General features: G+C 41.0%; 1 long non-coding RNA gene across 1 annotated transcript; it reads right to left on the bottom strand.

Annotated features, from left to right (window-relative positions):
• Positions 1-65,751: 65,751 nt before the first annotated feature.
• On the bottom strand, positions 65,752-128,057 carry LOC122239485. Its single transcript, XR_006218678.1, has 3 exons — positions 127,991-128,057; positions 71,725-71,928; positions 65,752-65,834 (listed from the first exon to the last, which is right to left on the bottom strand). It is a non-coding gene; the product is annotated as an uncharacterized LOC122239485 (long non-coding RNA).
• Between the last annotated feature and the right edge of the window lie 16,122 nt (positions 128,058-144,179).

Here is a 144,179-nt window from a genome sequence, read left to right as displayed (position 1 = left end):
TCTCTGGAATCATGAGATAACGACCTGAACCCAAATCAAGAGTTGGATGCTTAACTGACTGAGCCACCCAGGCGCCCTTAAGTTTTAATTATCTTAACAATCAAATGCTATTTTAATATGAGCAGAAGATACAAACACATTCTATATTCCCCCTGTTTACTTAATTTCTTGTAACTTTCTAAATTCTTCAGCTATTCCTTCCTGATTTATCTGATTTAATGGAACCATGCAGTGATGTCCTTAAATTGATCTATGAGCTGTCCTTTATTGGGCTCATGTTTACTGAGCAGCAAGTATGAGGCTCAGAGAATGGTTCAGCTAGTTTCCTCTCTCATGGACCCACTGGTGGGAAAAGTGGATACTGAAGCCAGATCCTTGGAAAAATATCATTTTATTAGATCACCCAGAGATCAAAGATACTCCTCTGTGGGACCATTTTAATATAGAATTGTTTGGGGAGCAGAGATGTGAATTATATTATTTATTTAGACACAAATGTGATCTCCTATACTTACCTGATTGTTTCCAATGCATTTTGCTTTTATTAGTTTGCCTTAGTTAACAGAGCTTATCATAGTACTTATTACAGTACTAGACTGTATACTTACTTTTTAATTAATATTTGTAAAAGTAAATTAAACTGAGGCACATTCTCAGGAGAAAGAAAGGTGAGGCAGTTGACTAGGGTTCATTCTAGTACTAATATTTTATTTGGTTATCACTTGCCTTAGAGCTTCTTCCAGAAGAGCTGGGAAGAGTAGACCTATGTCAGTAATTTAACACTGTAACTTGAGTGACCAAATGTGAGCACAAAACTCAATCTCCAGTTTAGAGGATTGATCTAAAGGGTTTTTGTTGTCGTTGTTTTATGAGTAAATGGTATCTGCTACATCAATCTTCATAAAATTAGAAGTAATTTCACACTTTGGGGGCCAGTTCAAGCTCTAAAGCCAGACAAAGTAAGATTCTAATCCTAGTCCTGTCATCTGTGAGCAGTGTAACTTCATGCAAATCGTTAAAGCCCTTTAGGGCTCAGTCTTTCCATATGTAAAATGGGAACGTTAGCGGTTCTATCTAAAGGGCTGCTTTGAGGATTAAAAGAGAGAGTATGGGTGTATTAGTCAGGGTTCTCCAGAGCAACAGAATGAACAGGCTATGGGTACATGCAAAACAGGAGATTTATTATAGGAACTGACCCCTGATTATGGAGGCCAAAACTACAATATGCTGTCTGTAACCTGGTGAACCAGGCAAGCCGGTGGTATGATTCAGTACCTGTCTGAAGGCCTGAGAACCAGGGTAATGAGACGGTGTAACTCCCAGTCTGAGGCTGAGGGCTCAAGAACCAGGAGCTTCCAAGGGCATGTCCAAGGGCAGGAGAAGGTGAGCCTTTTGAGAAGGCTCAAAAAAAGAGAGAATCCACACTTCCTCTGCTGTTTTGTCCTATTTGGGCCCTCAGTGGATTGGATGAGGCCTGTCCACATTGGTGAGGGTGGCTCTTCTTTACACAGTCTACTGATTCAAATGCTAATCTCTTCCTGAAACACTCTCGCAGACAAACCCAGAAATAATATTTTACCAGCTATCTGAATATCCCGAAGCCCAGTTAAGTTGGCACATAAAAATTATGCTTCACAACAGGAAGACACTTAGCACCAATCACCTAACAGACTCTCAGTTAATCCTGACTATCATAATTGTTTGTAGAGCCCATCTTCGGCCCCCAATTCCAAACAGCTCAATTTGTTGGTTACAAGATTCCCAGGTGCTGCCCTGGGTCTGGCTGCAGATAAAGATCTCTTCTCTGGTCTCATTCTTTTTTTTCCTCTCTCTCTACGGGTTAACATAAGCTTTTCCTAAGATGAATAGCTCATGGTGATCGTAGCAGCATGCAAGGGGCGGTGGATATAAGTGTCCAGACAATGAAGGAAACCCTTAAAGGGCCTTGAAAGACTTGGTTAGGTTACGATAAGGCAAAACGTTATTCAAAACTGAAGTCTAAGTTTCTCTACCCCACTGACTCCCCAGCCTCCAAATATTACTAGGTTAATAAACATTTTAGCCTCACCGATGAATAGGTAAAAATATTAGCCTCTACTTTCACTCTTTAAAATGTTTATTTTGTAAATGCATCAGAATGAGGCACTGATCCATGGAATTCTGTTTGATAATCTGAGTATAACCAATGTTTTACCACCAAATCCAACAAGATGTATGTGCTTTGTTCCTGAGGATGTATTCCCATGCTGAAATGGCCAGTATTTACTTCTTGCCTGTGTCTTCCTGAAATTCCCTCTTTGGTGGGCACGGCTGCCTTTCTGCCTACCCAGACAGGACTCTAAAGGCCCGCTCATTCTCTCAAAAAACCAGCCCGGGTTTTCTTACTCCTCTCACCTCATGCTTTGTATCTGCCTCCCGTCAGGTGTATGCTTCCAGGAGAGTGGCTTGGAAAACCATAGAGAATAAATGCCTTTGGTTGAATTACCTGCCAAGACAATCTGAATTTTACATCTGGAATACTTTTTTCAGACTCACCTTTCTTACATACCACAAGGAACAATAATCATTTTTGAATTGTGCAAAGAGAGTAATAATGTGAGAAAATTTTTAAATTTCATAAGCAGAAAATTTTGTTAATGGATGACTGTGTTCACAAGCTTCCCCTCCTTCCCAGGCAGTGGTATTTTCTTTTTCCCTTTAGCACTTTTTTTTTTAACTACAGTTGATTCTACCTATCATAAGTGAATTGGCCCCATTCCACTGACAGTAAGTTATTAAATAAAATTAAAAAAAACTTTCGTAAGTAATTTTTAAAGGCATGTTGAGTCTTGGTTTTCTCTTTGAAAATTCCACTCCTCTCTTCTCTCTATCCCATCTCATCGATGCCATTCCTATACTACATCAAAGGCTGCCTTCTTATTTGCCTCCTTCCTCAAGAGAAGGGCAACCCCTCCTTACTGCAACTCATACTGAATTTCTTCTTAGATCTTGGAGAAAGAAACAGATCAAATTCACTTACAGATGTTTCCTAAAGCACCTTCAAAGTAAACTGTTTAATAAACCCACAACAATAATCCTGAAGTGATACGTTTTAATCCTTCTCAAGGTTTGTCTGCACACTGATGGATTTCTCTCAAATGATGCCTTATACTCTTTTCCCGCATGCTATATTATTTTGAAAACACTCATCCATTTCAAAAGATAGGACGATAGGCAAGAGGACTGGATTTGAGCAAAGCACAGCTATATGTCTATCACCATCACCCAAACCCTGAATCAATGAGTTATTCTCTCCGTCAGACTTAGCTCATTCATTATTAGTAGGTGTTGGGGTGCTTTTATTCCCCAGTCCCAGGACAGCAGTTCATAATGGAAATACCTCTGCAGAGTAATATTGATGCACAGAGAAAAGTCAGGACAAGGCAGGCAAAGCCTCTACCTAATGAAGCAAAGTACTTTTTTGGCTCTCATCTTATTGTATAGAAAGTAGGTCAAGAAGATTATGTGAAAAGAAAATATGTTTACATGGGTTTATTACATGGCTACCAAGTGCAGCTCACTGCTGTGGAGGGGAGAAGAAGCATTTCCAAGTCTAAGTTTTTAACCGGTCCCCCCAGAAGCTGTCAGATGACCAAGAACTAGGAAGATGCATGAGGAAAAGACTCTTCTGGTCCACAGAAGAAAGAGAAAGAATTCTAGGTACCTGCTCCAGATTTGGAAACAAGCATTTAATACAGGGGGACAAAGGCATTTCAGTTTGCAACAGTGATTCATTCTCTCTCCCTCTCCCTCCCCACCTCCCCATCAATGGGGGCTGTATACAGTTTCCCTGCCCTCGATCTGAGAACTCCCTTACAGGTAAGTCACTGCCTTCCACAATATAGTTACCTGGACAACTGAGGTATGGAAAACAGAGTTGAAGTTCAGATAAAGTTTGAACAGAGGTTCCCATTGTTCGCTCATTTAGTGTCCACCAGAGTGCATGCAGGAGTTCAGATTACATACAGATTTCCATTCTAAATAAGCCCCTAATTAAAAATAAAACCCTCTCTCCACCTGCTCATAACTCTCACGAACACTTTTTTCCCTTTGGGCTCAACCTTCTCAAGCTCAGTCTGTGTCCAACCTGTAGATTACCCTGGAAATGCTGAAGTGCCTTGGCTTGGGGTGAGAGTGGGAAAATGTGCTTCTTTTTTCAATGCGATTCCCTTTTTTAAAAATCAGGCTTTGAAAATAGATAAGGTGAACCTAATTTCAGATGCCTGCTTGTACACTGGGAACAGTGACCAGTTCAAAAGAACAAAGAGCTGAACAAAGCTCAACCAAACAGCAAGGCTCAAAACAGAGCCTGAGGCAGATTCCATCTATTACGTTTGTTGATTGCAAAATGACAAGCAGGACTCAAAAGTGTGAAAAGGTCATTGCCCAATCTTGCAGCGCTGCAAATTGTGTTCCTTGGTTGGGGGGGGGGGGTGGTGGAGGGTTGGGGAGCAGGGCACGTGTGTGAAGACTATGGGGAAACTCAAAAAGGTATAGGGAGAAGCAGTTTTTGTCCCATGCTTAGAGAGAAGACTGTCGTTTATACCCCCCTGAGATTGCGGAAACACAAATTTGCACAATACCACAATGACACAGCTCAGATGAAGAGGGGTTTCCCCTTTCCTCCTATGCAATTTGTTAACTTTCTATGCAATTTGTTAAAAGTCAAATACGAAAAGCGACCTTTAAGATACAATTTCTACAATTCTCTGCTTCACTCCCTACCCTACCTCATCCCCAGGGTAGAACAAATTAAGACAAACATTCACAGTACAGGTAACTTCATGACACATGTAAGCACAGGGAAATTGGCCACTAAAATATTTCCACAGCATTGCATACACCTGCTTCTCCTTTGTACTTCTCTCCTCAAGTTCAACCACGTTTACCTTTGTAGATACTCCTCCTGGGAAAGTCCTACATATTCTGAGGATCTGGCAAGCTACCTTTTTTATGCACTTAATTCAACAAACATTTGCCTTGGTGACCTATGAGAGCAGTCCCCCTAGGAAATGGACAGGACAGGGTTCCCTTAACTAAGTCCCTCAGACTCTCAGGAGCCAGTGTTGGGCTCAGCATTTGTTTCACTTTTAGGAGTAAAGAAACGATGTGTGCTAGCTGGGGTGGCACGAGTTCAGGTGCCCCAGCCCATGCTGTTGTGGGTAGGACTCTCTGGAGGTATCACTACATGCTAGCTTCCTGAACTATGGTCCTTGGCTTGGGACAATTACTAGTGACATAGCACTTGTCATTACCACACTGGGACTAAAATGCCAACCCATTAAAACCAGTCTCATCTTGGCCCCAAAGATTCTGAACATGGACAGACTCGAGAAGATATATCCCTCATCTCGGCAGGTTTAGAACCTATCCCTTCTCTAGCATCAGCTGATCAAATATAGTCACTGTACCCTCAAAAGAATAAGTTGCAAGCACAAAGCATCTTTTAGGAAAAACATTTAACCCCCACCTTGAGTTCTTGAAGTTGGCAATGGAGTCCCACTCAAGGAGAATGAATGAGCATGAATGCTGCTTCCATCACCTCATCCTACCTAGCCATCCGAAGAGGTTCCATGGCCGACACGGTCAATGCCATGGTGAGGGTTAATGTGGCAACCAGGACTTTTCAAGACATACCTGACTTTGAAAGACAGTTAAAAGACATAGGTTACAAAATTATGGATTTATAAACCCAGCAACAAAGAGCAATGACCTCAGAAGAGTCTGTATTTTTCAGTCATTCCATCAAAGAGCTGAGTTTTGCAAGGTCTTTGTGGGAAGCTTCCAGTTTTTCAGTGGTTGGGTTGGGATACGTCTGTGTATGTGTGGGGAAAGGTGCTCTACATAAATGGTTAAAAGATGAAATGGAGTTGATATTTATGCCTACCACATTATTTTCATTCAAATAAAAGAGATCTAAGTACCAGTTATCAAATATAATCTTTAAGTCTTATTATTATCCATCTGTCCCTTTTTTTTTGGCGAAGTTCCCAACAGCCCTTTAGTCAGACCGTGCCTCAGTTTTGCTGAGACTACTGCAGCTGCACACAACAGACTCTGCAGACTCGGAGCTTTGGTATACACAGCATTCTACTCCAAGACTTTATCCCCCACACCAGATCCAACCCTTTCTGTAAAACCCTTTCAAGTCCACTTGTTGCAGGATGGCTTCCCTAACTGTACAAGCTGCAGATCAGACAACAGTTACACGGGCTTCCTGCTATGTGATGTACAAAGGGGTTTCCCATGAAGACCCAGCAAAGCAGAGTGGCCCGCTCGCAACATATTTCACACGTGCACTGCGGGACGATGCAACTCATTCTCATTGAGACCTTAGAAGTTAAGGCATGAAAGTATCCCTTTCTTTGCTTAGCAACTGCTGATTTACTATGGTTACCATGGAGGGAAGCACGGATGGTGAAGGACAACAGACTGAGGCTCTCTGTTTGCCGATCCCTGTTCTGGAATTAACTAGTTTTTGGACCTTGGACAGGTCACTTCCTCTCTGCGAGCCTTCATTTCTTTAATTGTTACAGTATGATAACAGGGATGTATGATGCCTCAGTCCCTACCAGCTCTGAAGTTCTATGGAGACATTCATTTCATTTGCTCATTCATTCCTTCATTCTGGAAGCATTTACTGAGCACCACTGGTGTGTCTGCTCCTGTGTTAGCATTCTGGGAATACAGCTAGGAAAAGGCCACGAGAGCAGTGTCTCTGATTTTATGCTGCTTCCAATCTAGCTGGCATCTGATAGTTGCTAGCACACATCTAACAGATAATGACTCAAAAGCAGCAACAGTTAATTTCTCACTCATGCAAAGTAGAAAACAGGAGGTTCTGTGCAACAGGCAGCTCCCCCCCCCCCCCCGCCCCCGCCACAAATATTAAAAGTATTAATTCAGGGATCCAAGATTCTTCCATTTTGTGGCCCTCCCATATTCAACTCTTGGCTTTTAAGGTTGCCATGGTTATGTGCATCAAACCACTGGAGAAGGAAAGGAAAGGTGGAGCAGGGGGCAGTACTGCATGCAGGAGGTAGTCTGGGTCAGTTCATGCACATATCACTGGTCACACAGTCCACATGGTCTCCTCTAACTTCAAAGAAGATGGGGAAATGTACCCAGGAATCCAGAGATCCAGTCAGGTGCCCAGGAAGAAGAACAAACAATTTTCATAAACAGCTAGGACATAAGGAGAGTGCAGGAAATGAGGAAAAGAAAAGGAGAGTCTACAGCAGAACCTGGGAAGGCAGAATTCACAAAAAGGCAGATAGAAAGGAAGAGAAAACGAAAGCCAGAGCTACTCAAAGCAACTACAGGACTATGAGTGATTTGCGGAGGCATCTTGTGAGGCCTCAGTATGTGAATAGCAGCAAGTCAGGCGAATCTTGGGGAGGATAATGGATGATCAAAGAACAGCCAGTGACAAATAGTAGCTCAGGACCCTAGGCCTCATGAGATGAATTAACACAGAGTACCTGAAAACCCATGAAATTAACCCACATGGTTTGCAGGTGAGCTAAAATGTTCATAAATAAGTCTGTATTTCTGGTGCAAATAAGTCTTACAAATTGGTGACTATGAGCTATATTTTGACCCAGGATGGATTTTTAAAATTTATTTATTTGTTTATTTATTTATTGCCATTGGCATGATTCAAATATTGGGAAATGTCACATGAGAAATCCAGGTCTCCCTGTTCTCCTGAACAATGAAAAGATATGGCCATAGTGGTTTTTTATTGTTTTCATTATTTCATTTTCATGGTTTTCATTATTGAATAACAATCATCAGACAACTTCAGGTAGCCACTGACCTCCTTGGACTTGGCATGCTCTCTCCAAAACACCAAAGTCCTACAACTTATTTCATTTCTGACCAGGTCATTTTATAACCTCAGTCATGTAGGAAATTGAATTTGCAACCCCTTATGTAAAGAGTCAAATTCTTACTACCCAGAAATATGGCAAGAAGAACTAATTCAGGGACTTGGTCCTGAATTTGGAATTTTCCTGACTTAGAATTTTCAGGGTCTGACAACAGCCCTCGTAGAACACTGTATATACACATCCACATATGTGTACATACATATGTAAAATATAAACATGAGAACTTGTTTTGCTTGATGTTTGCTTGTTTAAGCGTCTATTTTCTTTAACTCATTGTGAATTATTTTGAAAGCAAGGTTCAGAGTACCTGGCCCATTATATGAACTCAGTTAAGACTTTTGAAAGACATCACAGTAAATTTATAACAAAAACAATCACTTGAAATGAATTATAATGAAGGAAATAATGAGTAAGGTTTTGAGGTAGCATCTCTGGCTCAGGACAGATTCTACCATGACCCACAGCCCAGGTGGGGACAGATATCCCTGAATGTGTCAATGTGCACCTTGCAGAGAAGAAAGAGCAGGAAAGAAAGTATCAGGGCTGGAGACAAGAAGGGAAAGGGACACTAAAAAGGCCATTGGTTCAACTGACCTTCCTTGGGCCATGTCCTGACAGAACTGGTCACTCTGCAGCTGCAGAAAACAAACAGTCACAGCATCACTCTCCAGCAAGGTCCTGAGATCTAGAGAGAGGCACCGCACCTACAAGTTCTCAATGAGCCCAGCCAACCTCACTTCTGGGGCACTGAAGAAATCCTCATATGCCTTAGTGAATGGATTCAGTAACCACCATTTTCCTACATTGTAGGTTTTCAGTAAAAATTGGATTGGGTTGGGTTGGACAGAACTGAACAGAGCTGAATCGATGTCACTCAGAGCATCGTGGGTAGCAGAACAGAGAAACAACCGGGCCCTCCACAAGCTCTATGCAAAGGGCTGCCCCTGCTGAAGGCACCAGAACTATCAAAATCAATTGAGCACATAAACAAGTCTCATTGGGATGATTAATTCTTGCTGTGAGGATGCCAGGGGATAAACGAGGTGCCAACATCAGTCAACTCTAATAGTTAACCATAAAGGGAGACAGGGGCTTCTGGCACAAGCTGCCTGACCAGGCAGAGTGGGAAATGTTGGCAGGGTGGCTGGTAGGGGCAGACATGTCTGGGCACAAGGGTGTTAGCTTAGCCTACCAATATTTTTCTTGGACAGCAATGAAAGTCTCCCTGGAAGTGTCTTGCTATTCCTTCTTACACTAACTCTTCTCTCCACTCTCCTAATTTAGGTAGAGAGAGACAAAGTTGTTTTCTGAAACAAAGTTGTTTTCTGAAATTTTCTGGGAAAACCAAAGTAGGGTTCTGGTCATTTTCAGGGGCTGATAATAGCCTCATTCATCCATTCAATCAGCGTATATTTATTGACAACCTACTGTGTGCTAAGTGCTAGATGTAAAGCAATGAATAACAGAGACTTGGTAGTTTACTCTCTATTCAGAGAGAAAGGCAGTAAACAAACAGACATATACATCAAACTAATTGTGATAAGCGGTTCAAAGAAAATGAACGTAGTGCTCTGATAGAAAATTGCAAACAGCACGGTGGCAGCTCAGTCAGAGAAAGCCTCTCAGAAGACACCAAGTCCTAAAGGAAAAGAAGGATCCAGCCATGAGAAGAAGACCTAGGAACGATTGTTTCAGGGGAAGGGAATAGCATGAAAATTGTTTAAGACTCTTGAGAGTCCAACAGGAGAAGTTACTGAGGGCCTGGGCCATACGTGTACAAGTGAGGGGCCCACAGACCGGCCTGAAAGAAATAGAAAGGAAACTAATTTGAGGCCTTTTTGCAGGTCTCAGGTTTTGGGGTCGACATGGGGTTCTGAGATGTACGTAGAAACCCCTTCAGTGAACGGCATAGAGCAAGCCAGAACCACGACCAGCTTGAAACTTGCTCACATGGAAAGGCCACAGTGCTTGCCAAGCTGGACTCATGAAGCATCCACGCTACACGAACCAGAGGATAAATGTGGGTCAGAATCAGCCCTGCCAGAGGCAGCTAGGGGTCGGATCTTCTCTTTGTTCTCCACTGTCCATATGCCAGCCAGGAACACGAGGTCAAATGGCAGCGGAAGGGTGCTTGCAGTACCCTAGAACAAATGCTTAAAGCTAGGGTAGGCAACGGGCTCGGGCCACAAGCAGAGGCACACCTATTCACAGCAGGCCTAGGCGAGAGGTTTAGGATGGAAAGCAGGTTTAATAGCCAGGTAGTTTATTATTGGGTCACAAGTTCACATAAGAAAAACATATGATTCCTAACAAAAACAGACATCCAGACAGGGAGGATATTCTTTTCACAATGGACAAGACTCATCTTTTTGGTCTGGCAGCCTTCAGAGATATTGTTCTCACCATTTTCTTTACAGGTCCAAGGTTGCTAAAGGGAGAGATTAATTTTTATTGCTACGATTATCTGCTAAGCAGATGCCCTCGGGCCCTGGATGTATGTTCCATTTTGTTCTGTTAGTGGTAAATAAATTTCCTGAAGGATAATATAATCTGGCCAAAGTATCACCTACGTGGTAACTGTAGGCCAATAGCCATCAGATGTATTTGAAGAACTATCCGGGAAGGCCTTTCTGAAGGTGGGGTGGGGAAGTGCTGGACAAACCCTCAATCATGTGCTTGTTTTGTTTGGCGTTTGCTGAAAAGGCACTGACTCTCTGGCAAAAGTTGGACATGAATTCAGTGTTATTCACTTATCTAGCCTGAGCCCAGTCATTAAACTTCGACCCAGAGTTTTCAGTTCTTCCTGGTACAACAGGTTCTGTTGCGGGAGACAAGACTCCTAATGTGAGCCAGATGACACTTATATCCACTCCCTGTCACTGTAAATAGGAGTTGAATCTAACCAGAATTGAACAGAAGCTCTCCAGGCCTAGGTCAGAACAGACTTGGTCCAGGTTATGTCTCCAACTGCTCTGAGCCTACATATTTGTTTGTTTGTTTGTTTGTTTGTTTGTTTATTTATTTATTTATTTATAAGAGTCATTTCTTTTGACAACATTGCTATATCTCCATCAGGGATTCCTCCCACTTGTACTGTGTGTGCATGCGTGTGTGTGTATATGTGTGTGTGTGTGTATTTAAGCCAAAGGAAATCTTATCCTCCAGCAGTGAGGAGGTTGTGAAGCACGCATCTTTCATCCATAAAAAGACTCCAAACAATTCAGGCAGAAATTTAGCAAATGTTTGGGTTGGTCCCCCTGAGGTGGTGAAAACGTAATTTTTCACAAACTTTAAGAGCAGTGCAAGACTTTCCACAAAATGATAACAAAGCCCTGGACACGTCAGCATATGCAACTTTTCAAGTCCCAATGTCTGTTCTCTGCAATTCTAGACAGGCATCTAATGGAGCAGCAGGAGGACTCTGAAGTAAACAAAAAAGGGCCTTGAACTCCTAACACTTTCCCTCTGTGGCAAGTGGCAATGGACAAGTCAGATGCAGAAGGCAAAGCTTGAATCCATCCTTTGTGTCCATAGCGACATTAACTGGACTCACTAAAAAAGCTGGCTCAATAAAAACATTTAGATCAAAGACCCACTCTGTCACATTTTTAAGATATTGCGAGTTATTCTCACCTAACCATGCTTAAGTCTAGAGAATGAGGAGGCAGGCATGGGGAAGATGATGATGGGCAGCTGACATGGCTGGAATATTTGATCGATCTTTATGTTTGAGAGTATTCATTGTAATGGCTGCCAAGAAAAGGGCAAGCCTGTTATTCATCCCCTTTCCTTCAAAAAATAGTTCTTTTAGGGCGCCCGGGTAGCTCAGTTGGCCAAGTATCCAACTTTTGATTTTGGCTTAGGTCATGATCTCACAGTTGTGGGATCGAGCCTTGTGTCAGGCTCCACGCTGATAACATGGAGCCTGCTTGGGATTGTTTCTCTCCTTCTCTCTGCCCCTCCCCCACTTTGTGCTCGCTCTCTCTCTCTCTCTCTCTCTCTCTCTCAAAATAAATAAATAAACATTAAAAAAAGAAACAGTTCTTTCATGAGTCCCATGCATTTATTCATTCGATCAACAAGCATTTGTTACATGCCAGGCACTGAGCGTGAACAGGATAGGATACGCAATGTTAACAACTAGGAATTCAGTCGTGGTGGTTTTCAAGCAGCCTCTTGAGTCAAGACTCACCAAAGTTCTTTACTTCTAACATTTCTCCATGTTAGTCACACTAAGCCAACACAAATGTTGGGACATCAACCTTCAGGGAGGAACCACACTATTTGCCCAACCTTGCAAGTTTAGTGAAAGACACACATAAAGAGTGAATGGTGTTTCATCACTCTGTGTGGAGTGCCCCACAGCCCTTTGCTTGCCCCTTTCCATTGCCTTGGAAGAGGGGTACTGTCTTATTCCCCTACTTTTCCCCACAGCCCCATCACTGCCATCATGTACCACCCATGCAGGCTCTTGGACTCACTTTTGCATGTCCACTCCATTTCTAAGCCTTGTTCCAATAAGCTTCGTGTCTAATTGCATTTCCTCTTTTCTGCAAAAAATGAAGGACACAGTGATTGTGACATGTTCTGAAGAGGTTTGCTTTACCAAGAAAGTGGTGCAAACTGGGCCCCCACAAGGAAATCAGAGTGAGTCACTCAGAGCTCTCAGCTTTTGCCTTGCAGGCTGTTGAACTCAAGCTCTGTGGCACCCAGCTCAAGCCCAGTTGTCCCAGCTAAGGAAGGGCCTGACAGGGTCATTTTCTAAACATTAGATTATCCAGAAACATAAGCCAAACAGGGTCAAACTGAATCCCATGTGGGTTTTTTTTTTTTGGTATAACTTGAGAAAATGACCAAATACTGACAAGATGAAGAGTAAAGTCAATCTTATCTCATTGGACTGTAGCAGGAAAATGAACGATTCTTAGAAATATGATTCCAACTCCTCTGCCTCAGCAAACATAAGAGGGAGAAAAAAGAAACACTGGAAACTCTCATCATTTTCAATATAACACAAAAACTAATGACACCAATATCTACGCAATGGTACATGGCTGGATTGAAAGTTTGGAAATTGAATAAAAAACAAGCTAGAGTTTGTTCATCAACCTGGGAATGACTGCAGGAAGAGAAACAAGTTGAAACTTCTGTTCCCACCTAGCACCTGATCTATCATGTTTTAAACACAGTCATTAGTGATAAAGCAAAAGCAAAGAAATAGAGGTGAAGCTGGGCCCTACCAGAGAATGAAGTAAGAACCTCACACAGCTTCCTCTTTTCTATAAGGTTAGCAAAAGCTCCCCTTCCTCCATGAAGTCCTCAAGGACTTCACCGACCCACACTTCCTCTTCTGAATTCCTAGAGCACCTATTTTTTTATGCCTCACAAGATGGAAAATTTTCAGATTTTCTTTCACATTGTTCTCTACTTGTGTCAAGTATATTTTCCTCTATGTCATTACTTAAAACAAGCAATCTACAATCACCTTCTCCTTCTCCTTCTTCTATTCTACTCTCCCACATAGCCTAGTTTGGAGCTGAACATATCAAAAGCATCTAGTGTTTTTGCGTAGATAATTTTGATAAGAGTTTTCCAAAGAGCCACCATGCATGGAAGAACAAAGATGGTTGTTGGCTTATTTCCTTTAAGTGAGGCAGGGGGACCTTGGTTGAACACATCTGCTTGCACTGAGTTTTCTTTCAAGTTGAAGCCTTGAATATCAAATTTCATATTTCTTGACGTTCTTCTTATGTCTCTTCTGTCACTCACCCGTTACCAAGGCCCACAGTCCAACCAGGTGACATGCAAAACAAAAGAAGAACACCCAATAGTGAAAAACCCATTCTTGTCAAGCTCATAGACGCAAACATCAAAACATGAATGGTCTGTCCATTTTTCCCCAAAGCTGGAGCCCATTTTACAAGTCTCAAGTAAGAACACTGGCCCTTAGGTGGAAAATTTGATCAGCTTCATCCAAGTAAAACTTCATCTTTTGGACACATGGCAGGGCTGCTGAGTGACCTGTGAACAAAGTTGCTTTTCTCATGCACATTTGCCTCGACAAGAAAGGTTTCATCCTTTGGTAAGAAGGCAAGACAGTTTATTTATGCTAGAATTTTATGGCAGGGTTCTCATCAGTGAGGTCTGACATACAGAGAGTGATCAGCTGTCTCATTTTCCTGAGATTGGCGGGGTTTCCTGAGACTCTGGAACTTCCATGCTAAAACCCAGGAACTTCCTCAGCAATCTGGGACTAGATACTGCTCAGATTCCAAAGGTCAACCTTCTCAGCTTCTAGACCTACTTCTCCCAGTTCACCTCCCCTGGTGGTCACACGCAAAGCCAGTGACCAGGGATGCCCCAGGAATTCCCGGACCCCCATGCTTATTTCCTTGGGATTGCTGTTAGTACATGCTTATGGCCCATTTGCTCTCTGGAGTCTATCCTTGGGCAATCTATCATTGCCTGGGGCCTCTTTCACCTTATATACTTCATCTCCAAATGTGAAGCTCACTCCTAACCTTCACCCTCAGCTTGTCTTCCATGTGATATTCTTCATCCTCCATCCTGTTAGCTTCTTAAGTGCAACAAAAACTACACCAAACTCAATGGGACCTCTTCATCTATACTTTTTGTTTTTCTGGGGTCTCATATTTATGAAAATGGCTCTGCCATTCTTCCAGACTTTCACCTAGACTTCAGACTTTCCTTTTTTCACAGCCTCCTTCTCCCAGGCTTCCTCCCAAGACTAATTGTGTGTCAAAGCCTGTGTGAGTAGGCAGTTCTCCAGCCGACCACCACCTTTCAGGCCTTTCAATTGCTGTGGGCCCAACCAGTAGAATTATCACCCTTTGCCTCACATTTTTCTCCCCTCCCACCCTGAACCCACCCAGTGCACTAGTTACAGCTCGGATCAGGTCACTACTCCCCTAAACACTTAGAACAGTCTCTCCTTCATCGTAACATAGCCAAACCCACATAGCCTTCAAACCCCAAATGGTACCTTCCCCATGAAGCATCATCTGCCCTATAGAAAATAATGTTTCTGGTGTCTAAACTCCTTGGGCACATGACTCTTCCATACTCAATACGATTATCTTTATGCACTATCATCTTCCCTTTTGAACCAAAGTCCCTGAGAGCAAAAATTATAATTCATTCGCCTTTTTATCCCCACTTACAATAAATGAGATCCAAGTAAGGTTGGACCTGAGGCTTACTCATGAATGCTGTTGTTTGACTTACAAATGTTTCTTCTATATCCCTGTGCCTTCTGACCACTTCTCCTCATGGAAGTCACCCAGAGGCAAAGGTCTGAGAGTTGAAGGCAGTCACTCCCTTGCCTTATTGCAAGTTTTATCACTGCAGGATTCCCAGCTGCCATGGCAGGCCAGCTAAAGGGGCTTTACCCCCATGGATTGTGAAATAGAGATTCCCTTGAGGTGCAACCTGAATTCTTTCCCTGCCCTCTGTCTTCACCTTCATAATTAGCACACTTTTCCGACAGAGGCCAAACACTGCACTTCATTTTGCCTCCTCTTCCATATCCCCTGGGCAGCTATGCTCTGAGATGCCTGTTTCCTGACCCAAGAAACAAAGAAATGTGTTAAACTGTGTCAAAATTTAATTATTTCATATAGGGAAATAAGGGGTTGGCCTAAGGCATTGCTGTCTGGAGGAGGCAATTCTCATTATTCCTGTCAACTCATCCCTCCATCATGGAGCAAACATTCAGAGGTCCAGAGGTTCAGAGGAGGGGAGAATTTGAACTTGTCCTTGGCCCTTTTTTCCCCTCATTCCACTCTCCCCCTAACCCCTCAATTGCAGCATTCCCTGGTTTGAATCTGAGGCCTCAAAAACCAGACATTATAGGGATGGTATGCATAGTTAGAAGAAACGCCTCTGCTGAGAAGCTCCTGGGACCCTTTAGATAAGGAAACAGAGCCACAGCCCTTGTCACAACTGCAGGGCCAGCTGAGTCCCACTCTGCAGCCATGTCCACATCTCCTTTGCAGTAATCATACACTTCACTCAATAAATGTTTATCAAACACTTACCATGTGGCTGCTCTGTGGTTACTGGCAATAAAAGAGAGTGACATTCAAAACAGTCAGGAATGAGTGAGACAGGGGCATGATGTGGGCACCAGCCAGAGTGTTGGACCAGGGTTTTGAGGAGCACTGCTGTTGCTAGATTATTCCATTTGTTGTTAGATTGTGGGGACATCCCAGGCTTTTCAGGTGAGTGACCAGGGCAGCTGGGGCAGAGCAGGGAGGAGGGGAGAGGGCATTCAGAGGCTTTAGGGGCCAGTTTTTTGTCTACTGGCATTGAATTATTCCAGCAGTTTGATAACTGGTAGGGCCATGCCGGTGTAGGCTGCTGAAGATGAGTCTTTTTTTTTTTTTTAACGTTTTATTTATTTTTGAGACAGAGAGACAGAGCATGAACGGGGGAGGGTCAGAGAGGGGGAGACACAGAATCTGAAACAGGCTCCAGGCTCTGAGCTGTCAGCATAGAGCCCGACGCGGGGCTCGAACTCACAGACCGCAAGATCATGACCTGAGCCGAAGTCGGACGCTTAACCGACTGAGCCACCCAGGCGTCCCTGAAGATGAGCCTTTGATATGGTAATGTACAAAATAGAAGGAGACCTTTTACCTCACGGATCCCATAGTATATCGTAGGAGATAGATGGCGCTGTGATCTGAATATCTGTATCATTCCCAAAATTCACATATTGGAGTCTTAACCCCCCAAATTTCTGGTATTAGGATGTGGGGCCTGTGGGAGATGATCAGGTCATGAGAGTAGAACCCTCATGGATGGGATTAGTGCTCCTATAAAAGTGACCTTATAGACTCCCTAGAACCTTTTACCATGTGAGGACACAGCAGGAAGTGTTTGATAGGAGGAGGGCCCTAACTAGAATCTGACCAGGATGGCATGCTGATCTTGGACTTCTAGTCTACAAGTGTAAGCAATAAATGTTTGTTGTTTACAAGCAACCAAGTCTGTGATATTTTGTCATAGCAGCCCAAATGGACTAAGACAGAGAGTAATCAAATACTCATACAAAAAGTATAAGATTCTACGTGGGTTAAAAATTACCAAATATAAAACCGTGGCTGTAAATAACATTACAAAGATAGGTATTCGATGCCGTGAGAGCACACAATAGTAAAATCTGACCATTTCAGATTGATCAGGGAAGGCTTCTTTGAGGAGGCAAGCTTTAGGCTAAGATCTGAAGGATAAATAGGAATTAATCAATCAACGAGGGAATAAAAGTAAGTGCTGAACACAAGGACAACATGTGCAAAAATCTTGTGGTGAGGGGAATGGGAAGAAGGCAGATGTGGTTAGAGGAGAGAGAGGAAAGAGAGTAATTGAAGAGGAAGAAGAAAGGTGTATAGGGACCAATATGGGGCCTGGAGTTCTATCTATCCCAAGAACAATGGCATGTCATAAGTGATTTAAAGCAGTAGGGTGGCATTATCAGATTAACATTTTCATGCTGCCTGCGGCCCAGAAAAATGGCCGGGCCCAGAGTAGGAGGTTGGTGGTAGAGACTTCACTGCTTGAACACCAAGGACAACTAAGGTCCTATGTATGCAGTGTTTTCCTCAGGGCTCTCATCTCTCACCCCAGGAAGAAAGGACTCCTTTCCGCAAGGCAAGGCTCTGACAGGTTTCTCATGTCACTGAAAATAAAGGGGTTATGCAGCAGAGAGAAAAAGCATACAGTGATTAAAAAAAGGCATGCTGTCAACTTCTTCCTTAGTCGTTATAAACTATAATTTATTTAGCACACACCCTGACAGCCCAGTGCCTGACTAAACACTGCCTTCCATTGCCTCCTTAATGTTCAGAATGACTCAGCAAGGGAGGTATTATCATCTCCATTTTATACATGAGAGCATCAACACTCAGAGAGGTAACTTGCAAAGGAATCTACAGGATTAAAGCCCAGGACTTCCTGACTGCCACACTTTGGCTTTTAACCCAATAGTGGTTTTTAAATGTGAACATGTGGTTGGCTCCATGATAGATGCCTGGCCTTTGGAGCTTAATGTACCGCCATCTTGCCCAGAAGGAATACAGTCTAACGGAGGAGAGGGTCACGCATTTATGTAACTAAGTATAATACAATGTGACGTGGGCTTTGACAGCACACATTAAAACCTTACATTAGGGGCGCCTGGGTGGCTCAGTCGGTTAAGCGGCCGACTTTGGCTCAGGTCATGATCTGGCGGTCCGTGAGTTTGAGCCCTGCGTCAGGCTCTGTGCTGACCCCTCAGAGCCTGGAGCCTGTTTCAGATTCTGTGTCTCCCTTTCTCTGACCCTCCCCAGTTCATGCTCTGTCTCTCCCTGTCTCAAAAATAAATAAATGTTAAAAAAATTTTTTTTAATAAAAAATAAAAAAATAAAACCTTACATGATATTTTTCTTCAGGAGGAACAGTGATTTTCTGTTTAGTATTGTAGTCAGTTCAGCATCGCTATGAGGCTAACTTTACTGAATGACTTATGTGTGCCAGGCATTGTGTTAAGTGCTTTAAACATATTCATTTAATGTAATCCTCAAAGCTACTTCACCAGGAAGCTAGCAATACTGTCTACATTATGCAGGTAAGGAATTGAGGCTCACATCAGTCAAGAAAAACCCCCAGGATCACAAAGAACACAGATAGGACAAATAACTCTCTGTGGAGAGCCAACTAATACTGAAGAGTGGTAACTTTAAATCTACATGAAACTGGAGATGTGTTCTGAAATGGAAAACCAACCCCAAGCTGATGCAAGACACAGCGTGTTAAAACTAACCCTAAACACCCCAACCACGGGAGTCTGACTGCAAAACAGGTTAGCCTCCCAGAGTCAGGATCTATGGGCAAACTGTTCCTACTTCTTGGAGTTGTTTTGACATTAAAATGTGAAAGTTCTTAAAATAAGGAGGGGGGCAGAGGCTCCAAGGAATGTTAAACTAATTTGTGGCAAAAAAGAGAAAGTTTAATATTCATTAAGGGGTTTTCATTTCAAATGATCGTTTTACCATACTGATGTCTAAATTGGGGAGCAGGGAGAAGAGGAAGAGAGTCTTACTTAATCCCTTTCCTGAATTTGCCACAGAGAATGCACGGCAGAGGGCCATAGGGGTTTCAAGCTCCTCCTGTGAAAGCTGGGGTCTGTGGCTGCTGAGACCCTACCCAGCTCTTCCTGGCTGCTCATCCACACCCAAGGGCCAAGCCGGCTTTGCCAAGAGTCAGCATGTCAACCCCTGCCGTCTCCAGCACTTACTCAGGGATCCTGTGTATAGATCTTCTCCCAGAGGCAGAAGCTTTGCCTGGATTATATCTTCATTATTTCATCTTTAAATCCAAAGAACAAATGTTGGACTCCAAAATCCTAGGAAATATCTGAAACCCAACCCAGCAAATCTCCATAAATTAAAAGTAATGTTCAGCCTCAAATAGAAGTTGTCATTTCCAAAAGTCAGAAGGGTGTGTATGTCTAGGGAGCAGTCTGGAATGAATGCTCTGGGCTCCGGCTGCCAGGATCTACCTTGCTAACCAGAGCTCCTTTAGTCCCCTTGGGGTGGGGGTGGAGGTGGGGGTGCGGAAGGGGGTGGGGGCAGGCGCTGAGAGTCTCTGAGCTGAGGTTCATCTTTGTACTCGCTACCTACAAGGCAGACTTTGTGCTGGTTTCCTGGGAGGACACAATATGCGCAAAGTCTTGCCTGTCCTGAAATGTATTTATTCATTCACACATTTCATCATGAATTCTCCAACTCTGTATTTAAAACACATATGCCAGGCATGAGGCTAGATGCACTGATGGTTCATCAGTGAACATGCAGTCACCAGAATTTCAGCCTTCAGGTTTATTCCTTATTGCATCATTAGTGCATCTACACATGTTGCTCAGTGGAAGGCTCATTACAATACATTATTACATCAGCACCAACTGATAAATCAGGGTCCTGGAAGCACTCATTGGTTGATTAGTTTCACGCAGGGAGAACACCTGCAGAAAAACTTCTGGAGAGGAGGGAAGGAGAGGGGAGGAAAGAGGGGAGACTCAATAGCACAGAAGAGGCCAGGACAGATTCAAGTAAGCCTGGCAAGGGTCAGGGACACCCGAGGACACTGTCACCAGGAAGGTGGTGTCACCAAATCCAAGATGGGGAAAGAGAAATGAGGAGAAACTGGAGAATCCAAAAAATGAAATATATATGCCCTTAAAATCTTGCTGAGGTGGGGAGGCCATATCCTGCATTTACTCAAAAACACCAGCTTTGGAATGATAGGGCACATGCTGGGCACAGGGGGGCTACAAAACACCACAAGGGTTAGTTTCCCCCACTCATGGTGTTCACCACAAAGCAAGCCACCAGACCCGTTAAAAACCTTTTAACACTTTACAAGAGAAGTGACTGATTAAAGTCATCTCTTATTTGAGCTAGTGTAATAAGTTTTTCTTTTTTTGCCTCATATTGCCCCTGCTGCCTCCCAACCCCCACATGAACTCAATCTCCACACCTGTGCTGTGTTATCTGAAAAACGCCTGCTTGGAAAACTGCCTTGCTTGAAAGGGTTGTGTTCAAACCGATGTTCAAGGGCCACTGAGGTCAAATTTAAGCTTCCATATCTACTAAATCAGAATTTCTGGAGATATGGCCTTGGAATCTGCATGTTAAACACATATGGAAATAATTCTTATGCACGATCCAGTTTGAAGAGTAACCCATGGATAGAAAAGTTGATTAACAAGGCTGGATGTCGTTCATAACAGATCCTAAACTAGTTTTCTGACTCCATCTGAAGCTATTATAATACTCCTAGCCTTACAGCTTCATAACATACATACATTCCCTGAACTCCCTTGTGCCATTTTTTATGCAAATCCCTTTGCCTGGGAATCCCACACACTCTGCTCCCAGTCAAACCCCAAACGGTGCACAAACACACACATGCACACATACTATCCACTTGGAAAATTCTGGTTCATCTCTGAACCAGAACAAATGTCACTATCTCAATATCTTCTCCTGGACACTTCAACTTCTGGTAAAATGCACCATTCTCCCATCACGTATCTATAGCCCTGTATACATTCTGTTTTGCTTCACCAATGCCATTGTAAGATAATACTGAATCTGTGTTAAGTGGCTGTGCTCCCTGTGCACACATACACACAACATCGCTACAGTCCAAGTGCCCAGTGCTTAGTGTTCTACAATCTTACATTGAACTGGAGCTACTCAAACTGTACAGATAAAGCATGTTAACATCTTTCCCCAACTTGCCTATTTAAAAAAAAAAAAACATTTACTTTTCCTCTTACCTCCAAGGAAGTCATATATGATCCAGTCTTTCAACCCATAAAGGATTTCCCCCATTTACTTACATCTTCTTTAATTTCTGTCAGTAAGATTTTTAATGTTCTGGTTAGAGTGTTGGCATTTCTTTTCATATGTTCATTCCTGCATATTTAATGTTGTTGATGCTCTAATTGCTTTTTCATATTTTAAATTCCAGTTCCTTGTTGCAGACATATAGAAATGCAATTAATTTGTGTATGTTTACTTTGTATTCAGTGACTTTCTTAAAGTCACTGAATTTTTATGTTAATTTTAATAGTTTACCTATAGATTCTTTAAATCCTCTATACACACAAATAATACCAGTTTATTTACTTATATTCCCATTTTTATGATTTCATTTTTTTTTACTTACTGCACTGGTGACTTCTAATACAGGTTTAATGGAAATGGTGATAAATGATGTAATTGTTCAATACTGCATACCAGGTAAAACACCTTTTAATACTTTAAAATTAATAATGTTCCCCTTAGATCTTTAAATGCTGAGTCTTTTTTATGATTATTTTAGCAATAAGTGGGGGTTTCATTTTATCAAATATTTTCTGTATCCATTTATATAAGTATATGGTTCTTCTCTTTTGTAATACTTATGTGGTAATGATGTCAATCGTCAAGCGGTAAGCTAACCCTCCATTGCTAAAATACACTCAAGTTGGCCATGACATCAAATCATTTTCATATGTCACTGAATTCATTTTGCTAACATTTTATTAATTACTTTTATATCCGTGACCATGAGAGAAGTTAGCCTGTGAAATTTTTTTCTTATACTTTGTCAAATTTTGATAATCGAGTTTTACTGGACTTATGGAAAATGTTAACAAGTGTTCTACATTTTCTACTCTGGAAAGCTTGTGACCCAGTGCTCTCCCTTTCAGCCAGAAATAGATATTCCTCTCTTTTTTCCCCCATACACACCATACCCTTGACAGGAGAACATACCAAACTATAAGAGGGGAAGGTGGCTGAGATAATACTAGCTTCAAGGACCTGGAAAACTCTCAAAATTGTGACTTAATAATATGTGCATTGGCTTTGCATTGTAAGCCCTGCATACATATTATTTATGTGTGAGTATACTTTATCCTTAATATTAATGTGTGAATAGACTTAAAATACAACATTATATTTTATTACAAATATTGTTACATAGCATTGCCAACCTATCACTGTCTTTGACCCGTATACATACCCTTGAGTTATGTGAAATACACACACTGTATTTTTTTTTATTTTTTAATCTTTATTTATTTTTGAGAGAGAGAGAGAGAGAGAGAGAGAGAGAGAGAGAGATACAGAGTGTGAGTGGAAGAGGAACAGAGAAAGAGGGAGACACAGAATCCGAAGCAGGTTCCAAGCTCTGAGCTGTCAGCACAGAGCCCGATGTGGGGCTCGAACTCACGAACCGTGAGTTCATGACCTGAGCTGAAGTTGGATGCTTAACCAACTGAGCCACCCAGGTCCTCCTACACACACTGTATTTAATCCTGCTCTACTGTATTCAAGCAGACCTTCAATATAGACTAATGGTATTGTGATTATATATAAAATTACTTTACGCTTAGAACCAAAGAACCCGTTTCAGTATAAGTGTTGGCTAATCCTCAGTTTCTAATGCAAATTAAATCTTTCAGATATTGTTGCCATTGTTAATTTGCTTGGTAAAGATGTTTATCTGGTTCTCTTCTATTAAAACAAAGTAAAGTTTAGAATACAGTAAATCACAGTACCTGGCAATGACCAACAAACACTGGATGAATGTATCAATAAAATAATGAAAGACTAGAAAGTTATCCATCCTCTAAAACAAGAGTTGGCAAACTATAGTCCATGGACAAAATCCAACTCTCTCTGACTATTGAAAGAAATGTGTATTCGACACAACTACACCCATTTATTTCTATGTATTCCCTTTCAAAGTTGAATGTCTTCTGCATTCAGGGTTGAATAGTTGCAACAGAAACCATGTGGCCCCCACAAGGCTAAAATATTTGCTATCTGGTCTTTACAGGAAAAGTGTACCAACCTCTGCTCTAACACGTGATATTCACCAAATAATCGGAAAGTAGCCAGAATGCATCCCCCTGTCCTCCAGGAAGGTCTATACACACGAAATCTTTTTCAGTTTACTGTTGAAGGAATAAAGGATGTGCGAGAGGTAAAGATGCTGGTGACAAAAAATGACTCTGAATTTTTTCTTGAGGAAGGAAGGTCAAGTCTATTGTCAAAGGCCAAGTCTCTACAGCTAACACTCTTTTCTGAATCACTTTGTATTGTCCAGCTTTTCCTCTTTTCCTCAGTGGCTTTGGTTAAGTCTTTTCCAGGAATTTCAGGATTTTCATTGCCACTTTTTTCAATAACAAGACTTCACTGAAATCAAATAAAATAGTGTTTCAACAAAGTGGATTGTTAAGATGATCATGACAATTCAACAGATGCCTGGACCATAAGAAAAAGTTTCTTACATATAGCCATCTTAACTTCTCTCTTTTTGAAATGGATAATCCCTGAGTCTTAAACCAAACTGGCCATCAATCCAAGTGCTGCAGTGTGGAAATTCTACAATTCTGTATAATGTCTCAGGAACATTCGTTTTCAATGTCCATTGAAACGATTTTATGATTTACTATATTCCGTGTTTAGGAAAATGAACAACACTTGTATATTACTTTTTGACTCAATTCATAAAATTTTTTCTTTCACCTTTTTTGGATATTTCATCCATTAGGAAAAGTATACCTTAAAATATAATCTTTGAACCCACAATTTCAGAGAAGGAAGGAAGAAAAGAACCAGGAAGAGTATTTACTTTTTGCATGCCACAAGCAATCTGGCTCTCAGAACAAAAGAAAGTAATGGAAGGGACCAGGAGCAATAATATAAAAGAAAGAATTCCTGAATCCTAGACCTGGTGATCTTGAATAAACTTGTTAACATCTAAGCCTCAGTTTCTTGATCTGGATAAAAGAGAAATATAGGAGAACTCCCAAAGGTCTCATCTCCAAACACTATCACGGTGGGGATTGAGATTTTAACATATGCATTTGGGGGGAAGCCAGAGACTCAAATATTCAGTCCACAGAAAATATTAAGAAAATATTACCAAGTAGGTCTCCTGGGCCTTTCAAATCATACTATATAGAGTGATTTATTTCATTTCCTCATGCCTGAGGCTAAGTCTAGCCTTAGGTCAAATGTCCAACATTTTTTAAATGGAAATATTCAGCTTATTTGACAATGTCAACGTTAATTCTACTAAGCTGACTTTATACAGAAACTTTGTTAAGCTTCTATGTGTTATAAAATTGGCCACAGTTCAAAGGGACATTTATATACATTAATAGAAATGAGAGAGTATAAATAGAGAAAAAGCAATTTAGTATACATGGAGAACAATTTAGCAATAGCCATGAAGATTTAAAATGCCCTTACCACTAGACCCAGAAAGACACTTCTGGCAATTTCTTTTATGGTTATACTTGCACAGGTGCAGTGTTTTCATTGTTTCTTAGTTATCTTAATGAATATAAAAATATTAATTGCAATATTATTTTAATAGCCAGGATTGGAAACAACATGTGATCTTCAATAAATTAATAAGTACTTTTTAATTTATTAATTGGTCAAATAAATTATATACATTCAAACAACAGAATGCTCTGCAGTTTTTAAAAATAATAATGTAGCACTCAATACTTATAGGAAATAGGGTACCCTGGGTGGCTCAGTTAAGTGTCTGACTCTTGATTTTGGCTCAGACCATGATCTCACAGTCATGAGATTGAGCCCTGCTTAAGATTCTCTCTCTCCCTCTCTTTCTGTCCATCCTCAGCTCACTCTTTCTCACTCTTAAATAAAAAATTAGGGGTGCCAGGGAGGCTCAGTAGCTTCAGCATCCACCTCTTGATTTCAGCTCAGGTCATGGTCTCCTGGTTTGTAAGATCAAGCCCCCATGTTGAGCTCTGCACTAAGAGTGCTGAGTCTGCTTGGCATTCTCTCTCACCCTCTCTCTCTACCCTTCCCCTGCTTGCATGCTTGCACATGCTCTCTCTCAAAACAAATATTAAAAATGAAACTGTTTAAAAAATAAAATTAAATAAAAATTTTTTTAAAAATTAAAAAATCAAAAAACTAATAAATAAACAAACCTTACAGGGAATAGCCTCTAAGATACTGGTAAGTGAAAAACAATACAGAATGTTGCATAGTATACCGCTATTTGAAGGAAAAAGAGATAGTATGTGCATGTGTTTGTGTACTTACACACTTTTTTGTGTGCTTAACCACTAAGACCATCTCTGGAAGAATTATATAAGTAAGGGGTGATTATATAAATATATATAAATAAATGGTATACTATACAATTATATAAGATGGTTGGCCTGGGACAGGGAGCTGGGAAGCCAAGGAGTGGGATATAAGATCACATTTTACTATACCCTTTTTTATTTATTTTGAATTTTGGTTCAGAAACATATTACTCAAAGAATGACTTTCTGAAAATAAAGTTGGCAAATGAAGCTTCCTATTATAGTTTCAGGTTACTTTACGGACTGTTAATGACTGGAACATTTGGAAAATTTCACAACTAATAAAAAAATTATGTTATACTTTCTTTTCCAGAAAATCTAAAACGTGACAGTTCTTAGTTTCCATGATGATTTCCTTTGCTTCCATTCTGATTACTGTAGAATAGTTAAGCTTCCAGATTAGATTCCAAATTAGAATAGTTAAGCTTCCAGCTCATTTGCAAGAGGAATTCATGAATTTTCCAATGGTAATAAACAGTCAAAAAGAAATGGACAAAATTTTGCCAAGGTTTGCACCAGTACCAGGATGTTCAGGGACATCATAGAATGGGGGTTCTCCTCAAAATTTCCTGAGATGACTACAAAAAACAAATGGAGGTAAAAAATTCCAGACAGACTCATAGAATCCTGATTAGGACTCAGTTCTCTCCAGGACTAGAGGAAGGTCATGGCAGGAATTATGCATTCACCATTTTGCCCCAGTCATGGAGGTATGCCAGCATTTTAGTTAGGGGCTAATGGGGAAAGAGGCAGAAGATAAATGCAGGACAGGTCAGAGTTGGGGATGTTAAGATCAATGGGGCAAGGTACAAAGGGACAGGGTACCCCAAGGCAGACAGATGAGATCTCTGGGTCCTGGCTTCTGGATCTGGGCTATCTGGTCTGATGTGTGAAGATAAACAGCATAAATCTTTAGGTGGTAGTGAAACACAGGTATCTCGGATAGGCAAGGGCTAAGGCCATTTGCAGGGAGAGAGTTCCAACCTAATTTAAATTCAGATCCTACCTATAGCTAATTCACCCTGGTACAGGGTCCAGCTGCTGGGAAGAAGAAGCCAGAAAACACAAGCTGAGAGGTTCAGCTCCTTGCATGTAAACCTGTGTCGAGAGCTGCAGCCCCAGCATAGAGTAGGCAACCTTGAAAGATACAGAGGAGAGGCTGAAGTTGGAGAGCACCCAAGAGAAGACTCCTCAGACTTACGCAGATACATGGGACCAAGAAGTCAAGCAGCAAGACCAAGCCCAGACCTCATTCATTAGGAGAAGAGTGTGAGTAATTTCGAAGTCATGATCCTTAACTTGCTGCTCCTTTTTTATAGTTTTATTTTTCTTGCACGGAGAACTCAATCTGATGTGTTCCATTATTATTACTCGACTAATTACTCCCAACGAGTACCTCCAAGCCTGTTCTTACATGCATTCTTCGGTACTTCCTTCCAAGGCTTGATTGTTTCTTTGCTTGCTTTATTCTCTAACTACAAACTAGACATTTGCTATGGGTGTTCTACTGTCTTTTTAAACCCAACACGCCTTAAGCCAACATCTTCCTTTCCCTGCATGTCCTATCACCCTCCTTCCTTCCCTTCTCCCCAAATCCTTTGTTGTGTCATCCATATCTCCATTTATCATCCAAGTTCAAAACCAGACACCTGATTTTTCTGCCATCTTCTTAAAAGTCCAGAATTGCAAAGTTCAGTCATTCATTCAAGTATTATATTGAAGGCAAATTAACGGCAAACTATGTCTCAGGTACTGTCTCTCCTTAGAGATACACTTTCTCTCTGTCCATTCCTTCCTATTTCCACCACCATGCACAAGATATTCATTACCTATGTATTCATTTATTTCCAGAGCTCCATATCATACCTCCACGATTCTGATGTTACTCCTGTTTACATCTTTACATAAATTTTTAACTTATCACTTCATGTAGATACTGCATTAAAATTGTCCAATGCTTAACTGCCTCCTTCTCTAGACTGTAAGCTCTATAAGAGCAGGTTGTATCCCCAGGGTCTACATTAGTATCTGAAGTAGAACAACGTCCAAGAAAATTTATTTAATAAATTCTCAAACAACACCCAGTGCTCATCCCAACAGATGCCCAATTTGACAATAAATTTCATATTAAAAAATGATAAAATAAAATAAAATAGTACCCAAAATAAATAAATAAATTCTCAAGAACTCAATGACTCCCTATAATTAGTTTCATCAAACCTCTATAGTTCTGCTTAATTTTCACGGTCCCTCATTATTTGGCCAAAATTTGTCTATTTTATACTATATTTCCCTGTTTTGCCACCTGCTTCATCTGCACTTCTCAGACTTATTCCTTCACAACCTTCAAACCCTCGTACGAATTCCCATCTCCACATGTTTATCTCCAGTGTCTATTGCCTGACACGTCCTCCTTCCCTCTCATCCAGAGGGCCTTGACTCTGCACCTGGCTGTGGCAGCTTTTCCAAACAAAGAATGACGGCCATTCCCCTCCCTGCCTCCTCTGAGGAGCACTCCCTGGCCCCTCTCTGCTCCCAGCATCCATGAAAGGACATTCTCTTTCAGTCCTAAGGTTTTGGCAAGGGAGTCCAAGTCATCACTGATGTGAATGGAGTCACATGGCAGAGAGTAAAACCCATCAGAGGCTACAAAGAGGTCTTTCGTTTAGCACAGCTCCTGGAACACCCAAGTCCAGCAGGGAGGCTGGGGGAAGAGGGCAAGGAGGTTCACAGACTCTGTCAGATTTGCCAGAGGTTAGTGAAAGGACACAAGCATTCATGTGCTTCCTGCTTCCTCTAGCTAACCCGCTTCTTGGGTAAAAACTGGGCCTTTGGAAAACCTGGTTTCTTGTCCTCAATGGCCCTTCAATTCCTCTGCATTGTTATGCTCTGAAAAGTAAAAAGGCTGAAACAGCCCTTCAGAGATAATAGAGCCAAAGCTTTGGAGGGGAATGAAAGCAGAGGTTAGAGGCAACTGAGCATTCTAAACACCCTTTGCGTACAGTCCGAGGGGCAGTAGCCACAGGCTGATTATCCAGCCCACCCTGAATATCCCATACCGTTACCATAAACCACAAGTTCAATTTCATTTAAAATTTTCATTCTATGCCTTCTCATGGACCAAACCCTGTGGGAGAATCTAGGTATAGAGAGATGACGAAGACATGGCTGCCGGTGTCCCAATTCCTCAAGCATCCCAACACCTCGGCCCATGAACTCAGTTACAAGCCCACGGAAGGCTCCTGGCTACCATTTTGCCCCCTTGGGTCTCGCTGGAACCCACCTGCTCTCTGAGCTCACTTCAGGTCCCTTTCACAGAGATCTAGGTTTTCTTACGCACCATCGACCTCTGTAGACTTGACCTTTTGCATTTTTCATTTCTTCCTCAATTCCCAAAGCCCTCTTTGACTTTGTACCCTTATTTTCCATTCCTTCCAGCATCTCCCACACACAGATCTGGCTACAAAAATTGCATGTCTGGTGATGATTGCACAACAATGCAAATGTATTTAATACCACCAAACTGTACACTTAAAAATAGTTAAAATGGAACATTTTACAAAATTTTAAGTTCATTTATTTATCTTGAGAGAGAGAGAAAGCAGGGGAGGGGCAAAGAGAGAGGGAGAGAGAGAATCCCAAACAGGTTCTGCACCATCAGCACAGAGCCCAATGTGGGGCTCCAACCCAGGAATGGTGAGATCATGACTGGAGCCAAAACCAGGAGTCGAATGCTTAACCGACTGGGCCACCTAGGTACCCCTACAGTTGTTTTTTTATTTCTACAGTTAAAAAAATAATAATCTCAGGTCCAGCCAGAGCCTCCAGCCCTGGCCCTGGAAACAGATATCACTTGTGAAAGAATTCAGACTCCAGTAGAGGAAACACATTTCACACATCCACTAATTCAGTGAACATTTATTGACCATCTACAACATGCTAAACAGAATGCCGGGAACTAAGGATTCAGAGAAGACCATGAAAGACAGAGTATTATCTTTATAAAGTTCTATTACAGCCTCTGTATGTTTTTGGTGACACACAGAGAGGATAAGGAGGGGAAAATGAGGGTGGATGTGAAAAATAAAGACAAAATTTGAATAGAGGCTTCAGCCAGGACAGCTGGTCCTGGAACAGTGGGGAGGAGTGTCCCACCCATCGTCTCTCAGGCTCCCAGCTGTCTTCTCCCATCACGGGTGGATGACCCTGCAAACCAGATCTCCAGCCCTCAAGCGTCAGGGACAAGGCAATGCCATACCTGAGAAGGACTTCTGAGTCACAGGTCTCAGGTCATAGTGCCAGAGGGAGTCAGCTACCAGCCTCTGGGATGAGCAGCTTATAAGCAGTACTAAAATGAGTTACGGAGCCCCGATGATGAGAAGCTAGAGGGTTTGGGGCTCAGTACACCACCAGAGTATAGACACCCACCGACCACACTGCTTCTTTTGGCTGTGGCTGGGAGGTGGGCAGTTAGGGTTTGGTAGGTGGACGCACTCCCAGTCGCAACAGATGGACCCTGACTCAACAATGGGATTCTAAAAAGTTTGCCTTTTCCCGTTTTGTGTTTAACTCTGGCTCCAAGAGACTCTTCGTGGCTGTTTTCTGTAAACACACTCTCTGTAAGTCAGATTACTCATTTGTCCAGATGGAGGGCCGAGTGTGAACATGTAAAAATCTTGTTAGCCTGTTTTTCCTGATAACAACAAAGAATGTTTCCCCAGAAAAATGCTGCTGGAAGTCGGCCTGTTGGGACGCAAACAGCCCTCACACAACACTCATATCCGTGGTACGAGCCCAGTCCAGCTTCTTGGGTCCCCTCGCCCTCAGAGACCTGCTAAACAATCCTTGTCCTCATGTGGCCGGGTAATGGCCGGGGCTGGAGCCCTCTTCCACAGAGGCAGGCCCAGGCCTAACCCTAAGCAGGTATTCCTGGGGGCCTGGGAGACCCGATCAGTAGAACTGTCAGGGCGCCAGGCCTGCAGAAACACTGTTGCCATCAAAAAATGTGCCAGAAGGGACGATGAAGCTTCTCTTGGTTCCACTCCCTCATTCCACAGATGAGGAGTATGAGACCCAGAGAGGAAGTGGCCTGCCTACAGAAAGACCACCTGTTCTGTAACTCAAGGCTCATCGCTTCATAATTCCAATTCCCACCTAGAAAAGAGGATCTCAACCTGCACATTTGTAAAAATGGAGTTTTTACCCATGGCAACAGTTAAAGTTCTAATATTTTTTTACACCAAAACAAAAAGTCTTACAGTAAGATCTTTTCGGTTAGTTCTCTGAAACTGGAGATGTGCAGAAGTTCTTCTGAAGGCATTTTTCTGGTTTCAGAATATAGGCTGAAATGTGTAGGTCTTTTCATAAGGATTGTATTAAAAAGTATTTAAAAACAAAATAAGACTGGTTCTCCCGAGCCATCTAGAGACTGAGTGGTTTGCTCTTTGGGAGTGAAATTTGACCCAGAACATGTAGTCACAGTCCAGGGACTTTGGATGGAAGAGATGACGTCACCTCCCCATCACCATCACTGCGTACAGTGCCTTCCTGTCTTCCCAGTAGAGCTCCATCACAGTCATTATCATGACCGCATACACAAAGTTCACTGAGGAGCTAAACAGCATGTTATGAGTGTTTTTTGCTTAGCCTTTTCTTCCCCTCTGAGTTGACTCTTTTTTCTCCTTCTTTGGGCATTCAAATCACAGACCAAATAAGTCCTTCCACACCCTGAAACAGCTCTGCAAAAATGCCTCTCAATTCAGTTTTCCCCTTGGATAAATCAGTCAGATAACCTACCAATTCCATTTTTCCCCTAGATGCCTCCCTTGGGGAGCATTTTAGATCATACTTTGTAATGATTTAAATTCCTCCCAGAGAAGAAAGGTAAGGACCTATAAAGCCTCTATTCTGGGCCTTGTATCAGAAGCCTGCTGTTTTGATGAATCATGGGAATCTACCCCCAAAACCAAGAGCATACTATATACACTGTATGTTAGCCAATTTGACAAAAAATTATACTTAAAAAATTTTTGTAGCCATGAAATCACAAAGAAAAATAAAGAAGAAGAAGCAGCCTGCTTTTTATAAAAGAAATGCCATGATGTTTGAGTTCTGGGGATACTTCTCCAGCCTTGTAGAAAAACAACATAGGAAGAAGCAAAGGTTTTCTAGTGACTTAGAACTCCTCTGGGCTCAGACCATGTGAAACCCCCTGATGCGTGTGCCCACAGATTTGTCACAGAGAGTGTGAGGGCTTCATGTTTGAAGCAATCCTACCACTGCCACATGTAAGCTGTCACAAAGGGCACGTCTCTGAGCCTCCGGTCCTCAGTCTGTGCGATGGAGGTTATCACACCATTCTAAATACCTATAAGGTTAGGAAATGTCAAATCAGACACCAGAAATCCAGATACACAACTGACACTGAATTGAAAAGCATGAGATCATGCCTCCCAATTCAGCTTTCTGGAAGCACAGGCCTGAGATGCCTTAACATTCACACAGTCCTCTTGAGAATATGGATTCAGACTCTGGAAATATATGGAATGTGCCAACCTTCTGAAACTTCATCTTCTAGGAAGTAACCAGCGGCAAGCCCAAGGGTTTTCAGGGACTTGAATGCTGGGGTTAGTGGTGGTCCTGCCAAAGCTTTATCTATAGGAAGTCCAAATCGTCACGATTGTTTCTTTCAGAGCCATTTATCCAAGAATATATGCCTGAATGGAAAAGAAAAAAACACTTGTTTTTCTCTTGATCATCAATATCTATCAAAATGAAACAACCACCTATAGGATAAACACATGAGAAATTTAATTTGCAATGCCAAACAAGAGACCAACGTTATCTTTAATCACCTATTCAGTTTTTCATCTACTATTTCTATCTTTACATTTTTTTTAAGTTTTATTTTTTATTTATTTATTTTTTTTTTTTTTGAGAGACAGAGCACAAATAGGGGAGGAGCAGAGAGAGACGGAGACACACAATCCAAAGCAGGCTCCAGGCTCTGAACTGTCAGCACAGAGCCCGATGTGGAACTTGAACTTGTAGATGTGAGATCATGACCTGAACCAAAGCCAGAAACTTAACCGACTGAGCCACCCAGTGCCCCTACTACTTTCATCTTTAAGACATCTTATGTAGGCTCAAGTTGAAAAGGGCTATCTCCCTTAAATTTCCTTTGACCCTCAAAACCTATTTCTGAGTTTTTTTCTGAGTCTTAAATGAAAAATTTCTGGTTATGAAGCTAAAAGTTTCAAATGGAATGAGGCTCTGATTCCCAAACTAACCTTCTTGGGGTGGGGGTGGGGGGGACATGTGGTGTGCTCATCTCACACTATTTTCTGAGCCATTTTCCTCCAGCTACAGAAACAAGCCAGAGACAAGCCTGGCCCAGCCTCCCCACTCTGTGTTTGGCTCAGGAACTGGTCACACTGCTCCTGCTTGGACAGACTTTGACAGAAAAGTCAAACCAATTCACTCAACACTAATAAGAAACTATCTTAAATGGAACTCAGAAAGGCCTTCCTAAAGCCTATTATGTTGAAATGATTAATGCAGCAATGATTTTTAACACATAAGGTCACCAAACCTCTTGGCTCTCTGTAAAAGTTGTGACTTAAAAAAAAAAAAAAAACTCTCATGGGTCTCCACCAACTTCAAACAAAGAGAGAATTTAGATGCGGAATTTTTCTTTTTCTTTTTAAAAATTTTAAAGTTTATTTATTTATTTTGAAAGAGAACGAGAGAGAGAACAGGGGAGGGGCAGAGAGACAGAGGAGAGAATCCCAAGCAGGCTCTGACGCAGGGCTGGAACTCACGAACCATGAGATAGTGACCTGAGCTGAAAGCAAGAGTCAGACGCTCCATCGACTGAGCCACCCAGATACGGGAATTTTTCTATCAGTCCCTGGACTCCAACAATCTTTTGTTAACATAGTTGTAATAGGAAATTAAACAAAATGCAGAATCATAAATAGCATTTCATATGGCAGGCAATCAGACACATGGAACAGTGAAAGGATAATGAACTTGAATTCAAGCCCGGCTTGGCCATCCCCTAGCTCTGTAACCTTGGGCAAGTATCTCCACATCTCTGTGCTTCAGTTTCTTTGCCTGTGAAACAGTCACATCTTCCCAATACAGACTTGTCTTAAAGATGCGACCACCAGATGCTATAAGTGAAAGCAATTTGTAAAACATACAAGTTCAATCCTAACATAAATATTATTACTGTATTAAATGAATCCAAAATGAATGTATTCCTTAGTTGGCATACAATCTATTTTCTATCTGAGATGGCACAAATGAGGAAGATAAACATTTAGACAGATGTTTGTCTCTATTTTGAGGCTTCTCAGACCATGCCACCACATCAAGCTGATATTCACCGAAGCCCTGTACAACCAGCACCCTGGACCACACAAACAAGATCTTGGGATCTACCTGGAAAGTTAGCTGATCCCACCTGACTCTGCAGTGTGTTCCCCTTTAATCCTGCACTAGTGTGTCGCACAACTATAGCCAACGTTACTTCTCTTCTCCACTCCTCCTGCTTAAAAGGGGCCATGCCTTTGTATGTGTTTTACATCCTATACTACACTTGGTACATGGTGAATGATCTTCATGTTTTATATTTGTGTTTTTATGATAACTAGGTAATTTTTCTCTCATTTAGTTCAGTTTCCTGATTTTTTTTAAAGCTTATTTATTTATTTTGAGACAGAGAGAGCAAGAGTGAGTGAGAGAGAGAGAACAGTGGGGAGTGAGGAGCAGAGAGGGAGAGAGAATCTCAAGCAGGCTCTGCACTGCCAGCAGGGAGCCTGATGCAGGGCTCAAACTCACTAACTATGAGATCATGACCTAAGCTGAAACCAAGAGTTGGACACTTAATCAACTGAGCCACCCAGGTGCCCTATCCGTTGGCTGATTTTTAATTGAGCTCTCAATAGTTAAGTTTTTTTGTCTATCGCTCATTCTGTCTCCCTACCACTCTGTCTCTGTTTCTTAGTCTCTCTGTACCTCTTTGTCTTGCTCTCATGTAAACACATACACATGCACACACACATATATTCACACACACGTTGATCCAATCCTTGAGTGTCCTAATTTAGATTCTATGTTTTTCATGTACAATTTATAACTTAGCATCAGCTGAGCCCCAATTTACAATGTGATATTCTTCAATCCTTCTCAGGCACGTATTGACTGCAGGCTCTGAGTTATTTTGATTGTTGTGTTATCTGCACACAGACACCACAAAAAGAAATTACTCACTCCTGGAAAGAGATGCCAAAACCCTAATTCAAAAACACCAAATGAGTAATTCCCAAAGCATTATTTCTCCTCCAAACCCAGAACATTTTAATTACCTTGAAATAAACAAAGAGCCTTGCAAGGCTACTCAAATTATTTACTCAAAATTCTCCCTCTCCTATAGGCTAAGGATTTCTTCCTGCCTCAAGTTCACCACTTGAGCCTTTGTTTACCCTACCATGCATGTGGTAAAGAACCTGTTAGGAAGGGAAAGTGAACTCTGCCCTCATTACTAGACCTAAATTGCCATGAGGGTTCATGGAAGCACAGAAAGAAGCAATGACCCAACTCTTTCTTTAATTATGCACTGGCTGGGCCGCAATGATAAGGCTTCCTGCCTTAGCTACATATTTCATTGTGATAAGGAGCAAAGAAAAGCAAACAGCTTGAAGGACTAAAGCAGTACTGTCTCTACCAAGCAGTTTCTGCTGTCAGCGTTGCAGCCTGACAGGCAAAATGCATTTCCCTTGGCAGAGGAGGCAGATGACCATAACAGGGGGCTGAAAACATTTCACATGCAATAGCGGGGAAGGAAGACCTGTAGATGGAGTGGTTCTCAAACATGCATCCAGCTTAATGTCAAGCTACTCATTGCAAACAGAAGACTTTCACCTTCCCCAACAAGCGATGAGCCAATCCATTCGCTGTTGAGCCACCTCTGCTCAGAAGCACCTGAATACCGGAAACTGTGGAATGTTTACGAGCCAGACAAGTAAAACTGAGGACACAATTCCTCTGCACCATCCACAGTCCTCTTTTTGTTTTTTTTTTTTTTTTAAACGTTTATTTATTTTGAGAGAGACAGAGAGTAAGCTGGGGAGGAGCAGAGAGAGAGGGAGACACAGAATCCGAAGCAGGCTCTGGACTCTGAGCTGTCAGCACAAAGCCCGATGCGGGGCTCGAACCCATGAACTGTGAGATCATGACCTGAGCCAAAGTCTGACACTTAAGTGACTGAGCCACCCAGGGGCCCCCATCCACAGTCCTCTTTAATGGGCCAATGCCCCAGGATCAAATACAGTTTTCCCAACCCAGTTAAACTGGCTTGGGTCAGGGGACAATCAGGAACTTGGGCCCTTCATATTTTCAGCAATGAAAAATAAACTGTTTAAAATCTCTTCTATTAAGACAAAATCATCTCAACTGAAAGATTAATACCTTCAAGTTAAAAAATTTTTCAATTTATTTCTCTTAATATCTCTTCCTTGTTATTCTTCTTACTCTTTCTGGAACTCTTAAGATATTGGTGGGGGAGGTACTTTCTTCCATGTCTCTCAACTACACTTTTCATATTTTAAATCTCTTCATCTGCCTTCTAGGTCATTCCCTCAGTTGTATCTTCTGTAACTCTTAACTTTCTCTTCAGCCATGTCCACCAGAGCTGGGACAAGGTGAGGCAAACATGGTGCCCAGGGCACACGATTTAAGGAGGCACTCACTCTCAGGCTTGTGCAAGTTCAAGGTCTGCATCTGACAGTGAGTGACTCCCTAAATTGTGCCCCTTGGGTGCCTCCCTTGCCTCATCCCAGTCTTGGCCCAGATGTCTAGTGTACAGTTTACCTTATCCACTCCAATTTTTATTCCAATAAGTACACATAAGAATTTTCTAGATTAATCCTTTTAATACCTTACTTTCTTGATTCATAATCCCTTGTTCTCATTCCGCTTTGATTTACTTGATGATTCCAAAGTACATATTTATTTTAGGGACACCTGTGTGGCTCAGTTGGTTGAGCATCTGATTTCGACTCAGGTCATGATCTCAGGGTTCTTGGGTTCAAGCCCCACGTCAGGCTTTGCACTGACAGTGCAGAGCCTGCTTTGGAATCTCCATCTCCCTCTCTCTCTGCCCTCCCCTATACATGCACATGCATTCTCTCTCCCCCCAAAATAAGTAAACATTTTACAAAGTATTTATTTTAGCATATTTTTATATTGTACCATTATTTCTATTTCCTTATGTGTGAAATCTACAGATTATACAGACTTCTGTTTCCTCATATATAGAGTCTACATAGACTGTTGGTTCTGCTAACTATCCTCACGACAGAAATTTTCCTAACCTATTTTATTATTTTTGTTTGGAAGGTTATCTTGCTTTGGAGATTTTTCTGGTAGACTCCCCTGTCTATCTAGTGATTTTAGGGGTGTATTTTCCTTATTCCCAGCCACCACGGGTAGTGCCACATTGAGGGCTATTGTTCCCCTTCTCCCCCGGATATCCATTCTCCATCCCGGAACCACAGGCAAGAAGGATCCAGTGAAAGTTAGTGGAATTTTTTCTTATCCACTGACTTAGATGAGTTGTAAACACTGATCTCAACTTTATCTGGGAAGCCTAGTTCAGCTGCTCTGCCTTTTGGGGGATGAGCAAAGCCCTCATCATCAAATGATCTTTGAAGCTCAGCTTCTACTGTTTGTATATAGTGTCTGTTTCCTATGAGCCAATTTCCTTTAGCCTCTGTTCCCCACTAGAGGTTTATGTTAGTTCAAAATCATTGGATCTTACTTATCCTTTTGTTTCTGAATATGACTGTGTTTAACAAAAATAAAAATAAAGAAACATAAATTTTTGTTTTTCTTTCTCTTTTTCTCTCTCTTTAAAAATGAGAAACAGGGAGAAGAGGGGAAGATGGCAGCATAGGAGGACACTGGGCTCACCGCGTCCTGCTGATCACTTAGATTCTACCCACACCTGCCTAAATAACCCAGAAGACTGCCAGAAGATTAGCAGAATGGATTCTCCAGAGCCAAGTGCAGACGAGAGGCCCATGGAAGAGGGTAGGAAGGGCGGAGAGGCAGTGCACACTACACGGACTGGCGGGAGGGAGCCGGGGCAGAGGGGCATCCCGCCAGCCAAGCAGAGTCCCCGAGTCTGGCTTGCAAAAGTGGAGGGACCAGATGGGGTGTGTTCTGACAGCAAGCGAGACTTAACATCTGAAAGGTTATAAGTTAGCAGCGCTGCTCAGAGAGCGGGAGGGCTGGAGGACAACGGGAGGGAGAGTTGTTGAGCCCCGGATGACAGAGCTCAGCTTGGTGGGGAACAAAGGTGCTCGCCAGTGCCATCTCCCTAGCCCATCCCCCAGCCAAAATCCCAAAGGGAACCAGTTCCTGTCAGGGAACTTGCTTGCATCGTGCAAACACCCAACACTGTACTTCTGCGGCAGGTCTGTCCCCATCCCGGTGCGGCAGGGCCCCTCCCGAAGCGGATCTCTGAAGGAAAAGCGAGCTGAGCCTGCCCCTCCCGCCCCTGTGCACCTTGCCAATCCACCCCAGCTAATATGCCAGATCCCCAGCACCACAAGCCTGGCAGTGTGCAAGTAGCCCAGACGGGCCACGCCACCCCACAATGAATCTTGCCCCTAGGAGAGGGGAAGAGAAGGTACACACCAGTCTGATTGTGGCCCCAGCGGTGGGCTAGGGGCAGACATCAGGTCTGACTGCGGCCCCGCCCACCAATGCAAGTTTTTCAAGACAGCACAGGGGAAGTGCCCTGCAGTTCCGCACCACTCCAGGGACTATCCAAAATGACGAAACGTAAGAATTCCCCTCAAAAGTATCTCCAGGAAATAGCGACAGCTAACGAACTGATCAAAAACAATTTAAACAATATAACAGAAAGTGAATTTAGAATAATAGTCATAAAATTAATCGCTGGGCTTGAAAACAGTAGAGAGGACAGCAGAGAATCTATTGCTACAGAGATCAAGGGACTAAGGAACAACCAGGAGGAGCTAAAAAAATGCTATTAATGAGCTGCAAAATAAAATGGAGGCAACCAGAGCTTGGATTGGAGAGGCAGAGGAGAGAATAGGTGAACTAGAAGATAAAATTATGGAAAAAGAGGAAGCTGAGAAAAAGAGATATAAAAAAAATCCAGGAGTATGAGGGGAAAATTAGAGAACTAAGTGATGCACTAAAGAGAAATAATTTATACATAATTGGTATTCCAGAGGAGGAAGAGAGAGGGAAAGGTGCTGAAGGTATACTTGAAGAAATCATAGCTGAGAACTTCCCTGATCTGGGGAAGGAAAAAGGCATTGAAATCCAAGAGGCACAGAGAACTCCCTTCAGACGTTAACTTGAATCGATCTTCTGCACGACATATCATAGTGAAACTGGCAAAATACAAGGATAAAGAGAAAATTCTGAAAGTAGCTAGGGATAAACGTGCTCTAACAAATAGAGGGAGACCAGTAAGACTCCTGACTGATCTCTCTACTGAAACTTGGCAGGCCAGAAAGGAATGGCAGGAAATCTTCAACGTGATGAACAGAAAAAATATGCAGCCGAGAATCCTTTATCCAGCAAGTCTGTCATTTAGAATAGAAGGAGAGATAAAGGTCTTCCCAAACAAACAAAAACTGAAGGAATTCGTCACCATTAAACCAGCCCTACAAGAGATCCTAAGGGGGATCCTATGAGACAAAGTACCAGAGACATCGCTACAAGCATGAAACCTACAGACATCACAATGACTCTAAACCCATATCTTTCTATAATAACACTGAATGTAAATGGACTAAATGTGCCAACCAAAAGACATAGGGTATCAGAATGGATAAAAAAAACAAGACCCATCAGTTTGCTGTCTGCAAGAGACTCATTTTAGACCTGAGGACACCTTCAGATTGAAAGTGAGGGGATGGAGAACTATTTATCATGCTACTGGAAGTCAAAAGAAAGCTGAAGTAGCCACACTTATATCAGACAAACTAGACTTTAAATTAAAGACTGTAACAAGAGATGAAGAAGGGCATTATATAATAATTACAGGGTCTATCCATCAGGAAGAGCTAACAATTATAAATGTCTATGTGCTGAATACGGGAGCCCCCAAATATATAAAACAATTACTCACAAACATAAGCAACCTTACTGATAAGAAAGTGGTAATTGCAGGGGACTTTAATACTCCACTTACAACAATGGATAGATCATCTAGACACCGGTCAATAAAGAAACAAGGGCCCTGAATGATACATTGGATCAGATGGACTTGACAGATATATTTAGAACTCTGCATCCCAAAGCAACAGAATATACTTTCTTCTCGAGTGCACATGGAACATTCTCCAAGATAGATCACATACTGGGTCACAAAACAGCCCTTCGTAAGTATACAAGAATTGAGATCATACCATGCATACTTTCAGAACACAATGCTATGAAGCTTGAAATTAACCACAGGAAAAAGTCTGGAAAACCTCCAAAAGCATGCAGGTTAAAGAACACCCTACTAAAGAATGAATGGGTCAACCAGGCAATTAGAGAAGAAATTTTAAAATATATGGAAACAAATGAAAATGAAAATACAACAATCCAAACGCTTTGGGATGCAGCAAAGGCAGTCCTGAGAGGAAAATACATTGCAATCCAGGCCTATCTCAAGAAACAAGAAAAATACCAAATACAAAATCTAACAGCACACCTAAAGGAAATAGAAGCAGAACAGCAAAGACACCCCAAACCCAGCAGAAGAAGAGAAATAGTAAAGATCAGAGCAGAAATAAACAATATAGAATCTAAAAAAACTGTAGAGCAGATCAACGAAACCCAGAGTTGGTTTTTTGAAAAAATAAACAAAATTGATAAACCTCGAGCGAGGCTTCTCAAAAAAAAAGGGAGATGACCCAAATAGATAAAATCATGAATGAAAATGGAATGATTACAACCAATCCCTCAGAGATACAAGCAATTATCAGGGAATACTATGAAAAATTTATGCCAACAAACTGGACAACCGGGAAGAAATGGACAAATTCCTAAACACCCACACGCTTCCAAAACTCAAACAGGAGGAAATAGAAACTTGAACAGGCCCATAACCAGCGAATAAATTGAATCAGTCATCAAAAATCTCCCAACAAATAAGAGTCCAGGACCAGATGGCTTCTCAGGAGAGTTCTACCAGAGGTTTAAAGCAGAGATAATACCTATCCTTCTCAAGCTATTCCAAGAAATAGAAAGGGAAGGAAGACTTCCAGACTCATTCTATGAAGCCAGTATTACTTTGATTCCTAAACCAGACAGAGACCCAGTAAAAAAAGAGTACAAGCCAATATCCCTGATGAATATGGATGCAAAAATTCTCAAGAAGATACTAACAGATCGAATTCAACAGTATATAAAAAGAATTATTTACCATGATCAAGTGGGATTCATTCCTGTGATGCAGGGCTGGTTCAACATTCGCAACTCAATCAACGTGATACCTCACATTAATAAAAGAAAAGATAAGAATTATATGATCCTGTCAATCGATGCGGAAAAAGCATTTGACAAAATTCAGCATCCTTACTTAATAAAAACCCTTGAGAAAGTCAGGATAGAAGGAACATACTTAAACATCATAAAAGCCATTTATGGAAAGCCCACAGCTAACATCATTCTCAATGGGGAAAAACTGAGAACTTTTTCCCCGAGATCAGGAACACAACAGGGATGTCCACTCTCACTGCTGTTGTTTAACATAGTGTTGAAGTTCTAGCATCAGCAATCAGACAACAAAAGGAAATCAAAGGCATAAAAATTGGCAAAGATGAAGTCAAGCTTTCACTTTTTGCAGATGACATGATATTATACATGGAAAATCCGATAGACTCCACCAAAAGTCTGCTAGAACTGATACATGAATTCAGAAAAGTTGCAGGATACAAAACCAATGTACAGAAATCAGTTGCATTCTTATACACTAACAATGAAGCAACAGAAAGACAAATAAAGAAACTGATCCCATTCACAATTGCACCAAGAAGCATAAAATACTTAGGAATAAATCTAACCAAAGATGTAAAAGATCTGTATGCTGAAAACTACAGAAAGCTTATGAAGGAAATTGAAGAAGACACAAAGAAATGGAAAAACATTCCGTGCTCATGGGTTGGAAGAATAAATATTGTTAAAAATGTCAATACTACCCAAAGCTATCTACACATTCAATGCAATCCCAATCAAAATTGCACCAGCATTCTTCTCGAAGTTAGAACAAGCAATCCTAAAATTCATATGGAATGACAAAAGGCCCCGAATAGCCAAATTTTGCAGAAGAAGACCAAAGCAGGAGGCATCACAATCCCAGACTTTAGCCTCTACTACAAAGCTGTCATCATCAAGACAGCATGGTATTGGCACAAACACAGACACATAGACCAATGGAATAGAATAGAAACCCCAGAACTAGACCCACAAAAGTATGGCCAACTAATCTTTGACAAAGCAGGAAAGAATATCCAATGGAAAAAAGACAGTCTCTTTAACAAATGGTGCTGGGTGAACTGGACAGCAACATGCAGAAGGTTGAAACTAGACCACTTTCTCACACCATTCACAAAAATAAACTCAAAATGTATAAAGGACCTGAATGTGAGACAGGAAACCATCAAAACCCTAGAGGAGAAAGCAGGAAAAGACCTCTCTGACCTCAGCCGTAGCAATTTCTTACTTGACACATCCCCAAAGGCAAGGGAATTAAAAGCAAAAATGAACTATTGGGACCTCATGAAGATAAAAAGCTTCTGCACAGCAAACAATCAACAAAACTGAAAGGCAACCAATGGAATAGGAAAAGATATTTGCAAATGACATATCGGATAAAGGGCTAGTATCCAAAATCTATAAAGAGCTCACCAAACTCCACACCTGAAAAACAAATAATCCAGTGAAGAAATGGGCAGAAAACATGAATAGACACTTCTCTAAAGAAGACATCCGGATGGCCAACAGGTACATGAAAAGATGCTCAACGTCACTCCTCATCATGGAAATACAAATCAAAACCACACTCAGATATCACCTCATGCCAGTCTGAGTGGCCAAAATGAACAAATCAGGAAACTATAGATGCTGGAGAGGATGTGGAGAAATGGGAACCCTCTTGCACTGTTGGTAGGAATGCAAACTGGTGCAGCTGCTCTGGAAAACAGTGTGGAGGTTTCTCAAAAATTTAAAAATAGACCTACCCTATGACCCAGCAGTAGCACTGCTAGGAATTTACCCAAGGGATACAGGAGTACTGATGCATAGGGGCACTTGTACCCCAATGTTTATAGCAGCACTCTCAACAATAGCCAAATTATGGAAAGAGCCTAAATGCCCATCAACTGATGAATGGATAAAGAAATTGTGGTTTATATACACAATGGAGTACTACGTGGCAAAGAGAAAGAATGAAATCTGGCCCTTTGTAGCAACGTGGATGGAACTGGAGAGTGTTATGTTAAGTGAAATAAGTCAGGCAGAGAAAGACAGATACCATATGTTTTCACTCTTATGTGGATCCTGAGAAATTTAACAGAAGCCCATGGGGGAGGGGAAGGGAAAAAAAAACGAGGTTAGAGTGGGAGAGAGCCAAAGCATAAGAGACTGTTAAAAACTGAGAACAAACTGAGGGTTGTTGGGGGGTAGGAGGGAGGGGAGGGTGGGTGATGGGTATTGAGGAGGGCACCTTTTGGGATGAGCACTGGGTGTGTATGGAAACCAATTTGACAATACATCTCATATATTAAATAAATAAATAAATAAATAAATAAATAAATAAATAAATAAAATTTAAAAAATGAGAAACAGGGTAAATTAAGTGAGAGAGCAGATATATCAACATGACAAGGAAAACTAAAATTTATCATTAGTGGTAACCTGTTATTATAAGAGTAATTGAGTCCCAGTCAAATGTCTCTGGTACAGCTATAGTCACAAACATAAAGGCAGCTCCATCCAGATTCAGACAATATAAACATAAGTTTTTATCATTCTATCCTGCTAGGAGCCAAGGGGATTGTACACGTGCTCACTTTACCATCCTGAGGAGAAATCTAAATGCAAATTTTAATGTACACATTTTATCGCAGGGAAAATCTAAATTTTAGTTGACAATTCCAGACTAATTTTGGTCTTAGAAGTAAAGTCCTGCCTTTTTTCTGGAAGCCTGGTGTAAGCCTTGTCATTCCAAGTTTGGGCTTTCAGCAGGGATAAAACCCACCTGTTGACCCTCTCTACCACCAGGCCGTATGTGATTTGTAGTTTTGACTTTTCCCTCTCATTTTCTGGCTGTGAGACTAGAGTAGATCGGTCCATAGAAGTGAGCCATGTTTGCCACTTATAGCCTTGTCAGGATGTTAGAACCACAGCATGTCCATTTCCTGCTTTTGATATTAGTTATCAATTTTCTCATGAAAGACTCCATAAAAATGAGTAACTTATCTTAAAAAAAAACATGTACAGACTCTATAACTGAAATTTATAAAAGTCTGATGAAAAAAATCAAAGATCTAAATTAATGGAAAGATACACTGTGATCATAGATTGGAAGACTCAAGGAAGTACAGAGATCAATTCTCCCAAAATTATTTTAATTTTTTTTAACGTTTATTTATTTTTGAGACAGGGAGAGACAGAGCATGAACAGGGGAGGGTCAGAGAGAGGGTGACACAGAATCTGAAGCAGGCTCCAGGCTCTTAGCTGTCAGCACAGAGCCCGACGCGGGGTTAGTACTCATGGACCGCAAGATCATGACCTGAGCTGAAGTCGGCCGCTTAACCGAATGAGCCAGCCAGGCGCCCCCCAAAATTATTTTATAGGCTTAATGTCATTCCTATCAAAATCCCAGAAAGATTTCCTGGCGGCATAGAAAAACTCATTCTAAAATTTGTATGGGAAGGAACTAGAATGGCTAAACCAATTCTGAAAAAGAAAAATTAAGTAGAAGAAATCACTGCACCTGATTTTAAAACTGTATAAATATAGTAATCTTTAATAGTTACATAGCTTAATGATAGCTGTGTACTATTGGTAAATTAACAGAAACACAGATCAATTGAACAACATAGAAAACCAAGAAATTTGGTAGATTTTTCTTTCTAATGATTTCCAATTGTTGACTTTTTTACAGTGGTGCAAAAGCAGGTCAGTAAAGGCTGGATAGTTTTCCCAACAAACTGTTGGGACCAATGTAAGCTAACAATGAACTTACACAAAAATTAATTCAAAATGGATCATAGACTTAAATTAAAAACATAAAACTATAAGCCTTTTTGAGGAAAACATTGAAATCTTAGAAGCTAGGGGTAGGTAAAGAGTTTCTACGTATAATGTCAAAAGCGCAATACATAAAAGAAAAATTAACAAATTGGATGTCATCAAAACTAAAAATATCTGTACTATAGAAGATTCTGTTAAGAGGATAAGAAGATAAGCTAAAGACTGAGCGAAATATTTACAAACCATATATCCATCAAAGAGCTAGTTTCTAGAACAAACTTGGTACACCAAACAATGGAATACTACTCAACAATAAAAAGGAAGGAACTCCTGATTCACAACTTGGATGGACCTCAAAAGGGCACGTACTGCATGATTCAATTTACATAACATTCTTGAAATGACAAAACTATAGAAAGAGAAAACAGATTAGTGGCTGCCAGGGGACATGGATAGGAATGTGGTGGGGGGTGGGTGCCAATACAAAGAGGGAGTAAGAAGTCCTTTTGTGGACATGATGGAGATTACACAAATCTATATATGCAATAAAATTTCATAGAACTACATATGCACATGCACATACATATAAATGAATGAAGACTTTTAAAAACATGGTAAAAACTGAGTAAGTTCAGTATAACTAGTAGTAATGTACCTAAGTCAATTTCCTGCTTTTGATATCGTACTACAACCAGATATGATGTGGCCATTAGAGAAAGCTGAGTGAAGGGTGGACCAGACTTTGTTACATTTGCAGTTTTTGAGTCAAAATTAACAGTTTGAAAAAATTAGTGGCTTAAAGCAACAATCATTATTTCTAGCACAACATTCTCATGAGCTGTTAATTCAGACTGGGATCCATTGAGCAGTTCTTGAGCTCCTTTAGCTCCAATGATTCAAGTCTTGCAGTTAGCTGCCGGTCAGCTAGATGTCTCTTGTTTCTGGAGTTTTGTTGGCTGGGGTGATGGGGGCCATTCTGCCACTCATTCCTCCTGTTCAGCAGGCCAGCCCTGGCTTGTTTACATGGTGGCAATATAGGGTTCCAAAAGCAGAAACAGAGTCAGGTTTAACATGTAAGCTCTTTACAAGTCTCTGTTTGCATCAAGTTGCTACAATCCCATTCTGCAAAACAAATCCCACCCAAATTCCGAGGATGGGATAACAGACTCCAGCCACAGTAGGAGGAGATGCAGAATGTTGTGGCTATTGTTTTTCCATCTTACTTTATACTTCTGATATCAGAGAGAGGAAGTGACTGGGAAGGTCAAGACTTCCTTTCTTCAATTTGCCACAGAACACTCCTCAAACATTCTCAATCCTGAATAATAGTAAATACATGGAGAAAAGAATAGAAATATTTTCTTAAAGCACCCACAAGATGGGAGCAGAAAATTTTCCAATGTCAGGGACTTATTCCATGGATTCCAAAGGTCCAAAGACTAAAACTATCTAGGTCAGCCCTAGTCAAAGTGAGGCTAAGGAAGAGAAGAGACTAAAAGCTCCTTGAAGGCCAGGACTATGTCTGACATTTCTTGGTGTTTCTCATAGGCCCTGGGTAGACAGTGAGTGTCCATTCAATGTGGTTGTTAACAATGAGAGACACCACCACAGGCGTGGCCTGATTACCATTCCCCCTCTATGGTAAACTAGCACAGGACATTGGTGAGGGGTAGGCAGGTCATAGAACAGGAATCTTCTCCAGGCTGGGAACACTGTTTGGGTTTTTCCTACTTTACACTTCTTTAATACACAGTTTCAAAGTATTTGCAGGAGTAATTTCTGGGCTTAGTCGAACTGTGAAAATGATGGATGGTCTAATGTAAATATGGTTCAGGCTTCTCCAACTTAAGCCTGGAACCTAGAAATCCAGCAAGATGTTGACCTGACAGCCAACAAGCCAGGACATAGCAAGGCCTTTTCCCCTTGGTCTTCAGGTTTTTTCAGAACTCAAAGTTCAACTCAGAGGATACGAAACAAATCCTCTGTCCTACTAGGAACCCCCCCACACCCCGCACCAAATAGGAGAGGATTTCTGATTATAATATGCCACTTATCAAAAATTCCCTTTTCCCTGGTAATTGTGCAAATGCTATAAGCCAAGTAAAAGACAGTTTTATTCATTGGATAATAAGTTAGCCCAAGACTCTTTAAGAAAAAACTTAACTTTAAAGAAGCGACGCCTCTTCCTCACAGCTGCAAAAATTCCAAGGGTTTTCTGAGACTACAGAGTAAGGACCACACTGAGAACAAACAAACAAAGAACCAACAAAACAATGTCTCCTCTCAGGGGAAGAGTCTCTTCTGAGCAGCCCCATTTGCACTGCAGTCTCCCAGGCCTTCCAGATATTACAGGGCAAATGAGATTCATCTAGCCCGTGTGCGTGAATGCTTTTCTAATAAATTGCATGTCAGGCAGGTGCCAGTGTGTGAATGACAGGCAGGGATCCACTAAAGGAATAATATTCTACAAAGACAATTCCATGCCTCATGATTTGGGATTTAATCAAAGGAATGAAAATAGTGCATATGAAGTACTCTGGAAGATGGAACTGGTCTGAAAGACTTTAATATCATATCCAGATCCTCACTATTTATCAAAAGTATTCCTGTTTCTGGACCATTGCCTATTGAATCATCCAGAGTATTTTGTTGCTAACATAGGCTTATATCATTATCGTTATAAAAACATTATAATGATAATAATAAATCTTACATAGGATTGAAGCTTTATTGCTTGTCTAATATATCTTATGCAATATTTTGCTTCCCCACAACAACCCAGTTAAATAGTGAGGACACTATTATTAGCCGCATTTTACCAATGAGCAAACTAAGGCTCAAAAGTTGAAGGTCAGCTGTCAGCCAATGACAGCGCCTGATGATTTATCAATTATAGATGCAATGCCCTCTGTGTCTGATCTCCCACCATGCTGGAATTCAACTGAGGGGGATATGTGTTGAAAAGCTATCTCAGATACTGAAATGGATGGCTAATACCCAACAGTGAGAATCAGAGGACACAAGATCCAGCTTGAAAGAGATTCCGCAGGCCAAATTTGGCACAATCTGAACACTAAAGTAAATGATAGCAATGGATTATGACTCAATGAACAAAATTAGAATCTGTATGTCCATACTTATACAATATTGAATCTTACTTAATAAAATAATCTTATAATCTTAATAAATAAAATAAAATAATAAAATAAAATAAATGTAGAGAGAAAGCTCTTCCTGACAGTAGAATTCCAAGTAAGAACTGTGGAAGGAATGATATATAATTAAGAAACTGAAAACAAAACAAAACAAAGAACACAAATAAAAAAGTATTAATAGATGATCAAACTACGTAGGGGAAAGTTTTACGAGAACTAAGACATTAACACAGTATCAAGATATTACTTGTTAATTACAAGGGGAAAATAGTAACTTTACAGTGGAAATACTGGCAAGTACCACCTTATGTACATGATCAGAGTCAACATCCCAGGACTGGGACACACTGACATCATGTTTATCCTGACGTGCTATACTGTGAAAGACCTATCTCTTCTATGGGTTTCTGGTCAACAAAGTAAAACCTGAATCTAATCTGGACAAAACATCAGAAAACCCAAACGAGGAACATTCTCCAAAATACCTCAGGTACTCTTTAAAAATGTCAAGGTCAATATGGCTGAGGCAATGCTCCAGAGTAAGAGTAACTGAAGAGACATAACAACTAAATGCCATGTGGCATCCTGGATTGAATCCTGGCTGAGCTCGGAAAATGAACTACAAAGGGCAGTATTGAGACTACTGACAAACTTTGAATATGGACTATGGATTTTAGATTATAATATTGTGTTCATGTGTTAAGTTTCCAGATTTTGATATTTGTATTTTGCTTATGTAAAAGGCTGTCCTTGTTCTTAGGAAATAAATACTGAAATATTCAGGGGGAAAAGTACACAATGTCTCCAACTTATTCTCAAATGGTACAGAAAAGGAGAGAGTAAGCTTTGGTTCCTGGAGGGCAAAAAATTCTTAGATGATACAATGGTATAAACAGATACACAGTTTATCTGTGGTCTTAAATTTTTATGGGGGTACATGATTAGGAAAAAAAAATGTCTAAAATGTATTCTTGAGGGAGTGATAATGAAAAAAAAGTTTTGAGAAACACAGGAAGAGAGACAGGGTTGGGTGGGGAAAGAGAAAGCAAAATCAAATGTGGATCAGTGTAAAGGAAAGATATACAAGGATTTCCTTTGTCTTAAGTTTAAAAATCTTCAAATTAAAAGGTTACAAGAAAAAAATATATTTAGAAATAGAGCATCAACAAAAAAGTAGTAATAATATGTTGGCCCAAGGAAACATTCATATAGCCATGCAAATGTTTTTCATTGTTGCTTCTTTATTACAACACATTGCATATGTATTATTCATTTACCCACTCCATCTAATGTGGTTTTATGAATGTTTTATATATGGTGATCTTGTCTTCTCACTGCTTGGAGACAATAGTGGCTCAATAAGGCCATTGACTTAAAAAAAATTTTTTTTAATGTTTATTTATTTTTGAGAGAAAGAGAGAGAGAGAGTGCACAAGCAGGGGCAGGGCAGAGAGAGAGAGGGAGACAAAGATTCTGAAACAGGCTCCAGGCTCTGAACTGTCAGCTCAAACCCACAAACTGTGAGATCATGACCTGAGCTGAAGTTGGATGCTTAACTGACTGAGCCACCCAGGTGCCCCAAGGCCATTCACTTTTTAAGGAAAGTATTTTAAATGGCAGAAGGTAACATGTTCTATCTTCATGAAGGACAGAACAAAATAAAGGTTTCAATAATAACAGGTAGGATCCAGGTTAGAATGCAAAAAAAAATTTTTTTGAGAATAAAGTAGTCTGGAATATAAGTTAGTGAGTTGGTTATGGAATAGTCTGTCACAGAGATCTTGAATATATTAATAATACTTAAGAATATTATCAGGCACACATCTATAGAAAGATAGTTCCAAGGGTGTCTTCTTCCGTTAGAGCTGCTATAACAAAATGTATAGACTGAGTGGCTTATAAACAACAGAAATTTCTTTCTCACAGTATTGGGGGCTGAGAGGTACAAGATCAAGGTGCTGGCAGATTCACTGTCTAAGGATGGCCTGCCTTCTGATTAATAGAGGGCACCTTCTTGCTGTGTCCTCACATGGTGGAAGAAACAAGCTAGATCTGAGGGGTCTCTTTTATAAAGTTACCGATCCCACTCACGAGGGTTCCACCCTCATAACCTAAACACCCCCAAAGGCCCCACTTCCCAACAACATCACTTCAGGAGTCAGATTTTCAACACATGAATTTGGGAGGGTGGGGGACCCACACATTCAAGCCATAGCAAAGGGCAAAAGAGATGGGTTAGAAGAGTCTTTCGTTCATACTGATAACCAACTAGGCAGTTTGTTGGCTTAAAACGGAGTGAGACACAACCTCTGTCTTTAGTGAACTTGCCAGCTAATGGAAAGATTGTGTTAGGATGCATCTTCCAGTATAAGAATACACTGTCATCTTATATCTCATCTCCGGTCTTTACAACTTTTTCCTAACAAACTGCTGTCATCATCATAAAAACGCCTGTATTTCCATCCTTCTGCAGCTGTCACTCTACAGCTACCTTTGCAAAATATTTTCCAACCACCAGTGACAGCACAACACAAAAACAGGTAAGGGGACACCTGGGTGGCTCAGTCAGTTAAGCATCTGGCTCTTGGTTTCTGCTCGGGTCATGATCTCATGGTTCTCGGTGAGTGCTAGCCCTGATGGCGTGAATAGTGTGAAGCCCGCTGTGGATTCTCTCTCCCTCTCTCTGCCCCTCCCCTGCTCGCGCAATCTCTCTCTCTCTCAAAATAGATAAATACACTTAAACAGTAATAAATTTTAAAAAAAAGTAAGGAAGTTTGCATTCTTTCAGTGACCAGGTATGCTGTGATGGCAAACAGTCCCCCAGGACTATGCAACAGTTGTATTACTAGGAACAGCCGAGGACCTGCTTGCAGGTCCAAAGTGCAAAACTGACTCTGTTGCCACCATTTCCTGGCCATTGGATTCCCTCACTTGATTAATTAACTTAAAATTGCCTCTCAATGGCAAGCCAGACTTCTGTTTCCAATTTCCTCCTGCGTTGAAAAGTAAATAGGTTTCTAACCACATTTTCAAGCCTTTTTGCATGGGTCTTTTGTGCTTACAGTAAACCAGTATCCACTGGAAGGCATCTGGGCCACTGCCAAGGTGGGTATTCGATTTCTTTGTTGTCTTTCCGTATAACCTAACTAACCACAATCCCTTTCCTCCGTTCTTCAGCAATGTGCTTGAACAAGAGCCAAGAGCCCCTCCTACAAAATGAACAAGAGGAAAAAAAAAAAGGAGGAAATAAATAAAGAAGGGGCCATGGAAAAAATTAGGGTTTGTGACTATTACCCCATACATCACATTTTCATTTTACATTTTTCTCTCACGACTGCACAAAAACATCTAGATTCTGAATGCATAGTCATATACAAGAATAACTCCAAGGGTTTCCCATTCTTTCCTCCCCACCCAAGAAGATTATATGATTATAAACATGAGGTAAATTCCTATGATCCTATTCCTAAGATATGCCCTGGGTTTTGACCTTGGGGTTGGGGTTTGGGGGGCAAATGCCTAAGAGGTTTGAATGACTACCCAAAGAGAAACAGATGGTGTCAGCAGGCCTGTGCCAACACATAATTTGTTTACTTCCAAGCCACTCACTTTCTCCCACACCTCAGAAAAAAGAATTAAAAATGAGCCTCTGCTCCTTCAAGAGGTGAATTTTCCAGGACAAGTCTTCCATATGGAAAGGAAAATGGTACCAGGCCAGAGCATACACAATGAAGTAGGGTTCAGGCTATTGCACATTTTCTCTTTCAACAGGTTCCAAATGTTCCAGTGGACACTCTTTTTATCTTCTCCCTCTTAACTCTCTACTCCTCACAGCAGATATCAATGAACTTTCTTCAAATCCCGAAAGACTGAGAATAGCATGAACATAGGCACAAAGGCAAAAGATATAGGGCAGGTGCTGGGAAGAGCAAGTAGTTCAAATGGAGAAATAATACACGAGGGATAAGATTAGCAAGTGAGAATGGCCAGGAGCTTAGGGTTAGATATGGAGGCCGTGACTATCAGACCAAAAAGTTTCAACTTTATTTGGTCATTAGGAAATATTGAATACAAAAAGATAAAACTGAGGAAAATTAGCCAGTTTAGAAGACAGTGCCACATCAAAAAAAGAGAGAAAGTGAAACATGAGAATTAGTAGAATACGAATGCTTCACCTCAGGGACGGATTCCTGTGACCAAACATTGGGAGCCAGGCATAAAAGGGTAAGTCAGAAGACTGTATGAATCTTTATCTGATAGAAAGACACTCATGAGTTCTTGAAAGGAGAGCAAACATTCAGGCAAAATCCTGTGAACTCTTACATGCCATTCAATAACACAGTGGGGAAAATCTCCACCATTTTTAATCACACAGAAGCAAGGTCACATGACTGCACTGTTCTGTCTTGTACAGACATTTAGCACACACTCAGAACAGAAAAGCATAATTGAAAGAAGATAGCTATGTTGGGGACTCAGCTAATATGACTCATATACGTGACTTCTGACCTTTCCTGATCATCAGGGAATGATGAAACTAAATACCTGGAAGAAGGAATGAATAATGTGTCTTTTAGACTCTTTCCATTGAACATCACTTCTGCTAGCCATTCATTAAGAAATACAGACAAACTGGAGTTTCTCTTCCTGGTGAAGCCTCCAGATTGGGCAGCATACATTATTGATTAAGGGAACATCTGTGGTTTCAGATAGGGTGACCCTATATAAACTAGTTTCTCTCCAGGTTTATACACACTACACAATTATAAGCAGCTCTTCCTTTCACTCTCAAAACTACCCCAGGTTAGGTGATAAATTATATGGTCAACCCTAGTTTTAAATATCTGATGAAGAGATAGTAGGTTGCCACATAACTATGCAAGTTCAGACACTAAATTATCTTCTAACTTGGAATGCAACCCACCTTCACAAGCAACATCTAATTTGATGGCTATTAAAGGATTTGGTGAGACTAAAATCATTAGAGTATCATGTCTGTGAGCACAGTGCTATGACTTCTTAGACTGTGCCCTCACCCCCTGGCATAACCCAATCACATCAGAAGCATTTACTGAAAGAATTATTTGCTTAGCGATAGACATGACACGTGACATAACTCTCCCTTTGTGGATAACATAGTGTGTATCCGACTGATACAACCACTTTGTAGCATAAATTATTATATAAATTTATGGCTTAGATGCTCTCCTTTGTTCTTCCCCATTTCTTCCCCCCCCAAAAAAATTCAAGTAAAGTAGAGCCAATTTATAACCTCCTCTTCTAGCGCACCTACTGGTGCCTACCAAACATGCTCATCCTCCAGAATCCAGTCCAACTCACCAAACTCAGAAGTTAAGCCTCCAGGATGCCACAGTGAACCCATTGAGAGTGCTATTTCCCACAGAGCCAAAGCCATCTATTTTTCATTCTGCCAAACCAGCAATATTTCCAACATGAAATATCCATAATGCAGGAAATTCCACTTCTAGGACTCAGACATGAATAGCCCCAGCAATTATTGTTAAATAGCATGTATTAAGAAGTAGTGTTTTTTTTTTTTTCCTGTTGGAGGTAAACAGTACAGCATGTACATTGTGGTTCACAGAGGCCATGGAAGTGTACTATGTTATTAGATCCTAAAAGTGGAGAGCCAGTCCAAAAACAGTCCACTTAAGAGGATTATTTTTATTTCCGATTTTGCATGAAATTTAGAATTGTATGCGTAATTATTGTGCTCATACTTCAGGAATTATTGAGGAAAGCTTGTAAATTACCTCTTTTGGACAAGTTGTTTAAGGAAAGCTCAAGTCAATTAAATTTGATAGTTGGGACAATTTTAGAGAAGTAAGTGAATATCACTCTTTGTTATCTTGAAACATTCCTAAGGTCCTCAGGATTACCCACGTGATTTCTATTCTTGTCCATTCTGTTACCATTTGCAAGCCTGTGAAACTGCAACTATATTGCAAGTAGCAAATAACATCACCAACGAAAACAAAATTATTTTGCAAGCAGCCAAGAGCATCATGTGAAAATTTCCTTGGTTACGGTGGAGTCATTCTGAGCTTAAGAGAAAATTTTTTTGTAAAGCAAAAGAAGAAAAAACTCCTTGGCAAAAGTCTCATTTATCTTTTTTGCCTTAAAGCCTTATGTATAGTAAATGCTAAACATATGTTACACCGAACTTAAATTGATATTGGGTCTTTCTTGCACTGGCCAGAGAGAGAGAGAGAGAGGAGAGAGAATGTGCTTGGTTTAGTGTCTGCCTGCTTTGCTTATCGCCATTTAAGAGTTGACATATGAAAGTTGCCTCTTCTATTGACTTTAGAGCCTACAGTAAATAAAAGGATTTTTTAAAGCAACTCTCATTTTAATAACTTTAGTACAAATAAACATGAAAGCTCTTTTGGGGATGGTGTCTTCTGTTTTTTCAGTAGAGGTAGGTTTTGCTAGCTGGGTTTGGAATAGGTGTAATATCCACGCACATCTCTTTTTCTTCTAGGAAATACTTATTGAAAATCTAACACTTCATGGCACTATATTAAGTTTCGTGGGGGATACACAAACGAGAGACAGGTCGTATCCTAAACTGTACAATTTGCAGGAAGTGATTGACATGCACACACATGCCTAGAGCGTGGCAATCATATTTTACCTCTTAAGAGGGATATTTAAAAGAAAACTGGGAAAATTCAAAATAAGAAATGGTTCATTCCACTGAGGGATATTGAGAGAGACTTACAGAAGTGTCACTTTTAGAGTTAGTTCTTGAAAAATGACTTGAATTTTTACTGGAATGTCAAGAGGATTTCAAGCACCATGTGCAAAAGCAGAGGAATACACCTGCTTGTATATTTATTTGGATTTTGTTGGTGATTATACATGAGTGGTGAAGGAAAGTGAAACATTAAGAAAGCTAAGATTTCTAGTTTGGCTACACAGGTGAGATGGAATAATTATGATTTGTTTTTTACACAGTGAATTGAAGTTCTGCTTCAATTGGTGTCCTGCTTGAAGCATTAAATAGGCAATTAAAAACATAGACCTAGGGGCGCCTGGGTGGCGCAGTCGGTTAAGCATCCGACTTCAGCCAGGTCATGATCTCGCGGTCCGTGAGTTCGAGCCCCGCGTCGGGCTCTGGGCTGATGGCTCGGAGCCTGGAGCCTGTTTCCGATTCTGTGTCTGCCTCTCTCTCTGCCCCTCCCCCGTTCATGCTCTGTCTCTCTCTGTCCCAAAAATAAATAAAAAACGTTGAAAAAAAAAATTAAAAAAAAAAACAAAAACAAAAACATAGACCTAAAGAAATGAAAGAAATATATAGAGGTAAAGACTTGGAATTAGTTCAAGTGTGAGATCCAATGAGATGATTCATGGCAAACTATAAAATCTCAAATTATGCTAACATTTAATGGCTGAGGGTAGGGTGTGGGGGGAGAGGTGAAGGAAAAGAGGCAGACTGAAAGATAAGAGGAGAGCCAGGGGAGTTTACTATCACAGAAACCAAGAGAGGCGTGAGTATCTTCCATGAGCTGGTCTTGGCCACTATTATCAAAGGTGGCAGAAATTGAATAGAGAGAGATACAGTTGATTCAATGTTATTAATGGAGTACTGAACTAAACTTTCTAAGTGGTCCTATATAGTATACTGAAGGGTTTCTTGTTGTTCTAAGTAGCCAGAAAGAAATAAGTGTAAACATCAGTATTACCATTTGATTTACCAATATTATTTTGATGCCTTTCCAGTCCTCATGAATATCTCACACTGTGCTTCCGTTAGGTCAGAAGTCAAGTATCTATAAATTGGGTGAAAATCCTTCCCAATATTAGGATTTTTTTTTGTATAACTGTAGGCTTGAACATTTTATTGCTCTGCCATAAATAGAAATGAACTCCAAGTGTGGCAGTCTTTGGAGATTAAGAGTAGACACTCATCTTGGGGTAAGATTTACCCTAAATTGTTAAGTCATAAGATGAGAAGAGTGGTACATCTGATCTGAGTGGCTTGGTCATCTTTAGATAATGTTGCTAATATCTTCTCCTTTCTTGACTGTAATAAATTTTCATATTTGGAATATTATGTAGATGTTGGGATTTCACTCTTTTAATTGATTAAATATGGAAAAATTGGAAAGCCCATATTCAACTGGAATTTATATGACCTACAGCTGCTATGTGATGAGACGAGGCAGAACAGCAGAGGGAGGATACGTTTCTAAGATTGTTTGTCATCTAGCTTTCAGTGTCTTCCTTAATTGTATTATTTATTTGCATTTTAATTTTTGTGGTCTGGAACTTGAAAAAAAATTTAGAGTCCTTTAAAAATAATTTAAAATGTGAAACAATTCATGGAAAACAAATTTTTGTACAATCCTGTCAGCATCTAGAGAAAATATTTTGTTTCCCTAACTTTCTTCAACCCATGAAGTTGTCCAGGAGGAGAGGAAAGAAAATCTGGGACTTGAACAGGAATTTCCTCTGTTGAACTGGCTGTGTGCTTGATTTCTTAATGGTTAAATGCATGTGATTGCCTCATCTGGTACTTCCTCAAAAGCAGGTCTTGTTACTGTGAGAAGGCTCCCCTAACTACTGGAATCATTTATTTAACAAGAATTGTTTAAGGACACTAGTTAATTTGGAAATTTCAAAATAGATCAGATAAAAATTTTGCCCACAAAGAGATGAAACCTAACAACAACAGATGGTAGTAAGTACAAAAATACCCCAAATACTAGACAAAATATAAAAGAAATTCAGATTTCCATTTCTGGAAATATGGTGAAATAGTTTCATAGAAAAATCTATCCCAGGATAAAAATAGAAAAATCTGGATAAAATATAAATATTTCTCAAAATCATGGCTAATTGGGACATAAATAAAGCAAAGATATAGCCCAAAAATGACATGGAAGTGTGGAGAACAAGAAGAAAAAGCCAGTGCTACAGCTAATATTTTCTCTAAGGGCATTTGCAAATTTAAGGGCTCCACAGATTCTATTCAAGAGAAACAGGTGAGAAGAGAATTAATGAAATAGAAGACAAATATGAGAAATAACCTAGAAGGCAAATACACATAAACAAAAAGATGGAAAATATGAAAGTTTAAGAGATATAGTGATTAGGAGAGTCAACATACACAAAATGAGAGTTGCAGAAAGGAAAAGAAAATGGAAGAAAGACCATGTTCAAAGATATAATGATTAATGACTTTATTTAATGTTATTTTTATATCTTATAATTTAAGTTTTATTCCTGTCTCATTAATCTTTAGCCTGTCTTATTTTCTTATATATGTTTTTAAAGATTATTTTAAAAATAATTAAGGCCTGTAGGTATTTTAGTTGCATCCAATATGTTTTATTAAGCAGTATTTTTATTATAATTTAGTCCTACGCTGAACACACAACCCATTAGGTTACTTGAACTTTAGGATTCAGGTCTTCCATCAATATAGATACATAACATTACAAGGTTTTAAAAGAAAACAGAGAAAAGAGAAAGAATAGAGGGACACAGTGATGGACAGGCTACTACCAAAGGGAGGCAATTACCTTCCAGCTGACTTCTCAACAACAATAAAGGACATTAAATGGCAATGGAAATATATTAAAAAATACTGAGAAAAATAACAAGTGACCTGAAATGTTATCTAGTGAGGATATTTTTAAAATGCAAGCAAAATAGGGGCGCCTGGGTGGCTCAGTCAGTTGAGCATCCAACTTCGGCTCAGGTCATGATCTCGCGGTTTGTGAGTTCAAGCCCTGCGTGGGGCTCTGTGCTGACAGCTCGGAGACTGGAGCCTGCTTCGGATTCTGTATCTCCTTCTCTGACCCTTCCCCACTCATGCTCTGTCTCTCAAAAATGAATAAACGTTAAAAAAAATTTTTTTTAATGCAAGCAAAATAAATATATTTTCCAATGAACTAAAGCTGAGTTCACTACCAATAGCACCTTACAAAAGGAACTTCTGAAAGTCATATCTAAGAAAGAAGGAACAGATCCAAGAAAGGTTTGATGTACAAGAAGGAATGGCTAAGCAAAGAAATGGTAGATTTGTGGGTAACACTAAAACAAGCATTAACTGTATAAAATAGCTACAATGAAGGCTAATTTGTAGAGTTAAAAACAAACCAGACCAAAAGCAATATAAATTAGAAAGCATATTAGAAATTAGAAAGCACCAAAAGCATATAAATTAAAAAGGCTGTAACTGGATTTAATATGTTCTAGGGCAGAGCTTCTCAATCTTTAATATGCACCCAGTCACTGGGGGATCTTTGTAAAATCCAGGTATTAAATCAGTGGGCTGGGGCAGAAATTTTCCATTTCTAACAAGTTCCCAGATGTGTCTATTTTGCTAGTTGATGAATCAAAGTTTGATGAGCAAGGTTTTGAGATCCTTATTCAAGAGTAGGGCAGAGGTTGATTACATTCATGTCTATTAACAAATAGTCATGTTAAAATTAAAAAAAATTAAAATAGAGAAGCTCTATACAAGGCAACTACTAAGCTGTCCAAAGAGTGAATATTAAGAACACACAAAATGGGACTTAAAGCAAGAACATTTTGAAAGGCAAAGACGATCCCTACATAATTCCCTTGATAGCATTAGAATTCTAATGTAGCCACCTCAGAATATATTTAACTATATTTATATATAATATATATTTATATATACATATTTATATATTTATACTGTATAAAGAAAAAATTGTCACAATATATAGGGACATATTGATGAGTCCATCATTATAATAGGAGATTTAACCCCCCCCCATTTTTTCCCAGTAATCAATAAAGCAGACAAAATAAATCCAAAGTATGGTAGTCCTTAGTGCTGTTCACCAAAATTCTGGTTCTCCTCCTTCATGATACATTGTAGGAATACATTTTCCTGACTCCTTGAAATTAGGTGAGGCTTTTTGGGGGCATGTGACTTGCTTTGGCCAATGAAATGTGAGAAGTTAATGTCAGCAGAAGCTGGCTTCCAGATCAGTGTGGGACACCATACAAGTTCTTTTTCCTGCTGTGGCAATTTTGAAAGCACAGAGTTGGATTCTCTGCTAGCCTGATTCCTCAGAAAAGATGAGTAATGAGCATGGACCAGAAGTAAACTTTAATTGTGAGAAGCTTTGTTACAACCTAACCCATCCTCACTGTTACAGTAAGGATAGAAAAGAATTAAACAACACAATTAAAAAGATAAATCTAATGTATATATTTAGAACATGGCACCCAACAACTGGAAAATAGATATGCTTTTCAAGGAGACATGAAACATTTATAAAGATCAAATATATTCTAGATCACAAAGCAAGTCTCAAAAAATTCTAAAAGTCAGTGTTGCACAGACCACATAGTCTTACTGCAAGGCAATCAAGTAAAAGTCAAAGCCAAAGCATCCAACTTCAGCTCACGGTTCCTGAGTTCAAGCCCTGCATCGAGCTCTCTGCTGTCACTGCAGTGCCCACTTCAGATCGTCTGTCTACCTCTCTCTCTGTCCCTTCCCCTCTCATGCTGTCTCTCTCTTTCAAAAATAAATAAACATCAAAAATAAATTTAAAAAATCAAAACCAGAATGATAACTCTATTTTGAAAAAAAAAAGTTTAAGTAATTCATACATTAAAGAACATGTAATGAAATATAGGGGGAAGCATAGAACTAAATTATAATAAAATGCTGCTTAATGAAACAAACTGGATATAACCAAAATGATACCCACAGGGCTTCATTGCTTTAAAATAATCTCTAACTCTTAAAAACTGAGAACAGACTGAGGGTTGATGGGGGGTGGGAGGGAGGGGAGGGTGGGTGATGGGTACTCAGGAGGGCACCTTTTGTGATGAGCACTGGGTGTTGTATGGAAACCAATTTGACAATAAACTTCATATATTGGAAAAAAAATAAAAAATAAAATTGAAGGAAAAAATAAAATAAAATAATCTCTAAAAAAATATAAATATGAGGACAGGTTACAGATTAATGAGCTAAGAATAAAACTTAAGTTATAAAAATTACAGTACAATAAACCTGAAGAAAGCAGAAAGAAAAATATGATAAAACAGAAAGTAACATAATGGAAACAAAACAGAGGAAACAGAGCCAAAAGCTACTTTTCAAAAAGTGTAAGATTGACAAATGTTCAACAAAACTGCTCTAGTAAAATATATCACAGAAATAAAGTAAAATGGAAACCTAACTACCAATACCACATTGATTAAATATAAAAAAAATACTTTGAGTAAGTGTACACCCATGTATTTGAAAGCTGAGGTGAACAAAAATTCATTTTTAGAATATGCATTATAAAAAGAAAATAGACAAGAAATATACTAACTCCATAATCATTATGGAAATGTGTGAGTTCTCAAAATATCTTGACTTATACATACTATAGAATTTCATTATATAAAATTCAAAAAACAGGGAAAACTAATAATACATGGTGCTAGAAATCCAAGCACTTGCGACCTTTGAAATCTTGCTGTGGGAGGAATGGTGGGAACGGGCATGGCAGAGGCTTCGGTGGTGCCGGCAGTATTTTGTCTCTTGGTCTGGGTGCTGGTTAAAGGGTGTGTTCAGTTTGTGATCATTCAACTGCTCTGTGCTTCCCTGCATGTATGTTACACTTTAGTAAAAGGTGGAAAAACAAAATCCTTACACAAAGAAAAGAATATGTAATTCTTATCTGTACAAACTATAGAGTAGGAAAAGAGGGGCTAGTCTCCAGACATATTTTGTGAGGTGAGTAAAACCTTGATCCCAATGCCAGACAGGACAGTACAAGGAAGAAAAATTACATGCTGGTATTACTCACTAAAATAAATGTAAATATATCCTGAACTAAAACATTAGAAAACCAAATGCTCATTGTAAAAAAGAGAAAAATGAATCATGACCAGGGGGGTGCAAAGTTGAGTCAACGTGAGAAGATCTATTAATACAATTCACCATATTCATGGACTACAGAGGAAAACAACTAAATAATTATTTTTATACAGACAGAAATAACAAGTGATAAAATTCAGCAACGGCTCAAGCCAAATTTCTAGGCTAAAGACGAAAAGAAGGATAACTTTTTGAGCCCACTCAAAAGTAGCACCATAAGAAAGTAAACAAAATAGGACAAAACTCCTACCACAAATAGATTACTCAATGATGAAATGTTCAAAGCATTAGTACCTTTAAAATCAGGAACGAGGCAAGGATCCACTTCCACCAATTCCATACAATTTGGTGTTCTCATAAGTAATAAGGCCAATACACACAGTCTACACACGCACGCACGCACGCACACACACATTGTATAAGAATTAGAAAAAACTGGGACGCCTGGGTGGCTTGTTCGGTTAAGCCACTAACTCTTGATTTGGGCTCAGGTCATGATCTCACAGTTTGTGGGCTCGAGCCCCACTTTGGACTCTGCACCGACAGTGTGGAGCCTGCTTGGGATTCTTTCTCTCTCCCTCTCTCTCTGTCCCTCCTCCACTTGTGCTCTCTCTCTCTCTCAAAATAAATAAACTTAAAAAAATTTTTTTAAAGAGTTAGAAAAAACCAATCATTTATAGACTAATATAGCAGTTTACATAGCAAATTCAAAACAATCTATGAAATTGTTAGAATTAATAAAAGAATTTAGGTTGCCAGACATAAGACTAACATCCAGAAATCAATTTTATTTCTACACATAGATACCAACATTTCTAAAATGCCACTCAAAAGTATAAGTAATATTTATAATAACAATAAAATATAAGGGATCCAGACAATAAATCCAATAAAAAATTTTGTAAGAAAAATATAAAACTTTATTGAAAGACATTAAAGAAACCCTAAATAACTAGAGAGACATACTATGTTCATTAAATGAAAGAGTCCCATTTTTCACGAGATTGATCCCTAAGTTGATGTAAAGATTCAATGCATTTCTTTTTTTTTTTTAATTTTTTTTAATGTTTATTTATTTTTGAGACAGAGAGAGACAGAGCATAAGCTGAGGAGGGTAGAGAGAGAGAGGGAGACACAGAATCTGAAGCAGGCTCCAGCCTCTGAGCTGTCAGCACAGAGCCCGATGCAGGGCTCAAACTCATGAGCTGTGAGATCATGACCTGACCTGAAGTTGGACACCCAACTGACTCAGCCACCCAGGCGCCCCTTCAATGCATTTCTAATTAAAATTCTAGCAAGCCTTTCGTGGTAGCTGATAAGCTAATTGTTAAGTCACTGAAGAGCATAGCACCAAGAATAGCCAAGATGTTCTTGGAAAAAAAACAAGTAGGGGACTTGCCTGGTCATGTATTGTGACTGATTATAACCTGTAATTATTAAACAATGAAGTATTGACTCATTGTTTTTTTTAAAAAATTCATGTATAGATAAAATAGGTAAATCAGAAACAGACCCATGTATTTTTTCAACATAGATATATAAACAAGACTGGCACGGCAGTTTAGGAAACAAAGGATGGGTTAAATAGTAAATGGTACTAGACAATTCCTTATCCATAAGGAAAATAAGTGAAAACAAATATTTACTTTAGACCACTGATTTTTAATATTTGAGGGGCACCTGGGTGACACAGTTGGTAGTGTTCAACTCTTTCTTGATCTCGGCTCAGGTCATGATCTCACAGTTTGCGAGTTCAAGTCCCACACTGGGCTCTGCACTGATGGTGCAGAACCTGCTTGGGATTTTGTCTCTTCTTCTCTTTGCCACTTCCCAGCTTGTGCTTGCTTGTGCTCTCTCTCTCTCTCTCTCTCTCTCTCAAACTAACTAAATAAATAATTTTTAAATTTGAGATGGATTAAGTACTTAAATGTGAAAGACAAAGGTTTAAAACATTTAGAAGAAAGTACAGGAAAATATCTTTTAGACTTCGGGTACAAAAACATTTCTCACCCACGATACAAAAAACACAAACCCTAACAGAAAAGAGAGGGAAATTCAATGACATTTAAAAAAAAATCTGTTAGTCAAAATATTCCCTGAAGAAAATGGAAAGACAAAACAAAAAGTAGAAGGAAGGTAGTTCCTTCATGTATAACTGACAAAGAATTAGCATCCAGAATACATAAAGAATGACTACAAATCAATAAAAAGACAATCCAGTAGGGAAAAAAATGGCAGAAGATACGAATAGGGACTTTTTTTGAGGTTTATTTATTTATTTTGAGAGAAAGTGAGTGAATGCGTGCACATGAGCAGGGGAGGGTCACAGGGCGCCTGACACAGGGCTCAGTGTCAGGTCTGTGAGATCATGACTTGACCCAAAACCAAGAGTTGGACACTTAAACAATCAGCCACCCATGGCCCCACGAATAGGCATTTTTCACAGAATTAAAAATATTAATGGCCTTTAAACATATAAGGAAATATTTAGCCCCACTATTAACCAAATAAATACAAATTAAAATTATAAAAAGATGCCTACCTCGTACCTATAAAAATGGCAACAATTGAAAAGTCAAGTAAGGGCACCTGGGTGGCTCAGTCAGTTAAGTGTCCGACTCTTAGTTTCAGCTCAAGTCATGATCTTGCAGTTTCGTGGGTTTGAGCCCCCCATTGGGCTTTGGGCTGGCAGCATGGGACCTGGTAGGGATTCCCTCTCTCCTTCTCTCTCTGCCCCTCCCCGACTTGTCTCTGTCTCTCCCAAAATAAAGAAATAAACTTTTAAAAAGTCAAATAATACAAGTTCTGGTGAAGACACAGAGCAAAAGGAGCACTCATAAAAAGCTGGTAGGAGCATAACTCAGGCAACCATTTTGGAAAAGCAATTTGACTTCATGTGGTAAAATTTAACAAACTTGTGCCCTAAGACACAGCAATCCTACTCATATAAGTAGTTGCCTGATTCTACAGCAACACTGTAGAATCACCTGGCCCCATCCTAAGGGATTATGATTTAACTATTCTGAGGTAGGGCTTGGCTACTGGTATTTTTTTTAAGTTACATAGGTGGTTATACTGTGTGTGATAATCACCTGGAGATCTTACTAAAGCCCAGATCCCTAGGTCCCATCCACAGAGATTCTAACTCAGTAGGTCAGGGATGGAGACACAGCTCTTTGTCTGGGGATCACAAAACCCTAGAGAACTCTTTGCCAGGAGACGCGCATGAAAATGTTTCTAAGTATTAAAAAAAATCCAAATGGCCATCAAAAAGTGAAAAGATTTAAAAAGGTATAATATCCAAGCAATAAAATATGATATAGAAGGCAAAGTTGCCCAAGTGTTCATGGCAAAGCCCCACTCACTATTTCACTCCACTCCATTCAGGCAACACTAATTATAAGGAAATGGAAGAATATTTTAGTGAATTAATTAAGACATCATGTATTACAATGGCAGATTAGACCTTACATTATTGTGAATTCATGGGAAAGCTTGAGATTTCAGCCACATCAGCATGAGCTTTGATTTCTTAAAGACATGATCCAAACTACTCCAGTTAGCCAGCTAGTGGGGCTGCTGTCATTTGTCTGAGTCACACAACAAATAACCATTGAAACAGTCTGTGCCCATCACTGTTGGAGGTCCTTTGGACAGAGTAGAGAACAGATTGGCTGCATTCTAGAAGGGGATCCAGATAGTAATAAACAAGATATAGAATTATAAGAAATGCTATGAGATGATGAAATAAAAGGATTTGATGGAGGGGATACTTGCTGGCTTCTCTAGATAGGGTGGTCAAGGAAGGTCTTTCACTGGAGGTGTTCAAGTTCAGAGTGTCTTCTAAAGGCCACCTGTTCTAAAGTACCATTTAATAGGAATAACTGAAGTACAGCCACTATGCCTGTGGGAACTGAGTTGGAAGACAAAGGAGAAAGGAGAGACATGAGAATGTAAGTAGATGAAGCATCTTACATTTCACATGCCTCCCTTCAAGGGTTCAATCCATGCTGGAGGTGTATCTTCATGCTAAATATTGCCACTACATTATTTTTTTACTAAATAAAGAAATAATATAAAGTTACCGGCACCGGACCAAGCGTAGAGCAAAACATTTGATAAATGTTAACTACCTTCTGTGTAGTTGAACTATTTCCTTTCTAATATCTAGTGATATTCTAATATCACTATGATGCTTTAAGTAAACTGTGAGGTTCAAGAACATCCTATATTCTGAGTTCAAGCCCTGAGTCAAGAAATGCGATAAATCATGACTCAAAGGTTGGCATATTCCAGAAACGTAAGGTTAGAAAAGATTATCCTTCAATGCTCTAATATTCTAATTATCATTCAAACCACCATATATTCTCCCTATTGATACCCTAGAGACCTAACCTCCAATTCTCCAATTCTCTGCAAGTCCTTGTGTGAACACAACGCTAAGGCAATTAAAGAATACAGCTATACATGAGTACCTCAGTTTCAGATTGGAGGTCAATGTCAATCCAGGTGATGACTAAAAAAGTTACCTAGAGACTCATGGTCTCTACTCAGCAGATAAAGATCATTCCAGTATCTCTTCACCAAACTGAAGGGCTGGGCAGGGACTAAATGAGGGCCTGGCTCTTTGGGAACTTGCCCTTGGGTTGGAGTCGAGACTGTCTCCAGATTTATCTTCCAAAAGGGAGCTCTGTTTCTCTGCGTAAAGGAACATGGTAGGGGGCGGGGGAAAGGAAGAGAGGAGGGGAGAGGCTAAGAATAAAGGAGAGGCAACATTGAGGGATGTTTTCAAGTCCAACTTTATTATTCAGGTTTCTTCAATGCTCCCATGCTCTATTTGTATGCCCCTGCATGGCCTCTGATGACAAAACATGGCCTGGAAAAAAAATACTCTCATGAAATGTCAAACCTTTGTTATTTTCCAAATCTATCTGGAAATTTGAGACTAAGTTCTCATTGTCCTAACAGAATTGATGAATTGATGAATGCATGGCCAGCTGGGTGGGTGTTTAGAAGCTCCCACTCACCAGCCTTGGCAGGTTCATAAAAGATGAAGGGAAAACAAGGAGGGAGGGATATCCTGTTGGTTGCTCCTGTTCTCAATGGAGATCTGAACTTGAATTTGCCTTTTCATCAATGATCCCAATGAGAGTAGTGTTCTAAGCCTAAAGCCTAAGTATCTATACTTCTGTCAACGGCCAGTGTAACCTGGTGATGCTGCTGTCTGTTGTTCTTTGTCCATGGAGGATTCCCCATAAGGACTCACGATCACACATACCCCGAAAGTATCCAACCTCTCTGAGACTGCAACTCTATCCTATTATTCCCCTGAGATATAGTTATGAGCTTAAGTGTGTCCCTCCAAATGTTATATGTCGGAATCCTAGACCCTGCTTCCTCAGAGTGTGACTGTATTTGGAGATAGGGCCATGAAGGAGGCAAGTAAATCAAAATAGGTCATTAGGATGAGCCCTACTCCGGTATGACTAGTGTCCACAGAAGAGGAGATTAGGACCCTGACAACACAGCAAGAGGACCACGAGAAGGACACAGGGAGAAGGCAGCCCTCTACCAGTCAAGGAGAGAGACCTCAGAAGAAACTAAACCTGCTAACACCTTGCTCTTGGACGTCTAGCCTCCAGAATTGTGAGAAAACAAATTGCTGTTGTTTAAGCCACTGGTCTGTGGTATCTTGTTATAACAGCCTGAGCATATCAATACATACGTCGTCTATCCTTTCCAGTATCCAACAGTGAAAGCTCCCTAGAAATTCTCTTCTGGCCCCAAGAGGAAAAGCAAAGGAACCAGAAAATCCTGGACAAGTGATAGCTGCTTTAATGGCTCTGACTCTTGATTTTGAAGAAGTGCTGATCCTTTTGTGAGACAAGCGTTTGACTCGGACTCTAAGTGCAACAGTTCACAGATACTTAATTGGGCATCTAGGACACCACCGGAAACAAGTTCCGTATCTTTGGGAAGCCTCATGCATTGTAAAGAACACAGGCTTGGAGTCAACTTGGGTAAGTTACTTAACTTCTAGAATCTTAGTTCTCTCATCTGTAAAATAGCAATAATAATTTCTTGAATAATACTTGTAATTTGTGTGAGGATTAGAAACAGTAACTGTAAAAATTCACCTACTTTTCGACAGAGGAATTGGTACAATAAATAGTAGCTGTTATAATAATAATTATGATTATTTTAAAACAATCTAGCACTGAGCCTGACACCTGCTAAGGTCCAACACAAATTAACCGTCACACTCCTCTTTCCTTCAAGTAAGTTATATGAGAGAGTCCAAGGACTTTAAGATATCTGCAATGCAACCTAAACTTTTAGAGCCTTCTTGCTTTTATGCGGAAATTTGTTTCATCTGCAAACTGACATTTTGGTTCCTTTTTCCTAATCTTTATACATCTGCTATTTTTCCCTGCTTTACCATTTGCGTTGAACCAGTTACCAGGCATTTTTGTCTTGCTCCTGATTTTAAACAGAATGGTATTTTTAACATTTTGCCATTAAGTATCAAGTTTGTTGTAAGGTTTTTTGCAGCTACTCTTAAACAGGTTCAGGAAATTTGCTTTCTTAGCCATACGTATTTACCATGAATGGTTGTTGGCTTTTATCAAATGTTTTTCCTACATGAAGGTGACCATATTTTTGTTTACTGCAAACTTTAAAATGGCGAATTACAATAATATTTTTTCTGATGTTCAACTCACCTCGCATTTTGGAAAACATCTAACTAGGTAGTAACTTATTATATTTTGTTAATATATTTCTGGATTCAGTTTGTCAACATTTTCATTTAGCATTTCAGATCTATGTTCATGAGTGAAAAACCGCTGTGTAATTTTTCTTTCTCATCTGTCCTTGTCTAGTTTCAACACCAGGTTTTTACTCACGTTATAAGATAAATTGAGAGGTTATTCCTCCTTTTATGTTATCTGAAAGGAATTACTTGTTCCTTGGGTAATCGGCAGAATGCACCCCTAAAATTATTGAAGCTAATGTTTTCTTTGTAGGTTTTAAGTAATTTGTTCAATTCCTTTAGTAGTTACCAGATCATTTAGACTTGTTTTTATCTCTTCTCGAGTATGTTTTAATATACTATTTTTAAGAAATTTATTTATTTCTCCTAATTTTTCTAATTTGATGGCATATACAGTTCTACACACGATTATCTTTTTAATAAATACAGATCTGTGGTTTTATTTCTTTTCTCATTCCATTTATTCTTTCTTTCTTCTACTCATCACTTCTGTCAAAAGCTTATCAGTTTTATTAAGCCTTTTAAAGATACGACATTTGTCTTCTTGCACTAGCAGGAACACATTTGTTCATTGTGGTGTTCCCAGAAGCTAGAATCATGTCTGGCATTCAGTAAGTATTGGTTGAATTAAAAACACAAAAACAAAAACAAAACAAAAAAAAAACAAAAAACAATGCATGAAAAAAGCATAAAAAAGAATGTGGATAAGACCAAGTTTTAACAAATATCTGTAGCAGAAAACAGTAACAACCAAATGCATGGGTCTTCTTTTTAAAAAAAGAAAAAGTAAATAATAGCTTAAAAGAATGTCCTTCAACCCTTGCCTGATTCTGAACCCCTAGAGAGAAAGAGAGATCTTTAAAGATCTCAAACTCATAATAACTTCCTTACAAGTCCTAGTGGTTTTAACGAAGGCAGCTTTATCTTAAACAACACAAGATAGGCTCTGGCATTAGAAACTTATGTGAGATCATAAATTTGCCAATTTTTCTTCAATGCTTCAAATACATGTTAGTATTTGATCTTATGACAAAACCAATGAACAAAGAAAAGAAGAGACAAAGAAAAAACCAGACCCTTAAATACAGAGAACAAACAGGTGGTTGCCAGAGGGGAGGTGGGGGAATGGAGTAGGGGTAAAATAGGTGAAGGGGATTCAAAGCAAATGCATCCTGATGAGCACTGAGAAATGTATAGAATTGTTGAATCACTTTATTGTATGCCTGAAACGAGTATAACACTGTATGTTAATTATACTTGATTAACAAGCATCTGATCTTAGGACCTGTAGTACTTACTGATCCATCACTATTTTTCATTTTCTTTTTTAAAAAATTGTTTACTCTTTCTTTATTTTTGAGAGAGAGAGAGAGAGAGAGAGAGACAGAGCGTGAGCAGGGGAGGGGCAGAGAGAGGGAGACACAGAACTCGAAGCAGGCTCCAGGCTCTGAGCGGTCAGCACAGAGCCTGACGCGGGGCTCGAACTCACAGACGGCGAGATCATGACCTGAGCCGAAGCGGACGCCCAATCGACCGAGCTACCCAGGCGCCCCGCTATTTTTCATTTTCTAAACTGATGTTGCCGATACGCTGGAAATAAAGGGGCCTTGTAAATGCAGAGACGCAGAGGAAATGTTGAAAGGACAGTGCGTTTTGCACACGTTGCTTAACGCAGTCCTTCAGACACCAGGTTGTCAAATAGAGAAGTGTATGTCGTGGAGGAACTCTCTAGAGATCAGCAATTCCAAACTCTGCGTCTTTGCTTCTACACCACATTGAGTAAGGAGCCATGAGAAAAGAAATCACAGTTTCCTGAACTTAACCCACCGCTCCCTACACGCTCATTTAGTCTTTACATTTACTAGGAGTTTTCCTGCCCTGAGCTGTCTAAGAATCTGATTGAGAGTGTGACCCCATAGCTGTACACAGGACAACTTTGGAGGTTAGCTTGAGGATGTGCTGGCCCAAGCCACTCTCTGTAAATCCTAACAAAATCCTTATGTCAAATTCTTTTACCATCATTTACAAATTTCTCCCAAAGTAAAATACTGAGAACAAACGTCAGGTAATCAGTCCTTTAGCACTGGCATTAGGACACCAGACTAGAAGTTAAAGGGTCCGTTCTAAAGATAATGCCAGACAACCTGGCAGAGTGACCGCGATGCAGCCATGCGTGAGCACTTAGATTGAGGAAAATAGGCCAGAAGTAGCCCCATCTCTGCTAATGGTCTGAGCCTGGCCGAGGAGGTGGCTGAAATCCCTGAAGAAAAGGCCCGGCTCTCATGTAACTCAGGTCCGATGTATAATGCAGGGTAGATATGCATAGGTTGTGGGTGGTAGCTGAACATACTTAGAAGAAAGTATAATGTCCTGAAAAGCTTTAAAGATCAAGCGCATTTTAATTTTTATTTATTTTCTAAGTTTAGTTATTTATTTTGAGAGAGCACCAGTGAGGATGGGCAGACAGAGGGAGAGATCATCTCAAGCAGACCCCGTGCTGTCAGCGCAGAGCCCGACGTGGGGCTCAATCTCACGAACCATGAGATCATGACCTGAGTGGAAAACCAAGAGTTGGACACTTAACCAATTGAGCCACCCAGGCACCTTAGGGCATTTTTAAGTATACTAAAAGGAATCATTTACAAAACATTGTAAGTGCAAAAAAAAAGAATAAAAAATTGTAAGTGCTAGAGATAAGCGTTCTGTGCTTGGAATGATAGATACATGACACAGTTTTGCATGTTAACATTACAACTCTATGCCAGCACCTGCAACACAATAGCTGCTCCATTAATGGCTTTAGGTAAGTGGTGTAAAGAGCAGTGGTCTGGAGTCTGAAACCCTGGATTCTAATCGTGACTCTATCATTAACCGGCTATGTTACCTTGTGGTCTGGCCTGTGTTACCTTCTTTGGGTCTCAGAGTTTTCCTCTGTGAAACAGAAGATAAACTGAATGGTCATAAGATCACTTCCCGTTTGAAATGTCTACGTCTCAATTATCGGTGCTACGTGAAGACCAGGTCCCTGCTCCCCAGTGAGAATGTCCTCCCAAGGAATCACAGGGCAGGATCACAAAGGCAAGGAAGGGAATGGGGTTTTCAGCCAACGGAGGCTAGGCTAGTCTAACATGGCTGGAGCACTGTGCTGTCGCAAGATGAGACGGGAGGGGAGAATGTGGCTAAGCCCGAAAATACTCAGAGTGTGAGGGGCAAAGACTTGCAGCTGAAGATGGGCCAGAAGGAGTCAAGCTCATCGTTTGGAAAAATCAAGCCTCTAATATTGTGAATGGTGACATCATCCTGTTTTTACAGGACAGTGGATTTCCACCCTTGTTTCACACACTTAGTTAAATGTATATATATACATATTATCCATTTGTTTGTTTATTTATGTGAAAGTGTATGTATTTATTTTGAGACAGAGAGAGAGACACAAGCAGCTGAGGGGCAGAAAGAGAGGGCAGAGAGAATCCCCAGCATGATCCATGCTGTCAGCACAGAGCCCTAGGCAAGGGCTCCGTCTCACAAATCGCGAGATCATGACCTGACCTGAGATTAGAAGTCATATGCTTAACCAACTAAGCCACCCAGACACTGCTCGTTCATTAATTTAAAGAGAAGTGCCAGGGGCACCTGGGTGGCTCAGTCCTTTAAGCGTCTGGCATCGGCTCAGGTCATGATCTCATGGTTCGTGGATTCAAACCCTGCATCAGGCTCTGTGCTGACAGCTCAGAGCCTGGAGCCTGCTTCAGATTCTGTGTCTGCCTCTCTCTCTGCCCCTCCCCCACTCGTGCTCTGTCTCTCTCTGTCTCTCAAAAATAAATAAGCATTAAAAAAATAATAAACAAATAAATAGAAGTGCCTGGATCCCGCCACTAGACATCTTGATTCAGTGGAACTGGGGGGAGGACTGACATCCGAATTGATTTTAGCCCCTGTGGTGATGCCATCATCTGAGGAAAATCATTTGTTTGGTGCTTTACAGTTCACATACCTTTCAGGGATAAACTTCCATCCTCACAGCCAATGTATAAAGTGGGCAGAATAGGTATCATTATCACCATTCCAAATGGGAGAAAATGGAGTCTCAAAGAAATTACATTTATCCAATTGACAAGCAGCAGAAATGAAAGTCTCAGCCAATTTCCTGAGTCCAGGGCCAGTGTTTTTTCATGTTTTTTCACTGTTGCTCACCTGCCTAAAATGAAAACAGGGGTTAGAATTTATTCCCCAATCCAAGAAAATATTAGAACCAAGGAGCATGCTATGAGGTTAGCAAAAGGCAAGTTAAGACCTGATGAAAAAGCACTTCTTTGAATGGAGTTAATACATTCATGGACCTATGAGCTTGAAAATGTGGTAGATGGGCACCACAGGTTCTGATGAGATTTCAATAAACGCATAGATAAAAGATCCACTCTCTTAACTATTTGAGAGCAGCACAGCATCTTCCCATGAATTTGTCCGAGACCAGGGCCAGACTGGCTACATTACGTTACTGACAGTCTACAAATTATAGTCAGATATACTCAGAGCTGATAGTCTTATCTGCTTCATGCTTCTACTGCAAAGTCGATTAACCTGGCCCTCAGAAGGAAGGTACAGCACAGATAAGTGACAATCTTACAAATCAGCTACAAAATATGAGGATGTGGTTGATACCACTACCGCAAAACAGGGGCCCCTGGGTTTCATTAGGGAAGCTAGTTATTACAGTTATTACATGGCTAACATAGGGAAGGAAACTCACATGTATCAGATGCCTGCAGTGTGGGAAACCTCTATGGGGCCCTTTGCATGTGCTGTGACGTCTATCCTCAAGAGAATCCCAAGAGGCTAACATTGTATTATCCCCTTTTCACAGGTGAGGGGAGTCAGGCTCAGAGAGGCTAAACACTGCTTAAGCTTACAGAGCTTCATACGGCGCAATCAAAATGTGCCTATCTTCAGAGCTTGCGGTCTTTCTGCTCTGTTTCTCCCACCTACCAAGGGCTAGGAAACCTGATGAAACCTAACAAGCAACTAGCAAGAAGACTTGTCCACTATTAGCTGGCTCTGTCTTTAGGAGGCTGCATCTCAGGGGCTGGAGAGCTGCCTAGCTTCCATCATTAGCAGCAGTACCCCTAACACTGGCAGGAAGACAGGGCACCCAACCTGCAGAGTCCGGGCGCATCCGATCCCAAAACTGACATTTAGGATGTTCATCAGGAGGTAGGAGCGTTTCCTTCACGTGGGGAATCCTGCCTCACTTAGTCACCCTGCTGTTGCACAATAGATAGGGCATGTCCAATAGCATGGCACGCTAACTGTCAAAATAACACGAGTAAGAATGTTGGCAGCCAGATAGCTGCTAAATAATCAAAACTTCGCTGCCTATTACAAAAGCCAGAGCTCACAGAACTTGCTGCTTTAAGTTTTGCAGGGTGCTAAGGGGCGCCTTGGTGGCTCGGTTGAGCGTCCAACTTCGGTTCAGGTCACGATCTCTCAGTCTGTGATTTCAAGCCCCACGTCAGTCTCTGTGCTGACAGCTCAGAGCCTGGAGCCTGCTTTGAGTTCTGTGTCTCCCTCTCTGTCTCTGCCCCTCCCCGCCCTTGCTTACACTCTGCTTTCTCTCTCTCAAAAATAAACATTAAAAATTTTTTTTTCTTTAAAAAAAACTAAATAAATGTCAAAAAAATTAAAAATAAATAAAAAATTTTGCAGGGTGCTAAGCTCTAAGGAAACATGTATCATTATACATATCCCTAAACACAACCCCAAATGAGAGATGTGTCATTGGTCCAAGGGACTGGGTGCCAAACCTTTAATGCTCTCACCTTAACACTGAGAAGCCACCCATGAAACGCATACTCTCAATAGCACCAATTAATCCTGATCAAGCACCCCAAACACAGTAGACACATATACAGAAACCACATCCCTAGTTTCCACTGTTGAAATGGCCTTGTTCCCACTTTCTCTGGATTCTTCACCACCTTTCAACACACTTCCCACCAGCAGCCGGTCCTTCTTCTTGAAACATACATCTCGTGTTGTGCCCCCACTCAAAACCTTCTCATTGTTCTTAGAATAAAGTTAAAGTCAAGACCATAGTCAGCAACCCTCCTTCAGCCTGGTCAAACCCACTAAGCTCTACTTTGTCCTTCTATTATTTCCCTGACCACACCTGCCTGCCTTGGGATTTTATCACATGCCATGTCCTCACCTGAATCACAACGTTCCTCCCACCTCCAGCCCACCACTTTAACTGGGCTAATTTCTTTTTACCCATCATAGTTCTACGTAAATGTCACTTTTTTGGAATATCCAAATTAGGTGTCCCTGTTGTATTTTCTCACAGCAGCCTATTGTTCCACCTGCAAAATAATTATAATTGGAATATAACGACTAAATATTGGGGTCTTTGGTAAAGTGTGTTGTTCCTACCAATGTAAAATCCATAAGAGCTGGAGAAAACAATCATCTTGTTCATTTCTCTTTTCCTGAGTGACTTCTACATTAATTGTTCATTCAGTGTCTGTTGAACAAATGAATGAATGTGGTTACCCATTCTCTGACTTTGTTTTCTACTAGTCTAAGGATAATCTAAAACAAGTTTCCTTCCAAACTGAGAGCCTGTCCCTGCATGTCAAATTATCGCTCCAGAGTCATAGCATGACCCACTGCACCCGAGCAGATGCTCGCTACCACTGTCATCTTGGGGTCATAGCATCTGCTCTGTGAGAGAATTCTCGTGACACTAACCACAGGCTGAGATATAAGCACAGAGCTCATGTCCTCAGCACAGGACACCACATCATAAGAGGCGAATTCCTTGCCTTACACAAAATTAGCCATTCAATAAATATTTGTTGCATTGGAATCTGAGAGCTGAATAAGACCTATGAAAGAGCCTCACATTTTATCTCAGTTTAGTTCATAATTGAAATATGAGCTATTTAAGAAAACAAGAAAGCAAGAAAGCAGTATTTCAAACTAAAATGTGATTTTTGTAATAGGTTGTTTTAAATGTTCATGTTACAAAATTAATGAATGCAAAATTATAAATATGGATTACTCTTTTCTTGTTCCATGTGAAATATTATATATTGGGTTGGCTAAAAACTTTTAAGCCATATTTTTGTTGGGGAGATGGATATTTTTTCTTAAATTTGATAATGCCACACAATTGTGCATGGCAGTTCTCAACCGAGAAATCAACAGCCATCCAAGTTAATTTTTGAGTGAAGAGAAAAATAAAGGTGTTTTTATACATGAAAAAAGAAAGGTTTAGTTTAGGATTTCAAATATTGAAACCTGTTGTTCACACGAGTATATGTATCTTTGCCAAAGCATGTTTCATTTGTTGGTTGAGAGAGTATCTTGATCTTAGTTAGATCTACCTCTAATCTTCCAAATCAAAAACAAAACAAAACAGAGCTCTGAGAGCTTTAATCTCTTTTTATGGAGCAAAGAATCCTATTTCTATCCCAGGAATCTAAAGAACAAGAGTAGGATATAAGGTGTGGGCAGTGTTACAAACAGGCTCCTAGCCCACAGATCTGGCAGTAAGCATGCAAAGTCTACAGATATATCATTGCAGTGCAACCAGAAACAGCACTGAAATGTGGAAATGGCAATTAAGAGCAAAGTGACCACTTTCTTCTTAGTGCATATAATAAAAGTATTTGCCAATCCTGCAGGTAATTGCCAGGTGCTGAAACAATGACATAAGATGACCAGGAAAATGCAAATAAATGAAGGGCAGTGCCTACAGGAGTTTAGGCAGTAACCAAGCTGGGTAGATGAGAAACACCAACACATGAATCTTTATGATGTTCTAGTACCCAGAGATCTAAAGTGTTGATGAAGTGTGAAAAAATAAGATCAGTGGTTGCAACAATTCCAGGGCCAGAATTCATGCAGGAAACCATTGAATATATTGAGGGGGAAAAATATATTAAGGTGCAACAGAGAAAGGTACACATACCCACGTGCCCTTGTACACACATACAAACCCATGGAACACAAATAGGCCAGCAAGTCAGTGATGCACGACACCTGCGTACAAACCCTCCCTGTTCGGCCTCCTCATTACAGGGAACTCGGCCTCCCTTGTCCTCCCCAGGCAGCAGCCATGCCTGAGTGTCTGCCTCTCCAGGAGGGTGGCCAGGAGCCCCCTCTATTGGTATTCATGGATGTATCATCCTTGTTAAGAACCTGCTGACCTCATGCCTGACAGTGTCAGCTGCCAGACCCATCATAATGACATAAATGATCAACACCTCAGGGTTAGAGACCAGAAAGATATTGATCAAAACTCCTCCTCCTCCTCCTCCTCCTTCTCTCCCTCCATCTCTCTCTCTCTCTCTCTCTCTCTCTCTCTCTCTCTCTCTCTCTCTTTCTCTCTCTCTCTCTCTGCCTTCTTCCCTCCCTGTTGGACACACACATTTGAACACCAGAAGAGTTTCTTTGCCTTTCCTGGAACTATGTAGCCCACTACAGTTTCAGGATCTACCGAGGCAAATTCTTAACAAATTCCTTAACTTTCAGCTTGTCTTCCCTATAAAATATGAGTCCCTCTCAGGATCAAACAAATTACGTTAAGCTTTGTCTGCACCACAGTTTCCTTCTACAAGACCATGCATCACACCCACTCTAAGCTCATGTCAGTCCAGGTCTCTTTGCTAGGCCTTGGACGGCCCTGAGTTTACTTTGGTGGTCATGTCAGAGCTCTTGTGCAGATGAAGAAAAAAATGACCATCAAGGATGGAGACGGGCATCAACACCCCTAAGAAATCAGAGAACAGGAGAAGCTGAGGTCTTATTCTTACGTGAAGCTGGTTTTATCATTCTCAGTATAAACAACTGGTTGCTGCCCAAATTACTAATGGGATTATCTGCCATTCTGCCATTTTGATTCAACACTTTTAAGTTTTAGAGGGTTTTTTCCAATCTTAAAGATGGACTTAAAAAATGCAGTTTGTCTTAGGACAGACCACAGCTTCATTAGATTATAATTCAATATTTAAGACCCAAAAAGTTCTGATACTGAGATAAGTAGGTCAAGAAACAAATTGTGCTTCCCATTTTTTCCCAGTTGTGGTCAAACTTAGGCCACCATTCATTGTGAGGACTTGGCTGAATTGCTTAACTACACCAAGCTCAATCTGGCCTTCTTTCAAAACTGGAGATTTCAATCTCTTTCCAATGTCACAGGATGATAAAATCTGTTCACTGTATGCATACAGAGCACTAAAGGTAATTTCAGAAAACATAAAACGTGATATTTATCTTAGTCTTTGAAAATCATGTAGCACAACGAACATGGTAGGAGCATAGTGACCATCTTAGTGCCATAAAAAAATAAAGTGAAAGCAATGATTACATTTAGAGCAGAAGAGATGAACGTGATGAAGAAAATGTTGGAGAAGGTGTTCTTCATGTGGCATTTTAATTAAATATTTGAATTTCATGAGTTAATCAATGAATATCCTTATAAGCATAAGATAGATTAAACAATGCAGCATAGTTCATACACTTAGAGCCAGGCAGTCTTGAGGTCAAATTTCAGCACAAATCTGCTGGCCATGTGACCTTGGGCAGGTCTTTATTCTGCAACTCAGTTTCTTCACCAGTCGAATGGCAACTAAATTAGCTTTTGGCAGGTCATAGGTGCCCCACAAATAGTAGTAACACCCCCAAGGATAAAAAGTGTTGATCTTCTGAGAGTGGCTGGGAGGTAGCCATGGCAGGATAGAGGGGGAAGCAAAGGGTCTCAAATGTAGTCACTCGGCAGATCCCTTCCTCATCACCCTTTATTCAGTTGCTCACCAAGCATTTATTAAAACCTACTGTGTGATAGGAACCATGCTAAAATACAAGTGCTTGTTTTTAATTAAGGGAGCACCATGTATACACAGATAATAGCAGTGCAATGAGTTAAGTGCCAGAAAGAGGGAGTCGGGGCTGCCCCTCAGAAGAAGTGGCATGAGAGCTGAGCTGTGACTACTGGACAGGAGTTGGTCAGGGCATCACAGACATGAATTACATTCCAAAGGATAGGGAATGGCCAGTGCTAAGGAGTGGCTGCAGAAAGAACATGGAGACTGGCATGGACTTACATTTGTAAGTTCTGGACTGAGTGCATTGTCTTGTGCACAATAGGTGCTTGGTAATGCATGTGATCACGAAGAGGAAGGAAAGGAAAGCTGTTCCAGATGTGGGAGTAAGGTGAAAGAGGCAAGAAGGACTAAAAAGACCAAGATGAATATAATGAGGAGCAGAAGAATGAGCTGAGAGAATAAGATCGACTGTGCTCACCCACAGATGGTGGTGGTGTGGAGGGAACACTAGTCGTGGAACCCAGACACTTGCCCCAGGATCCTCATTTAACCATTGGCCATTAACATGGTCTTCAGTAAGTCATCTCCACATCTCTCAATTCCAGCTTCCTCAGCAATAAAGTCAGGGATCTGAACCCAATGAGCTCTGAGATCTCTTCCAGTTCTGTTCCATTTAAAAACACCTGTTAACTTTCTACTCAGTGTTGGGCACTATACAATCCACTGGGGAGCCAAAGAGTAATTCGACATTATGCTGGTTTTTCTCCATTTGTTACTCCCTCATTGCCACATCCATCCTGTCCTTTTCCTGCTGTACCCTGTACTGCATGAGTACAACTCCCACTGTACCTCCAGGCACCTTACCTCTGGTTGTCTATTACTCTCACACAATGGGAGCCCTTGTGGGAGGTTGGAAATGGCAAGAAAAAGGGTGGCGTATTTCTCCTCCTGCTCCCTCCTTACTTCATCTCTGAGGGGTGACTGTGATCACTTTTCTTCACTAGTATAGCTCCTGCCTGGCAGCCCATCTTCCATGGCTCCAGCCTTCTCTGAGAGTCAGAAAAGCTATTTCTCCCCTTGCCTCTCTAGGCCCAGATAAGCCAATGGCTTCTCAGGTTTGCTAGTGCCGGAGCACCTCAAATTTCTTTAAACCTGCTTTCAATTGTTCTGCATAGTCCAAAGACAAGTAAAATCTGTCATACTGGAATAAACAGCAGCACCAAGCATTTGAACAATTTGACTTTTGCTGTTTTACATCAGTTGACAATTTTTAGGGGATCAGCTGAGTGTGCAAATTCAGAAACTTGAGATACATGCCAGCTCTGTACAAAAAGGCAAATTCTTTGTCTGGAGTGACCAGTTCGCCGGGAAACAAAGATTAACCAAACTAACAACTTGTATACCAAATTCAGTGCAATTCTTCCTTAACCCTTTGATACTTAACATCATGATTCCCCAGGCTGGGGCAGTTCCCATCTTTCTCCACTGCCACTTATGTTGTCAGAGAGAAGACAGTAGCTTCCCTTGTGGTCTTCAAGGGACAGATGTTCCACCGCTCTGCTGTTGATATCACCAAGTTATGAGCAGAGTAGGAAGATGGACATTGCATCACAGAGCCAGCTGTAGCAAGCTAGCATGCAAGGAGAGATGGCAGTGTGGAAATGAGGCCTGTGTTCTGCGTCATATTAGAGAGATCAGCTCCAAGACCTTGAGGCCCTGTGACCTTTTCTCACTAGGACAGAATACAGAACCTTCTCAGAAAGCCATGCACTTAAGTGAAATCATAGGTCAAGAAAGAATCAAGACATTGTCTAAGAGAAATGCATTTTATCAAAACCCCCTGATTTTAGATCTTGGGCAGGTTACTTAAACACTCTGAGCCTCAGTTTCTGCATCCATAAACCCGTTAGTAATACTTCATGTGCTCATTGAGAGGATTAAAGGAAATCATGGAAGCAAAGAAGTCTAGGGTGAGGGTGTGCCATGGAATTGGCCTGCAATATGGCAGCTGTTGTATTGCTGTTATTACTCCAATGTACTGGCCTCAGGCAATCTCTTAGAGGGCTAGTTGAGGCTACACCCAAGACATTTGGGATGGTCCAACATGATCCTCATCATTTTCAATCCAGAGAAAATTTGGGTAGCCTCGCACTTCAGAGGGTTTCAAGGAGTATTTTGAGGGGGCTACAGAGTTGCAACTGCCCCCAAAACACCTCCTACCCAGCGGGGCAAGTCCATGGGCTCCCCTCTCATCTAGCTTGAAATTTTCATCATTAGAGTCACTCTGTGGGGCTAGGACAAATGGGAACAGTAAGCAGGTACCTTTCACTTTTTCTATTAGCTAGCTATCTCTTTTTCTCTCTCTGTCTCTCTGTGTCTCTCTACTTGACTCTCTCTCTCTCTCTCTCTCTCTCTCTCTCTCTCTCACACACACACACACACACACACACGTGCGCATGCACACACACACACACACACACACACACACACACACAAACACACACACCATCCACCTACCTGTTTACTTGTTTGTACCAGAAACAACCAAACAGTACTGACTGGACCACAAATTTCACTTTTTCCAGCTGTTTTTGTGCCTTTGATGCTATTGCCAACCCTTGCACACTCACCTGTTCTCAGTACCTTACTCAGCACCCACCTCACGGTTAGTAGACTACCACAGTTCTTATATCTTTGCCACTGAATCCACACTCTCTCCTTCCACTAAGAATTCAGGAAGCTCCCACTCACTACCTTTAGTGTTTCTTCCCTTAAATAGCAGAATGTAGGAGCCTAAGGGAAGCAGAATCACCCAATAGGAAGAAAAAAGAAGAAAGGACTCATGAAGGAAAGATCTAGAGCTTCACGGTGAAATTAAACTGATATACTGGTTTGAACGGTTATTTTAATAAGCTTAATGAATTTGCCACTCCAAAAACAATCCGTAGTGTTAATCTTTATCGCCTGAAACACAAAGTAAAAAAACATATATTGTGGGAACTTGAAGGGTGAAAGGAGACCCTTGTGGGGAAAGTGTCTTTCATCAATGATACATGCCCTCTCTCGATCATGGGGATTCCCTATTTAACCTCTACATAAAATTGACCTTACCACATGAAGAGTGTTAATAGATATCTAAACCCATTATTCTATAGCTCATGCTAAAAATTATAAATGTATAATTATAAAGTTATAAAATGTGAGCCTGATGGGAATTTAAAAGTTTAATATTATAGTCCTAATTTCTTGAGTCTAACACCTGTGACTAATTTGTCTTCAACAGCAGCACTGGCCTGGTACATAACAGATATGCAAGAGCAGTTCCTTAGCTGAATGATCCAGCAGAGGAAAAGCCAAAGCACACCTCGGTGTCTTGGGACCCTCAGTCTCCTCCCTTGAGCTAGGTGTTACACGGAAATCCAGTGACCTCAACATAAACAATTGTGCATAATCAATTGCAAGCTGTAGCCTGTTCTGGATAGGAAATTAGACCCATTCCAAAGTCAATGGGGGAAAACAAGACACTCCAAGCAAGATGACCATGGGACTGCATGGAGCCTTCTCTAATTAGGTGAGTGTTAACTATTTAGAGATATTGGGCAAACAGTTGGAAATATGAGCTCCCTGAGAACTCAGAAAAGATACCAGTAGATTATGTACCTACTTTGGGGCACCATATGCAAAGTGATATAAGCATAAAGCCTGGAGATAGATAAAATGACACAGGCAGGCCTTGGGCATAGAGGAAGAAGAGCTTAAAAAGACAAAGCAGTGGTAGGAGGAAGAGACCAGAGTAGGGCACTTCAGTGGAAAGAGTTTCAAAAAGGGGTAAAGGAGCAGTTACATAAAACACAGCTGAAAAGTCAAGGACAATGAATACTCACAAGGAATGGCAGGATTTATAATATGGAGAATCTCAGGAAGTATCCAGAACTGAATTTGAAATCAAAAGACTTGGGCTCAAGACGTACATAAAGTAATTTCTCTCTACATCATGCTTTCTGCTTACTTCTTATTCCTGCTTCCCTCATCCTGTTAGTAAACATGCCATTTGTTGTGTCCTCTTTGGCTCTTCTCTCCGGCATGACCTTTCAGTTCCTGCCCCTTCTTTATTTTTTAAGTTTATTTTACTCCTTTGAGAGAGACAGAGACAGCGTACGCCATGGAGGGACAGAGAGAGAGAGGGAGAGAGAAAGAATCCCAAGCACGCTCCACAATACCAGTGCAGAGCCCGACAGGGAACTCAGACTCATGAACCATGAGATCATGACCTGAGTCGAAACCAAAAGTCAGATGCTTAACCGACTGAGCCACCCAGGTGACCCCGTTAGCATGTATTTAAAAGGGATTACAGGCATAAGAAAAAAGATTGACCTCTCAAGTGTAAGTAGCATCTGACTTTTGCAGTGAAGATTCCACAAAACTCAGAGAGCATGATTTTGTAATAGTCTTCATTAGCATGGTTTGGTTTTTTTTTTTTGTTTTTTTTTTTCCTAGCAATTCTTTAGCAAGTACTGAAGAAGAGAACATACAGGTTAGAATGGCATGTTTATGAACTAGTATGCTGCCCTCCCCAGAAATTCAAGCATTCTAGAGAAGATATTATCCACTGGACTAAGTTTAAACCACTTAGACAGTAATTCAAAACCCTACATGATCTGATACCAGCCTATTTCCCCAGCATTCTCTCTCTAAGCATTCAGTCAATAATCCAACAAACATTTATCAAGCACTTACTCTATTTCTGGCATTGTGTCAATTGTTACACCAAGCAGCCACCAGCCAGTCCTTTTCCATTTAAACATTACCACTCCCACTCCTTTGATGACCGGGCTCCCCTCATCGAGAGTGCCTTTGCCCTTCTCTGCACATATTGAAATCCTTCCATCAGAGGCAGCGTGCTCGGCAGACAGGAGCAGGGGCTTTGCAGTCTACATGTGATTTAAATCCAGCTCCACCACTAGCTATAGCTGTGCGACTTTGGGCAAGTTTCTTAAGCTCTTTATGCCCGTTTCCTCCTCCTTCTGTGTTATCGTGTTAATATGATGAGCAAACATGTAAAAAACGCCCAGAATAAGATGTAAAGGTATTTAGAACCATACCGGAAATCTGGTAAGTATCCAATAAATGTTAAAAAGTGGTAGTGGTGGTAATCATAGTATTATTGGGTATTAGCCCAAAGGAAGATGTGCCTCCTTCATAATACTTTCCACAATAATCCCAGCTCACGATCCAGACTCACACAGTTCTTATGATATATAGTCTGGTATATGTTTTATATTTTTAAATAGATTAAATTCCCTTTGGATGCAGACTGTTCTACATTTTTTTTAATGTTTATTTATTTTTGAGAGAGAGAGAAAGAGCAGGAAAGGAGCAGAGAGGGGGGCGGACAGAGGATCCCAAGCAGGCTCCATCCTGACAGCAGAGAGCCCAATGTGGGGCTCAAACTCACAAACCATGAGATCATGACCTGAGCTGAAGTTGGACCCTTAACCGACTGAGCCACCTAGGTCCCCCTGTTATATATTTTTATATTTCCCCAACACTCACAAGGACACCCACCACAGTGGCTATTGGTAATAGTAAGGGATACATATATCATATATATAAAGCATATCAGGGATGCCTGGGTGGCTTGGTTGGTTAAGCGTCCGACTTCGGCTCAGGTCATGATCTCACAGTCCGTGAGTTCGAGCCCCACGTTGGGCTCTGTGCTGACAGCTCAGAGCCTGGAGCCTGTTTCAGATTCTGTGTCTCCCTCTCTCTCTGCTCCTCCCCTGTTCATGCTCTGTCTCTGTCTCAAAAATAAATAAACGTTATATATAAAGCATATTATATGTAAGGGATATATACATCATATATATCATATATATAATGATATTATATATATGATATATAATACATATATATGATATATATAGTAAGTGATATGTATTATATATCTTTTATATATATATATATATATATATATATATATAACATATATATCACTATTACTAGTAGGTAATGATATATGTTTACTATATATATATAGGACATATGTACTATATCATTAATATATATAGGATTAATTCAGTGAACTTTAAGGAAAATTCTCTGGATAATGGCAAACCTTAGTTCTTCCATCACCAGGAAACATCAAAGTTTATAACTACCAAAATAGGAGGAAGGTGACTATAGAATCTCCTTTTCAATGGACCTTCAATAATACCCCTGCTTCTTACTAGTCTGTATTGGCTTACTTAGATTCATTCTTGCTAGAGGCTGGGGGACAGACTAAATATTTATAATTCCACCAGTTCACGCCATCATAACACCTTCCCATCATCATGCCTCCAAAATGTGCTTTGTTAAGTGCAGCCTAGCTGGGAGCCAGGCCAGGACCCTGTATCCCTGAACTTCACGCACAGGCATGTTGCCAAGACCAGCCAGGGCTGGCCTGTTTCTGGTGAGACAAAGTGCCATCAACTAAATATGTTGACCAAGCGAAGAAGTGATCCCCACTGCTTCAGAGGTAATCATCAAAGAATGTCAGGAGGAAATGGCCCAAGGGAGCAGAAATGTTTTTGCGCTCTTGTATGGTAGTTTCGCAAGCCAGGGAACAAATGACGAGCTGGAAATAGCACACATTGAGTATTAGCGATAGTACTGGGAAATGCGTTAGTCTGCAAGCTGGACCACATATCTGCCACCCTTGCTTGAGAGGAACCAATTCCTGAAACAGATAAGTTTCCCAGCATGACTAATAATTGAGTGACTATCTTTTTGCCTGCTTTTCCTCTCTTGCTGATGGGAAATGAGGCATCGGTGAGCCCACAGACATGAGGAAGCCCTGATAATCTAAGACACATCCTCCATGGGGCAAGTGCTCTGGTGCAGAAGTGGACACTGTGCATAGCCCAAGGGGTTCACGGTGGTTCCCATGTCTACAGAACTAAAGGCGATAGACCTAACAGCTCCATTCACTTGTGAGTCCTGTGCCAACTCCTGTGGGAACTGACGATAAAAAATAAAGTGCAGAATTTTGTGAATTCCATGTTTCGTTTTCATAAACTGAACTGCTGCAAGGTTAGTCTTGCAACATCATCACATTCACCCAGCTTCATGTCTGTTTCTCATTGTTTCTCAAGTTTGGTTCTTCAGAACAGTAGTTCCATGAATTATTGATAGGAAAACCCAGAAAGAAAGGGTTCAGAGGTCAAATGAGTTTGGGAAATTCATTGAGTGGGAAACTTGAGTGGGAGACAAAGGGGGGATATGGTAGTGCCATCCAGTGGCTCCCTGGACCCCGGGCTCACCCATGGGCGTGGGATGCGTGCACACGCAAAGACTACTAGTCAAATTGGTGCTGGGAGAAACTCCAAGAAAGACCCTTCTCTTTGGTGATTTTGGGTGGCCTGCAGGAGCAACCCCCAACCCTCCATACTAAAATGCACTTCCAGTGCCATATGAAATAAATTTAAAAGCTCCCAATAAACTTTTTTCTTTCTTTCTTTCTTTCTTTCTTTCTTTCTTTCTTTCTTTCTTTCTTTCTTTCTTTCTTTATGTATTCATTTTTGAGAGCATGAGCATGCAAGAGAGAGTACAGGGGAGAGAAAGAGAGAGAGGGAGAGAAAGAATCCCAAGAAGGCTCCATGCTGTCAGCTCAGAGCCCGATGTGGGGCTAGAACTCACAAATCGTGAGATCGTGACCTGAGCCAAAATCGAGAGTTGGATGTTTAATCGGCTGAGCCATCCAGGTGCCCCAAAAGAAAGCTCCCAATAAACTCTTAAAACTCCTATTTTCCAGGAAAATCCCTGGAATATGGAGCTCTCTAAAAGGCAATCTTAAAAGGAGGTTAAAAATTGCCTGCAAAAGCCTTGCAAAGAACAGCAGCAGATACAATATGATTGCATTGGATGATGATTCAAGGCCATCACCTACTTTCCTGTTCTAAGGTGTTGTTTATAAACAAGAAGTCAACCTTGAATCTATTGGTTGAGAATGTATACTCATTGATTCCAGACACAACTGCGTTGCAGGTTCCCTTCAGTTGAGCAATAACCCAGGGTATAAAGAATTCATTATCCAGAGAAAGTGCTGACTCTTTTGAATGGTATTGGAAGGTGCTCCTTTCCTCTTACCTCTTTAATTATCATTTTAATAACAATCCAGTAGTCGGCCAAACTCCTCTGCTCAGGCAGGCCCAGAAATGCACGGAGGGGCTGTGGGAAGGGTGGGGAAGGAGGGGAAAAGACGACTTTCTCCCAAATGAATTCATGGCTCTGCTTCTTCATCACACCTCAACGTGCTCAATGTCATGAACCAAATCCACCCCAACATTTAAGTCACTTTTGGAGCATTTTTGAGACTTAAGGAAGGGCAGGGACCTTTTCAGGCCACTGGGAACTGTCTGGTGGATTATTGCCACGATGCCTGTGGGCCTGTGCTAACTCACTTGGTTAGTTTAAGCTGAGAATTGGACTGGGAGTTGCAAGAGTCAAGTTACAGTTCTTGCTCTGCCACTACCCAGCTATGCTAAAGGGCAATTTCCTTTACCTCTTGGTGCTTCCATTTTCTAATCTATAAAATGAGGTTTAGACCAGCTGATCTCATGGAATCTTTTGGCTCACTTCTAGACACCAGACTATGCTCTATGCAAAAAGGAACCACATCTTTCCTGTTGACTACTGTAAATGCAGCACTGAGTACTCTTGCTAGAACATAACAAGTGCTGAGTATTTTTGTTTTATTAAGGTATAATTGACATAAGCTATTGCATTAGTTTCAGGTGTATAACATAGTGACAATACTTAGATCCATTAGGAAATGTTCATCACTAAGTCTGGTTGCTGTGTTTTACAATATGACCTTGTTACAAAATTGTTGGCGATATTCCCTATGTGGTACGTAACATCCTCCTGTCTTATCTCTTTTATAACCAGAAGTTTATAGCTCTTAATTTCCTTCACCTATTTTGTCCTTCTCCCTACCCTCCCCCCACTGGCAACCATCAGTTTTTTCTCTGTACCGGAAAGTGTCTCTGTTTCATTTGCTCATTTGTCTTTTTAGATTCCACATATAAGTGAAATGATACAGTATTTGTCTTTGTGTGTCTGACTTTTCACTTAGTACAATACCCGCTAAGTCCTTCCACGTCACAGATGCAACATTTCATTCTTTTTTGTGTTCAACAGAGATAGAGATAGAGAGCTAGAGATACATAAAGGATAGATGTAATCTATAATAATATATTATATAGATAGGTAGATAGATATTATAGATAAAGCACATCTGCTTTATTTATTCATCTATCAACGAGCAACTAGATTGCTTCCATATCTTGGCTATTGTAAATAATGCTGTGATAAACATAGGGATGTATATGTTTTCTAAAATTAGTGTCTTCATTTTCTTCTAATAAATACCTAGAAGTGGAATTGCTCAATCAAACGGTAAGTTCTACTTTTAATTTTTTGAAGAACCTCCATACTATTGTCTATTCTTGTCCTCTGCCCATTTCTTAATTGAATTGGTTTTTTTATATTGAATTTTATGAATTCTTTATAATTTTGGATATTAAACCCTTGTCAGATATATCATTTGCAAATATCTTCACCCGTTCAGTAAGTTGCTTTTCATTTCAATGATGGGTTTCTTTCACCCTGCAAAAGCTTTTTATTTTTATTTATTTTTTTAATTTAATGAACATACAGTGCAATATTGGTTTCAGGAGTAGAATTCAGTGACTCATCACTTACATACAACACCCATAACACCCAGTGGTCATCACTACAAGTGCCCTCTTTAATAACTGTCACCCATCTAGCCCACCTCCCAGCTACCTCCTTCCATCAACCCTCAGTTTGTTCTCTATCATTAAGAGTCTCTTGTGGTTTGTTTTCCTCTCTTCTCTTTCCCCCCCTCACATATGTTCATCTGTTCTGTTTCTTAAATTCTACATATGAGTGAAATCATATGGTATTTGTCTTTCTTTGACTGACTTATTTTGCTTAGCATAATACACTCTACCTCCATCCATGTTGTTGCAAATGGCAAAATTTCATTCTTTTTGATGGATGAGTAATATTCCATTGCATATATATATCACATCTTCTTTATCCATCCATCCATCAGTTGATGTACATTTGGGCTCTCTCCATAGTTTGGCAATTGTTGATAATGTTGCTATATACATCGGGGTGCATGTACCCCTTCAAAACTGTATTTTTGTTTCTTTTGGGTAAATATTTAGTAGTGCAATTGCTGGATTGTGGAGTAGTTATATTATTAGTTTTTTAAGGAACCTGCACATTGTTCTCCAGAATGGCTGCATCAGTTTTCATTTCAGTGTTGGCTGCACCAGCAGTGCAAGAGGGTTCCCCTTTCTCTGCATCCTCACCAACATCTATTGTTTCTTGTGTTGTTTATTTTAGCCATTCTGACAGGTGTGAGGTGATACCTCATTGTGGTTTTGATTTGTATTTCCCTTTTGATGAGTCATGCTGAGCATCTTTTCATGTGTCTGTCAGCCATCAGGATGTCTTCTTTGGAAATGTGTTTAATCATGTCTTCTACCAATTTCTTAACTGGGTTATTTGTGTTTTTTTAGTGTTGAGTTCAATAAGTTCTTTATAGATTTTGGATACTAACTTTTTATCTGAAATGTTGTTTGCAAATATCTTCTCTCCATTCCAGAGGCTGCCTTTTAGTTTTGTTGGTTGTTTCTTTCACTGTGCAGAAGCTTTTTATCTTGATGAAGTCCCCAAAAGTTTTTTAGTTTGATGTAGTCCCATTTATTTTTGGTTTTGTTGTTCTTGCCTCAAGAGACAGTTACTATATATATATATGTGTATGATGTCAAAGAGCTTACTGCCTATGTTTTCTTCTAGAAGTTTTATAGTGTCATGTCTTCCACTGAAGTCTTCAATTTATTTTTAGTTCGTTTTTGTATATGGTAGAAGAAAGAGAGCCAGTCTCATTCTTTTGCATATGGCTGTCCAGGTTTCCCAGCACCATTAATTGAAGAGACTGTCTTTTCCCCAGTGTATATTCTTGCCTCCTTTCTCATTTATTTAATTGACCATACAGGCATGAGTTTATCTAGCCCTCTGTTCTGTTCTGTTGATCTGTGTGTCGGTTTTTGTGCCAGTACCATACAGATTTGATTACCACAGCTTTGTAGTATACTTTGAAATCTGGGAGCATTATTCCTTCACCTTTGTTCTTTCTTGAGATTGCTTTGGCTATTCAGGATCTTTGTGGTTCCATTAAAAAGTTTAAGATTTTTTTTCTAGTTCTGTGAAGAATGCTATTGGTATTTTGATAAGGATTACATTGAATCTATAGATTGCTTTGGGGTCAGTATTTGCTGAATGTATGAACACTCAAATAAATAAAATGCTCAGTTCAATCCAAAATAAGCATCTCACTCATAAAAGTCAAGACAATGCTCCTCTTTTCCCTCAATGACTAACATCCCTTTCATTTTTGTTTCAATTTTCTAGATGATGTCCCAGATTGCCTTCTTGCTAGATATATATATAGCAGGTGCACTGAACACCACTGTCACCTACCAGAGGTAACATAAATCCTCCAAAAGCACTTTTTAAAAGAATCTTGGAATATTCCAATGTGTCAGACTTATTCACTGATGACAGTGTCATTGTGTGGAAAACACCATTAAAATAGACACTGATGGGGCGCCTGGGTGGTTCAGTTGGTTGAGCGTCCTTCTTCAGCTCAGGTCATGATCTCGCAGTTTGTGAGTTCGAGCCCCGCATTGGGCTCAGTGCTGACAGCTCAGAGCCTGGAGCCTGATTCAGATTCTGTGTCTCCTCTCTCTGCCCATCCCCCGCTTGTGCGCGCGCTCTCTCTCTCTCTCTGTCTCTCAAAAATAAATAAATAAATGTAAAAAAATGTTTAAAAATAGACACTCATGACTTGTGATTAGAGGTTCAGAGCATGAAGAATCATTCTACAAAAAACCTGTTACACAAAGTGTCTCACCAGGATAAAAATAGACAGGACTGGCCCAAGGAACATTATAAAGGTCAGGCATTTTTTCATGTATTTCTAAAGTCCCCTTTGTCACCCCTACTTTGAATTCAACAAAGAACTCATCATTTACCGTATTTGCAATTTCAAGCCTTTAATCTCTTATTATGCAATTAAAAACATATGTTAAAGGAATCTCAGACAATAGAAAACAGATGGGGAGATCTTGGCAGGAGGCTTTGGTGGAAGTCAAGGAAGTTTCCCTACCCCTCACGCTCTGTTATACCTAAAACTCACCTCCAACCTAAACTTTTCCTGCAGGAACTTTTCTGTTGCATTGTGTTCCAGTGTTGAAGTGGAATGGGAGGTGGCAGGACACTTAACCAAAAGGAGCAAGAAGGTATCTGGTCTATTCCCATCTTCCTGCCCCACCTGTCCAAAGTCAGAGTCCAGGGCACACTCTGACTCGGCCCTCTCCCCTTCCTGAAGACAATCTTATTCCTCAAAAGGAGTCATGGCCTGCTTTGATCCTAACCTGGCCCCCAAGGCAACCTCAGTTTCTAGAGGTTCTTGATGACCCAGTTCTTTGGAACTAACCCCAATGTGATATGCTGACTCTATCTTTCTGAACAAGGTCCATGGACTGACCCATATTCTGCAAAGAATGAAAGATTTCAAATTAGACCTGCATCATAGTATTGGAGATGCCCCAACACATTAGAAGGCCAGGAAGCATGAAGCATTAGACTGGGGTACAGAAAATCCCAGCACTGCACACAGCATATTCAAAATCAAGAACAAGAGAACTCTACAGGAGAGTAAAATCTAGGGCCCGAATGTGATTTTATGCCTGGTGATGATGGTAACAATGAAAAAGAACATAGCACCAGAAAAAAAGTATTCCTAATGAGACCAATTCTTAACACTGGTTAAACTATAAAATGGGAGAAGACAAGTTTTATTTTTCCTATAAAATCCACACTAAAGTAATCATTGAAATACTAAATGTAACCCAATGTCCATGAAACTATGGCCACTCACCAAAAAAATACAACAGAACTCATATGTATCTTAATATGATCAAATTTATTGTAATTGAATTAAGTGACAATACTAAGCTGAACTGTTCAGTCTTCTTAGCTTGTGACTCATGGTGGTCAAATTGCACCTAAAGTAATAAAACACAACAGTGGCTAAGAAACCTTGATACTATTTCATTTTTCTAAATCCAACTCCATATCCATACCCCCAGATATTATATAAAATGTACATTGCTTTATTTTAAATCTCCATCATTTTATGACTTGTTACTATGTTCATATTTTAAAATAAAATAAAATGTATTGCCTGAGAATTTTTGAGGGGTTACAATTTTCTTTGGTATGGGCAGTGTAATGTAGTATTTAAGGAAATTAGCACTGAAGTCAAGTCAGCCTGGGTGTGAATGCCACTTTATATAATGTGTGAACCTGTGCTGAGAAGTTACTATACCTCTGCATGTCAGTGTGCTCTTCTAGAAAATGGTTACCATAATTGCTATGACTGAGTATCCCAACCCACAGTACATAAGGGCTGAAGCTCAGAGAATCTCAGAGCTGAATGAGGTCTCCTGTACAATTTTCTGATCATAGTTGTACAGCTTATCCCTGCTTATACTGACTTTTTAAAAATCAAAATTTGAGTGATAATGCTAAGGGAAGTATAAATGTGTAATCAGGATATCAGATGCGAGAAGTGTTGACAACGAGGGAAAAAAAATCATTTAAACTGCTTAACCTATGCTGGTCTGAACATGTGGAGACCAATCCTATTTCTGAAGACTTTAGTCTACCTAGGAGCTCTTTGAATGTCTAAAAAGCTAAGCAGTGTGCTTATTAACATAGGTAAACTCTGACAGTTATTATAGTTTTTATCCAGTTCTATTTATGATCACAGCTAATGATTTCAGCTCACAAGACCTGAAAGAATGCATATACCAATCATTTCAAGAAATTTTAAAATGTAAAAAAAATCTATTTTTACATGTGATGAAAATGAGGTTCTAAGATGCTAAATAATGTACTCTAAGGTCATGAAGAAAGTTAGAGGTTTCAGACAAGAGCAAACAAATGCAATGCTATTTTGCAGAACAGTGGGACTATAGCATCAGCTCTGCATGACTTGATGGATTATTATTCCAATCAATGAAATTTGAATCATTACTCTCCTTGAAAAAAAACTAGCAACTCTTTAATTTACCCTATGGCAAAGGGTCCTCAGTAACATATCTGGAAGAAAAATAACTAAAGGTCACTCTAAGCAATAAAAAAAATTCACACAGTAGTAATGAAAATGATGATGATGATGATGACGACGACAATGATGATGATAGAAAAAATAAAGGAATGCTAGTATTTCCTCACACTTTTTCCAAGTGATTTTGTGGAATCTCTTTCACTTAACATCTCATAAAAAAATAGATAAATATAAAATATAAGATATTCATCTCCCAAGAATGGGAGCTGGAATATTCCACTCAACAGTGAGATCTCACATGCTGTACAAATACAGGAGCAAATCATGGCCACTAATATGTTTCTCAATTTTGGCAAGTATGCAAGTGTTTTATGGATGTGGTCATCGAAAAGTCATTGTTCATATGAGACCAGAATCTTGTGACCACTACAGCTTTGGTAACAAATCTCTATCAGGACAATACCCCTTGCTGTCCACTTTATGGAAAATGATTGGTTTATGACTACTGAGTCCATACTGAGATAACTTTAGAAGATACTTTTCATACTGGCCTTGCAACAAACTCATACTTTAATAAGCAAGGGCCAGGACCTCAATCTCCCCCAAGATTCTTCTGGCTCCACCAGATGCAATTACAACATATTCATTCAGTAAACATTGATTACGTGCTGATGATTTGTCTAGTACTGTGTTCTAAGCCATCAGAGGTGCCAGGAAATGAAGACATGGCCCCTCTTGAAAAAGAAACTAAACATCATGGACTTGGAGCCACATTCTACATACTGCTGACCTTCTCTGGACTCCCTGGGCCAAGAGGACCCTCCAAAGGTTCACAGCATCCTGGTGCTGATATTCACAGATGGTAATCATAATGCTCAAATCTCTCTCACTCATTTCTCCAACCCTAATTCATTTGTATTGGCTCTCATTCCAATAGGTAGAAAAACTACATCATTTAGAGTTTTCTCTGAATTTCTCCTTTCTCCAACAAGCTGGTTGTTCTGCCTTAAACCAGAACATAGCTTTTCCCAGTGAACTAGAGAGCAACAGGTATTTTTGCACATTTCTGAACTGGAAATAGAAAAAACAGAAAGGGACACAAAATAGCTGAGCACCCTTGCTTGTATCTCAGGACCTCAGGATATTCCTTAGCCTGTTTATAGCCATAGTCTGAGCCTCATGCAGTCTCTTCTGTGCTCAGCAAACACACCGGTCTTCCTTCTCAGAATCTGTTCATCTCTGCTCCCCTCTGCCCAGGGATGCTCTTCCCCAGCTGGCTGTGACATTCCTTCTTCCACTACCTTCAGGTCACTGCTCAAAAGCCGCTTTTCAGAAATGCCTCCTCTGACCACCTTATTTAAAAGATTAAAACCTTCCCATCATCCTTTCTCCTCTACTATAACTTATTTATCACCTATCATCACCCAAATAAAAATTACACAAACATTTATTTGTGTATGGATCGTCTCCTCCTACTGGGATGTAACTTCCATGACAACAGGAACTTCAGGTGTTTTTTTGTTTTCTGCTTATTGCCCAGCTCCTGGTGCTAGGAAGCACTTAATTAGTACATATTGAGTTAAACCAAAAAAATGTGTAAGACAAATCAAGTTGTTTTTAAGCCCAAAGATCAATGGTCTAAGCAGGGTGGCAAAATTATTTCTTAAAAGCTGGCTCTGGCCACTAGATTATTCAGGTGTTCTCTTTTTTCCGGACATCTTACACCTTGCTCTCCACCAGTGGAGCCTCAGGAAGAATTTGAGAGGGCTTATTAAAGGCTACAATTTGGACCCATGTATCTAAGCTTAAGATCAAACGTATGGTAAAACCACAGACAGGCTGAGTAGCTGTTGACTCCACCACATTCCAAAATTTTATCATAATCTAGAAATGGGAGATTGACTGAGAGAGAGCCAATTAGCCAGGACACTCAATCTCTTTGACCACAACCTATTTTGAAAGTTAAATGTCTTATGGAATCTTGCTTCCTCATTCTCAATGACCTAAAGCAGTGGCATAGGGAGGTTAAATGGTTTGCCCAACATCCCACAGTGTATCAGCAGAAGTACTGGGCTTGGAAACCACCAGGTTTCCATATTTCTTGCTCACGACCACTCTGAAACAGAGAACCATACTGGGGCATGCAGATAAGTTCAAGCCCTAACAGTGTTAAGGCAAGAAAAAGGAACCACACATATGTAGATACACACATGCACACAAGCACACACACACACACAACTCGCATACTACAAGATGGATGCAGAGTTGTTCTTCCAAAGTTTTCTATAAAGATGGCTGAATTTACAGTTGGAAAGTTTTTCCAAGCACATCTTTTCAACTTTCACCAGCCTGGAAATACCACCAGGGAGCCCTGAGAGGACTAAATCTCTTGTCTCCAATTTCCCACGTTCCCAGGTCAACCCACATAATTGCATAAAATTTCTATCCTTTACCTCCCCAAGGCAGAAGTGTCCCTTAAGAAATCTACTTCACCTATAACATAGAAATGATTGAAGTTACTTTTTTAACATTGTGCAGTATCTTTCTTCAAAGAGCAAATTTCAGCCATTAGCCCTTCAACAATCAGAAGAATAAAACAAACAGATAGTTGGAAAAGACTTGGAAACTGGAAAAAGGTAGGTAAATAATATTTCTACCATTGTCTTTCTTTTCTCCTCTTCCTCTCATGACCTGGCTAATCTCTGATTACGAAGTCTCCTTCAGTGACCTCTCCATCACCCTCTCAATGTCTTCAAACTTCCATGTGACACCCAAAGCAAATAGCTCAATCCTGAGTTGATACTGATGGGCCCTTTACATCCAATTAAAATCAGTACTTTCTACTTTGGTTGTGAAGGGTCACCACAATCTAGTCTTCCTATATTGTGGTTGTCCTCAGGTGGGGTCACTGTGTCCTCCAGGGGACATTTGGCCATGTCTGGAGACATTTTTGTTTGCCACAACTGGGAACATGCTACTGATGAGGTTCATGGCAGGCTGCCCCAGAATGCACCATTTCGGCATGTGAATTATTTTGACTGAAGATGATTAAGGCCCAACAGACTCAATAAGAGCTTTTTTACCTCACCCTTAATAAAAGAATTTAGGTAGACAGCCTGTACCAGGAAGAAATATCTTTTTTGTTTTGTTTTGTTTTGTTTTGCTTTGTTTTACATAAGAAAGACTTTTCCTGGTGGCATGGCAAATATTTGTTTACCAAACTCTTATTCTGCCCATCTTCCTGTGAATCATCTTTCCCCATTTTCTAGTCTCAGACCCCATCCCCTTCTCCTAGCTCAGGATGGCCTATACACCTTAATTGCTTCCTAACAATCTCATGTTTTTGTGGGGCTCCTGTATATATGTAATTAAATTTGGTTTTCTCCTGTTAACCTGTCTTATGTCAATTTAATTATTAGACCAGCCAAAGAACCTAAAAGCGATGAAGGAAAAAGTTTTTCTCCCCCACACTACTTTCTGTTATCTAATGAATAGAGGCCAGGGATGTTGCTGAACATGCTACAATGCCCAGGACCAGCCTCCACAATAAAGAGTTATCTAGCTAAGAGTGTCAATAGTGCTGAGGTTGAGAAACCCTGTATAGCTCTATGGAGAGAGTTCTACAACTTTATCTCCACTTCTTTTTTCACAGTCAACTCTTTAATGGATAACATGCAATCCCCTGAACATGGCTCATGTGTTCAACCACTCAAGACCCCGTGATGCTGTGATTTATAATAAGAAATACATATTTGGTCTTTGACCCATTTCTGGCACAGAGCTCCTAAAACCCTTAGAATTTTCTTGTGAAAAGAGTGATAAAGGTATCTTTAGTTATGTTAATAGAGTGACTTTTGAAAAACACCTAAGGGTGGGAGCTAGTTGTTTGAACTAACCATGTGATTGGAGGGTTGCAACTTCCAGTCCTACCCCTAACTTCTAGGCGTGAGGGACTGGAGTTTGAATCAATCACTAATGGGCAATGATTTAACCAATTGTGCCCATGTAATGAAGCCTCCATTAAAGCCCAAAAGGATGAGCTTCCAAGTTGGTGAACCAGAACTCTTCTACTTGCCACCACGCCAAGCTCCAAACTCCTTGAGGATTTGCCCCTTTGTTTGGGACTTTGCCCTATATATCTTCATCTGGCTGTTGATTCTATCTTTTAATATCTTTTGTTTAATCAATCACTAATCTAGTGAGTAAGCAAGTTTTTAAGTTCTATGAGCTGCTCTAGCAAATTAATTGAACCCAAAGCAGGGAGCATGGGAACATCTGATTTATAGCCAGTTGGTCAGAAGTACAGGAACTTGAGATTGGCATCTGAAGTGGAGACAGTCTTGTAGGAATAGGCCCTCAACCTGTGGCATCTGGTGCTATCTCCCAGTAGATAGTGTCAGAATTGTGTGGAATTGTAGGACATCCAACTGGTGTTACAGAGAATTGCTTTTAAAAACCATACACACTGGAATTAGGAATCAGAATCTTACCCCCTCTATGATTTCTCACCCCCCTGGAAAGCCCAGGGCTTTTTATCCAGCTGTCACATTTTTATTTTTTCTCTAAGGTCCCTCTCCTCCTTGAAAATCTCCTGGATGGATGTACTCTTTCCTTTCCAAACTTGTGAATGCCTTGGTATTGCTCTTTTATAAAACATATCATATATAATCTGGAATTATATTCTGTAGCCTGTAAAAAATAAAAACCTTATCTTGTTTACTCAAGACTGTATCATCAGTGCCTAGAATGGTGCCTGGAACATAGCAGTGCCAAATAATCCTTGATCGCGTGAGGAATTATCTCTGTTTTAGATTCTTCACTCCTGTCAGATTAAGGCCCTCTAGAGTTGGAAACATCTCGAGCTCTTTCCTGAGTCCTCACATTACCCCTTCCACCTAGAAGATGCTTAATAAATAAATATTTGTTCAATGTCTAAATAAGCACACATATAACAGGATAAAAATATTAAATATTTAAATGCAAAAATAAATACAATACATTGTATGTAAGTAGACAACTAAACTAAACATCCAAAAATGAAATAGGATTCAGGTTATAGGAATTAAGTCCTAGGCAACAGTTCACCCATCTCAACTTTTAATTATGTCAGAGAATTTATGTCACAAGTATGTTCCATTGTCTTACATTTCCTCATCTTTAAAAAGCACTGAAATGCACATTTAAATGTTAATTGCTCATCTGGAGAGCACATGTCAAAGAAAACACGCAAAGGCAGGATGTGCCTTGGCTGACTATGCCTGGATAGAAATTAATACACTGCCCTGAAACACAGATGTCAGTTTCTAGTGACACACCACAAGCCTCTTGCAACACGGAGACGCTTACGTGTAGACCAAATTATCACGATACTGAAGAATAGAAATAAGAGATGGGAAGCAGCAATTAACTTGAGTTCCTAATAGAAATTTTACTTTGCAACGAAATTATCTCACGTGCTCACATCTGTCGAAATTTTCTCAGATCTCATATTAAGTGAAGACGGAGAAGAGCCCACTCGAACATCCTGGGGACCTACCTCTTTTCATTCATGGTGTAGCATATCAGAATCCCTCATCTTTCTTTTTTCCAGACCTACTGATTCCATCATTTTTGCCTTTCCCATAGGTTTTATTTTCTATCTCTTCCTCATCCTTCCATGTAATCTCCAGTCTCTCACAAACTTTGTCGATGGAAAGAAAGAAGCCTAATATTTTAATTCAGACTTAGAATGTGTCAGACACCTTGCTAAGTACTTTACCTGCGAGATCTCATTCGCTTCTTAAGAAAGCCCTGTAACCAATGGGCTGTTATGACCCCCATTTCCACGTTAGGAAATTGATGCTCAGAGAGTTGAAGGAAAGTGCCCAAGGTCACACAGCTCAAACGATTTGAGAGTTCTTGAGTCATTGCTGTGAGTAACCTCCGTGACAATTTTAAAATATCTTCAAATTCTTTTGGCTTGAATGAATATTAATTGGACACCAATAACAAGCCTGGCTTTGTGGTGCTTTTGGGAGAGAAAATGGAAAGCAATAAGGCATGTGGTCATTCCTTTCAAAAAGCTGACAGTCTACTGAGGGTAAAGTATTCATCAAATTATCATAATCATGCACACAAATTTACAAACCAATCTAAGTGGTCAGAGGGTCTGAGAAAGTAGAATTGAAAAACCAATCTGTGACTGACTCTGGAAAGGCTGCCCTGTGGAGGTTTTTCCAGCTGATCTGAAGGGCATATAGGAGTTAGTCAGGAAGGGGGAGTTGGGATGGAGAAAGGGGTAGGAATCCTTTTCAGAAAGAAAAAGCAGCACATACAGAGGCCCTGTATGTGGGGCAGTGAGAGGGAGAACAGTGCAGGATGAGGCTACAGGGCAGATGGGGCCAGGTTTAGTTTGGGTTCCTCCGGAAGCTGACTCTGAGGTGAGGAATGGATTCAGGTAGTTTAACAGGCGGTGATTCCAGAGAGCTCCTTGAGGGAGAAGCAGGGAGGGAAGAAAGGAAAGCAATAATGCAGGCAGTGAAAAGTGCTACACGGTTTTTCTGTGCTGTGAGCTTAGCAGAAAGACCATGTAGAACATACCTCAGATTTGTCCCACTGAGGGCAAAGAATGATGGACCATTGAGCCCCAACTCCCACTGTCTCAAGGGGTGCTCCTGGAAACCTCCCGTGCCTTCTGGGAAAGAGAAAGCAGAAAACGGTTTGCACGCAGAGGAATCGCCTTGGGGTGTAGTCAACAGGCAGAGCATGGTCCTTGTCTGTGACAGGCCTTAAAGGACTTTACCTTGAGACCAATGGGGAGCTATCAGCAGCCCTATCTGGAGGGAGGCAGGAACCTAATCAGATTTTGGTCTGGAGCGTTGGATCTGTCTGCAATGTGAATAGGTTGAAAAGCAACTAAGGTGGATGTCAAGAGACAGCTAGGAAGTTACGGAAGTAATCCAGGGCAAGCTACATTATTTGTAGGGACCCGTGCAAAATGAAACCCTGAGGCCCCTGGTTCACAAAGCAGGATAAAAGTGCTTAGATTAAAATATTAAGCTTTTTCTTTTCTTCTGCTCTCTGTCCTGGTGTTGTGTTTTTAACATGCTATTTATTTATTAGCTGATGTTAGTGTTTATTGATTAAGACAGAGCAGAACACGTGCACTACATCTGGTGCATTTTGAAAGCAATGAAAAGAAAGGAGGTGGAACCGCTAAGCTTTTCAAAAACATCTCAGAACCCTTCTCTATTTGCCTCCTGGAGCCAGCATGCCGATGGGACATTCACCAGGGTAGGGGCACCCATCTCAAGCTTAGCAGCTCTACAAGAGGGGATGATGGTGAGAAGGGGCCTGTTACAGGGTCCCCTGTGCACCCTGGAAGTTGGACTTCTCCACGGAAGTCTTGCCCAGCCAGGGGACTGTGTGTATCTGGAAGCACCAAAGCTTTTTCTTCAGCAGGTCTGGCTGCTCACGGAAGGGACAGCTGTCCACGTTGGGCATTTTGTTCAGCCAAACTCCACGTCCAGGAAGTAGTTCATCCCAGGCATGATCTGCTTGCGGGGCTGTACCACCTGCAGTGCGTGGCTGGGGTTCTCGTGGTCGCTGGTCTTGTTTTACTCGCTGAGGACAAAATTCAGTGCCTCCTGCACGTCTTCCTCTTCGATGTCGGCTTTCCACCCAGCACGGTCCGTGTGAGGCTCTTCTTCCCTGGAGTCCCTCTTGAGGATCATGGGCAGGGCAGCCAGAAGGAGCAGTGGGGTGCGCAGGGGCCCAGCCATGGTGTGCTGGCAGGGGGACGGAGATCAGAGGGGAATGTTCTAGGGCCCATCTACTTGCTATTTAGTGTCATGCTCCCTTGGGCATGGAGATACTCATACGGTGAGTGCAGACCATCACAGGCACCTTGGGGTCCTATCCTGTGACTCAATATGCACATGCAGCCCAAATGCTGCCAGCACCACCCCCCCACCCCCCCCACCCCCTGCCCCTGCATGCTGTCAGCCCTACTGATGTGTGCCTGAGCTAGGAGTGGGAAGTTGAGCCAGAAATCTCCTTTTCCCATGAGCCTGCCTATGGTAGAGAGGCACCTTCAAAAGTATTACAACCTCCACACCTGGACACGTTAGGTCCTTGGATTGGCTGTGAGCGAGAGACTCCCCCCAGCTGAGCCACCTGCCAAATACATCCGGGCACTTCCAGGCCAGGGCAGAGACAGGCGTTCCCAGGCCCGCCCCAAGACCCATACCCAATCCCAGCCCCCCACTCCCACACCTCTTCCCAGGTACCCATCAGAGGCAGAAGGTGGCAGTAGTCAAAGCGGTGGTGAGAAGGCTAGGCAGGTGCCAGGGACCGGGGCAGCGAGTAGCCAAGAAAAGTCTGAGGAGGCAGGGAGGCAGCAGGATGTGGAAATGTGTGTAAGCCAAGGTTCCAAGAACCCTGCACGTACTCCACCATCCCATCAGGCTTCACTTACAAGACACAAATTCAAAGATAAAATTAAGAATTTGGAAACAGCTGAGGCAGAGCACAAAAGCCTAAGTGGAGTGTCCTTTGGAGTGTGGGGCTCTGTGTGACAGCACTGGCCACATTCTCATGAAATTGATTATGAGTCCAGGAAAGAGAGGATGCTCCCTTGGGCCGATGCAGGAGACACAGAGAAGTAATCCAACCTGCAAAATATCTTTGGGGCAAATTTAATGGCAGTGGCTACAGATGCGGTATGGATGTGTACAGCGAGGCGAGGTGGAGAAACGAGGGAGGAGTGTGTGCAGCCAGATGCGCATTGCCTCCACCTCCCTTCCAGAAGGAAGTTGCAGTCCAGCTGCATGACTTTCACTTAGTGGACAGCCTCCCAAGTGCTGGCGCCTTCTGGATCTGCCTCAGCCTTTGTGCTGAAGACACGCTTTCCTCGGGCAGGTCTTACACGGCAGGGCTGCTAGGGCCCCGTCCTTTCTGCCCAGTACCGCACTCCTGCAAGAACGATCTCTTTCTCGGGAACTCCCTTTTGGATTCCCCAAGACTCTGTTGGATCTGCCTTGGAGTTTGCCACTCCCTTGGCTCGCGTCCTGCCTCCTCCCCCTTTTCCTGTCACAGGTGTGAGATGTGCACTAATCTCAGAGCACATTCGCTGCCCGATCCTGTTTCCTCCCCACCTTTTATCTTTTATAGGCATTATTGCTCCCCTCCATAAACCTCCTGCGCTTCCAAACTCCATCTCAGCATCTGCTTCCCGGGGAATTCAACTCACACGGAGGATCAGAGCCGTCTCATGATTATCTGTTCCGTGCATCTGCATGGGCTCCCTGAGATACTAAGAAATAGCAGGATTATTGTGCATCAATTCAACTATCACAGAGCACCTGTTTGGCCAAGCACTATGCCTGGTACAACGGAGCATGCGAATTAATCTTCGACAGCATCACTGCTCTTCGAGAAGGCTATTGTCTAGATGGGAAGACAAGGCACGAGAGAAACGTATATATGGTTTTTCCAAGCACCTAAAGAGACTTCTTCATAAGAGATGAAAAACCTCCAGATGTGGAAGCAGGCCACACCTCAGAAGCAAACAGCAAGTCTCCTGCACTAGCCTAGATATGGTTTCCAGATCATATGTGTAATGTGTATTGGGGTGCTTGGTGAACTTTATTTTATTTTATTTTATAAAAAAATAAATGTTATAAAAAAATAAAGCTGAAAAGTTATTTTTTGTTACTGTTTTACTTCTCATCTCTGTAAAAAGTTAATAGTTCATAAACTACCAAGAAACTGACCTTGACTTCCGGAAGACTCTAAAGCAGATTCCAACTTTATATCCAAGACATTGCCAAGTCTAACTCTCCAACAGGTCCCCTGAGACGGGATCTGAGTTGGGCCTCGGTGGGCCTGCAAAACAGGCCAGATGCCTCCCTACCGGCCCAATGCCCGGCTCCACCAGGAAAGTCAACCCACAAGGACTCATCTGTTTGGTCCAAGGGTGACATTAAAGACTTGAAGCTCTGTCAATTATCACTGGTATCTGCTTGCTCTTTATTGCAGACATTTATAAATTGAGGCTTATGGAATTAATCAACTCCAAATAAGATGATCATTCACTGGACTTCCAAGTGTTCTAACAGAACAGAGAATTGTGGAATCAAATACCATGCTTTGTACTTGATTCAGAAAGAAGCTCCTGGAATGACCCTTGTGTTGGACAGAGCACCTGCTGCATATCCTTGTCATCACTCCCAACTCAATGCATGTGGCATCTCCTGGAGAGCCAGAAATGCTGCTGGAGAAGTAGAGTGAGCACTCAGCCTTTCTGCCATGTGGGCCTGATCCAGCCATCCATATGCAATCTCAGGTTCTCTGATGAGCCATTCTGCATTGGCGTTGAAATATTTCAAATCATGTGCTCTTCTTGGCAATGTCCTTAGTAGTTCAAATGGGCAGATTAAGGCACTGGATGGCCTTACCTTGGCATCCTAATACCTTGAAGGCTTTGCATAAACTACTCATAACAAGAGTCTTGGAAGGAAGGAATTTATCCCACTCCCCAGGTGAACAGGGTGAGGTCCAGCAAAAGGGAAAGCTGCCAGTCTCTGGATCTTCACTCTCACCTACATTTCAATGAAGGAAGATAGGTAGGCATGAAGGAGGAGAGCATGGGGTGAACCAACCAGCCCCCAAGAAAATCTGAACTGCAGAGGACTCTGATGGATATATTGTGAATCATGGTCACACACAGAATTGTTAGAGTCTGCATTTGTAAGGTTGTATTACTGTAAATTCCACTGGACTTATTTTTCTAAGCCCACCAAGAGGAAGATAGGCATGTAGACTCCAAGTCTCTCCTTGCTGTTTCTATAAATTGGCATCTGGCACATTAGTCTGATTCAGGCCAGGGCCATAGGCCCCAGTCAGATTTTGTACATCAGATTCTAAAGCTGAATGAGGGCAGTCCTGGGAATTCTAGCAACAGTTCCTGGGTGACAGCTCTTCCCACAAGAAGGGCACCCCATGGTACTACACAAGACCACCTTCCTGTTCCATAAATTGCTTTCCTAGACCCCAGCCCCACACTCATAAACATAGACCTTGCCCAAGAGAGCCAGGATGAAGAGAATCCGGTCATTTGCTAGATGATTCTAAGAGTCACCACAATTGTGACAGGAAGTCACCTGTGGGTAGGCAGACACTCATACAAGGAGGAGGCCTAGTACTGGATGGGGAGATGGTTCACTACATATTGAGCTAACAAGTACCACCATGGTAATCAACCCCGCAGTTTCTTTTCACAGATGAAGAAATTGAAACCCAAAGATGTAACAGGGCTTGCATGGTCACAGAGCAGAGCCCCAGTGAGGGCTTGGGTGTCCCGTTCCAGGCCTGCTCTTTCCAATCCTGCAGGCTGAGAGGCCCTGCCAAAGATGCTGCTGGAATCTGAGAGAAGCCACTGTGGGGAAGGTCTGCTTTCAGAACCCCACATGGATAGCAGGACCCGCATTCTCGGGAGGAGAGCCCTTAGTGCCTCTGTCCTTCTCATTCCCATCCCTCTCCATGACTAGTACCAAACAACTCCCCTCATGAACTCACATCCCAATGCCAAGCTTGGGACCACCTTGGACAAAAAGCCAGTTCTGTATGGCATGCCAACACATAAGAGAAGGAGAGAATACTCACCTACAAAATATGCTACATGCATAGCAGCAATGGCAGAAGAGAAGTCAAAACAGTAACAACACTATGTGTGGAATATTGGGGGGGGGTTGGCATTTAGGATGGTCTTATCTGGCTCTTGCCCTCAAGGAGCTCACCATTTGGGTGGGAGGGGAAGCAGAGACCTTCTCTCTAATAACTGTGCTACAATGCGTGGTAAAGAACTTGCCCAAATTGAGGCAAAAGAGATCAAAGCGACTCCGAGCTCACTTTCATTTCTTTTTACACAAGCCCGTCCACAAGAAAATGTGAGTTTCAGAAGTAAACCCCAAACACAAAGAAATGTGTAAATGTCATGGGTGTGGTAATGACTTGTGTTTTTTAAATTTTTTTTTTCTGACTACACTACATAGAATTCTGCTTCTTTCAGTTTCTTCAGTCCTGCTTGTAAATAACATCTGTCAACCATATGTCTTTCTGGATCATCAGCAACAGAGCTCTAACATAAGGCCATGTGCATGTGGCTGTAGCAGCTTCCGTGAGTCCTCCAGGCTCCACCCCTCTGCCCTGCCCTCTCTGGTCACTGTCTATGACTTGTGCCAGATGAGTCCTGTCATTTGGCAATAGGTGGCCTGCAGAGATCTGGCTTCCTGACACTGAGCTAGAGACCACCCTGAATCATCCAGGGAGGGAACGTGAGAGGGGAGGGACTGCCCCCTGCCCAGGCTTTCCTGTGGTTAACCAAACCCTCAGCTATTTTTAAGCAACTACCAAAGGCTGCCCCATGTGTCATCATGGTTTTGACACGTGCCACCACCTTTGATAAAGACAGTGAATCTGCAGCCTGACTTCTGGGAAATTCTGTGTGTCCTGCTCCTTCGACACTTTTCCCCCAACTAGGATTGTGTAACAGTAGTAGGCATTCTACAAGTTCAGGCAGAGATGGGCTTTCCCATAAGCAAGCAAAGGCAGAAGGGTCTACCCGTTCATGCTCTGTGCTAAACCAAGGATGCCTGAATTCCAACCAGTTGCTTCTTTGGGCCACAGAGCATTCCTAGGCACATGCGGAGGAGAGGCTTAGCACAGCTACCCTCTTCACTGTCCAAACATAGGTTTATCCAGCTCATAATACCATGATCCTAGAGACCCAGAGGGAGGGAAGATGGATCCTATATATGTTGAAACAGGAGCTACTTTTTTCTTGGCATTTGTGGTCACCCTGACTCCCTGCCCCAGATGCAAGCGAACCCCTGTAGCTACAGGATGCAGGTCTTCCAGGGGTGAAGGCAGACCCTCTTCCAGAAGGGAGATGGTACCCTCCAGAGCCCCCTAACCACACGCCTCAGGGATGCCACTACCCAGCAAGGCCTGCAGTTGCCTGAGACAGCTACGTCCTTCCCTGGGCCACTCACGGTTTTGACATATCCTAGATTTAAAACGTTGAATCTTCTTGTAGCTTTCTGAGGACTTCTACCTCTCTGCTTTAGCATCAATACATTTATTTAAATAATATTATTTATTAAGCAAATGTTTATTCATATGTACCACGTTCTAGGCACTAGTATAGGCATCAGAGATGATGTAACTGCCCTTGTCGAGTTTATATTCTAATAGAAGGGCAGATGATAAATAACAATTATATAGTAAAATAAATAATCATACAATAAGAGTTCTCTTATCATATGTGCAGGAGTGTGGCTATTAACATTTGAGCACTGCCTCTGACATGTACTGTGGGGTGACCCTTATTCACACAGTTAAATCCTCAGGGAAATGCTCTGATAGAGGTATTGTTAGTTTCAGTTGACCAGTAAGACAACTGAAGTTCAGCTCACACAAACTCAAAAGCAGCAGTGCCCAATTTTGAACCTGTGTCTACTTGACTCCAAAGGCGATTATCGTTCCACTTCTCTGTCTCTCCAGATGAAGTAAGAGAGCCCAGGACAAGCCTTTAAACCTTATGGAAAGGGTTTCTTTGAGTCCCACTTCCTCAGCTTAAAAGTGTTTCTAAACATCTAGCAGTGCTTCCATCATGAAGTGGGTAGAGCAAGATGATCATACAGGGTCTCAGCACAAGGAACACGAATCTTCATTACTCTCTGCATTGTGCTCCTCCCTTTCATTCCCAAACACCTACCTCCACCCACCCACCCAGAGAACTGGAGACTGAGTTCTGATCTAATCCCTTTGAGGATCTTCAGGGCATGCACCAAAATCCCAGCCAGTAGATGACAATCAGGAGCTCCTTTCTAAGACCCGAGTCACCCTCGAGGATACTAAATGGGGGAAAAAATCTTCCTTTTCCAATATTGCTCCCAAAACAAACCAGGATGCCATGACAAATCATAGCAGGTTCCCTCCATTGACTGAGGTGTTTCTTATTCCAGGAGCATGGGTTCCTGGGCCCAGAGGTAGTAAATAAAGCAGAACCTTCAATCAAAACATCTAGGTCAAAAACCTATCTCTGCTACCTGCTAGTGACATGGGCTTGAGCCAGAAGTTTCACTTTTTTAAGCCTCCCAATTCCTGTCTATAATATAAAGAGCTGTGTTCCTTACCTCACAAGGATCACTGGAAAAGGAAAGGAAGACATCTAAATGAGATCTATATTTCACTATCTTGAAAAGGCCTCTTACATTATGTGTTTTTTTAAAAGTTAGATGTGGCTTTATTTTTGAAATTTTTCTCATTAAGACAGACCAAAGTATGTCTCCTGGCTAATAATTAAACCTTGTTTATATCTCTTATTTCTGGAAGAAAAAAAAAAAAGCCTTGCAAGGTCACTGGTGTGTTAGTAGTCCCCTGAAGTGAGATCCCTTAAGTACCCATAAGGTGACAACTTCACCATGGGTAATGGCCACCCGTGGATACCAGACAATAATAAGGGAATTTTTGTCTTTAATATCCAGCTTTCCATATAATTTATAATCTGTTCTTTAAACTCTCAGCCCTCAGGGTGACATCATAGGCTCATCTCTCCAACCATTTTATAAATGAACATCCTAAGGTCCAAAGGGTTAAAAAGCAGGGGACGACCAGGAAAGGGGACTGAATAATCTCCTTTCCTATAGACTGTGGAACCTAGACATTTAATCCAACTTAAGAAGGATAGTGCTTACCTCCTCAACACTGAAGGGTGACTGTTTGGAGCAGGAGGTGTGGGAAATGGAGACCCGAGTGAGAGGCAGGAAAGCGTTAAAGCACCAGTAGCAGAGAGGAAATGAAATAACCTGCCCACCTCTGATCCTTGATACTTTCAAGAGCCTGTCTGGGGCCAGCAGCCTGAGGAAACACCAAGGCTTTCGTGCCTTCACCTCTGGGCTGCTTTTTACTACCATTCATTAAGGAGATCTTTTCCGTCAGCCTTATCATCTCTCTTGGCTCTTGGTCAGGTTGAGTCAGACCTGGAACACTGATTTTTGCAAAGACTAACCAATCTTTTGTCTAGACACTTATGTCTTCTACCAAAGCCCTGCTGACCAGGGTCAAGGAGGAGATCTGTAAAATACATGGCCTCTTGCACAGCTCAACATTACAGGCAGAGAACTTGAAAGCAGGGAGACAGAAAAGTACATGATGTGGGTAATTGAAGGCATTGTGACCTTCTTTGTTTGAAAAGTAGAAGGGGACCAGTCTGGAGCATCCCCCAAAGGGTTTACAAATCCAGACTTTGTTTGTCCTGTTCCCTCTGCCTGGATCACTGTCAGTTCTTCATCTCTACTTCCTTTTCCCCTGACCAACTTTTATTTATTCTTCCAGTCTTACACTACAACTCACTTCTTCAGCAAAGCCTTCCCTGACCACCACAGTCTTTCATCACACCCTATCCTTTGCCAGCGTAGCACCCATCGGCATTATAACAAAATTATGACATGTGTACCTTTCAGAAACTGACTACTCATAATCATTAGTTGTTGGGCATTTTGTAAATGATCTTATAATTGGCTTAACTGTAATTTTAGGCAGTAATCAGACAACAAAAACAGTATATGCAATTATAATTAAATTATAATGTGTCCCTCACTAGAGTTTAAGCTCTTTGGGGGCAGGGACTGTTTGGGCCTGTCTATCATTGAATCTGCAGTAACTTATACCATGCCTGACAAATAGTTGGGGGTCAAAATATGTGCTGAATCAATAAATAAGTAAATGCATGAGATCATCCGTAAAAGGCTCTGGTGACGTGGGGGAAAGTTCAAAGGGTAAAACATTCAGACAGAGAACAGTTCATACCAGGGCAGTGGGGGAAGCAATATCCCACTGCCTCTGTTTTGGCCACATTGAGTTCCTGGGGTGGAACCTGCTACCCATGTCATGTGGCCTCCCTGAGCACAGAGCCCCTCTTAAGCCTTCTTCCATGGTTGCCTTTATGAGCAGGGAAAAAAGAAACTGGGAAGCCAGCTCCTTGGCTTTTTTTTTTTTTTAACAAAAGTAGTCTTTGGTCATTTCAGAGAAATCTGAAATTCATTTACATTTAAAAAATAGTTCATTGTCAGAGAAAAAGATTGTCAAGCAGTGAATCAGACTATGGTTTTGGCAGGCTGATTCATCCTTCGCATAGTACGTGCCACACTGCATTAGCCATCTTTCCGTGACGTTCATCATGAAACAAATAAGATTGTGCGTGTGTCTGTGTAGATCTGGTCCCCTCAGAGACTGCTGGCTCAGTGAAGGGACAGGTAGCCTCGTGCGTACCTTTTCATAACCTTACTACCTATCATGGTGTCACAGAATAATTGCTGATGAGATGGCTGGATGCAGCAAGTTGAGAGGTCCTTGGAAGATCTGCCATTAAACCTAAAGTATCCCCCATTGATCCCAAGGGCATGAATCCTTCCTCAGGGAGACACTTGACAAAATGGCTTTTAGGAGATCACTTTCTGGGCACTTTCTGGGCACCTTATCGCAGCCCGGTTTCTCCTTGCCTTCTTCCCATGCTGCAAACCAGCTCAGTAGGTCTGCTCCACACTGCTCAGTGCTACTCAGTCCTTCTCACATCCCCCTGTCCCTTCTTGCTCTTTAAAGGGGTCTGTCTCACAAGGAGCACCTCCTTATTCACACAGTGCTCTCTGCCATAGTTCTCTCAGATGACTGCATTTTCCTGGTCACAAAACACCCCCCCCCCCATATACAACAGCTTCCTGGGTAAGCATTTATATAAAGACAGCAAGTCATTTCATGTGTACATTTTCATTAATAGATTGTCAGAGTCAGCACTCTGGGGATCTTTCATAAACTCAGGGGAAGTATTTAATAGAAACTACATTAGAAGATGCTTTCTAAAGTCTGTTAGTTTAATCAACATTCTTAGCCCATACATCAATGTCAAGACAATGAGATGGCCAAAAGCCTTGAGTGCTGGTGACTTTAACTAATATACTGCTGGTGCTGTGATGATATCCTTCAGTCTTCAATACGTATTCACTTGATTCCAGCTTAATTTCTCTTGATGAATGACTCCACTTATTTTAAGGCCTGAATCTGTGGTGTTTTGCACTGTTAATTATGCTTTCAAATAAATAGGCAAGTTGAGATGACTTGAGCCAGTATCTACAACCATTTGGAGTTATAGTCCAAAGATCAAGAAGTATGGAGGGGATATTAGAAGAAATATATCAAGTGGGCAAACATGGGCCAGATTCTATGAATAAACTCCTCTGAGAATACTAGTCAGCACAGGGGCCAGTGGCTTACTAGCTGATACCCTCATACTCTGGGAGAGCGAGAATATTTAAAAGAAAAAGTATGTATCATATGAACCATCTTTGGTAGGAGGGGCTATCAGCACTGGAAGAGAAGGTTCTCCTTTCCTTCATCAACCCAACTCTTTTTAATGCCAACAATGTGCTCAGCACTGTGGAAAAAAAAAAAAAACCTAGTACTGTACTTACCCACCTCAAGTATGATCACACTGAATGTTCGGAGGGAATAAGTAACATTCCTGTAATCTGGCCTCCTGCCTCTAGAGAATGTTGTGTGTCTTGTCATTTCTCCTATCCTTCAATTACAGAAAATCAAAAGATAAAGGGTGGCCCCTCAGATAGGTGACCTACCATGTGCCTGCCACAGTGTGCATCACATCATCAGGAACAGGTATTGATTATCCTTCATTCTTGTCAGGTGGGCAGCAGCCAAACACCGTCCAGCCAGACCAGCCCATGTGGTAGTGTCTCCAGCTCAGTCTGGCTATTAATTCTGAGGATGAATGAATATATAAGAAAAGGCTCAAAGGTGCCTGGTACGTAAGAGAGCTCCCTAAAGGTGAGCTTGCATTCCTTGCCTTCAACATGGACAGGAAGGGTGGATTCTCTGCCCTACCTGGGTTGACCATGCAACCTCGTCTGGCCAGTCTCAACATCCCTCACTGGGGCTACAACAGAGTGATGTGCTAGGTCGGCCATAGGCCACATACCTGCAAGGAGAAGGGCCAATAGACAGACATGGAGGGATTGAGGGAACAGGGCCAAGCAAACATCTCCTATGCACTATTATCAGACATTGAGCTGGGCATTTTATAGACAAGATCACAATATTCAGAAGGATATCAAGCAGGTTTTATCTGCATTTTGCACATGAGGAAATTGAGATTTAGAGAAAACAAGTAACTTTTGTTTTTGAGGGAAAGAGTGAGAGGAGGGGAGAGGGGAAGAGAGAAAGAGAGAGAGAATCCCAAGGAGGCTGCATGCTCAGTGCAACCCAACACAGGCTCGATCCCATGAACTTCGGTTCATGACTACAACTGAAGAGTCAGACACTCAACCCACTGAGCCACTCAGGCACCCTGCAAGTAACTTTTCACACAGATAGAACGTGAGTGAGGTTCTAGCCTGAGGCTTTCTTATGTCAAAGTCTTTGTTTATCCCTCTGAAACTTTCCTGAAAAAAATGAGATCAGGATGCAGAAGACTTTTTTAACCTGCATTCCAAACTCAAGAGGCCTGGAAAACAACCAGATTGGAAGAGCATGTTGATTGTTGACCTAAAACGTCTCCCAGGCATTCTGACTGGCCATCAACATGTCACCACAAATGTCTAGGCTCCGGAAACTAATTTTAAAGTCCAAAAGAAAAAATTGCCTTAAAAATATGCTAGTGATACAAAGGCAAAATAAAAACTAAGTCTTTTTTTGATGTATTTTTAAAGTCTTTTCCTTTAATATGGAGTGTGTGTGTGTGTGTGTGTGTGAAAGAGAGAGAGAGAGAGAGAGAAAGAGAGATTGATTGATTGTCAAAAGGGATTTGAAATGTCAACATTCTCGGTAGTGTTGGGAACCCAAACACAACAGTCTTAGGTCAGTGCCTAAGAACTAGAAAGGCCAACTGACTAGACAATAACCATAAACATGACCCCTTTTCAAATTGATGTTGCTCGTGTCCCTGGGAGAATACAAAACATAAAATCAAACAAAAACTATGGCCTGGCAACAATTCTGACTTTTAAGAGGATTAAAAAAACAAGAGTTTGGGTCACAGAAAACAGTGGTCATTTTTGGAGTTTCAGGATCAGCAGGACATGTTTGAAATATTTTAGCAGGACTTGAGGAGGGCTGGAAGCTTGTAAATTAAGTAGAAAAAAGTAGCTTACCTTCCACCAGTGAATTCTGTAGGAGTGGAAACCAAAAAGTTAGCATTCCTCTTTATTGGTGGAAGAGAAACCAATCAACAGAACTAGGTAGCTAGGGCACTGGGCTAAGAGCTTTATATGTATGTCTCTATTCTCCAAGTCTCTACTTGGAAGATGCCACTGGTTAGCAGCCTGTGTGGATAGGGCAGGTCCCTGCTGTGTGGGCTGACCTTCCCGTTCACATCAGAGAGCATCTTAACAGGGCCTGGGACTCAGGGAGACACAAGTGCTGTTGAGAAGCCATCCAAAGGCAACTTATGTTCCCTCAGGACTTGGCAAGCTCTGAGGGTCACATCTCAGCTTGGCCTTAAGACTACAGCTTCCTCCATGAACTTTAATTCCCCTTTCCCTTGACTCCCTCCCCCGACAGTCCCAAAACAGGCCAGTTCAGTCCCCAACATCAAAGAATTCTTTTTATTAAAAGCAGCAAGGCTGTTCCTTATGGCCTCTCTGACATAAATGGCTTAGGAGAGGAAAGGCAAGAAGAAAAGCACCTCAAGTATTTGCTGTGTTCACTTTCAAAGGGCACCCTGTTTGCCGAAGGGGTTATCTTGTGTCCACATGGTTTGTTTTCCCTGGGTCTGAAGCAGGAATTTGATGAGGCGAGCCTGGATCCCTTTCAGTACCACAGGGTGACACTTTTCTGAGGAGAACTGTGATGACATTACTTTTTTAAAAAATCATGTGCCCACAAGACACATCAGAGAGAAGGGGAATGCCCAGAAGCATCCGGCAATTTTGGATGGATTGAAGGACCAGAGGGTTGTATATTTTCTCTTCTAGGTACCGATGTAAAACAGCAGAGAAAACCATGATAAGTCCTCCTATATTAGGATGCTGATCTATGCAAACAATGGGAATAGGGCATCAGATCTAAAACAATGAGCCTCTTTTCTGTGTGGAAACTCTGGGATCTCCCATTCTTTTCCAATTTTAGCCTATATGGAATGAGCATATAGAACGTATTCACTGAAGACATTGAATTTAAATGAACTGAAATCAAAGCACAGGCGCAGATTTCCAAGAGGAAAATAAACATCTCATTCCTCAATCCAAAACCACAGGGACACTTGACTACAGAAGTACCTTAGAAAGCACATACATAAATCCCCCAATATTATGGCATGGTTCTCTGGTTTTGCTAAATTCTCAATGGGTGTGCCTCTTTCCTGTCAGGATTTCCTAAATAAAAATGAAAGCACAAAAATGTCCAATCATCTCTAATTCTTCCCTTGTGAAAAAAAAAGACCAACAAATAATCCTTGAGTCCCTACTTTAAAAGGCATGCACTAAAACTCTAACCTTAAAGGCACAAAAGATGCACACAGCTTTGAACTCTTTACTAGGCTTGGTGTCTTCCATACAGCTACTGGAAATGATATTAAAAATTAAAAATATAGAGGTGCCTGGATGGCTCAGTTGGTTAAGCGTCCAACTCTTAATCTTGGCTCAGGTCATGATCTCACAGTCTGTGGGATCGAGCCCTGCAGTGGGCTCTGCACTGACAGTGCACAGCCTGCCTGGGATTTTCTCTCTGTCCCTCCTCTGCTTGCGTTCTCTCTCTCACTCTCTCTCTCTCAGTAAATAAACAAATTAACTTCTAAAAAATTAAAAATATAATTCTGTAAGAAAGAAATCAACTCATAACTCAGGGTTTTTTGTCTTGAAAAAACCTATTTTCTTGAAAAAAATATTTCCACCACATCTAGGAGCCAAGACTCCCAGCCCATTCCCTTCCCTCACTGCTATCTGGAAGCATTTACCTCATATGGTCAATATGGAGAGTTTGCCTATTGGTAAACAAATTTTCTAATTTACTAGTAATATCATTCATGTTCAAGCAAAGAGACTACTGAAATGCTAACACACTTTTCATAAGATAGATTATTATTGATGCAATTGTCAAAATACTTGTGATTCAAAACAAGCAGAATGCAAAAAGCAGTTAATCCTTTAAACACTCTTATATACAACTTCCCTGAAAAATGAACAGTTTTAAAAACTCTAAATCAAGGATCAGCAAAACTACAGTCCACAGGCTAACTCCAGTCTGCTGCATGTTTTTGTGAATGAAATTTCAGTGGCATCCACCCACAGCCATTCATTTATGTATTTGTTGTCTATGCCTGCTTCCAGTCTATGATAGCACAGTTGAGTAGCTGTGACAATGACCATACTGGCCCCACAAACCCAAAAACATTTACTATCTGGCCCTTGACAGTAACAGTTTGCCAACCTTTGTCCTAAACTATTTCACACAACTTATTTTCTAAGAAGTGGTCTCTAGTTGTTTATTTTTACCTGATATATCTCATGCCAGAGAATTGCTTAAAATTACAAATGCTTTTCATAGAAACAGAAAGAACATTTGATTTTCATATGCAAGAAAAAGATTTATTATCTATTCTTTTTTTAAAGTTTATTTGACTTGGAATAAGTCAAGTGGGGGAAGGGCAGAGAGAGAGGGAGAAAGAGAGAATCCCAAGCAGGCTCCATGTTGTCAGTCCAGAGCCTGATGCAAGGCTCAAACTCATGACCATGAGATCACAATCTGAACCGAAACCAAGAGTCAGACACCTAACCGACTGAGCCACCCAGGTACCCCTATTGGCTGTTCTAACATCAGTATATAGAACAATTTCCAAGGACAGCTCACAATGTTTGCTCAGAAAGCATGGTGGACTTTCTCCTGCCTACATATGCTGTGTTGGAGGAGCTCAGAAGTAGAAAACTCACTTGGAAAGACCATCATTGTAGACTTTAAAATGGGCCCCTGAGCACAAGCGTGATCAGAGATGTGACAAGTCCCCCCGAAAGTGATATAAAGCCACAACCTGCCTTTACTGATTCCCTCTGACAGAACAGGTGCTGTTTTCTGACTCAGACCCTGTCAACCAATATCTCATGGGCATCATGAGGATCAGGCTACACCAGAGACTAAGGGTAAACAGAAGTCCCACAGTATCTGGGACCCAAGCTCCATCCATCTTGCTGCTCTGTCAACCCTAGTCAGATGTCCTCCTTCGTGTGAACCAATGGGGCCCTCCGCACATCTGTGTTCCACTCACTGGAAAGGGAGGATGCAGGCAGAGAAGAGGCAGCACAGGCCAGAACCCAGCCACTTGGCCATGGAGAGCTGTGAGAGAAGCTGGAATATAGTCTTTCATTCTGGGCTTCTGCAGGCCCAAGTAATGCTCAAGCATTCGGGGCCTGAAGGTTGGGAATCAGGGGGCAACTGGAAGTCTCTCCCACAATGGAGAAATACTGCCCCAGGAGGGAGGAGTCTAACAAATCATTTCTTGAGAACAGAAGTGAACTGGAAGAAGAAATACCAAATTCTCTAAAAGGAGAAAGGAGGCATCACCATATTTGGAGAAAATACTTAAAAGGAAGAGAATAGACCTGATGATAAATTTCCTCAAACTTCTCCTGGGACTCACTGACACTACTGCATAGAGTTTGTTCCAAAAGTCATGCTGTCCGTAGGCTGGCTTCAGATCAAAAGTTGTGACCTTCCTCCTAAAATCCAGGCTGTGTCTGGCCAGGGCCACCAGCCATCATGTGACGTCCTGCTACAAGTCTGAAATACAGAAGGGCCAGTTTAAGGCCAAACAACCAGGAAGCTCCCTTCCAAAGCCATCGTATGGGGTAGAGCAAAGCTACTGGCTCAGCCAGAACTCTCTGAGAGCCCCATCCAACCTGCAAATGGAAAACAACAGGAAAGGGGTGGGCAAACACCCCCCACACCCAGAACCCAGCGAGCTTGCTCCAGATGAAAGAAGGAAGAGAAAAATGAATGCCAACACCTGTGACAAAGAAAGAGGTACAGGCTGACCCTGCCTTCCATTTATTTCAGGCCTCCTCCAAGCCGCTGCTTGTCAATGTGAAGGTTCACTTGTCAAGCCAAACACAGGCAGTGCTTAAGCTGTACCAAAAAGAGAAAAGAAAACAGAAAAAAAATCCAAAAATGAAGTCCATCTTTGCCAAAGGGAGTTGCTGTGTCATTTGTGGCAAAAGGCACTGGTGCTATATCCAAGTAGAAAAGAGAAAACAAACAATCCCATTAAAAAGTGGGCAGAGGAAGTGAATAGACATTTCTCCAAAGAAGACATGCACATGGCCAACAGGTACATGGAAAGGTGCTCGACATCACTCATCATCAGGGAAATGCAAATCGAAACCACAATGAGATACCACCTCACACCTGCCAGATTCACTATCTTCATAAAGACACAAAATAACAAGTGTTGGTAAAGATGTGGAGAAAACAGTACCCTTGTGAACCACTGGTAGGAATATAAATGGGTGCAGCCACTATGGAAAACAGAATGAAGGCTCTTCAAAACATTTAAAATAGTACTATCATCTGATCCGGCAATTCCATTTCTGGGTATTTATCTGAAGGAAACAAAATCACCGTCTTGGACAAATCTGCACTTCCCTGTTCACTGCAGCATTATTTACAAGAGCCAAGATATGGAAACAACATAACTTTCCATCAGTAGATGAATGGATAAAGAAGTGTGGTGTATGTGCACACAACGGAATATTATTCAGCCATTGAAAAGAAGAAAATCCTGCCATTTGCAACAACATGGAGGGACCTGGAGGGCATTGTGCTAAGTGAAATAAGTCAGACAAAAACAAATACCGTATGATTTCACTTGTATAAGGATTCTAAAAAAAAAAAAAAACTGGACTCCCATGAATAGAGCACAGTAGTCGTCAGAGGCAGGGTGTTGGTAGGGGGAGTAGGGTGGAAAATGGGTGAAGGGGATCAAAAGGTACAAAATTCCAATTATAAGAGGAGTAAGTTCAGGAGATGGAAGGTACAGCATGGTGATTATAGTTGATAATGCTGTATCATACATTGGAAAGTTGCTAAGAGAGGACATCTTAAAAGCTCTCATCATAAGAAAAGGATATTTGGTCTCTCTTTTCTTAATGTTTTTATTTATTTTTGAGAGAGAGAAAGAGACAGAGAAGTAGTAAGGGATGGGCAGAGAGAGAGGGAGTCACAGAATCCAAAGCAGGCTCCAGGCTCTGAGCTGTCAGCACAGAGCCCGACATGGGGCTCGAACCCACAAATTGTGAGATCATGGCCTGAACTGAAGTCGGACACCCAACCGACTGAGCCACCCAGGCGCCCCAAGATACTTGTTTTTTTTAATACTTTTTAAATGTTTGTTTATTTATTTTTGTTACAGAGCATAAGTGGGGGAGGGTCGGGGGGGGGGGTCAGTGACACAGAATCTGAAGCAGGCTCTAGGCTCCAAGCTGTCAGCACAGAACCCAATGTGGGGCTCAAAAACACGAGCCGTGAGATCATGACCTGAGCTGAAGTAAGACACTCAGCCGACTGAGCCACCCAGGTGCCCTGAAAAAGATATTTGTACTGGTAATGGATGTTAATGAAACTTTGTGTGGCCATCATTGCACCCTATATACACGTAGCAAATCACATACACCTTCAACTAATATAATGTTATATGTCAATTACATCTTAATAAATCTGGGGGAAAATAAAAGGGACAGAAAAGTATGGACAGAAAAAAAAAAAGAGAGAAGAGAGACAAGTGTATCATCCAGCTTTTCCACCTTTTGCCAGTTAGAGAGAGGAGGTCCTTTTCACAGCTCCTGAGAGGAGATCCCTACAGATGGGGAAAGACAGAGGATGCAGTTTTAAGGCCTCTTTTTCCCAGGTGGCATGCACACCTTGTCATGTCATGCTAGCTTCTCGAGTGGCTGCTGCAGCACAGAGAGAGAGAGAGACAGATGGTGTGTGAATCTTGATGTCCCCCACAGCACTCATGAGCTGCTAAGTCTGGAGATGGTCAAGCCAGAGAAGGATGGCACCCATCAACCATCACCTCCAGAGAAGGCGGAACCAAGACCAACTGGTTGTCAAATCTTGAAGTTTGCTTTGAATTCTCTCCCAAGTTTCCTCGGAGCATGCTCTGCCCTATTTTTTTTTTTTTTTTTTTTTTTTTTTGCATCTTTCACCGAGGAACCCCAGACTGCTTATCAGGCACTCTGTCCACGCTGCCTGTACCAGCGCAGTCTCAGTCTGGACTTCCCTCAGTATCTCCTGCTAAAAATATGCTCTCTGTGCCTTTCATTGTACCGCAGGAGAATGGCCAGTGTTAGAAAGGAGCTGATAAAACACTTCCCTGAATAGCTCTTGGGTCAAAGAGGAAGTCAAATTTGCAGTGTTAGAGTTTTTAGGCAAAAATAATAATAATAATAATAATAATAATAATAATAATAATGATGATAGCAATAAAACAACATATCAAAGACATAATGTATAGCCGGTTTATTTAGAGAAAAACTGTGGTTTCACATGCCTCAAGCATTAGGCAAGAAAGAATAAAAATAAATAAGCTGAGCAGAAAATAGAAAATATTAATAATCAACCTTAGGAAATAAAAAGGAATATAACTATCACTAAGAAAGATATGAATATTATAAGGGAACAGTGCAGACACTTTTACACTAATACTTTTAAAAGCGTCAGTGTATTAGGAAACTTGAACACTTGAACAGAAAAAAATGACTCATCAAGACATATTCAATTAATATGCTAATTGAAATTGGGAAGAAAAAAAAAAGGTAAAAAGAATACGATGGGGAGAAAACACCAGCCTTAAATGGTAATGGTATATAATTCCTAAGTTTGGGGGATTATCCCAGAAAATTTCAAAAGAGGAAAAGCTTTCTAATTAATTTTGAGAGTTGGTAGAAGCCTGATATTCAAAACCTGACATCAACATACACACACACACACACACAGACACACTACTCATACTATACACGTATTAATGTCACATACACTATATAGAGGTATAAATACAATGTCTGTCATATGATCCAGCTAAGTATTAAAAGAACAATTCAAAGTGGCCAAGTAGGTTACATTCCAAAAATATAAGAATTACTCAGTATTAGGAACTCATTAATAAATCAAAGGAGAGCAGATGACCATCTCAACAGATGCCTCAAGGACATTTGATAAAGTGTAATTTTCATTCCTTCATTTAAAATGATAATAGGGGGGCACCTGGGTGGCTCAGTCCATTAAGCGTCCGACTTCGGCTCAGGTCATGATCTCATGGTAAGTTCAAGCCCTGCGTCAGGCTCTGTGCTGACAGCTCAGAGCCTGGAGCCTGCTTCGGATTCTGTGTCTCCTTCTCTCTCTCTGCTCCTCCCCCGTTCATGCTCTGTCTCTCTCTGTCTCAAAAATAAATAAACATTTAAAAAAATATATAAAAAATAAAATGATAATAGGGAGGTTGGGGAAAAAACAGTTTGTTAAAATGATAACGATCATATCTACTGACTACCAATAATTACCTTTATACTTAAGCCTCAAGTAGTTGAGACACTCACATCAAAGCCAGGAATAACAGTCACACCTTTCACCACCACTGTTATTTCACATTGTCACAGAAGCTGTGCTGTATGTAACTTGACAGAAGTTACTGTAAAATAAGATTCTAATATTGGAAATAAGAACATAAAAGTAACATTTTTTAGCAAAGGTGGGATTGTTCATTTAGACCACTCACAAGAGTCAACTGAAAGATGATTTGAACAAATGAGATTTCCTGAAAACATCCAGTGAAAAAAAAAAATAGAACAAATGCAATGCCTTCCCAGCATAAGAGAAAACAGAAAAGTCTATTAAAAAACTCATAAGTTCAGAATAAATTCATCAAGAAATGTGAAGTATCTATCATTAAAAGAAATGAAACTATAAACTACTGAAGAAAATGAGAGTTGGAATACATGCACAGACATCCATTATTCACAGATGGAACAACTTAATGTCAAACTCATGCCAACTATTTATAAGATGATCTATAACTATTATACAATACATCCAAACCCCACCAAGTTCCTTCTTGCTATTGTTGTTACTGCTTTCGGATTGTTCTTTATTGCTGCTGCTGCTGTTATTGTGTTGCATTTTAAAAGTGAATATGAAGTTCATTTGGAAAAAAAAAATATATGTGGTAACTAAGAAAATTATGAAAAAAAGAAGAGTAATGAGGGATGACTTCCACATGGTAAAACCTACCATTATAATAGTAAAGCAATGTGACACTGGGACAGAGCACAAGGTGCCCAATATTGTTTCAGATATTGTTTTTATTCCCAAGGAGGTCCTGTATATATAAACAGGGAAATAGACCCGAAAATGAAAGGAAAAGATAGGATTATTCATTTGGAAAATTCATAGGAAATAGACATAAAAATGAATGTTTGCAACAATACAATACTCTTTATAATAAAAATATGAATATGAAGAGTTCTAGAGACACAGGACGGGGCTTCCTACTCTCCTTCTGGGAGGTGGGGAAGCCCTGCAAAAGAGTTGATGTGTAAGCTGGTCTGTATGGGGTGCTCCCTGGTGGAGAAGGGTGGCAAGGCTCACCCAAGCACATGACAGGGGATGGGGGGTCTGAAAACATGTTGCCTTGAAGAAAGAGCAGTAGGACTATTAAGCTAGACTCCAAAGGACACGGGGAAGGAATGAGAATCTGTGGCAAAACTGCAATGGGATTAGACTATCTTTGGGAAACAGGGGTTCAAGGGCTCTTAAAACATTTTTTAGCAATTTTAGATTCCCAAGTTCCATACTCAGACATTGGGATTTGCTTTGTAGATGTTTCAGAGTCACAACCAGGGTCTGAAAGGCACTGAGGTAGGCTGTAGATAGCTGCTGAACCCAAGAGGTGATGTGATTCTGGCTGTTTCAGAAAACTGACTCTTGCCATTGTATGGGAGTGTGTTGGAGGAAAAGCCTCTGGAAGCAATGGGATAAGCCCCAGAAGAGGGGAACATACTTGTTTAAGCTGACCCCATGGGCTAATGGCAGGGTCCATCCTGAGGCACTGATCCCCCAACTCCCAGTTCAGGACCCTCTAACCCCTCTCTGCAGGGGCAGCTGGAACTTCTAAATTATGTGGGCAGTGTCTGAGATATGTCATACCCACCAGGCAGCAATTACCTACTGACCTGATAAGACAGATCCTGACCACCTCTCATTGCAAAATAATCCTCCTAAAACTTGAGATGTCAAACCCTTTCCAGAGATAGGACAAGAAAGAGTATAAGAAGTTTAGCAGGAAAACATCTGGAGATCCTACTCACCAGAATCATACACACAGAATAAGATGCACAAAATAGGACTCCTCAAAGTGATATGAGGAATTCACCTATTTTAGTAGAAGGCAGGGGCAAAAGAGATATGAATCTCCAAATTTGCTTTTCTCTTCCCTCTTCCAAGGAGCCTGGATCATTCAAGGCTGTGTGTGTGTGTGTGTGTGTGTGTGTGTGTGTGTGTGTGTGTCCTCACACATGTGCATGCACCTACACCTTTGAGATGCCTGTTGTGATGCAGAAAGAAATGCTAAGAAATGCTTCAAGTATCCCACAGACCCAGTTATCCTGGGTCTCCAACCTATACCCACAAATGCTAAGGGAGCAGAGATCAGCACAATCCATTGTATTCAATACTCGGTTTCATCCCAGGTATGCAGGACCTAAGAAAGATGTCACAATATTGAGAAGACAGGATCTTTTCACTTGTTTTTAAATTTCTATCAAGTGAATCAGGAATGAAATCCCAAAAAGAAATGATTTCATTGCTGATAAATTTGACATCCAATTCCCTTGTCTAAACTCAAGATTATGGCATGAAACTGTAGGAAAATAGCAATTAATGTCATTACTTTGGAAGGGCAGGGCAGAGGCAGGGCAGGGGAGAAATGGAAGGGAGAGGAAAGAAATAGAAGAAAAGAGGGAGGAAAACATGGGCTGCCTTTTTTGATAGCTCCCCCTTAATAGTCAATATTTAAGAACTAAGCATTTCCCAAAATGGTGTTGATGGCAACAAATATATCAGGCCATAAAAAAATAAAAAGATCAGTGATCCCAAGGTGACCCTAGACCTAGACCCAAACTTGATCCTCCAAGCTCAGTGTGGTGGTTAATAATCCTACTGTGAGGGTGTATGGTGAGTGCCACCCTGGGTCTAGAAGAAAATAAGACTCAAACATCCTTCAAGTCCCAGTGGCTGGGAATCTGGTCCTATCATATCATGACAGTAAAGTGTCTCAAAAACACAGAATACAAGGGCCTCTGGGTTTGTGGAGATCTGAGTGAATAATACTCAGCAACAGGAGGAAGTACAGATAGACTCAACTCAGCTAAGGTTCTGTTACTCCCCCCCAGTGGGATCCCCAGTCTCCTCACTCTCTTCCTCAGGGGTCCCCAAGGCCAGAAAGCATCAGGCATTCTCCTGCACATGGCCAGCCACGCACATGAGGCTACCAGCATGATTTTAATACAATTGGGAAAAAACCGACTGAATAATGTCCTTCCACTTTTTACAACCATTTCATGAGGCAGAGCCCTTGTCCTACTTTGTGCATGTTTCACTCTCCCCTCAGAGTCTCCGTGTTTGGACTCACCCTGGCTCTCCCCCACAGTGCTTGCATGCTCTTCAACATTTCTGTGGAATGATGCAATGTTTTGTAGATGGGCAAGAGGACACACGTGGCTTCAAAATCTGCCTGTAACCACTTACAAGTGTGTGATCTAGAATAAGGGACATAACCACTTTGTGCCTCAGTTTCCTTATTTATAAAATAGTACGGACTTCATACTATCCTTTTCAAGGATCAAATGAGATCATGTATGAAGCATTTCCATGCCTGGAACCTGGTTAGTGCTCACCTGTGTCATGAGTGTACCTTGACAGTTTCCAAACCATACCAGATAGGAGAATCACCTAGAATTTGTTCACATGCAGATTCCCAGGTATCAAATCCAAACACCCTGATTCATTAGGTACTAGAGGCTCAGGCGTCTTCCTTTCAAGAAACTACATCAGAGGGTGCAGGTGATCTGTATATTATACTCTGAGAAGCCCTCCTACAAGTATTGCTTCCAACATAAATACTTCCCCACTGGCCCAAATGGGGGAACAGGTGGGCAGGACAGCTCTCAGAAGCCCTGTGAGACCCTAAAGTGTCCCTGTGGAGGAAGACAACTTCCAATGTCAAAAAAAAAAATCACTGAAGAGGTAAGAGCCCAGGAATTTTTGAGACCTTTTCTCCAAAGCCATCAGTGACAGCTAGGAAAAGGGAGCCAGTTTTGTCCTCTTATCTCTTTTTACTCAAGTGAAGTTATTTTGCTCTGTTGCAGCTGCTAGTTGCCAGGAGTCCAGCTTAATCCCAATCTGCCCATCACATTGACATTTCAGGTCTCAGTGGAGAGGATGGTTACTGCTTTCCCAGAGGACAGTGAGCCAAGAGCAGAGTGCTCCTTTCCAGCCTCAGATGCTCATTCCAACGGGAGCATCAAACTCCATTAAGACAGATGCTGCTGCTGAGGCTCTCTCTGCATGGACTGGGCAGCATGCATGTTTCATCATTTAGGTGTGGTTTCTCTCACACTGTCTCCCCAAAATTAGAGAGCTGCATGGAGAGTTTTGTGCATAGAAGGAGCATCATTGCCCCCATTTCAGAGCCCTAACCAAAATGGGGCAAAAAACAGGTGTGGCGAAATGAACAGAACAATAGTTCCTAACGGTGTTGCAGAAGAGGGGGTTCCAACAAGCAGGAGCCTGGGGGAACGTAGCATTGCCTGGAATGAGAGAGCCTGTAAACAGTGCCCTCCTGGACTGACAAGTCCTCAGTCATGGTCCCTTACACTCGCCAGAAAACTGGAAAAATGGAGCCTCCCCTGGGGACCTTTAAGAGATGTGAGTGATTCAGACTCCTGCTGCCTACTGCTTTTTACTGTGGTAAAAACCATCCCAAACACAGCTTCCTGGCAGGAATTTTATCTGTCGGATCCAATTTCCTCAGCAGTTGAACAACCAAGAGATCCTGCGTGCTGATCCTGTCCCTGCCTCACCTCCAAGGGTGACTTTAGTTATATCCCTCATGTCCTTGATATGCTTGTTTAATCCATCTATAAACCAAAGTGAATCTTGAAATATTTCACCAAAGCACATTGGAACACACACATGCACAGAGAGAGAAATAGAAGAGGGTAGAATGGAGTATTTTTAGAAATTCTGTACTCCTTTTCATTTGCCCATATTTTTATAGACTTGCTAGTGCTTTTTTTAATGTTTATTTCTTTTGAGAGAGAGTGTGTGCAAGCAGGGGAGGGGCAGAGGGAGAGGGAGATAGAGACAGATATATATATAAATATATATGTATATATATATATATATATATATAGAGAGAGAGAGAGAGAGAGAGAGAGAGAGAGAGAGACAGAGACAGAGACAGAGACAGAGAGACAGAGAAAGAGAAACAGAGAGAGAGAGAATATCCCAATCAGGCTCCCTGCTGTCAGGGCTTAGCCCAACACAGGTTCAATTCGCAAACCGTGAGATCATGACCTGATCCGAGATCAAGAGTCAGTCGCAGATGCTTAAGTGACTGAGTCATCCAGGCACCCCTACTAGTGCTTTTCTTAATAAGAAAAAAATATTTTTAAATTTCCAAAAAGATCATGTTAAAAAATGAGGCAGCATGGCACAATGACTAACATAGGCTTTAGAATAGTTGGTTCAATATGCCTGTCTCTGCTACTGACTGGCTGAGTATTTTGGAGCAAATTATTTAACCTCTTTAGGCCATTATTTCCTCATCTGCAGAATGAAGACAATATTAGTACCTATCTAATTGGGCTATTGTAAGGAGTAAATAATAGATCTATGTAAAGTACTTACATTAAGTGCTCAGTAAATTGCATTGGTTTTATTCATGGTAACATGTTCCCTTTTTATACAAAGATATACCTGTGAAGTGGATACTCACAAACGTACATTCCCAAAAGTAGGTTGGTTAATCTGGCGTACCTACCACCCCCTCACACACATACACACGCACTTTATTCACTGAGTCCCCTTGCGATAGCAGCACCCACATGTAAGAGGGGTAAAGCAACAAGGCATGAGATCTATTGAACAAGTTGCATGACCCTGGTCTCATCTAGCATCTCATGCCATCAAGTCACAGCTGAGCAGACACTATAATCAGAAGTTACTTAGGGTCTATGGCTGTGGAGATGGGTCTGATAATTCTGACAGTCCTGGAAGTCTTCTAGAGATAGGAAGGATCCAAAGTAATTTTAATGATTAGCAACCTTACCAATGAGAGAGAACACACACACACACACACACACACACACACACACTCCAAGAAATACGACGTTTAACAGAAATATTAGAGAGGCTTTTCTGATCCCACACATTCTACTGGAGAGTCAGCTACATACTCACCAAGAAGGAATTCTCCTATCACTTCCCACTGTATAACACTTGACTGTCATGGTCATGATAAGCAACTGTAAATGATGAAAACGTGTTGAAATGGAAAACCATGAGAAATTATCAGACTTGAAGGAAAACTGAAAATAAAATCTCTCCTTTCTTTACACACACACACCACCCTATGCTTCATGAACTTCTACATCACTCTAATATATTTGATACCCTTCCCCCAAGAAAGACAAGGGGGTCCCAGCAATCTTGTTCAGCTCACAATTAAGCCAGACCTTCTGCCATGCCACATCTTCTACTTTTCTTCCACTTCCCTTTTACCCAGCCCTGTTGGGTTCTTCTGTGTGCTCTTGGCTCCTTTGGTTTCCACTGAGCACTGCAGCCATTGTTCTGGAGGACAACTTTCTCACTCTGAGCTCTGTTGGAGCCAATATGCTGACATCCTGAAGTTTCCAAAATGTATCCTCTGGGGTCCTCAGTTCACCAAAGCCACTGTGTTCCACCAGAAGTGGAACCTACACACTGTTGTGGCCTCTCCTTTCTAGCTGATACCATCACATCACAATACTGTTGTGCAGGATGTCTTACAGAGTTTCACGAAAGATCCAATTTTCACCTTCCATCTCGTTCTTCCGGACCCAACACTCCATGAGAGCCTGGGCCAGAAGAAAAAGCCAGGTGGGAGTATCAATTACCCAAAAGTCTCCTCCCCTCTTATGGCCAATAGACTAAATCTCTTTCATTAGATCAAGTGCACCTGTTCCTTCCCTTAGGAAGACTTTTCTTTTTTTTTAATGTTTATTTATTTTGGGGAGAAAAAGAAAGAGAAAGAGAGATCTGAGAAGGGGCAGAGGATCCGAAGCAGGCTCTGCAGTGTCAATGAAGATCCCAATGTGGGGCTGGAACAATGAGATCATGACCTGAGTCCAAGTCAAACACTTAACCAACTGACCCACCCAGGTGTCCCTGAGGATGATTTTCTCCCAGGAGGTTCATCAAGCATTGATGTAAATACATTTCTTCAGGTTCTACCCCACCAAGAATCCCAATATGTCTCTAAGAAGTAAACATAGCTTAAGATCAAGCTGGGATATCCCCACACATAAACAGAAATAAACTTTTCCAGCTACCCAGTTTCTCATCTGGTTTCTAAATCTCCACATCTGATCTCCATAATTGACAGAAGATAAAGAGATCCCTGACATTCATCATGTCCAAAGCCCATCATTTTAAAAGTGTGAATTAGTAAAGAAAGCCTGAGTGTTTGGAAATACACTTTGTCAATTAAGTATTGAATATAAAGCCACCTTGGTACAAAATTATGTTGCCTTTCACCTTCCCCTGTCCTTAGCTCTCTGCCTTTAAGATGGGCACTCTCATGGCTTTCCTCTTCCCTAACCCAGCAGTGACCTCGTCTCCAAATCTCCTGCCCCTAAACACTCTTCAAAATGTACCTGTCTTGGGCTCAACTCCCACAGACCTTGAACTTCTAAACTAGCCAGTTAAAATCTCTCACTGTGAGGGTGGATTGATGAACTTAACCCTCTAAGTTACCCTGATTAAACAGTGTTTTAGGAACAATAGCTTAATCTCAAGGTCCTAGACAGTGGGGTCCAACCAGAACCCCCACCAGAAGGGGGATGGTGCAGACGATACATCAGGAATGGTAAGCCTTTCCCTCTTGACCACCACCTTCTTGACCACCACCAATATCGTGACTACAGAGCCTGTCCTATTTTTATTTGATAACTTCCTTCTTATCTCCAGCAGTCTTTAATTAGAAGGTAAGCAACATAACCACTAAAAAAAGCATTAACATCGTTTGGTTTTACTTTTCAACTGGTGCTCTATTCAACGTTCCTGATGCTTGTCATTTTTCTTACACCAGCTAAAACTTGAATGTCTCTGATCTTTGAGCGAACTCTCCAAAGAGCCCACAGCACTGGAGCTTTGTGCTTCTTTCTCCCCTGCCTCCAATACTTCCAGTCTGATGGTCATTATGAAACTAAGAAAACATTTAGCTTTGGCTTCCTGGAATCTTCCATATAAACAAATCGGCAGGTATGTGGGAGATCAAGGCCCTTGGGGGAGTCTACATAAACATGTTCTCCAAAGAAGAGACATAAGCTTCCCTATCCTCAGCCCTAGAGCCAAGATTCTCTTCCCTTCACTAGATAAAGCCCATCATGTCTATAAGAGGCTTCCTGAGCCTTCCGGAGGAAGGCTTCACTATCATATGCTGACTCATTAGTGAGCCAAGCACCACAGCTGGAAAACAGTACTCATTTGTGAGATCACAACATATAGAGACAAAAGAAGAGAGAGTCCTGATTGTATAATAATGATAAAATTCTCATTAACATGTTTTCCTTCCATTTTTCAGTAACCAGGCATGCCTGTCCTTATAGAACTTCTCAACCAGTCTCATCCAACAGAGCTTCTTGGAAGAATTTAATCATATAACCAGAAAATTTCCTCTTTATTTTCATGCCTCCTTTTCAAGAAACCATGTAAAAAAAGTGTTTGACTTCTCTGTAACTTTAAGGCAATTCAGGATGGGGGTGATGGTGGGGATGTCTAAGCTTCTGAGCTATATATAGTAAGTTCTTGGTGACTCTTTCAGAGCCTTTTGATTACTTGATTTATCTATCAAGTGATTTGCCCAAAGTTCACAAGGGTCCTATAAAACCAAACCTAGAAATTTCTTTAAGATGTCTAAAGTTCTGAATAAGATGATGCGAGAAACCTTTAATTTGCACCTCTGGCCAACACTATCCTTCTGCCCTGAAGTCTTCATCTTATTTCTCCAACATATTAGCTCAGATTCAGCTTGTTGTGAATAGCAGAAGATCTTAATGTGTTTTGAGCAATGGAAAAGTTGATTTACATCTTAGTATAAGGGGTCTGGGTCAGGTCTGTTTCTCCACAGAGTCAGACTCAAGTCCCTACTATATTATTATTCCTCTGTGCCTCGCCTCAACCTCATGGACCAAGATGGTGGCTGCTACATTCCAGAAAGCAGGATGGAGGGAAGGATAAGGAAGAGGTAGAGGCAAAGGACTCCCACATTATCTCTTAATAAGTTTATCAGAAACCTTCACATGACATCTCTGCATATATCCCACTGAAAAAATTTAGTAACATGGCCAAATCTATATACAAGAGAGCCCAGGAAATAGGATCACCATCCCGAAGACCATGTCTAGTCAAAAGTCAGAAGTTCTCTTACCATGGAAAAAGAAGTGACTAGATATGAAGGATTACCAGTAGTCTCTTTCCCATTACCAACTATTATTATAAAATTCAAATGACAATGAATTTTGGATTCAGAGGTGAGGCTGGCTGAAATGCTGGCAGTACATAGAGGAGCTGGTGACAGATTCCATGCTGAGAAAGAGAATGGATTGAAACAGAAACTAAAATTGAAACAGAAGTGAGACAGAGGATGAGGGAAGAAAAGAAGCTGAGGGTAAATTTAAGGATTATTTAGAACCTACCAGATCTCAAACCCTAAATCCATGGGGATTGAAAGTGTAGAGAAAGACAAATAAATCAATAGAACAGCATAGAGTCCAGAAATAGTGTCAGGTATGCATGTGAGGAAAGACAGATGATTTAGTAAATAGTGTGAAGACAGAGGGCCAACGGTTTAAAAAAAAAAAATTGATTACCTCCTCTCACAACTTGAGTATTCCAGAAACAGTACCTGAAGCAAGGTTTAAGTGCCAGTGCTTTTTGGAAGATGGAGGTCTAGAAGAGTAAGGGTGGGAGGAAAGGGAAGTGAGATACTGAAGGGTAGAAAGCCCTTACAAGGTAATGGGTGTGGAGCTGCTACTGCTTCATGAAGAGACACAACCAATCACACAGTCATGCAGGACATCCACAGACACACTACACAAAAAAAGGGCCTCTGACAAGTCCATGGGAAGAGCAAATAGAGAAACTACCTGTGATCTCCCTCTGTCTCCTATTTCCCACTGGCCACAATGTTCATGGAATTCCAGTCCTATGCCTTGTACGTCAGAGGTCACCATTTCTACTGAACAGATCCCAAATAATGATTCTATAAGCAGGATAATGAGTTGCTTTCAAGCTCGTGTCTTTAGAGATTCATAAGGGAGTTTGACTGGCAGCTTCGAAAAATAAAGGTGTTTGTATTCAATTGTCCTCTAAACAGCAATGGCTAACTGGCCAGATGCAGTTAGAGATGCCAGGATTCACATCAGTTGCCAAAGGACTCATTCTTTTGCCTTTAATACCATGAAATTGAGCCAGTGAATGTTTTCCGGGTATTCATTTCCATAGTAATTTTCTTTTCATTCCAGAAGTTGGGGAAGGGAAAAGGAGTTTTCCTCCCCCCAGGGCAAGATCACTCCCATCTTCAATTGAGAAATCCAGTTTCAGATCAGAAATATCCATCATCCTATGCTTATTGAGCAACAAGAGTGTGGAGGGTCTTAGGCCAAGCTCCAGGCACCCAGTTGCTATTGACTCTCATGGTGAGATTCTAAATTCACCCAGCCTAGACACACTTGATTTCCAATTCTGGCCAGGACTGACAAAAAGGAAAATAACTGGAGAAGCCAGAAATATGAAAATAATTTAGCAATTTCTGAAATCTATTAGTTTGGGCTTGATTTCAATTTGAGAGAAAAAGCCAGAATTCTATTTGATCTGTACATTATAACCTAACAGTCCCTAGCTCAAAATGATAATGGTTGACAAGAGTCGTCCGTAGGTCTTTCCCCCATGGATGGGAGCTTAAAGAGCATTGAGATTTTTGTCCGTTTTGTTGACTAATTCATCCCAAGTGACTAGAACAGTACCTGCTACATAGTAAGGGCCAACAAATAATTTAATAAATAAATGAAATCTGTGGCAAGATGTTCCCTTCCCTTCTCACTTGGACCTAGAGCGAACAAAAGAATAAATCTCTGATATGCTGCCATTATTTTACACCTAATTACTTGTTTGTGAGGTTAGGACTACTGCAACAAAATTCTCCATTTGGAGAAAGGAGAAATCTTCTGAATTGATCCAAGTGTCTTTAATATTTCTTAGTCTTCGATTTGTTACTATGTGGAAATGCATCTCATGATTACTTTTTCACAGGATGGTTTTAAACTTTGTCTTTATAACTAGGTTCAGTTTAAAAGCAAAATACAGTTCATATTTCTTAAAAAAGCAAAGAAACTAATTCTGGCTAACTGGGGCAGGATAAAAAAAGGAAATATATTGGAAGAATACATGTAGCCTCCAAAATTCAAGGAAAAATTAAACGATGAAACTCAGAAAGAGTAGGAATTAAGGCAGCTCTGGGAATATAAGGAAAAGAATTAATGAACAGCAAGCAGGGTGCATCTGCTTGAGGACAATCAAGTACAATAGTCAATAGTTGTATTCAGTACTTGAATTCCAGGCAAAAAGACTAAAGAAGTATGAGGCCCCTTAAAAGATTCCCACCAAAAAAAAAAAAAAAATTAAAAAAAAAAAAAAAAAAAAAAAAAGGGGCGCCTGGATGGCGCAGTCGGTTAAGCGTCCGACTTCAGCCAGGTTACGATCTCGCGGTCCGTGAGTTCGAGCCCCGCGTCAGGCTCTGGGCTGATGGCTCGGAGCCTGGAGCCTGTTTCCGATTCTGTGTCTCCCTCTCTCTCTGCCCCTCCCCCGTTCATGCTCTGTCTCTCTCTGTCCCAAAAATAAATAAAAAACGTTGAAAAAAAAAATTAAAAAAAAAAAAGATTCCCACCAATACCGCATACAATGGGAAATGCATATTCTGAAGCAGAGGACTATTCCCAGCAAACCAGGGAATGGACCCTGAACAGGCAAAATCTATTCCTTAACAAGAGCCTTCATCTAACCTGGTGACTCAACCAGTACATGACCTACAATTAAAAAGCAAATTTGGGGGCACCTGGGGGGCACAGTCAGTTAAGCATCTGACTCTTCTTGGTTTAGGCTCAGGTCATGATCTCACCATTTGGGTTCGGTTCAGTTCCTGGGTTCCAGCCCTGAGTGGCAGCCTGCTTGAGACTCTCCCTTTTCTCTGCTCCACCCCCGCCCCCGCCATGTTTGTGTATGCACTCTCTCTCAAAAATAGATAAACTTAAAAAAATAAATAAAAAGCAAATTTCACTATGAGCTTTACTCAAATGAGAAAACACAACTAACCTCCATGAAGGCGAACTCTGGTAACAGATTTAAATAGCAACTAAGATAGTCAGATTAAAACAGGCCATGCTGCAAAATGTACATACAATTGAAGATTAGTGTTGCATTCAGGAAAATTCCCCTCCCCCACCACAAGATGGAAGCGTTCTAAAATGTGAAAGCAAAGTACCTTATTTAAACACGTAGAGCCTTCATTTTAAGAATGGATTTGATCACTGAAGCAGATTCATACAGTCCCTTGCGATAGGCATTTACTGGCACGCAGCCATGTCTTTGGTCTTTTCAAAATATAGGAAGTTCCTGCTTTGCTTAATGGCAATGAACTATAAAACAGCTATGCTATAGGAGCTGACACTACGCAAAACGGTCTGAGTAATCAACGGGAAAAATCACAATTATTCCACGGCCTTTAAAAATCTCTGTCAAAACTTGAAAAGCTTTGTTCATTATGAATGTATAGAAAAATGAAAAAAAAACAGTAAAACTAATATTTATTTAGCATACCATAACTTAAAAATTAGAAACGTTGAAAATTAAAATATTTTATTTCCTTGTAAGAAACAACTTAAAAACAAGAGCTTAAACAGGGCTTGCTTTCTTTTTCTCAGAGACCCTTTAGGAAAGGAGAGTTCTTTTCTCGGCTTTGACAAATTGTCCTACTCTTCTCAGTTTGATGGCTTCCAACATTTTATCCTTTGTGCTTTGCTTTCAGTGTTGGGAAACATCTCCAAGAGCTCCTTTAACATGAAGACTTTTTTGCTGGCATCACTTCCTGTAGGTCATCCTCCTGCTTTTTGTGTCAAATACTGCCTTCCTTTAGGTTTGCAGGATCATGTTCACTAAGATCCTCTGGCTACATTTCTGGAGGGTCTATAGAGGATCTAGGGTCAACAATTGCACAGCCAGCTGGTCTTCTGTAACTTCATTTATACGGGGTTCAAATGTCACTTCCGGGGGCACCTGGGTGGCTCAGTCGGTCAAGCGTCCGACTTCGGCTCAGGTCACGATCTCACGGTTTGTGGGTTCGAGCCCCACGTTGGGCTCTGTGCTGACAGCTCAGAGCCTGGAGCCTGCTTCGGATTCTGTGTCTCCCCCTCTCTCTGCCCCCTCCCCTGCTCATGCTCTCTCTCTGTATCAAAAATAAATAAAAACATTAAAAAAAAATTTTTTTAAATGTCACTTCCAGCATCATCAAATTCTGTTCTTGGCTGCATTTTTCTCTTTGTTGGCCAGTTCTCTCCTTTGATTATTCTTTTTTGTAAAATGACACTTCATGACCAAGTGACAAGGAGACCACATGACTGGTCACTCACCATAAAGTGTGTCTGTTATTTACCGGGTCATCTGTAGGCTGAGGATGCGGCAGGAAAGTTGGTACTTTATGCAAATACTCCATTAACAGAGTAACTGAAATTTGAACTGTGTGGTTGGGGGACAGGGGTAATTCAAGTACACCAGGGTAACTGAAATCCATATATATCACAAACGTGCAGCGAGGACTCCCTGTACTGCAAAATATTCTGCTAGAAGCCTTTTAGTGGGTCCTGAAACTTTGTATGGGCATTTTTGTTATCCTATTTGGGGTGAATTCTTAGATGGGAATCCAAATACCATGCCCTATCAGTATTTGCCTATAACCGTAATAAAGAGAACTTACAGTTGACACCCGAATTGGAATTATCTAAAAATCTTATTTTTGGCCCTCTGCCAAATATGTTAAATTTTTTTTTTTTGACATGTTTATTTTGCCTGAAATGAAACAAGATAATCCTTTGCTTGTATCTATAGGGTTAAAACTGGTGAAATACTTCCTACTCATCCATTAAGACTCAACTCAATGTCACCTCCTCCATGGGTCTTTTCTAGCCTCACCAGCCAGTTAATCATAAATCCTTCAAGGACTCCATGACACCCCCTCCAGACCTATGTATGGCTCTCCCTACACTGTACTGTCACTCTTGGGAGCATATAAAGAGATCTTGAAGGACAGAGATTTCTTCTTCTTTACCTTTATATCCCTGTACAGAGCCCAGTCCATATTAGATGCACAAATATTTCTTCAATAAAGAAATATCTCAAAGCTTTCTTTTAAAAGTTTGTTTTTTTTCCTTTTCTAGTAAATAAAAGGATGCCTGCTAATATGAGATTCTAACTAATAGAAAGGCCTCAGCGATGGGAGTCTGGGTAGTTCAGTTGGTTGGGCGTCCAACTTCGGCTCAGGTCATGATCTCACAGCTTGTGAGTTTGAGCCCCGCATGGGGCTCTGTGGTGACAGCCCGGAGCCTGGAACCTGCTTTGGATTCTGTGTCTCCCTCTCTATCTGCCCCTCCCCCACTCACGCTCTGTCTCTTTCCTTCAAAAATAAATAAACATATGTAAAAAAAAATGGCCTCAGCAGAAGAGCTGAGAGATCCAGTCTGGAGTCCTAGCATTTACATCCAGGAGCTCCAGAACCCAGCTCCAGATTCTGGAGGACATCTTGTGTGTGATGGCTAGGATGAGCTGAGGGAAGCCCAAAGAGAAAAGATCTCAAACAACCTACTATCTGCATATGGGCTCTGCTGACTCACAATGGCTTTGGTGCTTCCAGCCTTCTGAATTCGTAATGGATAACACATGGGGCAAAGAGTTATGAAAAAACATATCGGTCATATGGTTCAGTGTATAAATCTGAGGAAAATGCTTTCTAAATCAAATTTAGACAAACATCTGTCTTGCTCCTTTTGCAAAGTACAGAATGTTCCACATGGACTAATCAAACTTTATAGCACTACTATGTAACCTTGTACATTTCCTAACATCATGTCTCTCCTAGAGTTGTTGCCTGTTGGAAAGTTGTCACAGACTGAACTGTGTTTTCTGTTCTGTGTAGAATAAAATGTAAATACCACAGGATACATTTGACTGAGCTCATGGGAAAGCGTGAAACAACATACATACATTCCACATTATGCCTTTCTCTTCCAAACACACATGCAAACAGACGTAAATCAAAATCAAATGCAAGAAAGGACTTGGTTCATTGGTCACGTTACACAAAACTCATTCCATTAAATTAATTCTTTTATATGAAGATTCCCACAAATATTTAATAAACTTCATCTGATGAAAGGGATTATTCTTGTCATTTTACAAAAAAAACTTAGTGAAGTGAGGGTCTTGATCCAGTTGTGCACTGATGGTTCAGGTCTCCTGAACTCCCAAATTTATTATGATGTAAAAGCTATAGGGGTGTCTGGGTGGCTCAGTCAGTTAAGTGTCCGACTCATGATTTCAGCTCAAGTCATGATCTCACAGTTTATGGGTTCGAGCCCTGTGTCAGGCTCTGTGCTGACAGCTCAGAGCCTGGAGCCTTGCTTCAGATTCTGTGTCTCCCTCTCTCTCTGTACCTCTCCCACTCATGTTCTGTCTCTCTCACTCTAAATAATAAACATTAAAAAAATTTTTTAGGGGCGCCTGGGTGGCTCAGTCAGTTAAGCATCTGACTACAGCTCAGGGCATGATCTCACAGTCCATGAGTTCGAGCCCCGCATAGGGCTCTGTGCTGACTGCTCAGAGCCTGGAGCCTGCTTCAGAGTCTGTGTCTTCCTTCTCTCTGCCCTTCCCCTGCTCGTGCTCTGTCTGTCTGTCTGTCTCTCTCTCTCAGAAATAAATAAACATTAAAAAATGAAAAAAATATTTTTTTTAAAAGCTGTAGGAGAGAATCAGAAAGGGCTACTCTGGGTCATTAAGGATAATTGAGGGGAGTATGTGCATATGTGTGCATGTGCGTGTGTGGAGGTGGAGGAAAAGGTAGATACCCCTACACTGACATGACAGCCTCAACTGAGGCACAGAGACAGCAGTGCATGGTGGTAGTGGGTGTGGTCACCCAAGCCAAACTGAGCTAATGGAGTGGCAGGATTTATAGCTGGGCAAAGTCAACTAGTATTTTGAAGAGCTTCAAATGTCTGATCTCAAGCACACGATCTAGATTTGACTATATAAACAGTAGGACCTGTGTCTCCATATTTTGAAGGGGAAATTATATCAAGGTCTTGCTTTTTATTTGAAAGAGCACCATTGTGTAGCAATAGGGCATGCACTTGGAGTTTCTCACTATTGTTGGTTTGGTTGGCGTTTTGCTTGTTTTTGTTTTGTTTTGTTTTGTTTTGTTTTGTTTTTTCTGACAAGAGGCTATGGTTCTGATCTACCCTGGTCTTGCACTCCTAGACGTAGCCACTCAGCACACCAATGCAAGCAAGAGGGATAGAAACACAGGAATGTATCAATGGAAACAACTTTATACTAGACCTTTAACCCCATGTTCTACTCAATGGTTCTTACAGATAGAGCAAAAAAGACCCAGTGACCCACCTACTCCACTAATTTCCATTTACCATTGCAAAGATCTCAACGACAAAAAAGATAAATGAAAATATCAAAATGGCAATGATATAATAACTACAAGACAATTAACAAACATACATCTTTATATCTTTAAGCATAGTCATTAACACTAGAAGCACAACAACTGAAAAACATGACCAATCAATTCAAAGTATCACTGATAATGCACTGATACCAAGGTATCCTTTCCAAAAGCTGGAAATTTCAGCTCTTTGTGGGTAGGTCCAGTGGAAGCTTAGCAACAAGAAATTCTTGGAAACAAGAATTCTTACATAACAGTATTTTGAATAGTAAATATCAGTAGTCCTTAATAGCTTGGTTAATGTATTATTAGTAAAGAAGTTCAGAGACATAGGTGAAAAACGAAAGAATTCTTGGTATGTAACATTTGCCGACAAGTTCAGAAGAAAAGACTTGCATTTCTGTATTAACCCATCAGACCTGGCCCAAACTTGAACACCATTTTATTTTATTTTATTTTTTTAACGTTTATTTATTTTTGAGACAGAGAGAGACAGAGCATGAATGGGGGAGGGTCAGAGAGAGGGAGACACAGAATCCGAAACAGGATCCAGGCTCTGAGCTGTCAGCACAGAGCCCAACGCGGGGCCTGAACCCACGGACCGCGAGATCATGACCTGAGCCGAAGTCGGCTGCTTAACCGACTGAGCCACCCAGGCACCTCTTGAACACCATTTTAAACAACTAAGGCAAAGCCTCCGACAACAGCTTCCCCCAAACCACACAACAGGACTTCTGTCCTTGTGGCTCTGAAAATTCAAGGGTGGTGGTGAATAGCTGTCAACACTGGGACTTCAGGCCAGCCTGGAAAGGGACAGTCTTGACTTGACCCCAGGGGTACTCAGTTTAAATCCCATCCTATTGTTTGCCTTGTATCCATACTTAATGTATCATCAGTTTCTTCTAGTATCTTCCTGAAGGGATGTACTGGGCTCCACAAGCCCACTGCTCTGCACACCCCAGGCATATAGGGAATATGTGGGTAGAAGATAGAAAGTCACTAAGAGGGGTGCCTGGGTGGCTCAGTAGGTTAAGCATCTGACTCTTGATTTCAGCTCAGGTCATGATTTCACAGTTCATGAGATTGAACTGTCAGCACAGAGCCTGCTTGAGGTTCTTTCTCTCCTCTCTCTCTCTGCCCCTCCCCTGCTTGTGTGTTCTCTCCCACTCCAAATAATTAAACACTAAAAAATTTTATTTAAAAAAAAGTCACCAGGAATCTTTTCTTTGTAAGAAATGTGAGGTTCAAACCATCTTAATTAACAAACAAATCAATGCCTTTTTTTCTATAGAAGCAGGGACTTAATTAAGGCTCCTCAAAATCTTTTTCAGGCTTCCTATTTATTGGTGATGATTTCAGGTGGTGTGGAATTTGTAATATCATCAGACCATCAATACTAAGCAAGATCTCTCTTCTTTTTCAATTTGTTTTCAAATCAAGTCCTCTCAATGAAAAGTTTATCTAGATAATCAAAATAACCCAAGTGCAATTCACTACACTACAGCCATGGAGAGAACACAAACAGAACACGAAGAGTGAAGGCTCTACCATCTTTCTCCAGAACACAGAGCTAGTGATAATGACACTGATCATAATAGCACTGACTATATGCAGGCGCCCTTCCAAGCCATCAATTATTGTTGCACCCATCCTGATAACCTAGCAGTTCCAAGAATTAATTCTTGCAATTTCTCATATTGGGGGATCTGTGGATGGGAAGATGATTGAGAGCATGGGCTCTAGATCCAAATGGCCTAGATCCAATCAAGGTCAAGGTACTTAACACATCTGAGCCTTACATACTTCATCTCTAAAATAAAAGTAGAGGCTTCTAGGTAACTCAGTTAAGCATCCAATTCTTGATCTCAGCTCAGGCCATGATTTCACAGTCATGAGACTGTGCCCTACCTTAGGCTCTGAGCTGGGTGTGGAGCCTGCTTAAGATTCTTGGGGTGCCTGGGTGGCTCAGTCACTTAAGTGTCCAACTTCAGCTCAGGTCATGATCTCATGGTTTGTGTGTTCAAGCCCCGTGTCAGGTTCTATGCTAACAGCTCAGAGCCTGGAGCCTGATTCTGATTCTGTGTCTCCCTCTCTGTCTGCCCCTCCTCCACTTGCACTCTGTCTGTCTGTCTCTCTCTCTCTCTTTCAAAAATAAATAAAAATGTTAAAAAAGAAAAAAAGATTCTCTCTCCCTCTCCTCCTCTTCCCTTCCTTGTGCTCTCTTTCAAAAATAAAATAAAATAAAATAGAAGTATATACCTTTCTCTTTCAAAAAACATGTAAAATAAAAGTATTAATGTGAGGGTTAAAAAGGTGTTAACACAATTAAAGTCCTTGAAACAGAGCCTGGCATATAGGAAATATTTATTAAACATCAACTACAGTGATGATAATAAGACCACACAGCAGGCCCCATCACCAAGTACCTCTAACAACATACAGAACAACGATGGAATTACACAAATGAGGATGAAGGCTCACTTGCACCACCACACTGAACAGTTCAGTATAAAGGGAACAGAGGTTGTCATTTTTCCTAGCTTGTTTGTTGCCTTTTACAACATAAAGAAGACTTACAGAGAGATGGGGGGTCAGAAAGCATGAGACCTCACAACATTGTATTCTCTCTCCCTCTCTCCATTTCTTCTCAGAATCCACTCACTCACCAACCCCCCCATTCCTGAATTTCCACCAGGGAACCTCCAACCCTCCCCACAGCATGGAGGTTTCCAGACTTGAGCCCTCAAGCTTGATCAGGAGGCAAATGGAGGCTTGCCTCTGCCCACATACTGCCAAACCCAAAGGCAAAGGAGTAAACAGGTGCCAGGAGAGGGAGGGTAGCAGGTGTTTGCATTCCTGTACAGCCTCCCACTGAAAAGAGCTGTAATGAACCTCTCACTAGCTACCTAAGAAGCAGGCTGCCACGCTAAGGTGGGCACTGTTTTTCTGGAGACATCTTTCACTACTATCTCCAATTCCCTATCAGGAAAGGATATTCCTCCTGAGAACATGACTTTGACCCTGAGCTTCTCCTGATGAGCACTGGCTGACCATGACCATGTGTATATATATGTGTGTGTGTGTGTGTGTGTGTGTGTGTGTGTGTGTGTGTGTGTGTGTAGGTAGGTAGGTAGGTAGGTGAGGAAAGTTCATTCTCAATTCAATCTGCCTCCTCTCTGATCTCTATAAAAACCTTTTATCCCAGAAAAGAAATGGAGCCAAGAGAAGGCAAGTAACCAGCACAAGGTCACAAAGGCTTGTAACCAGGTAAGTTTGAGGTTAAACCCTTTGTTCTCTCCCCCACAACATGGTTCTTCCCCTGCCTGACATTTAAGAGTAAAAGCAGAACCCATCAACTCTTATAAAAATGCTTGAAACCTGATTGCCCCCAAAGAATTGGTTTCCCTTTATGGATGCAGCCTTTATGCACTGAATTGCTAGCAGAGAAGACAGACATGGAGAAGGGCCCAAGCTTAGGAAGTCTTCCAGCAGCCCTTCAGATCTCTTGGCCAAACACTACGAGCCTGATCTACATTATTCTTTCCCGGCGAGGTAACGCCAAAACATTTGGTCCCAACTTCATTCTGAGAATACCAATTTGTCCACTTCAACACAGCTGCCTTTTCCCAAGATTTATCTCTATTTCTAGTTTCCTGAGTCAAACCTTACGGCTCCTGCATCCTGAAAATGGCCATGTTCTGCCCACAGCCTGTCCACACCAAGAGTTTGGCAAAAGCCAGTGGAACATGCAGTAGTGAGTAGAATGTCCCCTTGTGACCTCAAGCTCCCTTCTTGGCTCTGAAATGAGCTCTGCTCCAGCCAGCAGCTACTTGCCTTTTTTTTTATTGCTTTTATAATTTTAAAATTTACATACAGTAAAATTAACTCTTTTTAGAGCAGAGTTGTGAGTTTTGACAAATGCCTATAGTCATAACCACCACAAGAACAAGATACAGAACAGTTCCTTTACACCTAAAAAATTCCTTAGTAATGTTCATTTGTGGCAAAATCTGCCCTTTCACCCTTAATCTGGCAACTACCAACTATTTTCTGTCCCTATTTCACCTGTTCCAAATGGTATATAAAGAGAATCGTACGGTATGCAGTTTTTTTGAGTCTGGCTTCTTTAGCTTAACACAAAACAGTAGAGATTCATCCAAGCTTTTTTAAACAGGAATAGTTCATCTTTTTATTGTTGATTACCAATCCGATGTCTGAATGCCCCAGAGCTTGCTATCAGATTCACATTTGAACATTTAGTTGAACAACATTTGAACAACATTTAGATGGTTTGCATTTTTCGTGCTACTCTGGATAAAGCTTCTATAAATATTTGCATACAGGTTTAATGTAAACCTGTTTTCATTTTCATTCAGTAAACACCTAGGAGTGGGGTTGATGATCACAGGATAAATGTATGCTCAATTTTATTACAAACTGCCAAACTTTTTTCAGAGTAGCTACATTCTTTGGCATTTCTATCAATAAATGTGTGAGAGTTTCAGCTGTTCCATATCCTCATCAGCACTTGGTATTGTCATGTTGTTTTTCCTCTCTCTCTCTCTCTCTCTCTCTCTCTCTCTCTCTTTTTTCTCCCAGTTCTCTCCTGAGAGCAGACCCACTTATGAAGCTGCTTACACAAAGATACCCCTATGAAGACGGTGGGGCTCCGTGGCCCATGTGAGGCCACAGGCTTGGCAAACGCATGCCTGTTCACAAGGTTAGGAACGGCAGAGCTGTCTATTTGGCCTCAGCCAAAAAGAGGCAGGACATGCCATGGGTAATGAGACTCAGAAAATGTGTAGGTTTGAAGCTTTCCCAACATATGAGGTTAAGGACATTTCCTTATGCATCCTTATACATCTCTATACCTAACACTATGTCTTATTCCTAACATACACCTACATAAATACCTTCACTTTGGTTTCTGGGCTTTCATATATTTTTCAGAGTGTGTGGGCAGCCCCACCCATAAATGCTATATAAATGGACAGCTTCACTTGAAGGTATGGGCAATAGACCTTAGGTACACTCTATGTCCAGCTGGAGCCAAGGTACATAAGTCCAGAATATACAACAAGTTCTAAAATGATGGTTACAAACTCTTGGAAAGTCATAAACTTTTGAGAATCTTGTGGAAGTTCTGGACCCTACTGCTAGAAAAATAAAGAAATTATACACACACACAAAAGAAAGAATCCTTGAAGCCTTTCTGAGACCCTCCTTAAGAACCACTGTTCAAAAAGATCTGCGAGTGTAATAAACAGGAGGTCATTTCTCCCACTATCCTGCCCTTCTGGGCTGAGGAAAGGGATCTGGGGACTCCTCAGTAGTGAAACCATGAGGATAACCCTTAAATGGTTTTGTCAATCTTATCAGTTTCATACGACTGCCATGACGAAATACCAGACTAACTATTGTACTGTTGTGGCTTAAACAACAGAAATTTATTTTCTTACATTCTAGAAGTCCAGGATCCTTGTGTTGGCAGGGCTTCTTCTAATGTCTTCCTCCTCAGCTTATAGATGGCCATCTTTCTCCAGTGTCTTCACACTGTCTTCCTCCTGTGAATGCATGAAATTTTCAAACATTTTAAACCACACATATCACAGTACAGTTGCTACAGAAATCTCAGAATACCATTTTTGTGCATCACTATTGTGAAATTATGTTACTAGATCCAATGGTATATCTTGTTATTTAATGCATTAATGAAGGGCACATATATTGCTATATTAGATTTTTTATTTTAACAACTATATTTCAATAAATAAAGTCTCCTCTGTAATACTACACACATTACTTAATTATTTTTTAATATTTTTCTGAGGACATTATAGGCTTCTTCAGCTGCCAGTGGATACACACCACAAAAAAACTAACCCATTTAGGGGTGCCTGGGTGGCTCAGTCAGTTAAGCATCCGACTTCGGCTCAGGTCATGATCTCGCGGTCCGTGGGTTCGAGCCCCGCATTGGGCTCTGTGCTGACAGCTCAGAGCCTGGAGCCTGCTTCAGATTCTGTGTCTCCCTCTCTCTCTGTCCCTCCCCTGCTAGTGCGCGGTCTCTCTCTGTCTCTCAAAAATGAATAAATGTAAAAAAAAATTTTAATTAAAGAAAATTAACCCACTGATTAGAGCAATATATGGACTTATTTACTTCCAACCCTCACAACTAGGCCACTTACTCTCCACTGGTAGAGTCAAAACTACCCCAGACTCTCATTTCAGACACGTTCTAAAGGGAAAATGAGAAGTTCAAGAGTTCTTCAGTTTACCAAAAGTTGATCTTGTTGCAAGTCTTGTTTTTTCTTTGAATTATGGGTTTTCCTATAACTAGATTACTGTTAATCCCACAGTTCCTCTGTGATTCAGATTTTGCCTCGTATCCCAGCTACTGAGCCCCTGCTATGAAAAATTCAAAAGACCTCCTGTAGACTCTAACAGCCAATGGTTTTAGGGTACTGAGTTGAGAAACTTGTGTTTTGACTATATTTTCTCCTATAAAAAGCTCTAATGCTGAATGGCTGCCAGGAGACAGTTCATGAGGCATCATGGACTGAATCATGAAATGGCAGCCAACTTTTCCCAATCTCGTTTTCATCAGAAGAATTTTCTAGTTGACCACATTCACAAAGAGCACTGGCCCTTAATCACGTTCAGTACAAGGCTTCCGAAGAAACTAAAGGTGTATGAAGGAGAGGTCCTAATCAACTGCCATGTTTTCCTTCTCAGGGTATTTGAGGGACAGATTAATGTAACTCCTAGAAGATAAAGCTGAGAAGAGCTATAAAATGACCTCCTGACTTCTAAAAAATGCTAATGTGGCTCTGAATAACAAACATTAGGAAAATCACAAAATCAATCATAAACATGCCAAAGAAAAAATGAAAATAAACTTAATTACCAGATAAACAATCTGGAACTTAAAGCAACAAATGGAATGTCCACCAAGGAAAAGCTCTTTGTTTCCATATGTAAAGACTTGCTTCTGAAGAACCACCAGTTTTGAGGTTCTTCTTATCTATGAAAAGACTAAGACTCTTTCTCAATAGCATGTTAGTAAATCTTTGAAGAATCCTGAGGAAATAGGAGGTCAGAATGAAGCCAAAGGGAGATAATTTAGGTATCATGGTCATGACAAGACTTCTTTGAGTCACAAAGAAGGCTTTTCAGACACCAGTCCTCTCTGATACCCTCTCAATGAACCACAGAGTTGCTGAATTGAGTAAGAAGATGTGTTTTGGATTTATTTATTTTCTGTAAAAAATTTATATTTGGATCCAAGAGAAATGACTACTAGGTTCTTTACTATAGAGTTCATACAGATTTTAAGAATATGAGTCATGCTAATAAATAAAACCTGGCCTACCATGGAGTTACTTGGCTCATTTCCATAGACATGCTAGAATTAAGTAGTATAGGATGTGGACATACAGCCTTGCATGTTTTGGGTCTACGTGGAGTCTTGCTTTTGCCTCCAGTTCCTTGGGAACTCTGATCCTGCAAAGAAACATTTCTAAATTCACCTTTAAACAATGTTATCAAGTCCTACTGAAACGAGGTTCAGTACATTTCCTCAGTTTCCAACTTCTTCACAGAGGCTACTCACATGAAAACAAAATTGCTTTTCCCTAGATAGTCCCTTTTCTTTTGTCCAACTGCCACACTGATACATACGCCTGGAGTGAGCCATGATATCAAATAAACTCTTTGTCCCGAAGGGTTTCCAGGAAATAAACATGAATGCTGCCCTGAAAAATATATGTATAGGAGTCTATATATTGCGAAGACTTGTAAATAATAAAATGTATTTTTAAAGCCTCATCAGGTATCTGTGGTTCTCTGGCAACTTGTGTTCTCTAGCCCAGCCAACGTCTCAAAAGCCCCAGTGATTTTACCAATTGTTCTTAAACTTAGCTGCACATCAGAATCATCTAGAGAGATTTTTTTTGTTTAAGTACCCTGAATATAGCTTACATCAATTCAATCAGAATAAGCGGGACCTGCATGCACATCAGTATTTTTCTTAGCTTTCTAGATGATTCTAATGTGCACCCACGCTTGAGAACCAGACCTAGAAGCCAGCAAGATTTTGCAAGTTTGCTCAGTGACATGGAGAGTAGCCCCAAGGCATGGTTGCCCTCTCAGGGACAACAACCTGCCAAAATCTTCTCCCCTGTTTACAGATTCCCAGGGTCCAAGTGCCCCATGGTCTGCACTATCCAGCTACTCCGCTGGGTCACATGTTTAGGTGAAGCCCAAACTACCCAATAAGGGGATGGAGAAAAGGAGGTAAATCCAGTAACTGGTGATGGAAAGCACCTAAGGGACTTAGTATCTATCCTCCACAACAGCTCCAAGACACTGTGGTCACATTGTGGCATATTTTTCCCTATTCAAAATTGCCCTTAATACTCATTGTAGCTCAACTTCACACATATAAATAATATTTCTAGAGGGAACAGAAGCTAATTATTTGCCCCAGTACCACTGCTGCTGAGTCTTATCCTGAGATATAAACCCACTTAGAGCCAAGCCAATCAAATTAATTTAAAGGAAATTATTCTTAAGAAGTCTTATATTTGTCAAGGTTTTAAATTACTTGAGCAATTAAAAACTAACTAAAACTAACCTAGACTCCCTTCCCTTAGTGAGGTGAAAATAGCTCTTGAAGTACTTTTCAAGAATGAAAGATGAAGCACCAACCTGCATAAAGTACTGAGTAGGATCAGTGGCTGATTTGCACAACCAGTTAGAGCCCTAGAGGAATGAAGGCCAGGTTCTCATTGTATTTTGTTCTGTTCTGAGGCCACAGGCTGTGCCCTAATTCCTGGCTATGCATTCAACAAAGCCAAGACATTTCTTTGCAGGACAAAGTGAACAAAGAGATACTCAGCCCTCCAGAACTTACAGATGAGTCGTTAAAGATTCAAACTGATGATATGAGCACCTGGGTGGCTCAGTCCTTAGGCATCCAACTCTTGATTTCAGTTTAGGTCATGATCTCACAGTTCATGAGATGGAGCCCCAGCACAGAGCCTGCTTGGTTTCTCCCTCTCCCTCTCTTTCTGTCTCCCCAGCTCATACTCACTCACACACACACACACACACACACACACACACACACACACTCTCTCTCTCTCTCTCTCTCTCTCTCTCTCTCAAAATAAATAAATAAATAAATAAACTTAAAAATATATTAAAAAAAAAAAAAAAGATTCCAAGTGATGGCCTAAAACACACAGGGGAAATACCCAGGTAGATAAATCCTTGCATTT

This window comes from Panthera tigris, chromosome B3 (assembly GCF_018350195.1).
Source record: "Panthera tigris isolate Pti1 chromosome B3, P.tigris_Pti1_mat1.1, whole genome shotgun sequence".
NCBI lineage: Eukaryota > Metazoa > Chordata > Mammalia > Carnivora > Felidae > Panthera > Panthera tigris.
Note: the sequence above shows the minus strand (reverse complement) of the source record. Positions and strands in the feature narration are given on the sequence as shown.